This window comes from Camellia sinensis, chromosome 5 (assembly GCF_055761805.1).
Source record: "Camellia sinensis isolate YWXY chromosome 5, ASM5576180v1, whole genome shotgun sequence".
NCBI lineage: Eukaryota > Viridiplantae > Streptophyta > Magnoliopsida > Ericales > Theaceae > Camellia > Camellia sinensis.
The window spans coordinates 26,068,930-26,213,108 of NC_138965.1; the positions used below are offsets into that span (position 1 = coordinate 26,068,930).

At 34.0% G+C, this 144,179-nt stretch overlaps 5 protein-coding genes across 6 annotated transcripts; 2 read left to right on the forward strand and 3 right to left on the reverse strand.

Moving 5' to 3' along the window:
- Positions 1-16,679: 16,679 nt before the first annotated feature.
- LOC145791283 (uncharacterized) lies at positions 16,680-17,750 on the reverse strand. The gene is made up of 2 exons (XM_082871626.1): positions 17,069-17,750; positions 16,680-16,981 (listed from the first exon to the last, which is right to left on the reverse strand). The coding sequence occupies exons 1-2, from the start codon at positions 17,748-17,750 to the stop codon at positions 16,680-16,682; spliced, it is 984 nt and encodes a 327-aa protein (XP_082727752.1).
- Positions 17,751-18,881: 1,131 nt separating this feature from the next.
- Positions 18,882-26,303, forward strand: LOC114257840 (uncharacterized). Its single transcript, XM_028197642.2, has 2 exons — positions 18,882-19,253; positions 25,277-26,303. The coding sequence occupies exons 1-2, from the start codon at positions 19,163-19,165 to the stop codon at positions 26,068-26,070; spliced, it is 885 nt and encodes a 294-aa protein (XP_028053443.2). The 5' UTR covers positions 18,882-19,162; the 3' UTR covers positions 26,071-26,303.
- Positions 26,304-53,485: 27,182 nt separating this feature from the next.
- LOC114297104 (nicotianamine synthase) lies at positions 53,486-55,032 on the forward strand. The gene has a single exon (XM_028241468.2). It carries the CDS (start codon positions 53,888-53,890, stop codon positions 54,842-54,844), a length of 957 nt encoding a protein of 318 aa, XP_028097269.2. The 5' UTR covers positions 53,486-53,887; the 3' UTR covers positions 54,845-55,032.
- Positions 55,033-60,423: 5,391 nt separating this feature from the next.
- LOC145791284 (uncharacterized) lies at positions 60,424-62,808 on the reverse strand. The gene is made up of 6 exons (XM_082871627.1): positions 62,584-62,808; positions 61,954-62,525; positions 61,697-61,829; positions 61,418-61,561; positions 60,923-61,318; positions 60,424-60,621 (listed from the first exon to the last, which is right to left on the reverse strand). The coding sequence occupies exons 1-6, from the start codon at positions 62,806-62,808 to the stop codon at positions 60,424-60,426; spliced, it is 1,668 nt and encodes a 555-aa protein (XP_082727753.1).
- A 5,728-nt stretch (positions 62,809-68,536) lies between these two features.
- Positions 68,537-104,930, reverse strand: LOC114297414 (homeobox protein knotted-1-like 1). 2 transcript variants are annotated; one of them, XM_082868434.1, is made up of 7 exons: positions 104,685-104,930; positions 104,028-104,521; positions 103,716-103,826; positions 103,330-103,501; positions 71,779-72,029; positions 70,916-71,109; positions 68,537-68,836 (listed from the first exon to the last, which is right to left on the reverse strand). In XM_082868434.1, the coding sequence occupies exons 2-6, from the start codon at positions 104,268-104,270 to the stop codon at positions 70,918-70,920; spliced, it is 969 nt and encodes a 322-aa protein (XP_082724560.1). In that variant the 5' UTR covers positions 104,271-104,521; positions 104,685-104,930; the 3' UTR covers positions 68,537-68,836; positions 70,916-70,917. The 2 variants fall into 2 exon arrangements, with proteins under 2 accessions (XP_082724560.1, XP_082724561.1); XM_082868435.1 differs by having other exon boundaries at positions 104,028-104,477; positions 104,685-104,876.
- Positions 104,931-144,179: the final 39,249 nt, after the last annotated feature.

Below are 144,179 nucleotides of genomic sequence, written 5' to 3' on the forward strand. Positions count from 1 at the left end.
ATGCTGCAATATCAATTCCAACTAAATTTGCTCTCTTACTCTCTGCCAACACATACTCCAATGCATAGACACATTACCCCGAAGCTCTCTGAATTGAGAAGATTTGAATTGATGTTGCACAACAGTTAAACTCTTCTCGAATGATGCTTTTAGTTGAATGAGCTGCAACTCAAGTAGACAATGTATTTTTTCAAATGAAATCTCAAATATCGTTTGACTTGAACCTAATTGCTTCTTCAATCTAGCATGAGCACTCTCAACCTGTTTATGTGGGTATAAACAAAAAATAGTCAAGCATAATAATTAAAAATAACAATATAATTTATAAGAAATTAAAAAAAAAATATTACCGATTGGTTGTAAGATTGCCAAAATGCAAATACATGTCTGTATATATTTGCAGAAACCCCATTTTTGACCATCCTCAAGAAGCGGTTGTGCTTGCAGGTACATCCAACCACAAGTTCGATTGCTCATCGAGTAATTGACTTTCGCAGCGGAACGTCACAGGTTCTAGCTTTCCAGACCCTGTATCCTTTCTGCCCCATTCTTGGACTATGACTGGGTCCTTTTAGAATGTGTTTCTTGATGCACTGCCGGCCACCTTTTGGCCTTGCCGGCCTTCTCTTTGTTACTGCCGGCCATTGATTGAGCCTGCCGGCCATCAATGAGCCACTGCCGACCATCCTTGATGGCCGGCAGCACCCCTGTCTCAGCAGGTTTCACTCTAGATCTTTTGAGCCAGCTAGAATCCTTTTATCTGCCCTCCATACACGTGTATGGAGGGATGAAGCTCTTGCCAAGCTTCTTGAAGAAGCTTTGCATTGCTTTTCTTCTATATAAGGAGAGAGCCTCTCTCCTTAGCAGAGGTTCACCATTTTGAGAAGAAATATCTCTCTCTCTCTCTCTCTATATTGTTGTTCATTTGTGCCTTAAAGCCCATTTTCCTTGAACTTTTACACTACAACACTTGGAGATACACCACCACCATTGGATTGAGGTTCTTGGGAGGACTTCTTAAGCTCTGAAAGTGAGGTTTTACCCCCTGAAGTTGTTGGTTTCGAAGTTGATCTTCAAGGGTGAGTTTCTTCCCCTTTTTAGCACTTTTTTTTGTACCTCATTTTGGCCATCCTTGCATATTGTTTTAGGCCTTGCTTTCAACTGAAAAAAGTCTTGTATTTAAGTGCTTTTGAAGTTTGTTTAAGGTCCTTTGGCTGTTGAGGGTCTTCAACCCTCTTGTTGGCCTTGTTTGGCCTTGTTTTGAGCCATGCCTTAAGGCCTCCAACCTAGCCTTGGTTTGGCCTTCTAACCACTAAAATCCAGTGGAGTTTTAGTGGTAGGCATGTAGTTTTTAGGCCTCAAATCAGAGAGGGTGGCCCCCATCTCTTTTGGTTCTTGTTTGCTTGCATTATTGGCCTTCCAAAGGAGCATGCCTCTATGTATTTTTGAGTCTTGGTTCAGGCCCTTTTTTGTGACTTTTATAGGACTTTCCTTGGCTCTATCCATGGCTGGTTTGGTCACCTTTTGCATGCATCTTGTATGTGTAGTGTAATCTCATTTGTAGCTCATCAAAGTAGCATGTTTGCCTAGCTTGTGTTGAGTCCATTTCAGTAGGTTTTTGGCGATGTTTTACCATGCCTTCGATTTTTTTTGGATTGGTTTTGTCACTCCATGCATGTGCAATACACTTGTAGTGTAATTCTTGCAAACTAGCCTTATATGCCTCATGAAGTAGCATGTTTGTTAAGCATGTATGGGCTCTATTTCAGCATGTTTTTGGTCATTATTTAGCATGTCATAACTCTTTCTAAAGTTGGTTTGATGGCCTCTTACATGCTCCATGCACTTGTAGTGCATTTCCATTCACTAGCCTAATGTGTATCATGCTTTAGACCATCATTCTAGTGTGATTTTGGCTTAACTCCAAGAATATTTTATTCATGTTTTACCATGTTTAAGGTCTGATTCATGTTGTTTTGGCCATGCATGCATTGCTTTGTATAGCCATGGTTCAATCTTGCTCACTAGTTTTGTGTATTGAGTCCATTAACATGCATTGCTTGGACTATTTCCATGATTTGACCTCATTTTAAATGTTATTTCAGTCCATATAATGTTTCCATACACTCACTTTTGTCACTCTTTCAATGCTTTAGAGAGTTGGTGTCTTATGCCTTAAACATGAGCCATTGCGTATGCCATCTTGCCTAAGCTTGTCAGCTATGATTTCAGTGTGTATTTGGTCCTATTTTGCCATGATATAACTCTGATTTTTGTTGGCAAAGTCATCTCATGCTTGGTTTTGGTAGGTGTAGTGTAATCATGCACATTGGCCTAGCTTACTTGATGTTTTGACCCTTCATGCTAGCTTGTTTCGGCTTTGCTCCATACATGTTTTAGCATTATTTTGGCATACTTTAGGACTTTTTTTGGTTGTACTTGCCATATGGTTCTTATATTGCATAACTATAGTGCAATTGGCCTTGCTAGCTTTAAGTTTTGAGCATCATAGCATGCTCAATTTGTGACATGTATATGATTTGGCATCATTTACCATGACATTTCAGAGTATATAGACTTTCCATGCTCTCACTTGTTTCACCCTTTGAGTGTCTCTAAGTGTTATGCATTGTTGCCTAGCTTATGGACCAATATGTGCACATGCATGTCTTGCCTTTTGGTGCCTTAGTTTTGGTATTAATGGCCATTGATTTGGGCATGGCTGAGGTCTGTCCATTTTTAATTTAAGTCCATTGAGTATGTGGTTTGCATGTTGCTGCATGCCTATTGCATTGCATGTTGTTGCATGCGCGTTATATGGCCTCATATTCGCATGCTTGTGTTGCTTTGTTAAGTTAATCATGCATGCATTACATTGGTCTAATATGCTTGTCTTTGCATGTTGTTGTATGCTAGTTGCATTGCATGAAATTGTTGTTGGCATACTCATGTTGCATTACCCTTACTTGCATGCTTAGGTTGCATCGCATTGAGTTGGCATGCCATTAGTTTTGATAAGTCAATCATGTTGTATTGCATGGCATTTTGCATGCTTGCTGCATTGCATTGTGTGTGCATGCCTTACCTCTTGATCAAACATGATAGAGGTTTAGGTCCCTTATGTGTTTTGGTGTGCATTTCATTTGATATTAATTGCACATTCGGCTCCTTTGGCCATCATGCATTGAAATGCGTGATTAATGGCCCGAGGGTCGAGAACCATACTTCCTTGAGTTCATGACATGATAGGAAGGGTGGTTATACATACATTGCTTTGAAAATGCATTGCCATGCTCTGTTTGTCCTCTGTTGCAGCAAAATAGCATTCTTCAGGAAGAGATGGCCGGCCGGCCATCTTCAGTGCCGGTCGGCTATGCATTGTTGGCCGAGAGCTTCATTCATGGTCGATGACAAATTTTCCTTGGCCGATGGCCTCATCTCTTGGTTGATGACTTCCCACAGTGCTCAGGGAGTGGTTCAGGAGCATCCTTGAGACTTGTGCAGTTTTCAAAGGTGCAGAGCAGTGTAAACAGAGGCAGCATGAGCATGGCGATGGATTTCCGAGCAAAGCCGTCCGAGCATTCATGCATCTCTCTTCTCGAGGCATCTTTACTGCTTTTGTAGCTTAATTAATTTGGTTAATTAGTTAAGTGTTTTGTAATAATTTATTAGTTAGTTTATTAGTTAATTTGTATTATTCTTTCAGTCCCTCTATTGAGAGGGCGCAATTATGTAATAAGCGTGCGTGTGTGTAATGCATGTCTTCCAACCCCACTTCTTTCTCCATTTTATTTAACCGTTTACGATGGTTAGAATTAGGGCATATTTGCATTAGCATACATTATGCGATGCATGTTTGCATCATTCATCTGTATTGCATGCACCGGGCTCGACGCATCATACTAACTGCATTGTATTTCAAATTCCAATTTGAATACATGTATCAAACGTAGCATTCACATGAAATCTCAGAATAGCCGAGCTTATTTCTAGTTACATTTTGCATGTGTTGCATTAGCCATCTTAACATGGACTTGGATCATACATTTGATTACTAACATGTTCTTTGTTTTGGCTCGGAGTACACTGTGAGTGTTTATGCTTTAGCATCTTGCATATATGTGAGTGTTGACATGATAGCATGCTTGCCATGAGGCTAAGTGCTTATATGATATAACTGCCTGAATACTTGTAGGTGAAGGTTAGATTGTTTGAATCGGGACAATTTATTGAAATTCGTGTTTTAGCCTACTCGCGAGTAGCAAACTTCAAACCATTTCCAAACAAACGGATATGCGATGCTTTGTTCCAAATTAGGCGATCTAGTCTATACTTGTGTGTTATGCGCATCACATAGTAAATTCTAGCTAATTAACCAGAATAAGAATGCATATGTTTCCAAAAACAAGATATCATGCTTAGTACAGGCCGATCTTTGATCGGGCGAGCGGGGATGCTCATAGATGACCTTCCCCAATCGTACCCAAGTTCCCGAGCTAAGGCAACTTTGGTGATGACGGACACGTGGCCTTAGGCACGAGTCAGGATTTTCTAAATTCTCCCAAAATAAAATATTTAGGTGGCGACTCTGTATCTGGCAAAGCAGTCCATGTTTGGCACTTCTTTCTTAAAAATCAGTTTTCCAAAATGATTTGTCGGATTTGGACTCTTTGGTGATTTATTAATCTCTCATTGCACATTGTGAGATCAAATTAAGAACCGTGACTTATTGAGTCCGAACTATAGTAGCATGAGGCCCCCGGGGCGCGTCTACAGTTTCTGGCGACTCCGCTGGGGATTTAGAGATCTTAACTCGAACTCATGATATCTTGTTTTGATTACACTTATGTGTTTCTTTCCATTGCATGTGCATTGGTGCGCCTAGGACACCGTGTTTACCGTATGCTATTCCTGAACGGTTTGCCGGAGGCATGCTTTGAGAAGCGTGCCATAAGGCTGACTGGTTGCGGGCTCTGCCACGATGGGTACACAAACCCCGATTTTACCAGGGCACCCTTTTTGACCATTCAACCTAGTGCATATTAGGAATCCGTAGTGACCATTCCAAGCTAGGACAGGTTGCTTACCCGATTGTAGGTTGTTTGAAACCGCTGTGTGCGTAGTGAAACCCTAGCTCCTGACAAAATAGGACAGGGAAACCCTACCTGAACGTAGGGGTGCTTTGGCTCTTACTTACATGATATTTGCTGTCAGAGTGTGTCTCTACAGGGTTGTATGTATCAGTTTGCAAGTCTGGGCATCAGGCCTGCGGGCATCAATATTTGGGGAATCAAGTTTTACCTGAGGGTATCAGTTTACAGGCAGAATTTTGGACAGAATTTAGTAAAGAGTACAGTTATTCAGCTATGGTTATATCTGTTCTGGTGAAATCGGGCTAAGATGCTGCTTGTTTTCTCTTTTGCTAGGGTGGTCTTGGAACTGTAGCTTCAAAAGGCTCCAATATCCCCCTCAGTATACCGGACTTGTGTTGATAGACTTTGTCAGGTCAGAGATTCAATTCAAGGGCAACCGGTGTTTCCTTCACCAGTGGTAAGGCAAAGAAAGACCAGTCAGGCACAGATTGCCAGTTCAACAGTCCTCAAATCAGCAGTCATTATCCATCTCACTTGTGCGCAGTTGGGTTGAGATATCTGCTTTTACCTCAAGGAGATATACGGATTGTTCAGTTAGATCAGCATCTTATGACAGGCATGGAAGAGATGATGCGTCAGCTCCAGGAAACTATGCAAGCCATGCAGCAGGATGCTGCCCGCCAGGCAGAAGTGGCTGCACGTCAAGCAGAAGTAGTGGCCCAACTGGCAGAGTTAATAGCCAGGCTACAACAGCAAACTGGAGCATCTGCTTCGCACCCACCTCCTCCCCCACCTAGAGCTCCAATACTCGGGGAGACAGTAAACGTCTAGGAAAATACGGACGTTCCAACGGGGCCAGCTCCGCCTCCGATCCTACCACAGCTGTCCAAAGCGGCCACCAATTTAGTGGATTCACTTTTTGAGTTCGAAGTGGATCCAACGATGCTAAAAGTGAGCAAGCTTGAAAAGCTGTTTAAAAAGGCTCAATGCGTGAAATCCATTCCAGACATAGAGGATGGATACACCGACTAGGCCGTGACTTTGCCGGACCGGTTCAAGATGCCACATATCAACCGCTTCGATGGCTCTGGAGACCCAATGGTGCACCTCCACCTGTTTTCTGATATACTAAGACCAATGGGCTTGACCACAGCCCATAAGTTGTCACTATTCGGCCGAACCATGTCTGGGATAGCTGCAATCTGGTATGCGAAATTGGAGAACTCTATGAAACAGAACTGGGAAGAGATGGTTGAGGCCTTCATTGCTCAATACTCCTACAACACACAGATTGAGGTCACAATTCGTGATCTTGAAGTCACTCGCCAAGAGCCAAAGGAGGGTTTTTCCGAGTTTGTGACGAGATGGAAAGTAAAGGCCTCGATGGTGACTATAAGGCCTTCTGACAAAGACCAAATAAGGATGGTTGTGCGCAACCTCCAACCCAGGCTGATGCAAAAAATGATCGTCTTACCCCTTCCCACCTTCGCGGACCTATATGAGATCGGGGTGCAGATCGAGGACGCCATGAAACAAGGTCTAATTGACCATGAAAGGGAGTCGCCCAAGAAGGGTTATACATGCAGTTCGAATGCGACCACCAGTGGTGACGCAGGTGCAAGATCTTCTGAAGTTGGAATGGCCACCATCACTTTGAAAACAGCCACCCCCTTTGTTAGTACATCCAATCCAAACCCCCAAAGCTCGGACTATCTACCCCGAGGTAAGAGGGTTTTCACCCCACTTTATATGCCCTTGTCTAAAGCTCTAGGGGTCCTACTCAGAAAAGGACATCTGAAACCGTTAGAACAACGGCCTCTACCCGATCCTCTCCCTCCAAAGCATGACCCGGCTAAGTATTGTGCTTTCCATCAACAAACCGGTCATGACACTAATAGCTGCGTCTGCCTTCGCCACAAGATACAAAATTTGATTGACAACAAGGTCATCGCCGCACCAGTCTTGCAAAGTCTATCGGCACTAGATCAGTGAACTTGAGGAATAATGTGATGTGATTGGGGGATCAACCACCTGCGGGCGACGATCAATTTACTCCAGATGTAGCGTATGGCACGCACTGTTTTGAGCATTTTGCGAATGCTAGCTTTTGTGCTTTCTGACTTGGGTATTGGGTCAGTCTTGTTGTTTTGTATTGAGTCAGCCTTTTCATACTGAGTCAGTCGGGTCTGTCTTGTTGTATCGAGTCAGTCCTGTTTTGTTAAGAGTCGGGTGATTTCAGGGGTGTTACCTCGGACATCACTATTTTGTTTTGTGTTTGTCTTTTGCTTTCTTTTGAGTCTATTTCTGCCTTGGAGCCAGTTGTGCCAACAGATATGAATGAAACAGCAGTAATTTTCTCACTCTTGTGTTTGCTTCTGCCTTGCGCCAGTTGTGCCAAAAGTTTGAATGGAATGGCAGTGCTTTTTACTTACTTTTTCGTGCCTCGAAATCATTACATTGACCTAAGTTTTTCAAAACTTTCGAACATTGTGACGAAAACGAAGAGGAAGGAATTCCTCGGGATTTGCAAAAATTTGATCAATTAAGAAAAATAGAGGCATGCTAAGCCCTTAATGAATGAGATCATGCTTATTAATATGAGTACTGAGAAGGATCCTAGCTTGATCCAGATTGGTTCTACATTGTCTTCCGCGCATGCGATTAGTCACTTTCTTAAAAGATTTCAAAAAAATATTTTGCGCTATCCTGTGAAGACTTGTGTGGAATCGTTCTTGAGATTGTGCAGCTTAGGATCACTCTCAGCCTCAAGACTCGACCCCTTTTGCTTTCAAACCTCGAACTTAGATTCAGAATGTTCAACGGTTAACCACGATGTGAGGCCTGTGTAGCCAAATTTGAAGCAGCCCACGAACTAGGGGCAAGAAAAGTCAGATCAAGAAGGTCAGATATGATCAAAAGAAAACTTGCAAAACTGGATCAGAAGCACCCCTCGAACTAGGGGCCAAAAAAATGTCAGATGTGCTCAAAGAGTCAAAAATTAGGACATTACTCAAGCTAACGAAGATCGGCAAGAATGCCAAATCCCAGAAGGGAGGAAGGAAGAAAGCTTTGTTGAAGGGCAACTAAGTTCCTATCCACAACACTAAGGGCAAATTCAGCCCCCACTGGATGGACTCCTACATCATCAGGGAACAACAGCCACTCTCCTGGATTCAGATGGCTTCGAGATCTCAAAACCATTTGACATGGACAAAACTACACTTTTACCTTTGAGAGGCTCACTGGGCCGAAAACCCGGAAGGGCGACCCAGACAAAAGTTAGAGCAAGAAAAAAGAAAAAGAAGAAGAGAAAAAAGAAAAAAGAAAAAAAATGCAAAGATTGAAAAAAAAAAAAAGAAAATAAGAAAAATGAAGAAAATGAAAAAAGAAAGAAAAAAAGAAAAGAAATGAAAAGAAAAAAAAACAAAGCTCGCAAGGTTGAAAACCCGGAAGAGCGGCCTTGGCAAAAGTTAGAGCGCAAAAGGAGAGGTTAATACCCGAGTGTACCTTAAACCCCGAACTACGTAAGGCTTGATTCTCATGTTTGGGATACGTAGGCAACTTCATTCTGAAGTCCAGCCATAAACACTTCCAAATTGATTGTGTCCATGTAATGGTTTTGATCATCTTTATCTTCTCTGTATCCGAGAATTCGATGGTAATTGTCACTGTGAGGACTCGTTGCCATGTGCTGCGGCACTATTCAAACTAGGGGCAACTTTCCGTTGCCGTGCAATGCTGCGGCACTGTTCAAACAAGAGGCAACTTTCCGTTGCCATTCAATGTGCTGCGGTCAAACAAGGGGCAATTTTCCATTGTTTTGGATCTGAGGTTGTGCATCTCGACAGTAGGTTCCGTGCTCGTTGAGCAGTGGCCGTTTGCAAAAATAGTTTTGAGAATTTTTTTTTACTGAGGTTGACTAATTCTCTCGAAAATTGTTCCATTTTTTTCCAAAACTAGACCATTTCTTGGACCTAAAAAAGGAAAATTTTCAGTGCTCATAGCCTAACTTTCATGATTTTAAATCAGAAAATCGAACAAGCATGTTAATCTAACTCTTATATTGATCAAAATTGTTTTAGTGGAAAGCCAAAACAAAAAATGGTCAAAATGATGAACTAGGGGCACAGTTGAGTCAAGTGTTCTGTTTTTTTCCCATTGTCACCACACTTGCCAAAAAGGGCACTCTACTTGCCAGAAAGGGCACTCTACCTGCCAGAAAAGGGCACAACTGAAGCTAACAGCAAAATGCCGAAAGTTATCTCATCTTCCGAGCAACGACGTATCAAACCAAGTGTGAAGCACGAACGGGAATGGACCAAGATATTCCACTCCCTTGTCTGGGCACATCTGATTACGTCCAAACTCCCCAACAGAGCATCGTCAACCGATGTCAGCTGCAGATTGGCTACACACCCAGTTGTAGCGCAACCCCTCTATGAGGGAAGTTCACTGTTGTGAGCAGAAGAAAAAGAATCTAGCAGAATGCTAAGGGCAAGAGCCCGTAACTTCTTGTTTATCCATCAACCACCCGGGGGAGGGATTAAAAAATGAGAGATTGAAGAATAGAGAGATGTGCACTGAGAGAAAAAGTGAGAAAAGGGCTTTTTTAGAAAAAAACAGAGCCTAAGGGCCGAGTGATGTGAGAATCACAAATGAGAAATGGTGGGAAACAATACCTAGAGAAACAGGCTCCCTGTGCACGTCTGAGTGTCATATCTTTTGTTTTATTTGTCTCGATTCTTGCTTTGAGTCATTTCGAGTGTTTCTCGATGTGTTTAGGTTGTTTACCTTTTGTTTTTCGTTGTTGAGTCATTTTGACTATGGTTAGTTGTAGGCTCAATACCCGGTTTGGAACTCATTTCTTAACTTCAATTTCAAAATGAATTGTTTTGTGCTCAGAGTGCCATGTCGTTCTCTACATTTGTGCAAAACAGATTTCGTTCTTTCATAAAATTACAGGGTTCAACCCAGGTCATATAAGAACAGTAAAACTAGGACCTATCTGAAGCTATGTAGGTTCCGGGCTGCAAAACAAAAGAAAAGAGGGAAAATTGAAGCATCTGAGTCTGTTTCAACTTTAGAAAATTCTGAGATTGTATTCCAAAGGTACCCTTTCAGGTCTTGTCAATGCTTCGAAGTATGAGTGTGCCTCTACCTTAAGCGCAAGATCAAGCATGCTTCAAAGCCAGAATGGTAATCAGAAATGCTCTCCTTGAGTACCATTCCCCGCCAGAGGCATCTTGGCTGTGTTTGCAATGAGTTCCTAGGAAAATTTGTGAATCTGGTCAGGAAAGAAAATGGCATTTGTGGTTTCTACATGCAGAAGTTACCCTTTGTCAGCGTTTCAGCACCTTTGTATTGTGAGTTGAAGGTAAGAGTTCGAAGAACACAAGGGGAGATCCCCGTCAGAGTAAAGCGGTTTACCGCTACTCACTCCATGAGGTGCTTTCTAAAAACACCACTTTGTTTGTTTATTGTATTCCCTAAACATCATGCTCTACATTGCTTGTAACATGTATCATATCATTGCACTTATTGCATTTATTTGCATTCTTGTGTTGTCTTCTAATCATTTATCCTTTCATGCTATGCAGCGTATAGGATCGTTGTCCTCCAGGGCTATCTCAGGACACGTAAAACGCGGCCCTGGGTGTGTTTTATCTCAGGTTACGTTGTGCGCACACCTGGGCGGTTGTTTTCGGTCCTCTTCTCACGATTTCAGCGTGGTTAGAGTGTTCCTTTCCTCACACAATTTCAATGTGTTTGGAATTCATCTTAGGTTGCATTGTCATGCACACCTCTTCACTTGCGTTGTCACACACTTTCCACTTGCATTGTTATGCACACTCTTATTCGGAAACATCGGGATACGTCCCTATGTTTCTCCTTCTTTCCGAAACACCGGAATACGTCCCTATGTTTCTCCCTCTTTCGGAAACACCGGGATACGTCCCTATGTTTCTCTCTCTTTCCGAAACACCGAGATACGTCCCTATGTTTCTCCTTCTTTCTGAAACACCGAGATACGTCCCTATGTTTCTCTCTCTTTCTGAAACACCGGGATACGTCCCTATGTTTCTCCTTCTTTCCGAAACACCGGGATATGTCCCTATGTTTCTCTCTCCTTTCTGAAACACCGGGATACGTCCCTATGTTTCTCCCTCTCTTTCTAAAACACTGGGATATGTCCCTATGTTTCTCCTTCTTTCGTTTAGAGTATTTGGAACACGTTCCAATGCTTATACCTTTCCGAAACACCGGGATATGTCCCTATATTTCTCCCTCTTTGGTTAAGAGCGTTGGGAATGTGTTCCAATGCTTATACCATTCCGAAACACCGGGATATGTCCCCATGTTTTTTTCCTTTTTTTAGAACATTTGGAACACGTTCCAACGCTTGTACCACTCTCTTTTCTTTCGTGTGCAATGCGTCGGGATCTTGTTTGAGACCTCAGGTGTCCTCAACGGTCGCTCTTAGTCTTCTCCACGTGAGACGCAGTGAGAATTGTATAATTTTCTTATATCCTTTCTGCATGAGATGTAGTTTGGTTCGTGTTTATTTGCTTGTATAGCATTCGCTTAAAATGTTACATTTATTTTGCATAATTGTTTCATCACAGCTCTCTTTGCATGATCATAAGTTATGTTTGGTATTGTCATGTCATTTGTATCTTGCCCCTACCTGAGGGCACATCTCTTTATTATCTTGCCCATTTATCTAAGTCTTCAGCCTTGTAAAAAATGGGTCGTGTTTGGGTTTTGACATTCACTCCCGTCACTTCGTGAATTTTGAGTTCTGTCAAAGAGGGGCAACTATAGACACCCTATTTTTGACTGCCCTTAAGACTTGGGCGCTACTGATAGTTTACTTGGTGGTGAAAGGTATGCAGGACAAAGGTTCGATTTCTTCAGCAGGAGGAGAGTTAAATCCTAACCTCACACCCCATTTTGGACCAAAGCTATTTTGGATGGTTTTTAGACCTTAAAACCCTCTCTTTCAAAATATTTTTGAAATAAAGTTTCTACGATGTTCCAAGGCTCGCATTTTGTCAAATGTTGTGATTTTCGGTAAACTGAGTAAGGACAAAGTGGAAATTAATGAAAGAGAGTTGAAATCTTTGAAAAATCTTTCAAAACACCTTGTTTAGGGGTTTGGAGTTGAAAAAAAGAGGAGAAGAGGGAAGAAACCTAGTTGAAGAAGAAGTTGGGTATGAATCGCTAAGAGAGAGTCGAGCGGTTCTCGCTAAATCAGGATTATCTGTCTATGCACTTAGATTTAAGATATGAGGCCACCACCGTTGGAAATAAGATTTCTGGGGCTTCATTTTACACTCAAGAATCTCATAAAGCCGTGTCTAGATGGGAGAGATATGATTGGTTGAAGTTGGGCATCAATCCGGGTAGGATCGAAACTGAGTGGCTTCACTAAAACAAGCATAACTTTTTCCATAATTGGAATTTTGATGCAAGACTACCACCATTGGAAAGCTTACTTCTGGGGCTTCAATTTGGACACAATAATGACCTGAAAAGGAGTCCATATGAAGGATTTATGCCCGTTTGAAGTTGGACCTGCAGAGCAGAATTTGCTATCGGCCACAAATATGTGCAGTCGGCCAAAAAAATAGCAGATCGGCCATCACAAGTAGCAGGCCGGCACTAAAGATGGCCGATCGGCCAAAAGTGACATAAATTCATTTTTTTTGAAGATATTTCTCCTCCAGCTATTTCCAGCTTGTGCCACTTGTCCCAAACCAGATATTTTCGACCAAACTCTTCCCTTTTACTATATATAGAGCCAAATATCTCATATTGAAGATAGAACTTCTTGAGCAAGTTTTGAGAGCTCCTCTCACTAAAACCCCCTCTCTCTCTACAATTTTCAGAGTTTGATCTCTGCCTCTCTCCCTAAAGCCTCTATCTCTTGCCCTTTGGTGCATAGAAGTTCATAGAAGTAGAGAAATACAACTCTTTTGCCTAGGCATCCTTCATCAAAGTTGCATATCCATGGGCGGAGGTCTCTTGGAACTGGTGTTTGGGCTGACAGATGGTCATTTGAGCCAAGAAAGAGGCCCTTTTACTGCTGTGCTATAAGGGTAAGCACCTCTCCTCTTTTGTATTTGTTTTGCACACTTACTTCACTACCTTTGCACTCTACTTTGGGGCTATTTTTTGGGGTGGTGTTGAACTACAAAAACCTCTATTTTTCCTCTGTTTTTCAATCCTAAAAGTCTTGGTTTGTGCCTTGGTTGGCTAGGGGGTTGTCCTCCCTTTTGCTCCTTGGCTTGTAAGGCCTTGTGAGCTAACTTTCAAACTTTTCAAACAACATCCTTTTGGCCTTAAAACCACTAAATTCCAGAGGAATTTCAGTAGTAGAAAACTTATTTTGAGGCTCAAAATAGGAGGGGGTTGTCCCCCCTTCTTTTCTCTTGTTTGCTTATATTGATGGCCCTCCAAAAGTGCATGTGTTTCTACCATTTTGAAGCTTAGTTCAGGCACTTTTTTGTGACTTTTAGGACCTTCCTTAACTCTATCCATAGCTGGTTTGGTCACCATATGCATACTTTATACACTTGTAGTGTAATTCTTGCAAACTAGCCTTATATGCCTCATGAAGTAGCATGTTTGTTAAGCATGTATGAGCTCTATTTCAGCATGTTTTTGGTCATTATTTAGCATGTCATAACTCTGTCTAAAGTTGGTTTGATGGCCTCTTGCATGCTCCATGCACTTATAGTGCATTTCCATTCACTAGCCTAATGTGTAACATGCTTCAGACCATCATTCTAGTGTGATTTTGGCTTAACTCCAAGAATATTTTATTCATGTTTTACCATGTTTAAGGTTTGATTCATGTTGTTTTGGCCATGCATGCATTGCTTTGTATAGCCATGGTTCAATCTTGCTCACTAGTTTTGTGTATTGAGTCCATTAGCATGCATTGCTTGGACTATTCCCATGATTTGACATCATTTTAAATGTTATTTCAGTCCATATAATGTTTCCATACACTCACTTTTTTCACTCTTTCAATGCTTTGGAGAGTTGGTGTCTTATGCCTTAAACATGAGCCATTGCGTATGCCATCTTGCCTAAGCTTGTGAGCTATGATTTCAGTGTGTATTTGGTCCTATTTTGCCATGATATAACTCTAATTTTTGTTGGCAAAGTCATCTCATACTTGGTTTTGGTAGGTGGAGTGTAATCATGCACATTGGCCTAGCTTACTTGATGTTTTGACCCTTCATGCTAGCTTGTTTCGGCTTTGCTCCATACATGTTTTAGCATTGTTTTGGCATACTTTAGGATTGTTTTTGGTTGTACTTGCCATATGGTTCTTATATTTCATAGCTGTAGTGCAATTGGCCTTGCTAGCTTTAAGTTTTGAGCACCATAGCATGCTTAATTTGTGACATGTATATGATTTGGCATCATTTACCATGATATTTCAGAGCATATAGACTTTCCATGCTCCCACTTGTTTCACCCTTTGAGTGTCTCTAAGTGTTATGCATTGTTGCCTAGCTTATGGACCAATATGTGCACATGCATGTCTTGCCTTTTGGTGCCTTAGTTTTGGTATTAATGGCCACTGATTTGGGCATGGCTGAGGTCTGTCCATTTTTAATTTAAGTCCATTGAGTATGTGGTTTGCATGTTGTTGCATGCATATTGCATTGCATTGCATGTTGTTGCATGCGTGTTATATGGCCTCATATTCGCATGCTTGTGTTGCTTTATTAAGTTAATCATGCATGCATTAGATTGGTCTAATATGCTTGTCTTTGCATGTTGTTGTATGCTAGTTGCATTGCATGAAATTATTGTTGGCATACTTATGTTGCATTACCCTTGTTTGCATGCTTAGGTTGCATCGCATTGAGTTGGCATGCCATTAGTTTTGATAAGTCAATCATGTTATATTGCATGGCATTTTGCATGCTTGCTGTATTGCATTGTGTGTGCATGCCTTATCTCTTGATCAAACATGATAGAGGTTTAGGTCCTTTATGTGTTTTGGTGTGCATTTCATTTGATATTAATTGCACATTCGGCTCCTTTGGCCATCATGCATTGAAATGCGTGATTGATGGCCCGAGGGTCGAGAACCATACTTCCTTGAGTTCATGACATGATAGGAAGGGTGGTTGTGCATACATTACTTTGAAAATGCATTACCATGCTCTGTTTGTCCTCTGCTGCAGCAAAATAGCATTTTGCAGGAAGAGATGGCCGGCCGGCCATCTTTAGTGCCGATCGGCTATGCATTGTCGGCCGAGAGCTTCATTCATGGTCGATGACAAATTTTCCTTGGCCGATGGCCTCATCTCTTGGTTGATGACCTCCCACAGTGCTCAGGGAGTGGTTCAGGAGCATTCTTGAGACTTGTGCAGTTTTCAGAGGTGCAGAGCAGTGTAAACAGAGGCAGCATGAGCATGGCGGTGGATTTCCGAGCAAAGCCGTCCGAGCATGCATGCATCCCTCTTCTTGAGGCCTCTTTACTGCTTTTGTAGCTTAATTAATTTGGTTAATTAGTTAAGTGTTTTGTAATAATTAATTAGTTAATTTGTATTATTCTTTCGGTCCCTCTATTGAGAGGGCGCAATTATATAATAAGCGTGCATGTGTGTGATGCATTTCTTCCAACCCTACTTCTCTCTCCCTTTTATTTAACCGCTTACGATGGTTAGAATTAGGGCATATTTGCATTAGCATACATTATGCGATGCATGTTTGCATCATTCATCTGTATTGCATGCACCGGGCTCGGCGCATCATACTAACTGCATTGTATTTCAAATTCCAATTTGAATACATGTATCAAATGTAGCATTCACATGGCATTTAAGAATAGCTGAGCCTATTTCTAGTTGCATTTTGCATGTGTTGCATTAGCCATCTTAACATGGACTTGGATCATACATTTGATTACTAACATGTTCTTTGTTTCGGCTCGGAGTACACTGTGAGTGTTTATGCTTTAGCATCTTGCATGTATGTGAGTGTTAACATGACAACCTGCTTGCCATGAGACTAAGTGCTTATATGATATAACTGCCTAAATGCCTGTGGGTGAAGGTTGGATTGCTTGAATCGGGACAATTCATTGAAATTCGTGTTTTAGCATACTCGCGAGTAGCAAACTTCAAACCATTTCCAAACAAACGGATATGCGATGCTTTGTTCCAAATTAGGCGATCTAGTCTATACTTGTGTGCAAGATATCATGCTTAGTACAGGCCGATCTTTGATCGGGCGGGCGGGGGTGCTCATAGATGACTTTCCCCAATTGTACCCAAGTTCCCGAGCCGAGGCAACTTTGGTGATGACGGACACGTGGCCTTAGGCACGAGTCAGGATTTCCTAAATTTCCCCAAAATAAAATATTTAGGTGACGACTCTGTATCTGGAAAAGTAGTCCATGTTTGGCACTTCTTTCTTAAAAATCAATTTTTCAAAATGATTTGCCGGATTTGGACTCTTTGGTGATTTACCAATCTCTCATCGCACATTGTGAGATCAGATTAAGAACCGTGACATATTGAGTCCGAACTGTAGTAGCATGAGGCCCTCGGGGCGCGTCTACAATATTGTAATGAAATTTTCTTTATACGGATTTAACCAACTCACAATAACATATTTGATTGCCTCTGAATAGTTACTGAAATCCTTATGCAGTATTGCAAGGTGATCATTGTATTCCTTTTCAGTCGATGACAATACCAAATAGTTCCATGTAGTGCTAAACTTTTCCCATTTTTCTTTTGTCTCAAACATTTTCTTGCATTTCGCCAATACATTCTTATTAATATACCAATGACATAACAAATGTCGAGCATTCGGAAAGGTGTTGTCAATGACACTCATCAAAGCAAACTTTCTATCTGTGACAATGACTTCAAGTAAAACACTGTTATCCATAAGATCACGCAATGTTTGTAATGCTTATGCATAATTATAAACTTACTTACTTTGCAAGTATGTGAAAGCCACAGAGAATGTCATATAAGTTGATGGCACTCCCACAATTTTAAGAAGAGAAAGCCAATATCTATTCGTCTTATATGTGCAATCCATAATCAACACACGAGGGAATGTACGAAACAAATCCAAATTCACTAGATGTGCCCAAAACAAGTTCGTGACAGTTATAGAGCCTTCCTCACATCGATAACACTCAATGTATTTATGTTTCGCTAATTCACCCAACAGTTGTTGCATCTGGAATCTACCAGCTTTTTGTAGAACCCTACATTGATGTCGTACATTGTAAACTGTTTTCATTGTGTTCATATTAAGGGCATCTCTTTGTTTGAGTGTAATGAATATCTCTTTTGGTCTTACTAGGCTCTTTGACATATCTACAAACAGTGACTTTTCGTTAGCTGACAATCTCTCTGCATATGAATGTCCTTGGAGATGCTCCATAGCTAAATGATTATACAGTCCGTAAACTACATCCAATATCCATTCATCGTTTGTTTTCAACTTGTGTGCCCTCAAATCAAATGGACATGCGTACTTCTTCGTACCAGTTTGTCTCAACAATTTTTTCGAGCCATCATTCAACTTCTTATGCGATCTATACTTCTCACTCCACTCACAAGCAAGATAAATTCTTGATCTCTTGCGACCACCACCATAGTCTGACATCCTTATAATAATAACAAAACCATTTGTCCTTCTAATATCACATACCCAAGTGAGCAATTCATTTTTTTGTGTCGAAAACATGTATATAATGTCATATAATTTTTATAAAAACAAACGAAACAAACTAACTAATAAAAATTATAAACTTACGAATTTCATGTTAAAGGTTACATGTTTAGCTATAAAATGACTAGTGCAATCCACCATAATGTCTGATCAAATCCTAGTTTCCTCATTGCATGCCATCTGATAAGGGGGAAAAAAATCTTTCATTCGGTTGCACAGAGACGAAATTAATTATAAAATTCGTCACTTTAATACCGAAAAAAGTAAAAAAAATTGGTTTTCAAGTATCAAAAAAAGTAAATAAAATTTAGAATTTTAATATTGAATTAATATATAATTTTTGAACTTCAAGTGCCAGAAGAAAAATAATGTTTTGAAAGATAATTTTCGAAATAAGTGATGAAACTCAGCCCTGAATATCCAACTAAAAAAAAAAAAAACTACACAAAAAAACTAACATTTTCATCAATGATTTTGCTGTCACCAGACATTTTTTTGCTTGTGTTTGAACTTCCATAAGTTTGCAATTCTTTCATATTAAAATCAAGTAAAAATTGTGAAACTAATAAAAAAGCGATGTAAATAATAAAGAATAAACTTACAGATTAAAGCAATATAGAGATGTTTACAGAATATTGGTTTACAAGCAATAGAGGAGTATAGAGTGTGTAACAAACAAAATGACAATAATGAAAAAACTAAGGTTTAATTTGTTTAACTCAAAAGATGTATATTGAGATTTTTTAATTCTTAAAAGATGTGTGTTGAGAATTTTTTTATATAATATTATGGGTGTTGTTAGATGTATGTTATGATCATTTTTACTTAAGATATAATTCATCAAATTAATTTTTTATTAAGTGTGTATCTTAAACTAATTAGATGTGTAGAAATAGAATTTCTCAATTTTTTCATTTAAAAATCAGAAACATTTTTCTCAAAAAGAAAACGACCCTGAAATAATCAAATATGGTGTGTTTGGTCAAAGATTTTGCCTTTAAATTATTAATATGTATTTTAATACGTTTACAAATTTAAAATTATATGAAAATTTTGACTATGAAAAAATTAAAATATCATTAAACGAATAGAATGTATAAAAATAGAATCCCACAGCTTTAATAATTAGAGCAATAAAGACTATCACTAAATAGACGTACAACTCTGTTTGAGCATTAATAGTTGTACGTATCTTGGCAATAGCCTCAAGCTTGCTATCTCTCCGCGATCTCTCTCTCTCTCTATTCAAAAGACTCACTTTGACTCGCACTTGTTGATTGATTCAGCATTTCACACGAAATCTATCATTGTTCCGATCTCAGACGCATAAATTGCAGTATTACAACATGTTAGGGTTTCCAGATTCCATGGATTTTGAGAAGAAACGAATTCAATTTCTGTTCTTCATCATTGGCATAATCGCTCTCAGTTTCACAGGTATATCTATATCTATGCATATATATATATATATATATGGTTTCTTATGAATTTGATGCGTAGAACTCAACTGAAATGGGGAGTCTAATTGTATGAGGCGATGAAAGATCGAAATTTATTTAATTTCGGTGTTGATTTCTTTGATCTTTTTTATTTTTACGGACATCTAATAAAAACTAGGGAAATTACGAAGTATATGAATTTGATTTTTTTTTTATTCTTTTTGGGTTTGTTTTTTCATTTATGAAAATGTGAAATCCACATGAAATACTTGATGTTGATTGGTTAGTAGCGTTGAAGTTTTTGTTTTATAGGATCCCAGTATATCTAATTTCTAAAATTCTCAGCTATGCAGAACAGACTAACAAGAAAAACGCAATTTGGATTTATTTGGAATATTCTTTGTACTTGAGTGATTATAATATTTGGTAAATTTTGAAACTTGGTGTTGCTTGGTATCTAGGCTAGTTATCAATTGGATGTGGGGCATGGTTTTAAATAACGGTTTCGGGATAGTTATTGGCATCAATGGTATGGTCATATGTTGGTGAATATTAGAGTTAGACAGTATCGGATAGTATGAATCGGCCGATATATTGGTGAATAACAGTGTCGGAAGTCCAAAATTTCAATACGTAACGGCCGATATTTAAAACCCTACAAGGGGATTTGTTACTCTTTATTCTTTCCAATAGTGTGCATGGGTTGGCGCGACATGTTTTTGGGGTGCGTACGAGTTGGTTGATTTATACAAGTGGTTTTGGCTTGGCAGTTGTGTGAGTGGAAACAGAGAGTGCAACAAACTCAGAAAATGTTTAAAATAAAAACAAATTTCAACAGAGTTCAATAGATTAATCAATGACAAATGCAGCAAAATTGAATTGATTAAGCTTCATAGATTCAACAAAATGCAGCCACATTCAAGTTACCAAGATGTAAAAAATGTATTAATGAAATTAAGACCAGGACAGATTTGAATGAAACCAAAATGACTAACATTCTCTTAATTGAAAATAACATCAAACAATTGCATGAACTACAACTTTCGATGGGCTTTGACATGCCTTGATTAGTGAACATGCACCTTCAATCCCTGACTGATGTTGGTTGTGGTTCCCCAATCTACCTTTAATACCATTGATTAAAAATCTCTTCAATTCATAGCTGTTATTACCATTTCATACTGCCTGTTACACCCTGATACATATAGTACCGATCAAAGTACGACACATTGACGGTTTAGTTTTTTTTTTTTTTTTTTTGGGGGGGGGGGGGGGGGGGGGGGGGGTTGGTTCAGATCTGGACAATTTCAGTCTTACTGGAAAATTTTGGATTGCAGAAGAATTTTTGGCCAGTTTTGGATAAACACCAGCTCTTTGGTGAAGCTAGGGGATATCAGCTATGAAGATTGCTCATAACTTGATGATTTGACTACACTGTCAAAATGAAAAAAGTAAGAACAAAAGAAAAGGAAAAAAAAAGAATAATTGTATACCAACTATAGTCTATACAGGCTACCATTAATAAACCATAATGTTATCTAATTGTTGTTTTAGATTTTTAAATTTTTCTATTTCTATTTTTTTCTACAATTATACAATGTAGGACCATATGTAAAGAAAATTAGATATGTCTACACTATTTGAGTAAATAAGTCAACATGTGAAGTATTATATATATAAATATAAATACATATGATGATAAATTTGAAATGGTACTCTGAAATGCACTAGTGCCAGTACATACTTTACCAATAACAAAAAATGGTATGTTCACTGGCACGGTATTCACAACTTTGCTTAAAATGGGAGATGATGGTGATTTGGAAGTTCTAAAAAAGGTAGAGGGGGATGGGGAGTTGAAGGTGTTGGGAAGGAAGGAGAAGAGGAGCTGCAGAAGGAAAGAGGGGGGAGGGAGGGGGGGTAAGAATGATATGTGTGAGAGAGAAAGACGAAATGAGATCTTTATTAATAAATTTTCTTTTATTGCTGATCAAAAAACATAAGATCTGACTGAGTGAGTGAGATTGTGAGAGTGTTTCTTCCTGAAGGTGGATGATGACATAGTGGTGGCAAAGAGGGCGACAACAAATGCCCTCATGGTTGATGTTACTGAATCGTGAATGAGTTGTTTTGGTCTTTGGTTTGATGATTATACGTGCTAAAAATTTGGTACATTTCATTTGTTTCCCATGCTAGCCTTTTGTGACACTTTAGGTAGGGGTGATAAACAAACCAAACAACTCGAGCTTGACTCATGTTCGGTTCGTTGAAAGCTCATTCAAGCTTAGTTCTTTAAGTAAATAAGCCAAGTTTGAACACATTTTCAAGTTCGTTAAAGATTTCAAACCAAACTTAAATAGTGAATTACTCGTTCGGCTCGTTAAAACTTGATAAAAATACTAAACTACTTGAGCTCGGCTCGAAAGTTTAATGAACCAAGCTTGAACAAATTTTGAAGCTCGTTAAAGTTTTCAAACCAAGCTTGAACAGTTAATCGTTCGGCTCGTTCGGTTTGTTTATCACTCCTAACTTTAGGTACAAAAGCTTTCCAACAGTGGAGGTGGTCCAAGCTTCCATCATGGTGTCACTCGACTCACTACCGGTGGTAGAGGTGGCGATGGGGAGCAATGAAAGGTAGGGTTAAGTCTTGGTGGCATGGAGAGCAGTGGTAGATAGATACAAGATATAGAAGATGTGAAAATGAGGGGAGGGGGTTAGTTAGTGGTGGACGACGTAGGGTTAGGTGAGCAGGGATTAGATGTGGAGGGTTTATTAGGGCATCTTTGTACTCTGCGGCGGTCAGTTTAGTTTCTCTGCGGGTTGGGATTTTAAACTGCATAACCCTTCAAATAAATATTCAAATCCATCCAACCCACACCATCCTCGTTAACACTACAATGCTCTCATTCTTCTATTGAGAGAACTGATGAAACAAGATTTGTATCCCAAATGATGCGCTGTTAAGGTTGAGCCAAGTTGTGCTTAGTCTTCTTGTGAAGGCAAGGGCCAACCTTAAACGAGGCTGGTTAGGATTGCATCGGGGATTGAATATTAGTGCATTACGGCGGTATTGGAACTGGACTGGAATGGGTGGTTGAACCGGTCCGACCGTGAACCCGTTGCTTAGGTAGTTTGGTTTTAATGTGTGGTTCGCTTTAGTAAATGAACCATTGACCAGAGTTTAACCAGCCATAAAATGTTTGCTTCCCCTTTGTAAAAGTGAAAAAAAGTTGCCTGCAGAGGCTCAAACCTGGTAGCATTGTCTAGATGCCAACTAGCTTCCATTCTTCATTTCTCTGTGTTAGTCTTCCATCACATATAATATATATATGTATATAGGCAACTAGCTTTATAAATGAAATAATAATATTTAAATTAACTTTGATTATAACACCAATTCAATCGCTTGAACCAACAGTTGAACCACCAAATCGTGAGCTTGGTGCCTTCATCGGCTTGATATATGCAGCTTAGTTCTAATAACTGTGGCGCATTATACTGAGATGAACTTGAGAACTTAGCTGTTCAGCTTGGCTCATTGTTGAGACAAATTTTTAAACGTGAAATGTTTCAAAACATTTCAAAATTCATCTTACGGACATCTGCTATTTAGTTGATTATTTGATAGCAGGCTCCTATTTCCGATTTGGATTCCAAATTGTTAATTCACACTTTAAACAAGTGAAACTTCTGATTACTGAAGAGCAAAAAAATTAACAAAGGAGAATTTAAGCAAAAGAATCGTTTTATTAAAGTTTTGGGGATCTAAAAACCCCTAATTACACAAAGTACAATTATTGGATTTGGAACCCTTTACCTGTAACTTGCCATCGTTCTGTGTTGGGTGTTAAGTGATTGTGTGCTGTTGTTTTTCTAAATTTCTCTATTGCTCTAAATGTTTCATTTTTGGTCCCTCAACTTTCATTTCTCTCTCTTTTCTTTGATGATTTCTGATCTTGCTTTTTTGATCCTCTGTCCTGGTCCTCAAATTTATAGAGGGTCATCTATGTGATAGAAGAGTCTTATCTTCATTTTGAATTTCAAATTTCATGATTCCGCCGTTTGAATTTAAACGTAATGTTATCATAACAGATTTGAGTAACCATATAGATCTTCTAGATTCCATCCTCTTTAGCTTCCTTGCTATAAGCTCTGTACGTGTCATCATTTGATTGAACACATTGTCTTTTGAATTTTGTAGGCTCCATTTGTCACTCTGCTTGTATAGTCTTGAAGATCTTGAGTAACATTGTTGTTATTGTACCTTATCATGTATTTCAACTGATCATATTGATCCTTCTTAGAGTTAGCATCCTACATTTTTTCCACCATAGGCTTTGTATGTGCCGTCCCTTAATTGATCCTTCTTAGAGTTAGCATCCTACATTTTGTATGTGTCACTTGGCTTGTATGAGTTTGAAGACTTTTGAGTTTCAGTAGTCTCATCCCATTGAATTTGAAATCTTATCTTAAATTCGGTTAAAATTTTATTGGCCAACACTCATATACACCCCTCAATAAAGTTATGATGTGTGGGATATGGGATATTAACTTATCATGTCTGACAAAAACCAAAAGTTGAGTAAATAACTAAAAAAATAACTCGAGATATGTCATGTATGTATACATGAGCATGAATAGAAGTTGTGAATCCAGTCATGGCTCCTCTTATTCTACTCTATTTTGTTTAGGTTCATGAGAAAATGTGGTTGCTAACAGTTACCTTGTATCTTTCTGTGGATGTTTGAATTATTTAATTGTGAGTGTTCTGTTATTAGTTGCTGAAGAGTTTTCTTGGGCTGAAAGGATGGATACTGTGGAAAGCAGGGCCATTGTGAATGATGGTTTGGTTTATATTCAATGATGGCTGTGCAAAAAGTTTACATCTAGTCACAGCACTGTGTCCTGACAATTTGGATCGACAACTTTAATTCCTCTTCATCGTCTCAGCCTATTGAGACCCAGTGATTAGGGAGGAGTTAAAATGTAAACCATTTCATTGGAAGTTTTGGCCATAGTACTCATTGTTTGTTCTCATTTTGGCACCTTGATGCAGCCCAATTTGTATAAGTGCATTGAAGAAGCCTGTTCCTAACTATTCAGTGGTCAAGAAGAGAATTTAATTTCCGGGTATTTTTGTTTGCTGGAATTTCGTATCAAAATAGTTATTACTGATTTTGCTCCTTTTTATGGTAATAATTAGTTCTCATAAGCTTTGCTGTCCTTCATACCAGATTTTGGTAACTCACATTATAATTAATATAGTCAATGTCAACAATTGCTATTGCACTTGATGGCATGTAACTTTCCAATTGCAGTAGTTGTCATCCTCATCGAGAATGTAAGTGCATTAGAGGGGAGCTAAATCTGTGAATCCATGAAGTTTGACTTCTTTAGATTGAAAATTACTGTACTTCATTGGAATTTTTCCCTCATACAAGCATTAGCCTGTTTAGGCCCAGTTTTTGTTGTTTCTTTGCAAGATAATCATAGTAGTGGATAGTAGTATTGTTCTCTCTTTTCAGTTTATTGCTGAACCGCATGTTCAGCTAACCTCATTGTCTTTCTCACAACTATGATTTATCTTCACTGGATATGTTATTTTATTTATGTTTTCTTTTCCACTATATGTTTTTCCTGAATTCTTCTTTATTGTTATACCATAGGATTTATACTCTACATAATTTCTAATTTTTAATGTTTCATACTTCTCTGCTATTTATATGACATTGTTCTTTTGTTATCTTATGATTGTCGTTTCATGGTGGCGTAAATTGTTAGTTCCCCAAGGCACAGATTATTTATTGTTTTATTTCTGTCAATACATATTCTCTCTTTGTTCAATTGGATTATATTCACAAGCCAATATGCTAATACATAAACTACGTTTCTCTGCAACATATTTAGTTCCATAGTACTTCTATTGAGACATCAAATATGTTTCTTCTAATGATATGTCTTTTCTTCTCTATTCTTTATTGTCTTTTCAAAAGAGATGTTCTCACTTTTTGCTCTTTATAGCTGACAAATGTAGGCACCTGGTTGGCGAAGAGGCTTCATCTAAGAGTGGGAAGTTTACAATTTTAAACTGTTTCGATGGGAGTTCAGGAACTGTGGCATGTGCGGTGAAGGAAGGTGTGAAGATCTACTTCTACAATATCAGAGCTGCTCATGTCGAGGGAGCAAGGCATAAAGCAATTGAACAAGCGCTAGTTGATGCTTTGTCACAGGGCTTGGCTCCCAAAGATGCTGCTAAACAAGCCCAGAAAGAAGGAGCAAAAGCGGCAAAACTTGCAACCCGACAAGCCAAACGCATCATAGGCCCTATAATCTCTTCAGGATGGGATTTTTTTGAAGCAATTTACTATGGGGGAACAATGACAGAAGGGTTTCTCCGTGGCACTGGAACCTTGTTTGGAACCTATGCTGTCGGTTTCCTTGGAGAGCAAAGGTTTGGGAGGTTTGGTTATTTGATTGGGAGCGAATTGGGAAGTTGGGTTGGAGGAAGAATTGGAATAATGGCATATGATGTTGTCAATGGAGTGCATTTCTTACTTCAGTTTGTTCAACCAGAGGAAACTAAAGTTTATGAGACTCCTGCTTTTGAAAGTTCCGATTCTGAAGCGGAGGAAAATAAAGTTTACGAAGCTTCTGCTTTTGAAAATGCTGAACATTCACAAGATTCGTACGTGCACGAGGCATTTGAAGACTTCAATAAAGATTCACAAGATTCGTATGTGCACGAGGCATTTGAAGACTCCAATATTTATGATTCTCCGTCTTATGAGCGCTCTGAAGCGCATGAAGAGCTTTGAGCTTTTGATGATTATAATCTTTTTTCTTGAATGTGTTAGTCAGTAGACGGTGTTTGATGATTTGTCATCGAATATTTGTGTAGAAATTTACAGAGAGGTGGTGCTGTTGTATAGTTTGTTTTTGTTTGCATGGGAAATTCTATTATGGTCTTTCGGGCAGGAACCTAGATTAGTGTGTGCGCTAGTTTTTCAAAATAACATGAAATTTAAATGGTTAACGAGCTTTTGTGGAAGGAAATAACTCTAAACACTGTCTACTAAGTACTTAAGAAGTGTTCATAAGATTGTGTTTCTTTTTAGGTATAATACAAATTGGATAAGAAAGGAGAAACTACTAACAATGCACTTCCCTGGACTCTATGTACCCACTAAAATTTCAACTTATAATATGTAATAGAGGCATTTAAAGTATTTTAAACATTTTGCCTAAATTTATAACGAACTGGAGTCTCAAATAAGGCATTTTGTTTCATCCTTAGTTGCTCTACACTGAGTCTAACATGTGGGTCTCATCTTTTTTATGTTCTTTGTTTGGTTACTTGATATGAAATCCTAGAGTATATTATATGCTTTAAAAGTACAAAATATGTAACACCGTATTTCGAATTACATGATATAAGTTATCACTTATTCAATAGTAAAAAATAATCACTCTTTTCTTATCATATGTTATATTCTGTTTTAATCAAATATAGTATAAGTGATCCTATAATATATATAATTTATGTCATATCCTAAACATATTATATTTCATCTTAAATCTCTAAGTATTACATATCATTCTCAACCCCTTATATCCAATTCATACAATTAAACAAATTAGTATCAAAGTAGAGAATGCTATTGGAATACACACTAAGTAAAGTGACCAAGAAAAATACAAGACATACCATTTTCATGTACTTTTGTAAGATAAAAATGCTTATTATTATGGTTGCTCTAAGATTGCGTTTAAATTATAAATTTAGATAGAGATTTAAAAAGAGAAAGATAAGAAAAATATGAATGAAATATAACTTAAAATTTTGCTTAATTTCTTTCAGATTTTCCTTGAAATTTCCATTCAAATGTATGATCCAAACACAATGTAACTGATTGTCCGAACACAACTACAAAATCATTAGCAAAATATAGATAAGATTAAGGGAGGAAGAGAAAAATATAGAACAGAAGACCAATAGATAAAAGATCTAAAGAATTAATTTCCAACGAAGCCCAAAGAACATCTAATGAACTTCACAGTAACAGCATCCACTCAAGATCAAGATCAAGGAGGATAGAAAATTAAAAATTCTGGACTTTTACAAAATTAGTGCTTTATTTTGTAATATATTCTTTAATCAATAAACGAGTTTGATGGGTGTGTTCAAGATTATGGTATTATTTTAAGATTGGGTTTTGAAATGAGATTTTTAAACCATGTCAAGCTGGATTGGGTTGGGGACAAGAATTTTTTGTTTTTTCTAGTCTAAGCCCAGCCCAAAAAGGCTCATGTTAATATTTATGATAAGTTTCTTATTTGAAAATACTTATTAACAAATAATAATTCTTTTTGTAATTCGGCGTCTCATTGGATTTTGAAGCACCTTAGTGTAAGATAATAATAGAGGACAATAATAAAAGTTACCTGCCAGAGTTCATAATTAGAAGATCTCTTCAAGATCAATTATTATGTAAAATTACCATGTCCTTACTTTCACGCATCATATATATTAGGTGTGTGGATGGTCCGGATTGAATCGAATTGGAGTAAAATCAAGATCAATATGTTATTTATAGTTTTTGAAAAATTAGAACCAATTCAATCCGTTTAAATCGTGGAACCAATCCGAACCAATCTATTTAAACACGGATTGGATCGGTTTAGGACCATGGATTTACATAATTAAATAACAAAAAAATATATATTATACTTTAATTTTATAAAAATATAAATATAGCACCATATTAGTTTCACAATAATAACATGTATTTTCATAATAGCGACAAACTGTTTTAGAATTTAAACAACCATCACTACGTCAAAATAGGGCATTAACGGCGATTTTTTTAACGGTGGTAACGAAAATCGTCGTTAAATGTACTATTAACGACGGTAACGAAAACCGTCGTTAAAGGTATCATTAACGGCGGTTTTGTTACCGCCGTTAAAAAAACCGCCGTTAATGCCCACTTTTAACGGCGGTAACAAAACCGCCGCTAATGCCCAATCATTACCGCCGTTAATGACGGCGGTCTTTGCCGGCGAAACTCCGGTGAGCTCCGGCGAAATCATCTACAATAAAGTAAAAGTAATGTTTAAATATTTATTTAGGGAACATATTTCATGAAGAGTGGCTATGGTAGAGTGGTTAGTGTGTGTGGATGAGAGTCTTGAGGGTTCAAGACTTGGGGAGTGTAAGAAGAAAGAATTATTTTTTGAAATATTTGAACCTATTTACGGCAATAAAAAACCGCCGTTTTTGGTCGACTTTTAACGATGGTAATTTACTTTTTTACGACGGTTGTACTTTTTTCGACACGCGCATAAACGGCGGTTTTACAGCCTTTAACAGCGGTAAAAAACTGTCGCTAAAGCCCAATTTTGGCATAGTGCATAAGAAAACTAGTTCCACTATGAGTATTTTGATCATTACAAATTAACATTAAAAACTAACAAACAAAAGTAATAAAAGAAGATACTATGCGAGTTTAGGTTTGGATTTAAGTTTTATATGAAATAAGATAAGATACTATGGAGGAGGATGTATAATAAAAATAAAATATAGACTATTTGTATGCGGTCCGGATCGGTTCTAATCCGAAATCGTGTGGTTCAATCCGGAGCCAATCCGTGAACTACAGATTTTTAATTTTTCAATCCAGAACCGAATCACAAATTCAAAAATCAATCCAAACCTACTGAATTGGACTGGACTTGATCGAATTATAGATTTTACAGATTCCTTGCTCAGCCCTAATATATATTTTCAATTATTATGTAAAATCACCATGTCCTTAATTTCACGCATCATATATATTTTTGACCTCATCTAAGGTGAGCGTATGGTCGTAAGAGAATTAGAAGACCCTATCCATTCCTCGAGCTTAAAAACATGACATCTTGAATGAAGATGATTTTAATCAATTCAATTAACACCATATAGTTTTGTTTTTGAAAGTTTTAAAAGTTTTGAATTGAGAAGCACGAACCTAGAGTGGATGCAAATACAAATAATTCTATATTAAATGTATAATAGAAGTGATGAGAATTATTTTATCTTTATTTGACTGTTAATTCTATAAGATTTTTTGAGTCAGATTATCTCCATTTCAGTTAATTAAACGATTCAATGCTTATTGGACCAACTACGGATACAAATTCTAATAATCTATTCTATTTTAGTTTAAAAAAATAAAGGAGTCTACCTTTTCAAAACAACAATACATGGGACCTCTAAAATTTGTGACCCTCCAACCCTTAATTGATTTGTGATTACTCATTATTTATTTTTTTTCTTTTTTTTCCCATCTCTCTCCTCCCTCTCTCACACAAAATATGTGGAGGGTGTGAGGGTCCTAGAGGTCTCTATCACAACCCTTTTTAAAATATCTATTTTTATTTCGAAAACAATAATAATAAGATGATGTGAGATTCACACGGGATTTATATTTGGTAAAATATTTGATAAAATATTTGAGATCCTTAATATTTTTTTTTAATATAATATGACCATGTCCTTACTCTCACACATTATATATATTTTTGACCTTATCTAAGATGAGCATATGGTTGTAAGAGAATTAGAAGACCCTAACCCTATCCATTCCTCGAGCTTAAAAACATGACGCCTTGAATGAAGATGATCCTAACCAATTCAATTAACACCATTTAATTTTGTTTTTGGAAGTTTTTAAAGTTCTGAATTGAGAAACACGAACATAGAGTGGATGCAAGTACAAATAATTCTATACTTATTTTAGGATGTATAATAGAAGTTATGTGAATTATTTTATCTTTGTTTGACTGTTAATTTTATGTCTTTAAGATTTTTTGAGTAAGATTATCTCCAGTGAATTAAACGATTCAACGCTTATTGGACCAATTACGGATACAAATTCTAATAATTTATTCCATTTTAGTTTAAAAAAATAAAGGAGTCTATCTTTTTAAAACAATAATACTTGAAACCTCCAAAATTTATGATCTCCACAGTTCTTAATTGATTTGTGACCACTTATTATTTATTTATATATATATTTTTTCTCTCTCTCTTTCTCTCTTCTCTCTCACAAAATATGTGGGGGTGTAGGAGTTTTGAAGGTCTCTATCACAACTCTTTTTAAAATATCTATTTTTATTTCAAAAACAATAACAATAAGATGATGGGATTATTATTATTATTAAATTATTTTTTTATAATTATAGCAATAATGTTTGAGACTACTAATTAGAATTATCACTAATGATGTGATAGTGAATTTCACTGTCACAGTGTGTGTTGTGTCTTTTCTTTTTCTTTTTTTTTAATTTTTCACTTTACTAGTGATGGATTTAAAGTTCTAAATCATTATTGTAATTATAAATACCTAAAATTGAATACATCAAACCCAAGTTGTAGTGACTGTTGGGACGAAGTTATAATAATGGTGGAGAAAGGGGAGAGAGAGATGTAAAGTCTTCATTGATCAATAAAATCAATAGGCACAAATCAGATGTGACACATGGCGTTGTGTGGTCGCCGCGCATTTGTCTGGCTATATTGGCCTTAAGCTCATTTGACTTCATTTTCAGCCAACCAACATGCCATTATTTATGGTCCCCTCCTCTTGTGTACAAGCATCCCCTCCTCTTTGTGTACAAGTATCGGATTGGGTCGGTTTTGAGTTGGACAGACACAAAATTATTTTAAAAATGAATTATTTTAATTAAATTTTTAATTTTTTATAAACAAAAAATAAAGAGAAAAATTAATTTTTTTGTAATGATTTTTTAACTTATTAACTATTTTAGTTATTTGTCAAAACAAGTTTAGGGTTATTTTGAAAAAAAATTATTTTAGTTAAAATGTTAAAAATTCACTACAAAAAGTTAACTATTCTCTCAGCTTTTAGATGTCTTTTTGTAAAAATTAAAAAATCACCTAAAATAGTTAATTCCAAAAATAACTCAACAAAAGTATATATTTTATTTCCAGTCTAGCCTGTTTTGGTTAAAATTGTGTTTGGATTATAAATTTAAGTAAAGATTTAAAAAAAATAAAAAGAAAAATATGTGTGAAATATGAATGAAATATTAATATATTTCACCTTTTTTTTTTCCCTTCAAATTTATGCTTAAACCCATAATCTAAATACAGTCTAAATATATATATATAATCCGAAATCCGCCCACTTAATTCAATAGATTTAAACTATTAATTTATTTATTTTTCTCGTTTTGATAGACCATTAAATTATTTAGACATTTTAATAATTATTTGAATTAAAATATTAAGAAAAATCAATTGTAAAATAAATATAATCTTTTAAAAAATATTTTAATTGAAATTTTAGAAATATATATGTACTTTTCTTTATCTTTTATAATTTTTCTAGTTTATTTTGTAATATAAAAATTAAAATTAAAATTTATAAATGCAAAAATTAGATTGGGTTGGATTAAATATTTTAACCCAAATCTAACCTAAAAATTAGATGAGCTTAAAATTAGTCCAACCCTATAGGTTAATACTAGTGATAACTCGTGTGATGCACGAAAAACAGACTATATATATTTTGTGTGATAAGTAAGCCATCTTAATCTTAAATTATATCTTAATAACGATAAATCATGATAAGCCATCTGGAAAGATGTTAACAATAATTGACTTACAAAATTTCACAATAAAATTTGATATGCATAAAAAATTATTAATTATAAAAATTGTTGAGAATATTAGTATCACAATTACTTGATAACATAAATAACTTGTATCAAACTAAACAAAACATTAAACTCAGAAAAGTTATCATAAATTTACTTGGACTTTTAAATCAGTGGTGTATACTATTATTGTGAGATCAAATTATGAATAAATATCAAGTTTTAATTAAAATTTATAAGTAGTTTTTAAAAAAAAATTAATTTAAGTTTGTTACCTTACTCATAAAAAGAACTTCTCAAACAAATCATTAATTGATCATGTTAGCAGCTCTCTATCTTTGAACTTCTTTATTAATGATTCACGCATATCATATCAAAATATAAATTTTTCTCCATAGTTTGAATAATACTTGCATAGTTCCTACATCATTTTAAAAAAATTAATCAAGATAAGAATTTCGTAAAATTATAAAAATTATATAAAAAAATAGTTTTAATCCATTTTATTTACAAAGAAAATGATGAAAAATTATTTGAATTGTACTTGAAAAACTATAACAAATGATTACTTTAATCATTATATACCAAAAAAATAAATTATATAGGTTACTCAAAGAAAAAATGGTTGAATACAACTAAAGTTATGAACTTTGAATTAAATCATATGAGCTCTATATTAATAGTATAATTTAGCAAATCAACTAATAATAACATAGAGATATTAACAAATATGTAGTACTTCCCTACCATTTTTGTATTATATTCATTAATTTCATATATCATATGAAAGTTTTACTCATCTCAATCCTTCAATAAAATAAGGACCAAGAAAACAAATTTGATAAGAAATTGGTTTTAAACTTTATTATTGAAAAAATAAAAATTTCAAAGAAAAAATTTAGAGATAGGATTAAAGAAATACTATAACGAATGACAGCTTTACTAAAAAAAAAAAAAAAAAACAATGATCTAATACAAACTATTTTTAATAACTAATAGAAAGAATATCAAATTATTATCTTGGATAAATATAGTGATGAAAAGCCTTCATTATTTCATTATTAATACTCTTCTCATTCAAAGCCAATAAATTTATTTTATTTTATTTTTTATCTCTATCATTTGGTAGATAATAATGAATAATAAAATCATCAATAGAAGGTTAAGAACTTAAGAGAGGACAAAAAAAGTAATAGATAAGAGCATTTTATAAGATAAAAAATTTAAAATAAAAAAAGATAATATGTCATAGAAGGAAGAAAAAAAAAAGAGTAAATCAAAATAAAGATTTAGTTATATATGTTTTCTGTAGATATATAGATTAACAAATCATATCTTTATCTAAATTTTATTATTTTAATTTTTTGTAAATCAATTATTTAATCTTTATCTCTATCAGTAGACCACATTAATCTTTATAAATTATTTATCAAATTTTATATATTTAATTATCTATAAGTCATGAAATTAATTTTTTTAAATAATTTTTTAAAATTTTTATCTTTATTTATAGGTCATGAAATAAATTTTCATAAATTATTTATGAATTTTTATATGTTTATCTATCATGAAATTAATTAAAGTACAAAATGAAGGGGAAAAAATGGAGTAATTTCTTTTTTTTTAAATCAATTATTTAATCTTTATCTTTATTTGGAGGCCATGAAATTAATTTTTATAAGTTATTTATCAACTTTTATATGTTTATTTATGGGAAGAAATTTAAAATTATCTATAAGTTATGAAATTAATTTTTTAAAATTAATTGTTTAATTTTTATCTTTATCTGTAGACTATAAAATTAATTTTCATAAGTCAATTTTTAGTTTTTATATGTTTATCTATATAGAGGAATTTTGAAATTCAAATCTTTGTCCATAAGTAATGAAATTAATTTTTATTTTTATCAATCAAACAAATAGAAAATGAAAAAAAATAGAAAACATGAAAGGCAATCAAAGAATGTTGCCATATAGGAAAGAGAGAGTTTTAAAATTATGAGAATTTAGGAATAAATATCTAGACATTTTTGACAAAATAACTACATTTGATTATATATATAGTGTAGATTATTTCTAAATCCTAAAATTATTGCCCCCCTCTCCAAACCCGCTTTTAAGGAATTGAAACCATCCCCTTTCATGCTCTAATAATAGGAGTGTAAAAATGATTCGCGACCTGTGGACAGTCCAAAATCCACCCGCGGCTCGGGTGGGCCTGACCCGGTTAAGCCCAGGCTTGATCCTAACCCGAGACCCTAGGCTTAGGTCTAGGCCATCAATTTGAAGCCCAGCCCGACCCGTGGACCTGCCCTGTCTGAACCTACCCATCATTGGCCCACTCAAAACCCGGTTCGAGGCCCGGCCCACCCAAGATCCAATGTCATTTTTAGTGGAAAATAATAAAATTTTGATAGAAAAATAAAAAACAAAAAAATGTTCAGACCCGCCCAAGCCTAAGCCTAGGCCCCGAATACCCTTGGGCCTGGGGCTAATTTTCTGGTCGGTGGGCTGGCCGGCCTTGCCCAAATTTTTGCCAAAGTCCGCGAGGCCTGACATGAGCTGAGTCAGGCCCAGGCCCAGGTGGACCGGGCCAAATTTACACTCCTATCTAATAACACTTTGCAGAGAAATGTCCAATTCTCTTATTTCGTCCCTAATTGCATCTTTAATGAGGTGATAAATAATACTAATCAATCAACTTTCTTTAAACTCTCATCTCTTATTTCAAAATTATTTGCTACCTTATTAGAGGTGTAATTGAAAGTGATGAAATAAAAGGATATAACAAAACTCCATTTTTTAATAGGTGAGCCAAAAAAAAAAAAAAATCATAAAAATTATAAATTGATTCAATCCAGATCAAACAATATGGTTTGATTTGATTTTTTAACGGACGCCTTGGCCTTAGTTTTTAAAATAAGTAAATTGTACTTCATAATTTTATCTATAATGTTAGAGCAATATTATATCTATTTAAAATCTTACTAATAATCTTATTAAAAACATACATGTCCAAATATTATTGGATGAGTAAATCTTATTAATTCTTTAACAACCAATTACATTTGCCCTATTGTGTTTTTAGTAAGATTATTAGTATATGTAGAATTATTCATAATTTTATAATTATGATTTCAATTTGAAATTAAATCGAACTATTTTGATATCAACAATGCTAGGGACACTTACACATTTACTAACAATCTTACTAATATATTCACAAGTTTTGATATATGAGAAATTCTATAATACATTTGTTTTGGGATGTGTACCCAATTATGATTTTTATAGTATTTGATTATAAGCTATTGGTGTTGATTATAACTTAATTATGATACGTTGTGGTATTAATTATGATCTCTTGTAATTTTTAACTGAAAAAGTCTTTATTCTATTTTAAGTAGTGTTTGGTTATGGCTCTTAATGTTTTATACTTTGTTTTGATTATGGCCAAAGAGGTCATTGTTATACCTCAAGTAGTATTTGATTATGACCCTTACCTATAACCTATTGTGATTATTATTTTAATTACAACAATTATACCTTAAGTTATGTTTGTTTGTGATCCATTGTAATATATAAACTTTTTTAAGTGGTACACAACTCAAAGAGGAGCGTAATTGTAAAATGACCCTACAAAAATATTTATACTATTTATACTATTATATAAAGTAAAGATTGTCTATATCATCATGTGCACAAAATTTGAAACTAAGACATTTGATTTGAGAAGAAATGCCCTTACTACCTGAGTATCATACATATTATAATATTAATTTTTTTATTATTTATTTTTATTTTTATTTATTTAAATTACACAAACATCACATGTATCAACCATTAATATATATATAAACTATCTTTTATCTTACACCACTCAACTGTTTTGCTTTGATTTTCTTTCTTGGAGTAGAAAGGCTTAGTTGTACATAGAGTTGCAAACGAATTAACCCGAGCCGAGTTTTACTGAACTCGAGCTCGGCTCATTTACTTATCGAGCTCGTTTATTGAGCTTGAGCTTGGCTCGATAAGAAATTGAACTCGAGCTCGGCTCGACTCGTTAATATTAATGAAACTCGAGCTCAACTTGGCTCGGCTCGATAATTTTTTTAAAATATTATTTATATTATTTAGTATATAAATAATGTATTCATATTATTATTTATATATATTTATATATTATTTAATATATAAATAATATATTGATTATATAATTTAAATAAAGATAAACGAGCCGAGCTTATGCGAGCTCGAGCTCGGCTCGTTTACTAAACAAGCCTAATAGTCGAGCTCGAACTCGGCTCGTTTACTAAACGAATCGAGCCGAACCAAGCCCTTAACAAGTTGAGCCGAGCCGAGCTTATTCATGAAAAGCTCGATTTATTTGCGGCCCTAATTATACAAACGTCCAAACCCGCCCTATGAAAAAGACAGCATAGAAAAGTTTCTCATCGTCGAATTGTCGCATTATTCCTACTTTTATGTGTAAAAAAAATAGGCAAAATTGTGCCATTTGAATTCTTATTTATTATCGTATTATGACAAATTACTAGTCATTTTCTCACTTAATTCTCCAAAGTTTAATTTTTTATTTTGACTTCTCATATTTTAAATTTTTTTCAATTTATTTTTAAAATTAATTTTTATTTAAAATTAGACAAAAAAAATGTCACGATAATTATTACATAACATAAAAAAATATATTATTATATTAAGATTTGAAAAAAAAAACTTAAAATATGAAAGGCTAAAATGAAAAAAAATAAATTTTAAAAGTTAAATTGAAAAAGTGACTAATTATAAAGGAGACAAGGTGTAATTTACCCTTATTATAATAGATCTTACTTTCTTTTAGTTCGAGGTCTAAATTAGAAAGTGTTGTTTAGTCTCGTTTCAATTATTGAAAATCGTTTATTTTGTGTAATTGTTGTTAATTTTTTAGAAACAAATGCAATAAATTTAACAAATTCATGATTATCATGTCGCCATTTTTTGTGTGTGGATGATATACGTAAAAAGTCCTATAAAATGAATAGTTCAGATCATTGAAATGGTACTCATGATTTTAAACAACACCCTCTAATCCAAATCTAGATGGAGGGAAACCCAATCCTATTATTATATAGTTACAGACATAAGTGGTGAAGTCTTTTAAACTAATACAACAATGACACATAAAATAATAAACATTAAATATAATATATAAATATAGCTATTGAACGGAAATTCTAATGTACACACCCTTTAGCCTCCGTTTGGGAAGTGGGTTGGCTTTTTGGCTTTTTGGCTTTTTTGGCTATTTTAGCTTGGGCTTAAAAGCTTGGTTTGGGAAGGACTTTTTGGCTTTTTGGCTTTTTTGAATTTTTTTGTGAGAGAAGAATGTAATGATTATGGGTTGGATGTGATGTTTTGTTTGTTATGGCTAAAATAGCCTATTTTATTTTTTGTGGCTAAAATAGCCAAAAAAGCACAAACCATGGCTTCCCAAACGAAGCCTAAAGGGCTGTGCACTCTTATATAATTTTTTTCTTTAGTTATGATCAATTTTCTTTTTTAGTTATGAGATTATTTTAATTATGACTCATGAGATTTTTAGTTATGTCTCATATTGTATTTAGTTATAATATTTTTTTTAGTTATGGCTTATAAGATGCATAGGGTGTGTACCATAATGTTAATTCCCACTACTATAACATAAGGTTGTTTTGGAGATTAATTTTTTTAGTGGCTTTTAACTGTTTACAAAAAAAACGTATAAAAGTAAGAAAAGGAGTTGATTTTTTTTGTCTGGACTTTTTAATTTTTTGGTTAAATTTCAAGTTGGCAAAATAGGTCATAATCATCCCCCAATGATGTGACAATTTATTAAAATATTTAAAACAAATATCTCTCATATATTGTCTAATAATGCGCCAATTATCTCATTTACACACAATTCAATTTAGAAAATCGATCTAAAAAATAAACTTGTATCTAATTTTCTTTATATAATGGCCCTATTTGGAAGCTTTTTTTAAATTTTTTTGACTAAAATAGTTAATAAAAACAAAATAGGCTGAAATAATTAATAAGACAAAATATTACATTCAACTTATAATTATTTTACTTTTTCTTTTATAACTAGCAAATCAATTACAATGTCTTCTCAAACATAACTATTTTAACTAAATTATAACCAAAAAACAAATAACGAATTAAAATAACTAACTTTTCAAACAAGATCAATACATGCCTTTTCATTTATGCATATATCTTCATAACCAGCTGAATTGCAGTCAAAAATACATCTTCATAACCAATTGAATTGCAGTCAAATAATGTCCAAGGATGAGGACATTCCCTTAGGGACCTTTGCTTTTCGAACTCTTTTTTAACTAAACTGTATGTTTGAGTTCCCTTAGTGGACCCTATTGAAAACTAAAAATTATTGTTAGTAATACAATGGAGACATCATGATTCATTCTAGTAATGATGAACAAAATATGTGTGGAGAGGAATTTTTTTCAAATAATTTTGGTTGTTTTTTACGCTTAAACTTTTATTAAACCTCGTTTTTTGTGTATGTGCCAAAACATTGTCAATTAAGAATTATTTTAAAAAGATGATTAAAAGTTATCTTTTAATTTTTAACTTATTTTTTATCATATTATTTCTCACTTTTTTTTATATGTTTTTTTAAAAAATAAAAAAATTAACTTTTAACTTTCTTTTAATTTTAAATTTCATCTGTTGTACCATCAACATATTGATTTAATGTATTTATTTATTTATGTATTATCTCAATACAGTAGTGACATAGAAGCTGATATTCAAAATTGATAGTTTAATTTAATTTAATTAAATTATTTATAAGTGTACTGTGTATATAAAAGTATTATTATTATTTATAATTTATAATGATTATAAATTATTATTTATAATTATTTATTATAAAAGTATACTGTACTGTGTATATAATTATTTATTATAAGTGTACTGTGTATATAAAAGTATTATAATTATTTATTATTAGTGTACTGTGTACTGTGTACTGTGTATATAATTATTATTTATTATTTAATTATTTATAATTATTTGTGTACTAGTTTAGGGGGGATATGACTCCCTTATTTTTGTGAAAAAATTTATTTGCCAATAGCACTTATAAAAGTATATATCTTATTTCATAAAAAAATAGTCTCTTAATATAAAAAGATATATCTTATTCTTCTCTCATCTTATATTCTCTTTTTATTTTTTATCAAAAAAATTTCTTCATCTTGTTAGAAATTGTTTCTATGATATTTGAATTTTTTTTGTATATATATAATTTATATATCGTATTGTATATACATATATGTTTGTATATATAATAAAAAAATATTATTTATCATTTAACTCATTTTGTGATAAAATTCTCATTCCGTCCTATTGAGGCATGCAACATGCATGCATTAGAATCTTTGGCCCCGTTTGTTTAGGGTTATAGGAAAGGGATTGTGACTACTAATACCTTGTTTGTTTTGAGAGATAGCCTTGGGACTACTAATGTCTTGGTATTACTAATACCCTTGGAAGGGGGATTCATAGTAAGGAGGTAGAGATGGTATTAGAAAAATAGTGAGGGGATTAGAAATTTTTTATTTTTTATATATTGGGAATTTTTTTTAAATATTAATGTTTAATTTTTATATTTTTTTATTTGTTTTATTATTTTATATAAAAATAATTTAATAATTTCTCACTATCAATCTCCTCCATTCTATCTCTAAAAATAAACAGGTACTTTCAAAGATTAAAAAAAGGGGAGAGGATTAAAAAGAGGGGAGAGGAGGAGGGAAGGAAAAGCAACTGAAAAATTTCCAAAGTTGCAAAGCATTCAATGGATGGTGAGCACTAGCATAAAGAGATTTATGAGATGTCATTTGCACCATTGAAATTTGAAGGAAAAAGCAAAAAGAATAAATTAAGAAAAAAGAAGACAAAGAAGACATGAATGTAGCACTATCTCATCTTAAGTTCAACTTGAGCTTTCATGATTGGAAATGTCAACATAATAGACTTGAGGTGTGGCCATTCAACTATACATAAAGGCACCTTTTCTATGATCAAAGTGTAATTTAAGAAAGCGAAATGCTAGCCACTGTTTATTGGGAATGATCAATATTAAAATATAAGTAAAAAATACAATTTAAAAAAATGCCCAATGAGCAGTTGTTAACGATACAATTTAAGAAAACAAAAAGAAAATCAATTAATAAAGAGTAATGCTAGAGATCCCAAATATTCTATTAAAAGTTTTACCAAATATCTCACATGGGTGTGGGACCCACATGTATTTGGGGTCTTACACCCATGTGAGACATTTGGTAAAACTTTTGGTAGAATATTTGGGGTCTCTAACATTTTTGATTAATAAAACACCAACCCTGTGTTTCAATCGAGGAATTCTTTATTTTTTTCACTTTACTTTCCATTTTCTATCTCTATACAAAATTTTGTTCATTTTTTTTTTCATTTAATTATTTATTTTTTCATTTTCTTTCCAAATCATCCTTTCGAACACCACTTAATGTGATATTATTGTGTACTAACAGTAAATAGATGATGATCCTTGTTGTAGGCCACGTGTCATGTCATAATGCATAGATGTTTTTGTTGTCGCATTAAAACTTATGATAAATTACATTTTGTCCTTTTATGTTTGATTATTTTTTTTTATGTTTTGGCCGTTAAAATTTATTTATTTTCCCTACTTAACTCTTCATATTTCAAGTTTTTCTTAATTTATTTCCAAAGTTAACTCTTGTTAAAAATTACACAAAACATTACATGTTAATAATCATGTGGTATAAAAATATTTTATTATATAGCTTACATCTCTGATGCACACTCAAATATCAATATAATAATGTATTTTTTTTATGTTATGTAAAAGTTATTGTTATATTTTTTTTATCTAATTTTCAACAAAAATTAATTCTACAAATAAAGTAGGAAACACTTGTAATATGAATGGTCAAAATGAGAAAAAATAAATTTTAAAGATCAAGCGAAAAAATAACTAAATATAAAAGGAATAAAGTGTAATTTACAGTAAAACTATATATATATATATATATTTTTATTATTGGTTATTTACACTAAAACTTGACTCATGATTAATACTTGGTAATGTGACGCGGAGATTAGTCCTCAATTAATCAAACTCACGGTAGTAGAACACTTCCTTCCAATTAAATTCACTTTTATCTTTTAAATTATTATTATTTGACAAATGCTAACAAGTGTTGTGTATTTTTATTTTTTTTTTGAAAATATGTAAAAATATTAAAAAGTATATTGATTTCAGTAAAAGCATACTGAATTTAGTAAAAAATGTATTGTGTTTTTAATTTTTTTTTTTTTTTTTTTTTTTGTCTTTTACTTATACCTCTAATGCATTTGTTATCAAGACTCTTATTATTATTTTTTTATTTTTAAATTATTAATTTTTTATTTAGTTTTAAACTTTTTAATTCATGTTCATATGATCCAATTGAAAACGATTGTACAAATCAATAATAGTTGAAACCTAATTTAACAAGTAAAAGAACAATTTTATAATTTGGTCCATTTAAATCATACAACTAATAATACCCATTAAATTAGTTGTGGAGTGTAATTTTTTCAAAATAGTAACAAAAATGAATGTTTAGTGTATGGTTTAAGTTGTCGAAAATAACTTAACACCAATGAAATCAAATTCAGTGTTGTATGAGAACAATTTTTAAATTTTTATTAAATAATTCAAAAGTGTTCCTTAAAAATAATTGTTAAACAAATTTTCAATGCTATTTTATTTTTATTTTTTTCAAAAACAAAACGAACCCTAACATTTTTCCACAAGATAGACACAAACCAAGATAGGCACGAACCATAAGATGGGCTTGTTGGTACAAAACAAAAAAAAATATCATTTTCGTTGCTCTTTGATTGGACCCAATGATAGATCTTCATTGCAACCTTAAGGCCCACTTCATCGAAAAATTATGGGTAAATTATCAATAAATTGTTACAGTTGAATTTAATTATTATCGAGTCTTATTAAAAATAAATTTTATTAAAATTGTCATTAAAAATAATTTTTTATAATAATTTTTTTTACATATTTTGCGAAAAATTAACAATTAATAATTTTTTTTATCACGATTTTTATAAATTGTCGTTAAAACTTTCAATTAGTGACGTTTTCTGTGATGAATTTTTTAAACTGTCGCTAAAATTTAAAAATTAGTGACATTTTTTTTTTAAAATTGTCGCTAAAACTTATAATTTGTGAAATTTTTGTGACAATTTTTAAACTGTTGCTAAAAATTAACAATCAATAACTTTTTTTAATAGTGTTTAATGAAAATGCCATTATTTGACAATAAATTCATCTATTAAAACCTACATGTAAGTCCTCTAAAAATTATTGATTGATCCAGGGGCGCGGTCATGTTTCTCATCAATCACAATTCATCATGTTTCCTCATATTTTGTCATGTTCCTCATCAATCACAATTCATCATGTTTCCTCATATTTTCTGATCTCTCAGTATAAATTCGCAAGTCTCACCATTTCTACCAATTACAACACTATTGGAACATCATAATTTAATAATATATGACTTCTCCACTTCACCTTTCATTGGCGGAGTTTGCCCGTGTACTCTCTTTTGGTAAAACATGTTAGCGAAAGACATAATTTAGTAATTTAAATTTAAAATATCATTAAACTGAGGGACATTTATTTATAAATTCTTTTTCACTTATTTTATATTTTACTTAGTATACATTATTTTCTAATGTTTTAATAAATCTTAGGAGTAACATATTTACTAAAATATCCCTAACAATAATAGGGTAAAATGTGCATTAATATTCACATTGATAGTGTGAATATTCCATGATGTAAATATTCACACTATCGATGTGAACATTCACATTGTCAATATGAACATTAACATTGTCAAATTTATTTAATGTGAATATTTGCGTCACCAAGTTGCTAAGGGTTCAAAAAAAAAATTGTAAGGGTAAAATTTGTCCATAAAATATCTTAAATATGATAATTAGGATTTAACAGATCAAATGTCTAAAATAATAAGACTTGGAATTCAAGAATATCTTAAAAACTAATTAAGATACAAGTAATTAAAAGAAGACTTTCTAATTTCTTTCATTTTAAATTACTAATTTCAAAACTACATTATTGTTTTGTTTCTACTTTAAATTTAGGCTTTTGAATTACCGCAACAAGAAAGAATTATAAAAGATCCTAATAGAAGATCCTAATCCTTGTTTGGCTAGTCACTTCATTGATAAGTACAATGAATGTCTTAAATCTCCATACTATACCCTCAGCAACACCTTGATCGCATACCACGATTTCGTATACAAATATTAAAAATTATCAAAAATAAAGGGATCAAGATTTCCTTTATAAATACAATAGAGGTTTCTATTTCATAATTAATGACTCAGAAAATCAAATCTCCCAAACTTAAATTAAAAAACAGTTAAGAATTTTTGAAATTCATAGACTGTGATGTGTTGCAACCTCATCAAATGAAATGGAGACTTGTATTTTATGTATAAAATAGAGAGGATTAAAATAGAAATAAATATAGAATCCTCGATGATAAAAGTAACAATAAAAGATTTATGTCTTGTTTGGGATTGACTTTTTTAATATTTTTTTGATTTTTTAATTTTTTTAGAGAGCTAAAAAAGCTAATAATGTATTTGGAAAATTACAATGATCAATTACTTTTATGTAAGTGAAAAAGTTGATACAATATTAAATTTTTTCAACTGATGATAAAGATGTTTTTTGAATTTTTTAAAAAATATTCCTAAACGAGGCCTTAAACAGCTAAGGAGCAACATTGAAAGAGTAGGGTATTTTTTGGAGGTGGATTTCCACCTATCCATAATTTGAATTGGAGGGTTCTATTTGAGCTCGTATCCTGTTTTTGATGATCCAAATCGTTTATTTTGTTGAGCACTGCATACATTTCATTCACACAAAAAATTAAGTCAATCCGATAATCGTAATCTATTCAATTTATCGTATTTGTCATAAAAAAAAAAGTAGAAAATAATTGTATTTTTAAAAATAAACCCGTTATTTATTTGTGACAAACACGGTAAATCAAATATATTACGATTATAGAATCGATCTAATTTTTTGTGTTGATAAAATAAATAAAATGTCTGATAAAATAAACGGTTTGAATTATGAAATAGGACTCATGGTGAGTTTCACAAGTCCAAATAAATATGTTTGATTTATGAAATAGGACTCATGGTGAGTTTCACAAGTCCAAATAAAATAAACGGTTTGAATTATGAAATAGGACTCATGGTGAGTTTCACAAGTCCAATTCAGATTATAGACTGAAGGGAGTAACTTTTTTTTTTCCGCCCTCAAGAATTTAAGAAGTGAAACCACATTTCCCTTTGATGTTACCTTTATGATATTGACCTTTTTAATTTGATATATGAATATGATAGACGGCAATAATGGGATTCAAAAAAATAAATCACATTGGACAAATAAGTCTTTGTCAATGAAGTGTAAGAGATCACAAAGCATGTGCATGTGAAAATTTGTCTGTCATCTTGATCAAATTCCCTAACAAGGGCATGAAAATTGATGTTTTTGAGAGTGGCTATATCTAACCAGCATAAATACAGATAAATGACATGGATATGCAATGATATGAATATGCAGATAAGATAATTTTTAAAAAAATTATAAGATACGATGCGTTAAATTTTTTTAAACTTTAATATATTTCAAATATATGAAAGTTTATTAAAAGATAATAAAAAAATATATAACACTAATTAAAATTTAAAAGTTACATAATTCAAAATTTACACATCAATATATTTTATTCATGTGAAAATTGAATTATAAATAATGCAAAACAATTATTAATATTAAACATTGAATATATATGATATGTTCTTCTCATGAATATTTCAAAATGTAGAGTGTGCATAAGTTGCATTTCAAAAAATATAAAATATTATTATTAAAAAAAAATTCACCACATAAATCGTATTTAGTGAGTTCAGAAAATGTCATGAAAGTATTCAAAAAGTATCTATAAAGCATTCTTTATTTATTAAAACAGGTTAAAAAAGTTTTAGATATATTTTTAAGATTATTTCTAGAGTTCTGTGTCTCACACGAGACACCTCCATTAAAGTGTCAGTGTTCTAAATTTGTATAATTTTATTTTGAAAAAGTTTCGATTCACTGTAAATTTATTTATATATCTTATTTTATAAATTTATTGCTCAATAAGTTTATAATTTTTTTAATATTCCATCAAGACTTATATATTTAGACTTATATTTTAATAGGTCATTTTTTTTTCATATTAGGTTGAAAAATTTAGAAATCCCCTAGATATTGATTTGTGATTATGTATCAATTTTAACTAATAAATAACAATCACAATCAAACAATTAAAGACAAATCAACACAATGATTTTAAGTGAAAAAACCACAATTGGAGCACCTCCAATTGTGATAAAAAATCACCGGTAAAAGCCATAAAACAATGCACTGAAAAGATATAAAAGAATTACGCAGATATACTCTCAATTACCTAGCGAATCTACGCCCAATTGACCCAACCTCTATGTGCCTCTTCCAGCCCTGTCTTCACCTCGGAATTGTCTTGCCCAACGTTGAATTCATAATGCCGATGTCGAATCACGACGATGAACCACTCCAGAATCCACCATAGCTTCAGACTCGAATTCTCCAGAATCCACTAAAAAACAACTCTCTCTTTTGTATAGAATAAACAAACAATCCTTTGATGTATACTTCTTAAACCACGAGTTGAATACTCAATCACATATCAAAGAAAACTAGCAAAATAGCCCCAAATATAAACCCTAATATCCAAGAAGAAAATCTGGAAGCATAACTCTAAAATTTGACTGAAACACATATTTATAGCAATATGTTCTGCGATCTCTGCTAGAGCGCTGGAATGGCCGCTCGAGCAAACCGACACTCGAGCATAGGAAATTTCGCACGAGTGGAAAAAAACATCTTTTAGTATTTTTGCAGGCGATGAAACTTTTGGAGCCAAGGATTCTCCACTCGAGCGGGGGAATGTCCACTCGAGCGCACAAGCAACTTCAAATGTATTTTTGCATTTTGCTTCGGGGGCGCTGCCCTTCAACCCCGCCGTAGCACTACCCTCTGGACCCCGGTGAGCTGACCAGGCAGCTTAATCCTTATCATAGTCAGCGAAGTGGCAATTATAAAAGAATTAGCACCACAAACTTCTCTGCAAGGCACAATTCGGGTTGAATTCGCATTTAAAAACTCATAGCCTCACTGAAATAAAAAGAGTGAATACAAGTATAACTGAAAGGAATTTTGTCAAACGGGATTGCGAAGAATAAAACCTAACAATCTCCCCCTTTGGCGATGGCGTGACACCTAACAAATAAAATCCTAATCACTCAAACCTATTATAGCCAACAAAAGCAAACTTGTTTCTCAAGGTCAAGATCTGCAAAAAACTATCAATGCCACAATCTCCAAAACAACTATTAGTGCCACAAAAGTATATGAAAAAGTAATAGACATATGACAAGATTATCTTGAAGCATGAGATAGAAAACATGAATAGATGCGACTTGAAAATTTTAAGAACATATAGTTTGTAAGATATCCCAAGTCTCTTTTGTGACTTCACAATTGCAAATACGACTAAACTCTTCAGGTGTGACAACGCAAAAGAGAGAATTGATAGCTTTACTATTCCAGCTACTGTTTTGGTAATCAATTGTGTTGCACTTATCAATTGGTTTGGGAAAAGTTACTCTATCAACGGTAATCATCAGTTCGGTCCACCCATACATGACAGATTACCAAACTTTTTCATCAATAAATTTTAAAAATGATCTAATCCGAGCATTCCAAAAAGAATAATTGGATCCGTCAAGTAGAGGTGGTCGAACCATAGAATTTCCCTCACGAATTGAATTCATTATCACAAATCAAACAAGATCTCGCTCTAATAGATTTTTTTTAAAAAATAGAACGACCTGCTCTGATACTAATTGAAAAATCTAGAAATCTCCTAAATATTGATATGTGATTATGTATCAATTTTAACCAGTAAATAGCAATCCCAATCAAACAATCAAAGACAAATTAACACAATGATTTTACGTGAAAAAATCACAATTGAAGCGCCTCCGATTGTGATAAAAAACCATAGGCAAAAGCCATAAAATAATTCACTAAAAAGACATAAAGGAATTACCCAGGTATATTCTCAATTACTTAGCGAATCCATGCCCAATTGAACCAACCCTTATGTGCCTCTTCCAACCCCATCTTCACCTCGGAATTGTCTTGCCCAACATTGAATCCACAACGCCAATGTCGAATCACGACGATGAGTCACTCCAGAATCCACCAAAGCTTTAGGCTCGAATTCTCCAAAATCCACTGAAGAACAACTCTCCCTTTTGCATAGAATACACAACCTTCATTCGGAATTGATTAACTTATTGTTGAATCCACAACATCTATTGTCGAATAAACGACTACACACAGCATCAAACTCCTTTGATTACTCTGTGCTTGAATTTTCGGTTTCTATCGAAGAAGAATACTCTCCAAGAAAAATCAAACAACCTTTTTGATGTGTGCTTATAAGAACATGAGTTTAACCTCAATCAAACATCAAAGAAAACTAGCAAAATAGCCTCAGATATAACCCTAATATCCAAGAAGAAGATTTGGAAGCGTGACCCTAAAATATGACTAAAGAACATATTTATAGCAATCTGTTCTGCGATCTCTACTCGAGCGCCGGAATGGCCGCTCGAGCGGACCGATGTTCGAGTGTAGGAAATTTCGCTCGAGCAGGAAAAAACATCTCCTAGTATTTTTGCAGGCGATCAAACTTCTGGAGTGCTGTCCCCTGGACCCTCGCGAGCTGACCGGGTAGCTTGATCCCCGTCATAGTTAGCGAAGTGACAATCATGAAAGAATTAGCACTACAAACTTCTCTGCAAAGCACAATTTGAGTTGGATTCGCATTTAAAAACCCATAGCCTCACTGAAATAAAAAGAGCGAATACAAGTACAACTGAAAGGAGTTTTGTCAAATGGAATTGCCAAAAATAAAACCTAACAAGAATTATTATGTAGACTATTTTACCGGTATAGACTTTTATTATTATTATTATAATATATATTATACCATATATCTAGTAGAGAGAATATCAATTATTAGATATATTTTATTTGTGGTATATATAAAATATTATACATACAATATGAAAAATTATTATTTTTAGTATTTTCTTTATCTCAACGTGAGGGATTCACTTAATCAAGAATCTTTCTTTACCATTATTTTGCATTAAGATTTTGTTATGGAAGAACATTTGGACAAGAAGGTAAATTGTAGATTAATAATAGAGATGATAGACTTGCATTAAAGATCTTCCTTCACTATTATTTTGCATTAAGGTCTTGCCAAGGAAAAACATTGGAAGAGAAGGTAAATTGTAAATCGATAATAGAGATGATAGCCTTGTAACAGAGATGATGGTAAACCATCGATGACAATAATTTTTTTGCCATTATTAAACATACACCGTAGGTTTTTTCATCGATTTGTAATAGAGATGATAGACTTGCATTAAAGATCTTCCTTCACCATTATTTTGCATTAAGGTCTTGCCAAGGAAAAACATTGGAAGAGAAGGTAAATTGTAAATCGATAATAGAGATGATAGCCTTGTAACAGAGATGATGGTAAACCATCGATGACAATAATTTTTTTGCCATTATTATACATACACCGTAGGTTTTTTCATCGATTTGTGTAGCTACCGGTATTGTATAGTTTATTTACCAGTATTATATCGGCGTTGATTATATACAAATTTTTCTAAAAAAGTGCCTCAATATATATGAACTATTTGATGATTTTTTTATATATTATTTGATGATTTTTTATATATTGTTTGTTACTATACTTTTTGTTTAAATAATTATTTTTTATTACCATTAAACAATCGGAATAGTCGATTTTTTTTTCCTATCAATTTTCTTTCATGTTTTCATGTTGCAGTGTAAATGTTCACATTGATATGAATTTAGTTTTTTTAAGGCTAGTTGTATATTAATTGTATGTGAACATTCGTATTATATTTTGGTATGAGTTTTTTTTTTTTAAAAAAAAATTCGAAAGTTTGTTGTATGTTTATTATTTTTGTTATCATACTTGTTGGTTGAACAATCATTTTTGTTACAATTGAACAATCGAACAATCGAAATAGTTGATTTTTACTTTTTTCAATTTTGTTTTATATTTTCACGTTGCAGTGTAAATGTTCACATTGGTATGAGTTTATTTTTTTAAGACTAGTTGTATGTTAATTGTAAATTGTGAACATTCACATTATATTTTGGTATGAGTTTTGTTTTTGGAAAGTTGGTTGTATGTTTATTGTTTTTGTTACTATGCTTGTTAGTTACACAATTAATTTTGTTATCATTAAACAATCAAAATAGTCGATTTTTCTTTTTTTTCAATTTTGTTTTATGTTTTCACGTTGCAATGTAAATGTTCACATTGATATGAGTTTATTTTTTTAAGGCTAGTTGTGTATTAATTGTAAACTGTGAACATTCACATTGTATTTTAGTATAAGTTTGTTTTTTTGAAAGTTTAGTTATATGTTTGTTTTTTTATTGTGAACATTTGTATTGTATTTTAATATGTGTTTTATTTTTTCGAAAGTTAATTGTACGTTTGTTATTTATTGTGAACATTCACATTTATTTTGATTTTCGTTCAATTTTTGTTGCATTATTTTAAAAATTTTCGCATTATAAAAAAGTTAAAAGTTAAAAGTTTATAAATTAAGATTTTTTTCCGTAGAATGAGAGGAGATATTTTCCCCTTAGAATGAGGTAGAGATTTTTTTTCTTAGAATGAGAGACTAGTGTTATTTTTTATTGTGTATTAGTTTTAAAATGAAAATATGTGCAAAAAAATTAGAAGGGTGATTTGGTCATATTACATTAAACAGGACCTAATGAAATATTCATAAAGAAGGAAAATGAGTGAGACTCTCTTTTTTGAGAACCCCACAACTCCAAAGTGATCCACACCACTCATGTATGTGTGGGACCCACTCATGTATGCCGGGGGCCCACATCATGAGTGGTGTGGATTATTTTGGGAGTTGTAGGGTCCCTAAAAAAAGGTCTCTATCATTGTTGAAAAGATGATTTATCAAACACTTAAAAAGACTATAATAAACTACAAATAAGTATGATTGAATAAAACACTTAAAAAGATAATTTATCAAAAAAGGACCCTTTTGAAAAATAACTACAAACAAATAATAAAGTTTACAAGTATTAATAATTAAAATTACAAATTTTTTCATAAATCTATAATAAATTTCTAAAACTACTGTCTAATGGTAAATTCTCCTTTTACTTGTGTGTTTCTATTCTTTCTCAAACAGACAGGGACACACAATTGAAGTCCTCAATTGGTGGGGACAAGAATAAAAGAAATTCATGACAATCAAACACGCAAGGTTTTTTTTTTTTTTTTTTTTTTTTCTTTTTTTTTTTTGGGGGGGGGGGGGGGGGGGGGTTTGAATAACAAACATACAAGGGTACAAAATAGAATGGCTTCATGAAAAAGTTAAGCTAAAAGTAAACTCTGATCAATCTATCAGGTGATTCAGATCCCCAAAAAAAAAAAAAAAGAAAAAGAAAAAAAAAAATCTATCAGGTGATTGATGTTTAATTAGATGTGGAAATATTATTAAGGAGGATAGGACAAGCAGACCTCATATTAGATCATATTAAATTGTCAAGGCTAGTGTGAACCAAATTATGCCAATCAATGAAGAACAGTCAATCAAGATTAACCATCCAATTTTTGGGGTTATTTAATTCATGATTGTGTGCTCTTGAATGCAACCACATAAAAGATTGGGATTGTGTCAATGAGGAGAGTGTGAAAGCATAAGATGTGGGAGAATCTAACTTCATAAATCACTTTAATGGGAGTTGACTAACAAAATTAAATCAAACTACAAATTGAGTGAAGTCAGATTTATGATTTTTTTTTTTTTTTTTGGTTATTCAAGTTGTATCGAAAGATTATATGTTCGATTAAATTAAATAAATTAATATATATTTTTTTTACCATTGATCATATGTCAACTGATGTCTCTCTCCTTATGTATCTTTCTATTTATGGTGATTCTTTCTTATTGTTATATATATAAATTTTTGTTTTATATGACCAAATAATCTTGAGATGTGCATTTTTTCATGTATATTTTTTGGGTGCAATGGTAGATGGTAGTATCATCGACAAATAGAGCCAACCAAATGCCACAGAATATATCACCATTATATCTAGTATCTATTCAAATTTCTTTTTTTTTTGAACTTTTCTTTAGCATGATTAATGTTGTTTGGTGTTCGTGCTTGTGCATTTGTAAGAGCATCATACATACACCAAAAATTCATTAAACAATGCGAATATGCTGTTATGAATATATGACTTCATCAAGATCTTGGTGAGATAAAGAAATTAGAGGAAATAAATGTATAAGAATGATAAATCACATGCACTTATATAAAGAGTTCAAGATTTACATAATTCACTTTAAAATTAGGGATACATCTACAATCATTGCGATTCCGTTACGATTAGAAGGGTTACATGACACATATAAAGATAATTGCTCCTCTTAACTACATATAGATATAAATTTGATCAAGTCACAAGTGCAAAATACTAAAAATATTCTTACTCCAAATTTTGGAACTACTTAGTGATGCTAGTTAGATCTATGGTTGAGTAATTAGTTTTCAAGACTTATCATGATCCACACTATCTAACATTATTGCATCCTCAAATGGATTGTGCTTATAGTTTGTTATCATGTAGAGGTGATGTAATTAAGAAGAGAGTAGTGTTGGGGCAGTAAAAACATAACATAAAGATTGCTTTAGTAAACGTGTTACAGAGCTCCTTCAATATGATTTTAGAATACAATCAAACTATTTTTATATTATTAATATCCCTCTTTAACTTAACTTTACCCCATTTACAGTAACCACTCTACCATTTCCTGTATACATGATTAGGGGTGGACATTCGTCGGACCAGGCCAGGCTAAATCGACACTACATAATAAAAGATTTTGTGTCTGTCCACACTTGGTTTGACCCTAACATCAGGCCGCTAGATTTGCCCAAACCCATCCCAAACAATAATTATAAATCTCAAGTCCATCCATCGAGCTATATGTTAATTTTTTTTTTTGTTTAAAACATTTTATAATTAAATTCAATCACACGTTATATTTTTTAAATAAATATGTTAACAACATTATAAATTGAAAGATTTTGTGTATAAATTCAATCAAATATCACCACAAATGCGAGTTTCAATAAAATTAATAAAGACAAAGTTTAGATCTCAAATATATATATATATATATATATATTAGTATATTATAATTAATTAATTAATTTAATAGCTAGTCGGGCTGGATTGAAAGTATAAATTTCAAGTCCAATCCATTAATATATCGGACCGAAAATATTGTTACAACCCAACCTTATAAATTAAAATAATATTTTCAAATCTTGAAAAAATAAGGCCCAACCAAACGGGCTAATAACCCGATGCCCACCCTATATTGAATATTCTATATATATATATATATATATATATATATATGTATCTCACACCCCTAAAAGCCACTTTATATTCTCATGACTAACTACATCCATGTATCCTATATAGATAATGAACCACCTAACATTAATATTCTAGAAAATTATGAATAGTAAAATACCTTAGACCCCAGTGGGGGTGACCTCCACCACCCCACTATTTTTTGATTGGTCAATAATTTTTTTTTATTTTTTTATTTTCCACTTGCTGTACCCTACGCGGAGGTGGGGGTGCTGGGGTCCCTAGCACTGTTGTTATGAATATAAGATTTCCTTTATTTTTCAATAAGGGCCTTTCTAGATGAGGCTACCCGTGGAATCCAAAAGTGCCTTTGTACTTTTCCCTTCTTATTAATCTTTTCGTTCACTTTTTCTAACATTTCTAATACCAACTAATTCATTCATACTTTTTCAACACCCCTCCTTAATTCACAATTTTCTCAAAACATGCCCAACATTATTTTCTAATTGTTGCGGTTAGTTTCCAAGCTTTTCTTTAAGCAATTCATCTTTAACCTAAAAATTATTAATATAAAAATTGTATTAGTAAGTGTGTCTATGCATGGACATGTAGATATGTAGGAGCCCTGCATATCTCTTTCAATATGAATTTAGAACACAATCAAAAAGAATATTTCTATATTATTAATCTTCCCCCTCAATTTAACTTTGTCTCATTTACAAAAATCATCGGGCCATGTCTTTTATATCAAACTATATTGAATATTCTAGATACGTGTATCTCACGTCTATCTTTTATATCAGACTATATAAAATATTCTAGATACATGTATTTCGCGTCTCTAAAAATCATTTTATATTTCTATGTACATTCTTAACATATCCACGTATCTTATATAGATGTTATATTCCCAACATTAAAATATTCTAAAAGATTATGTACCTTATTAATTGCATCCATGTATCTTATATAGATAATATACCCCCAACATTAATATTCTAAAAAATTTTGAATTACTTTTTTTCAACAATATATAACAAAGAAACAAAGTCCCAGTGAAATAATGGCAGCATGCTTCACCCCTGCCTTCCCCCTCTTATGTGGACCCCACACAATTGCCCATAAATAAAGACCTTATGCAAGGCTAGAGAGTTGTGTGATCTCAATATTAATTTTTCCCCGTGTTTGTTTCCCCCGAAAAATAACCTCATAGTGTCGACATGGGTTGCCAAGATGAGCTTCTAGTCAAGAAAATCTGTGAGATGTATGAGAAAATCTCAAGGCTTGAAAGCCTCAAACCATCCAAAGATGTCAACATGCTCTTCACCCAACTAGTCCTCATGTGTATGCCACCAAATCCTATTGATGTAACCAAGCTTTGCAAAAGAGTTCAAGAACTTAGGTCAAAGCTCATAAGACTATGTGGTGAAGCTGAGGGACTCTTAGAGAGCCATTTTTCAACCATCTTGGGATCATTTGACAACCCTCTTGACCATCTCAATATCTTCCCTTACTTTGCCAACTACATCAAACTAAGCCACCTTGAGTTCACTATCCTCTCCCAACACCACACCAAAGTCCCCAACCGTGTCGCCTTCGTGGGGTCCGGGCCCCTCCCCCTCACTTCAATAGTCCTAGCCACTAACCACCTCACCACCACCACTTTCCACAACTACGACATCGACCCTTCCGCCAATTCAATGGCCTCTCGCCTAGTTTCGTCCGATCCTGACTTGTCTAAACGAATGTTTTTCCACACGACCGATGTAATGGAAGTTACGTGCGAGTTGAAAGACTACGATGTCGTTTTCTTGGCCGCTTTGGTGGGTATGGACAAGAAGGAAAAAGTTCGAGTCATAGATCATTTGGCTAAGTACATGGCTCCCGGAGCGATTTTTATGCTGAGGAGTGCTCATGGTGCTAGGGCTTTTCTTTATCCGGTGGTTGATCGTTGTGATCTTCGAGGGTTTGAGGTTCTTTCTGTGTTTCACCCTACTGATGAGGTTATCAATTCTGTTGTGATTGCTAGGAAGTTTCCAATGCCTATGCACTCACTTGATCAAGGGCTTGGCAATCTTATACTGCCTTGCAAATGTGGTGATCATATCCAAGCCTTTAGTTCCCTCAACCAGCTCAACATGATTGAGGAATTGGCTATTGAGGAGCATCTCTCATGAAAAACCCCTCTCCCTCTCTAAGCTACAAATCTATGATGCACCATATGGAAATTGGATCCATTTATTGGTTTTGAACCTTTGTGCATGTCTAACTCTTTCATCTTCTAGCAATATATATGTATTTTCCCTGTTGTGTCTTTATTTGAAATTCCAAGAAATAAAAATAACCCTTCAACTTGTGTTCCAAATTACGTCTTCTAGTTAATCTTTAGCTATATATATATTCAAGAGTAAGACCAAGTTTGGGAAGACTAAAAAAGTGTACTTTTTGTTTTTTTGGACTAAAAAATTGAGGATGAAAATATGGATGTTTGGGTTAACTGTTTGACTTTTTATTGAAAAATGTGTAATAAAAAATTGTAAAAATTGATTTGTAGGGAAAAATTTGAATTGGGAGTTGTGCAGCCGTAATTGTTGACTTTTGATGAATAGTGTTAACTTTTTAACTTTTTGACTAACTTTTTGACTTTTTAGCTTTTTTGGAAATACCCAAACTTGGCCTAATTTTGTGTGCCCGAAATGTGTACCCTTTTTTTGGGTAAATAAAACGTGTACAATTAATTTTACTAGAAAGCAATTATATTAGCGTGTAATTCCTGCTTCACTATTGAAAGAGGAAAAATATAAAGAAGTTAAATAATAATGATGGGATCCACACACTAATGAGGCCGTTTATGGTACGGGTACATTTTTTGGGCATAGTAGAAGTACTGTAAAAATTTACTCATCCATGCTATTTTAGATTAATTTTCTTGAAGACTAAGCTCTTAGGTTATGTTTGGATCATAGATTTGAATAGGGATTTGGAAAAAAGAAAAAAGAAAAAGAAAAGAAGTGTGTGAAAGATGAGTTATATTTCATTCACATTTCACTTACATTTTCAATTTTTCTTTTCAAATCTCTACGTAAATCCATCAATCAAACACAACATTAGAGGTTCCTTTACATCATATGCTATTGCTACATTGTTTTCTAGCTTATTTTGGTAGTTTTCTTAGCTAATACTTATACAAGAGCTCACACAGGCCTAAGAAATTTGCTGCTCACAGAAGTGTAGCCTCTTGCACAGTTTTGTTTTGGCTTTGATGAGGCGAAAATGTCTACTTTTCACTTGTTTTGATCTAACAAATTAGCTGATATCATGCCTTTTCTCATCTTCTCTTTTTCAATCCTTCTATGTTTAATTTCGTATACACAATAAAGAAAAATCTTATCTAGTGGAGTTGAAAAAAAGAAAGATATGATGAGATGAATTACAAATCAAACCAAGAAAAAGACTTTGCTTTTCGTTTTAAAAAAGAATTTTCGGGTAGAATTCTACAAAGAATTATTGTGAGTCATGAGTATGGTAAATAGTCATCATCTAGCACTCGGTCTGTGGTTCTGTTAGTTTTTGTCATATATTGAATTGTTAGCATGAGACAATATTTCTAGCACGCGGTTTGTGGTTCTGTTAGTTTTTGTCATATATTGAGTTGTTAGCACGAGACAATATTTCTAGATACATTCATTTGGCTTTAATCAGTAACCAACTTCTCTCTCTCTCTCTCTCTCTCTCTCTCTCTCTCTAAAACAGTCAAATGAATTTGTTAGAGCCAATTCATCCTCCTGATGAATCTGGAAGCTATGTACAACTGTAACGTAAAATCACTAAAACTAAATTATTATGGTTGTTGCTGTCAAACGTTCTTCCCAAGTTGCGTTCTTTTCGCTAGTAAGATCGAAGGGAATTGAAAATTTCAACAATAATTCACTGCAAGGATACAATTAGGGCAGGCCTTAAATTTGGATTCACAAATTTTGATTCTTTCCCCTGTCTAAAAACTCAAGATTCAATCTCTTAATGAATGAAGAATATTTCTCATTTTTTTTTATCTGCAAATGTTAGTTTTTTATCGGCCTATGAGAGAGAATCTCCTCAATCCCCCTAAGAAAAATTGAACCCATAACCTCCTTGAGACTAAGCCCTAAGGAAAGTATGGTGGCCAACTGGGTTAGGCCTAATTGGTTAATGAAGAATATTTCTCATAAGCTTCAATAAATGTTTAGATGCTATTAATTGAACAAATTATATGGCAAAGTTATGGTTCATTCTACAGAATGATAAACAGTTTGTTGCATTATTACATAGAGAGAAAAGTCGACTAGGTATTTGTACAGTTACTGAGTGATCCCTAAGTCATTAGGTTGGGTATATGTTGTACTGAAATGTTGCAAGTGTAGTAAAGATACGCATCATGAGATTTTGCTTTGTCAATGGTGGAATCATAAATTGGAATCCCCTTTGCTTCTGGCTTATAACAAACGTTTACATTTTGAAACAAAATTCTTTTAAACGTTATTAGTGAGTTTGTGCATACAGATATATGGTTATGAGAGCCGTATAAAACTCCTCTGATATGATCTTTTATACAATCTCACTCAATCATGTCTATATTTTTAAGATTGATATTATTAGTATCCCATCAATTATTTAGAGTCTCTATTTCTTTAAATCTTCACTTATAAATTTTAAAATCCTTAATTTTTTTTTTAAATATCAAAATTATCTTTGTGAAAACATTTCAGTCATTCAATTGAATGCAAACCCCCACATCTCAAAAAGTCTCTCTCCCAAAAACCCTAACAAAACTCACGAAGTTGAATTACTATTTCATCTCCACATACTTGTTCATAACTTAAGAAAATAAATGTAAGATTTTTTGTTATTGATTCAAAATTTTCCTTTTGTGGGTTCTATGATCTCCACAAGTTTTAGTCATCTGTTCCCAAACAAATGAACTATGTTCGGCCTATATTCCCGAATTTTGGTTATATGTTCGGGAGTTCAATTTCAAAAAAATGACGAACAATTTTTATTATTTTTGTCATTTTTTTCAAGAAACTTACTCTTACAAGGCCAATCTTCTCTGACCTAAGAACACTATTAAAGTTATGAACCTTCCTTGAGTTTTTATTGTTGTACTCCTCTTGTCTCATAGAGTTGTAGTTGCCGAAAAAACTTGCACTCATTGTTATTGCTAGAGTAGTGTAAGTAATCAAATGATTGCCACTGTTACCGCATAAATATTGTCGCCAAACAATTTTTAAGGTTTTAAGGATGGGTATGTTTTGAATGTGAGATTTGGGAAAGATGGATGAGTGGTGATGAAGTTGGATACTCTTATAAATCCTAACTCATGATGTAGTAGATGTGTGAGTTTAATTATAAAATGAGGTGTCCCAAAATTATTGATTTCCCTTTTAGTAATTTCATTTGAGGTTATTATTGTAATAAAAAAAAGAGCTAAAAAATGAGAGGTCTAAAATAATTAATGGGCACTAATAGCAACACTCATTTTTAATTTTAATTTTTTAATTTACATAAATCACTCTACTATGTTCTTTATAGGGAGAAGATTCTCTTCAGTTAGATTTCGCAACTGAAAGGTGTTGTTGGGTCTTCGTGGGCCCATCATGGAGCCCACATTAATGATCTGAATCGCTGAATATGTAGGGTTTGTCAAATAATTCATTCCCATAAAAAATCACGTTGATCGGATATACATAGCAACTTGATCATAATACATTTGTATCTGAAATTTATTTTAAAAATTATACTTACCGTTAACACAAATGTGATCTGATCAAGTGGGTATCGATATTCGATCAATATGATATTTTATAGGCATAAAGTACACGACAATCCCTACATATTGAACGGTTCAGATTATTGATGTAAATTTCGTAATGAATCCACGGAAGTTCAATAACACTCTTCAGTCTGATTTAGACTAGAGAGAATTTCTTTATGTACACTATCTTAGAAGAGAAAATGCTAGGAATCCTAAATATTTTACCAAGTGTCTCACATGAGTGTAGGACCCACACTATGTGAGTTGCATGTAAATCTTACACCCATGTGAGATATTTAGTAAAAATATTAATAAAATATTTAAGACCCCTATCATTACTTATCTTGGAAGTTCTCTAGTTACATGAATCACATCCCTAGATAACCTTTTCATATTCTTATGCAACCCATTAAATACATTTATGTATCTTCCTATAATTGAATGTATAATCCAACATAAATATAAGGGTAATGCTATAGCATTACCATAATCTAGAAAATTGTGGATTAATTTTTTCAACACTTATCCTTAAATTCACAACTCTCTTTTTACCTCATCGTCCATTTCTATATGAATAATGCTATATGTACCAATTAATATACTAATTAGTGTATTAATTGACAATGTAGCATAATTTAAGAAATTTTTGATATTTGTAATGTGATTAATGAGTGAGGTCAATAATAATATCATAACTAGTGTTGGTATATCAGTTAGTACACTAATTAGAGATTATTTCATTTTTACCCCTATACTTTGTCATGTTTTTCAAAGACACCCCCAGACTACTGTTAGTTTCATGCGTACCCCTATACTATGTGAATTCCTTTCAATTTTACTCCTGCCGTCTATTTCTGTCAAGGAAGTGGATGGAATGGGTGATGTGGCCCCTTATACTTTCACATGGAGGGAGAATTAAGGTTTTCCCCCCCAAAATCTAACCTACCCTTGTATTCCTTTCAACCTATAAAAATAGAGACGACTGTAAATAAAAGAAAAAAACAGAGCATCAATGCAATCAATTGGAGCGAAAAAATAAGGAACAATCGAAGCTCAAGAAATTAAGGTAGATGGAACGCAAATGGTGTAGACGAGATGTTTTGCAATGTTTGTGGAAGAAGAAGGCTGATACACACAGCATGGACCGACACAAATCCTGGAAGGAGATTTCTTAGTTGCCTTAACAGTGGTTGTAATCACTTTACCTGGATAGGCCCACCCATGTGCGATCGGGCAGTGCAGATCATTCCTGGGCTGTTGAAGAAGTTGAATAAAATGGAAGCATAATAGAAGAGAAGGACTCGAAGAGAGAGGAAACTATGGATTTGCTTGGTTTTGTCATGGTTGGTTGTAGGAATATGGTTTGTAATGTAAAGTTTGAAGTTGTATGGTAGTGTAAGAATAAATGGAGTTTGTATCTTGTTTATGAATCATATGCAATGGATGAAGTGTTGTTAATAGAAAATATGTTTTTGAGATGAAAATTGTGTGCTTGGTGACTTATTAATTTGTCTCCATTATTTTGTGTTTGGTGACTCTGACATAGACAAAGGAAACATATAGAAGTAGGTACACAATCTGTGACCATAATTGTCACTCTAAATTCAATGAACAATGAACATTACCAATGAACAATGAATATCAACAATTGGGAACATAACTAATGAACATCATGACTTGGAAACAGCAGCAAATCAACAGTAAATTATTATTCAAACGTTGATCAGTTACACACTTGCCATTCATGTTGTTCAAAACATATACTAAGAAAGGGGCAGCTAATACAAAAACCAGGCTTCAAATGTACAAAAAGCCCCCACCACTATGAAGGTTATGGAATATGAACAAAAGTAGCAAAAACATTTACATCCATTACATTGTATTTCATGAACAAAAGTGGCAAAAACCTTCTCCAACATTATAATAATAATGAAATAAAATAAAAACAGTAGTTCTTTACATCCATTACTTTGTGTCAGTTGCATTCTTGGTTTGACCCACAACAGATTTGACAGCACTAGCATTGTACACCACTGTTCTTCTCCCTCTCATTTGAGCTTGCACAGAAATGTTAGTATTGGAAGTTACTGCAGACCCTTGCACATCCTGACTTGCATGCAATGGAGTTGAGTCACTTGTTCTCATAACCTTTCTCCTTGTTACCTGCAATAGCCATCACCATTATTAGGACATATGCAAGGAAGACATCTGTAAATTAACAAATAGGGCCTTTGCAAAACTTACAACCAGTTCTTCTTCCTAACTTGAGTTGCTTCTGTAACTTGACTCCCAACCAGGCTTCCTTTTACCTGACTTTGAGTTTGGCTCCCTTCAGTCTAGGCCTGACATTGGCTTCCTTCATGCTGGCACTATAAAAACTAAAAAACAAAAGTTAGCAACGTGTAAGTTAACAAAATCCATAATATATATATATATATATATGAATTACTTGACTGGAACTCACAGGGTCTTTCAGGTAAGTGAATTGGCCTTTGACTTTGCATGTCCTTTTGTTGTGTCCCAACTTGCCACAATTCTTGCATGTCATTTGAGTTCCCCTTCTTCCCAGCTTACTTGAATCAATTGCATCAATTGGGACATCTGTGTCCTTCCTCTTTTTCAATCTTGGCCTCCCAACTCTCTGCTTCACATCAGGTAGTAGCATTTTACCATATTGACTTGTTAGCCACATTTGTCTACTATTGATTGGAGTCAACATGTTCTCATAAATCCTCAGGTAGGTTTCAACTTTATAGTAATGATGCACATACTTTTCTGGTTCTTCACTCATATAGTTTGCAGCAGCCATAACATGGACACAAGGAAGGCCTGACATATCCCATTTCCTACATCCACAAGTCTATTTTTTCAAGTCCACCTTATATTGCTCACCATATGGGCCAACAATTTCATATTAGGAACCCCCATTCCATCTAGGAATCCATCCAGCTGCACTCACCTTGACCTTTTCCAAAATCTTCTGAATCTTAGGACATATATCACTTCTGTTGTACTTTTTCATTGCTTCATTTCTTTTTTGAATTGTTTCCATCAACAGAACTCTTATCTTCCCTAACATGGACAGCATAGGTTGATCCCTAGCCTGCAATATGCTTGCGTTGAAACACTCACAAAGATTATTCAACAAAATGTCACACTTGGGGAAACTGTGGAAGTGACTCCCACTTCAATGGATTGGTGCTCTTCTAGCCAACCAATTGTATGCTTCTTCATTAACCTCCTTCATTTCTTCCATAACTTTAGTGACTACACCAACAATGGTTGCCCTGGTTTCCTTCCATAACAAATCCTTCAATACCCTACCCTTAAATTGACCCTTGAAATTGTTATACAAATGCCTTACACAGAACCTATGTGAGGCATTTGGAAAAAGCTCAGCCACTGCATCAATAAGGCCCTTTTGTTTGTCACTCATGAAAGTATAACAATGAGAATTCACAATATTCAAGTCTTGCCCCCAACAAATTCAGAAACCATAACCATGTTTTCTTCTTCTCCTTCTTAACAATGGCATAAGCAAATGGGAATACACAATTATTTGCATCTATCCCCACTGCACTCAACAACACTCCACCATGTGGCCCCTTCAAATGACAACCATCCACTCCAATGACTGGCCTACAAGCATTTTGGAAACTCTTCTTTAATGAATTCCAACACAAATACAATCTCTTAAACTTGGACATTTGCTCATCCTCTCCATGAATTTTTGGAACTTCTTTCACCTTCATGAAAATTGTTGTTCCTGAATTACCACTTCTAATCTCTTCTACATAACCCCAAAGCATTGCAAATTGTTCAGATGCAGTACCCTCAATCATTGTGAGAGCCTCAATTTTTGCCCTTCTCACTTTCTGCAGGTCAACTTTGACATTATGCTCTGTTGTAATGGTGTCTGCCAATGACTTAATTGGCCAGGTAGAGTTTAACCTAATCATTTTCCAATACCTATTGACAATCCATCTACTACTCACATGTGGCACATCAAATGTTCTATTATATGTGGGTTCATTTACAAAAGTTTTGATCCTAAACACCCCTTCACCCTTCATAAAAGAAGCATAGCAAACCCAAGGACAACCAGGTTTGCACTCTACCCCTAACCCTCTGTTTGTCACTCTTAGTAAATGTGATTTGTCTTCTCCACTTAATAGCACACTCCTTCACAGCATCTCTAAACAACACATTTGTTTTGAACTCCATGCCAAGTTGGAATATAGGATTATACATGTCACTCTCACTGAAAACATGGTACTTAATCCTAGTGCAATGACTATCTTTATCAGAGGAGCTATGAAGGCTTCTTAGTTCATCAGATGAGTTATCCATGCTTTAGAGGTCATTATTGTCAGCCACATCACCCATAGCATCCTTACTGCTTCCTAAACCACCAAATTCCACATCTTTGTGAACATGTTTATCATATAAAGCATCATCATCACCTTGCTCATAGTCACTGTCATTATAGTTTCAAACTCATCAAAGGATGAGTCTGACTGGTCAGGATCATAGGCATCACTATCTTCATCTACCTCCAATTCAACATCAGGCATTAACCCCTTACCCTTACTTGTTTCTACACTTGAGCCTACTTGACTACTTGACTACTTTGTCTACTTACATAATCATCCAAATTGTGTCCTATATAAACATCTATTACTTTGTTTTCATCCACATATGTGTCCAACATCAATACATCAGCATCAGATTTTAATAACTCCATCCCACCATAACCACTAACCTTACTGTAATAGTTATTACTTGGCCTATGTCTTAATTCCTTAGCCATGCAACACAACTCTGCAATGAAAATTTGATCTGAATGACAAAAGTCAAAATGACTTACCATACCACCACTGTAAACCCTCTGTGGAATATACCTCACCACACCTCCATGATGCATTTTGATTGTAAAATACCCAGATCCATCTTTTGCATTTTGTATTGGAAATGTGTTATTAACACTACTATTCAATGAAACTCACAATGATAAAATCCTATTGCATTATAGTAGAGATAAATAATAAACAAGTAGTCATCTATGTAAAATACAAATAACTAAAAAAACAAAGATTTCATATGTGTTCATCAATTTCAAACAAACATAAAAAAAGATTTTTTTAAAGTAAAACTGTTCAAACCGAAACAAACATAAACAAATTTCATTAACAAATCCATGTCACATACAAATAAACAAAGATTTTACCATTCTAAAATAATATTAACATCAAACACATGCGATTTTCAACAACAACAAAAAATAACTTAAAAAAACATTAAAAAAACAAAAAAGCATACATACCATATACAGATGTTTGTCTTCCTTCACCGTTATTCTTCTCTCTTAGCATTCAACCCATCGATCAACCTTTGATTTGAACGAGATTTCATAGTCGTTGTTCACTCTCAGCTTTGATTTTGGAATTTTGCGAGAAAATTAAAAGCCCTAATTGTGATTTGGAGAGTTTTAAGCAACCCTAATGTATGTAACTTGATTATGCTCAAACAAGTCGTTTAATTTTCCCTTCATGTGAAAGTATAGGGGGCCACATCACCCATTCCGTCCACTTCCTTGACGAAAATAGACGGCAGGGGTAAAATTAAAAAAAATTCAAATAATATAGGAGTACGCGTAAAAATAGCAATAGTCTAGGGTGTCTTTGAAAAACGTGACAAAGTATAAGAGTAAAAATAATACCACCGTTTCCATATCTCGTAAATTTCTTCAATGGTCTGCTACCCTTTTTCATTAGGTAGGTAGTCAGTCCCCATTCTTTGTTTTCAACTTTTTGGTATCCTTCGACAAACCTGTTTTCATTTTTCAAGTGGTTGCTGCTTCCGTCATCTTAATCATTTATGTTGTTATTGCTATCATATTTTGGCGATAACCAATATTTATGTTGCTCCTTCCATCTTTTGGAAATAATCCAACTTTTTCATATTGTTGTGTCATGTTTTGGACATGACCAAGCATATTTTTCATTTGTTTTGTTCCATGGCGAACACGCTTCACATTTTTTATTCGTTTTAGTTTTCAGTGAAGCAATTGCTTACCTTCGTATTTGCTTCTTACCTTCTCATCTTTACTTCTTTGAACCTTGGTTAACACTGGCTAGCCACCAAGTTTCGTAATCATAAAATTTTTTGGGTGGCTTGAAAAAATTCAAAGGGCCAAGGAAAGTAACAAAACACACTTTTGATTCTTATGCTTTCGTTTGACATAAGTTAAAACGAGACTTTTTAACTAAAATAGTCAACAAAATATATTTTTTAACTCAATAAGATAAAGTGTTATATCTAAATTATAATCATTTTATTTTCTCTCTCACAAAAATCAAAAAAGCCTATTCCAAAAGAGACTTTTTAGCTCCAGATTAAAATTGTCAAAAATAAATCAAAAAACTAAAAAGTCAATCCATATCCCAAACGAATCCTATATCAAATTTGCTAGGGATAGCAAAAACATTCGTTTGGAATGTGGGTTAACTTTTTGGTTATTTTGACCAGAGACTAAAAAGTTTCGTTTGATATGAACTTTTTGACTTTTTTTGATTTTTGTGAGAGAAAAAATGAAATGACTATAAGTTGAATGTGACATTTTGTTTTATTTAACTAAAATAGTCTACTTTATCTTATATAACTATTTTAACCCAAATAAACATCCCAAACGGGACTAAAATTTAAAACTATCCTTCTAATGGGTGTTTTTACATATCAAATCAGATCTCCTTCCATGTAACATTTCTACGTATGGAATCAGATCAACACAATTTTACTTAAATATATTAATATTTTTCTAATTTTCTTTAGTTTACATGAATCATCCCTGCCATGTCTTTTTTTATAGACCACATAAAAGTTCTAGTTATATGAATCACACGACCTAAATAATTATTTCATATTCATATGTAACATTTAAATATGTACCCCCAACATAAATATAATCTAGAAAATTGATGTTATAATTTGCATGTTTTGTTATGTCACATGGAATATTAGTACATATTGTAATAGGACTTTGATCCCATTCTACGTATATAATGAAGTTTTTTTATTACATATCTAATGACTATAAAATGAGAATGCAAATTTATAATTATTTTAAATTAAAAAAAATCATTACTACAATATATAAATCCACCAAATCCACGTACCTAGCCCCAATTTCAAAATTCCGACGACTTCTAATTCTCTTTATTTAAGACCCAAAAAACATATATTATTTAAAGGAAATTTCAGTTCAACGTAAATATTGGACAATAAGTTCAATAGAAATATTGAAAAATAATTACAAATTGATGGTAGACTCTATCAATATTAATAATTAAAATTATAAATATTTTTGTATATATGTTATAATGTTCCCAGCTTCCCACAGACAAATAATTTCGCCTACTATTTTTTGTGAACAACCAAAAAAAATTTTGTCGCCTAAAGATCCCAAAATAAAAGAAATTTCATTTTCAAATACTTCAAACATAGTTATTGAAAACACATTTCTTATCAAAAGCTTATTTAATGGTTTTTGTCCATACGTTTTTAATGGTTTCAAATAGGCTGGAAATTCTCTGTTCAAAACAAAAAATAAATAAATAAATAAGCTGGAATTTTTATTTATTTTTCTTAGTTTACAAATTATAAATTGGGAAAATCTCTTCTTTTTTTAAAAAAAGCTAAATAGTATAAAAAGTCAAATAAGTTTTTTTTTTTTTTTTTTTGGATGCATCGGGAATAATAATAAAAACAAAAAAGTCAAATAAGTTATGAACTAAAATTCCAACCAAAAAATCTCACTTTTTTAAAAGCTAATTAGGCTAAAAACAAGTCAAATAAGTTATAAACTAAAATTCCAACCAAATGTCATTGAGCTTTATTTTTTTTAAAACAAATAAACTGTATTGAGTTGTCTAACAAATATTACCTCTCAAACTATATGTTTAGTTAAATTAAATTAAGTATAAATTACATATACGTCTCCTGAAATTTGTTTAAATTACAAATTGCTCTTTATAGTTTAAAAAATTACAAATACTTTCTTGTTAGTATTTTTTATTTAAAAAAATTAATTAAAAAGATTAAATTCATAATTGCTCTCCTATACAATAATAAAATTACCTAAATTATTAATTAAAACATATTTCTAACATCATTAAAAACTGTTAATAGACTTAATTTATTAATAAAAGAAACGATTTGTTATGAAATTAAAAACATCAAGAAGTGGAATATAATTTCTAAAATCACAGGAAATGATTCGTATTTTAATCAAATCTCAAAAAATGTATTTATAATTTAGCCTTAAATTAAACTCCAATAGTAAAAGTCGATGAGAAAATCTAAAATTTTATTTACAAGAATGGAAACAATAAAAAAAAAAAAAGAAAGGGCAAATACCAGGGCAGTATGTCCAAAAAAAAAAAGTGAACATTATTAAATTTTACTTGAATTTGTAATAACTATTAAAAATTACACCACTGAATGGTAATTTCCCAAAAATAAAAGCACAAAAGTTCATAAAAACCTCCTAATGAGATTTTGCTTTAGGCCTTGTGATGTTGCCGTATCTGAATCCTCTCCACCACTTTCCTCATGCAAAGTCATCTAGTAGTTGATCCCAAGGCCATAACTAGTGACAATGACTAGTTAAATTGTAGACTAACTGCTAAATTGTGATCTTTAGATCAACTACCGGATAATGACTAAAATGTAAAAAATGCTAGGGAGGATCCTTTTCAGCTACTGCTGCCCATGCAAAGTGGGAGAGATAAAGAGGCGTTCATAAACCTAGGGGAGGGTTTCATCTCTTATCTATGGTGTGGTTTGAAGAGGAGAGTATGGGAATTTTGGGTAAAATATATGTTCTAATCAGTGTAAGGAAATTATGAATGAACTGCTATTGCGGAACCTATAAAGAGCCCAGTTTAGACAATTCACAAGTTCATTTTATAATCCGATCATGATGCTCTCTCATCAACAGACATACAGCATATCGGCAATCTATTTACAGTGTCATTTTGCTATTCCACTTGTCAATTGTTCTTTGTTTTAACAAGAATCAACAAGGCTTTTGACACCGTTGTTCTTACTATTCTTCTTTTGATAATCAACGAAGTCCGAGGAAAGTTATCATTGTTATTTGTTATGTCCGTCAGATCATTTTCCTACAAGCTACCTTGCATCTTCAAGTTCCAGAGTCTTAAAAGAACATTCTCTACTTGTATTTTGAAATTGTGATATGGACCAACTCAAAGATTTAGACTGTCAACTAGAAAAATAGCTCATTGACTTGTATAATATGCATGTATAGGACAAGAAATTCTTAAGTCAAGCCCACATCTTTACCTGGAGAAACCATTGAGACTAGTCTCATCGTACAGTCTAGCCACTTACCTGTGTCATGGCAGCCATCAAGTAAAGATGATTGCAACTATACAATAGCGGTTATAGATATTCTTGTTCTTCTAAAAAAATTAGGAAGAAAAACACAGAATGGACACCACCGCCATCATCAATATCCAAGAGTACTGAATACACCAGAAAAGAGAAATCCTCACAAAAGAAAAATTATAATATTGTTAATGAAAAACTGTATTAACCAAATAAAGGAAACCACTAAACTAGGTTTGAATCCTTGCTAAACATGAAAAAATAATAAAGGGGAACTAAAAAACAATCAGCAATTTTGAGTTGAGCCAAAAATTAAATACTAGAAAGTCTTAGAAACATCCCAAAAACAAACTAAACTAGAAATGAAAATTCCTAAATAAAGATAATGCCTAAAGAGAAGTTTTCATAAATGAAAAGAACAAAGAAATGACTCTCTAGACCGTTTTTAATCAAATTACCAAATTTGAAACAATTCCAAGCTCGTCCATCAAAATTACATTTTACCCTTCAATTCTTCTTGGGTTTCTATAAATATTCTACATCAATTTTCCATACTCTTGAATGCTGAACTGTTTTTTTACATGATTATTGAGTAATTTCATTTGAGTCTTTTTAACAGAATCAGTATTGTACCAGTATTCCCCAAAATAGTCACTGGGCACCAAGAGAGTGTCCAAAGGGAACAATCATCATTGCTCAATTCTTATGTCCGCAGTTCAAAATGTTTACCAGACCAGCAATACAAAGAGAACATTTTATATACATCCATGGGCATAAATAACAAATCTTTAGTGATCATACAATACTTGCTCATGCCTAAAAACTTAATTGCTTGTGTTTCTTCTGCATACTCTAAAGATTTCTCAGCCCATGATAACTGACCTTCTATTGCAGCACAAGATCTTGTTTTTCAAGTATAGATCCCATCATCCAGTGTTGGAGCATGCTAAACCCAGGTGTATATGATTTCCTGCATCACAGCCAAGCGTAGTTTAATCTCACTACATTTTAATTTATATCAACAAAAAGAAAAATTTACTGATGCATGCACCTTGAAGGAAAATTACAAGCGATTCACACAATAGTACATCTAGAAGACAAGGCTCTATGGAAGTTGCAAACACTTTCCAGTGGAAGAATAATATTTGCCACAACTACTAACCAACACTTGTATACTTCCATAAATTGTATACTTTTTATGATGGCATATCACTAATAACAATTGAAAAGCTCAACCCACACTTCTTAAAACCCAAGTATTAAGGAGAGAAAACTGAAGTCTTACAACCAGCACAGATAAGGCAACTCCAAGCGATGTGGGACACATTCCAACATACCCTCCTGGACCACAATATATAGTAGCCGAACAGTAGCCAGACAAACGGCACACCAATCAAAGGCCCAATCAAGCCTTGATACCAAATTGAAAAGCCTAACCCACATTTCTTAAAACCCAAGTATCAAGGAGAGGAAAACTGAAACCTTAAAAAGTACAGATGGGACAACTCCAAGCGATGTGGGACACATTCCAACAATAACATGTTGAAAAGTGCCACCTCAATGAAATTCATGAAACAAAGACAAGTAAAAATTATAGTTAACATTGACACAATCAGCATACCTGCACTGACGTGATGTGAATACGGTTTGAACATGGAATTGCAAGCATAATTGTTGAAATTTGGGAATGAAACCACTAACAATGTAGTAGTTATCACCAAGGCAACACTTCGGAAGTTTTGTGCCGCACACCCCATATGGTGCGTAGTCTAAAAAAGTATGATTCAATGCGATTGAAGTTGTTGAGAACAGCGGAAGATTAAAACAAAAAATGTGATGGATGCAAGTATGCAAGGATATTCACAGCTGTAGGAGACGTATAGAGCTCCGCCAACATGAACTCAGAATACAATCAAAACACCTACACAAACGTACCAACACATTTTTATTCTTTGACTTACATGTAGCAAAATAGAGTGTCCTTTATATAGAACTGCATAGAAGCTTCTAGTTACATGAATCTCACACCCCTAAAAAACCTTTAAATATATTTGTGCATTTCCCTAAGAGATGATATATATGCCGCCCAACTAATAGAAAATTGTGGATTACAAATCCCAACAAAAGTTACGACTCAAATGCAATCACTGACCACATCTTGCTGTAATCCAACCACATTGACTTGGGAAAGTAATGACACAATATGGTCAGCATTGTAAACCAATCACATCAAGTCGTATTTTTAAGGGTGAGCACCACATACTGACCCTTTATTTATATCTTGACCCATCATAACCTCCTTTTGTTATATTTCTTTCCTGAATCTAACAAGTTATTCACAACTTAGCACAATCAGCCCCCTTCTCCGTTTCCTAAAAGGCCCAAATTGGTTTGTTGTCTATTCCTCAGAGTCACGGAAAAACCTACCATCCTGCACATAAAGAAAGAATTTCACCAAAAGTTTTCTTCTCCAATTGCCATTAAGATGACTTTCACACAGCAATGACCCACAAGAAGGTTACTAGGCCCCCTCACAATTCTATACCTAATCAGAACAATAACATAAGTGGACATATTCAATCACGAATTTTGAACTTTTAACTTACACAACATTTTAACAAACATTTTCCATTGTTAAAGCAATTTTACAGGATTGGCGAAATTATTAAACCAAGCTGATTCACAAGAGTTTGACTAACTACATAAACTCATCACCACCCCAATCCCTTGACTATTTTAGTATGAAACTCCATTGTTTACCAACCAAAAGTAAACAAGAAAACACTTGTCATAAAAAGACTATCATTTTCCATGGAAAGGATGATTTATAGAAAACCACTTCATCAATTTACAAATTCCACAAGTATCTACTCACAAATGACTCGTACAATCAGGTGCACACACCACATGCTATGGCTGAAGAAAGACTAAAACTAGTATGCAAAATCTATTTATAGAAAAAGTAAACGATAAACACTGCCTTTATATATAAATATTCCAGAAAGTACAGCAATAAAACAACAAAAAGAAAATAGTACTCTGAACAAACCTTTAAATATCAACACTTCCTCCTGCATTGTCGAAGTACATGGGTCCTCCAATGCTGCCACTAACACCTTCCATGAGAGCAAATCTCATGTCTTCAGATGGTTTCCAATGCCTCTTTCTCTGGTTTATGAACCAGTTGTTAATCTGCTTTTGGTCTAATCCAGTAAATTCTGACAACTTTGATTTCTCATCCTCCTGTACACCATAATTTATTCTTCGTATTTAGAGAACTGTGGAGAAAATTCTCAGAAATAAATGAAAGAAAGAGCACTGAAACTTCATCCAACTTTAAAGTCCAATTAAGAATTCGCGTTGAACCACTTACACAAACTTCCATATTACCTTTGTTTTTTTTTTGTTGGATAAGTGAAATGAAAGAAATTAATGACAAACTTTCATAGGACACATAATTTGTGCCAAAGGCACCAGCCAGTGTACAATTGGAATGTCTGCTGCTCAATAGATGTACACTAATTTGTTGACAAGGTCAACGGATGTTCCCAGTTCAGTTCAAGAATTGTAATTTTCATCTGTACACAAAATTAAATTGTCTTGCTTAAAGCTATATTAAAGTTTTTAATCCCATTTTCAACGTTGGAAAGACTACCATCACATCAAACCCAATGGTGGATGAGCTATAATTAATCTTGATTTCACCAGAATCATTGATATACAGGAAATTTATGAAAGTAGTGTTCAGTGATTTATTTGAAATATATAGGTTTAGGGGATTTGAGATTTAGTTAGGAGTAAATCTTTGTAACTACACTTGAGGGATCTCATTTGGCAACTGCCATCTTATTATGTATCATATAAATATGACACAAAAACAATAATAATAATAAAGGTCATAATTGAAATTACTGTGGGATATGGCCATCTGTAGTGCGTGTTCCACCAGTCCAGTAGCGCAATCCTTGCGTCCTTCGGTAGCTTTCCTTTCTTTCTTTTCTTCAAAAATTCCTTTCTCAGGCTGCTAAGATAGCCACTGTACTTGCGCAATAGCATTTCTTTCAGCTCCTGGTCACCTGGACGTGCAACAGAAGATTCTTGACTTTCAGCTGCTTCCACCTCCCCACAACTCAAATCCTCCTCTGAAGTACCAGCTCCTTCATCTGAAACACACAAGGGTATAGAAAGAAATGTCCAATTACATGCAGGTAACTCTTTAAGCACAGGTAACTAGATGCACACTGTATCAAGTATGCATTTGGAACCAAACTAAGAAAAAAAAGAATAAGCCAAACATACATGTCTGCTTCAGATTACAGAGTAAATTGTCCATGGCATTCAATTTTTTTAGGCCAAATTCTTTTTGAAGTGATCATATGAACTAGGATGGAGTTTCTCAAGAATACAATTTATTAACATTCTAGCTAGGAAGCATATTCTCGTTTCTTTTTTCCTTTAGAAAGACGCAAAGAATAGCACAAAGGTGAGAATGTGACATCTACAATCATTTATCATTACCTTTCAAGCCTTGTACCAAACGAAATTCATTCATGTATTTCACTATTTTCCATTGCTGACTCCACATAAATAGGATCCACATAAATAGGATTAGGATTAGGATTAGGATTAAGCCTAGTTCTTGTTGCAGATCGATCAACGTTTTATTAGTATTATTCACTTTACAACTTAACACAAGATTGCTTCTCTGCACTATAATGCAAAGCCTAACATAAACACATTCTAAATGAATAAAATTGTAGAACGGGAAAAGACTTCAATTAATCAAAAAATATGTTTCAGGGGCTCAAAAAGTGTACATGGAACACCCTTAAGAAATTGCATACAGAAGGCAAGACCATTTTATCAATCATAGGAAAAGCCTTTCCAAGACATGTAGCACTAACAAGGCGTAGATAGAAAGGAAAGACTTTTCCAGCATCATCCAGCCATTTGCCTTGAAGATACTATGAGAATATTATGTAACTATGGAAATATATCAATTAGGTTGATTGTGAATATTCGATTGTAGATTGATTGTATAGGTTCATTTCCTATTATAAATTAGGTTTAAGATAGCTATAAATATTGGTTGTAATCTTTGTATTACGTACAATTGAATATACAAATTTATTCAGAAACTTATATGGTATCAGAGCTATGTTCATAACCCTAACCGCTTGATTCATGAATTCTTCTTCTGGTTTCTAAATCACGAATTGATTGAGTTCTCTCTCTCTCGATTCACGATTATCCTGGTCGATTGAAGCTTTCTCTTCCTTGTTCCGTGTGGTTCGAAGTTCAGCGTCATCAGCTCACGTGGTTCATAATCGAATTGCATAAGTGGGATTTCCGGTTTGTCAAACTCGTTTAAAGCTTACATCTCTTTTTATGGTTCAGATTTCGCTCGCAACTCCCTCTCTCTAGGTCTGATCGCGATCACAAGTCTCTGACTCTCCAACCTGTCTTTGCCTCTGTGAAGTCGTAACATCATTTGGGTTCAGCTTTGGGGTCTCAGTCTCTGTTGTTCGCTATCTCTTAGGATTGTGTGTCGAGTGAAGGTCTCTGCTTCGTTGTTGGTATTGACGAAGCCCCCGCTCTCTTCGTCTTTGGTCTCATCTCTGTTCACAAAGCTCTCTCTGTTTGTATTGGTTCTCTGATCTAAGTCCATCAGGTTTTGTCCTTATTCCACGTTGACCACATCAGTACCAATGTGTGTATCATATTATGGTGGTTTAGTTTGGTTGTTTGGGATTATTATATGTTTTGACTCCTTAGTTCTTGGTTTATTACACTCGAACCCCTCACCTCTCTGGTTATTACGATGTGTTTGGTTTTTGACGAGTGTGCCTTTTACCATTAAAGGGGTCATTAGAAGTATCATTGTCCCAAGAAGGAATGTCTGTTTCAACCTCCCGTTGGTTCTATTATATCTGCTCCGATTGCTAATCTTGACCTGGCTTCCTTAAGTGCTCAGATTAGTCAGTTTTAACATATACTGTCTACCTCCTAGTCATCCCCGTGTGCCTTCATTGTTTCCTCTCTTCATTCAAGTTTGCTTGGGTCTTCTTCAGGTATTTCTTCGTCTGTTTGGTTTTTTGACTCTGGTGCCTCTCATCACATGACTCTTCATCTTTCCTTTCTTCAAAATTGCACTCCTCCTTCCTTTCCTATTATTGTCAATGCTGCTACTAGGTCAGGTATGTCTATTATATTTGTTGGATCTGTCCTACCGTCTCCTATGTCTGCTGTCTCTATTCCATCTATCATTTATGTTTCTCAGTTATCTGTCAGTTTATTATCTATCAGTTAGCTTGATGCCTCTAGTTTTGATGTTATCTTTTCTTCTTCTATTTGTTTTGCGCAGGATCGGATGTCTAAGCAACAGATTGGGACTGGCCGTAGAGTTGGAGACCTCTACATGATAGAGAGCTTGCATCTGCATATGTTAACCTCTTTGACTGCCTTTTCCTCTTTTCAGTTAGATTCTGTGTCTAATCCTTTCTACTTGTGGCATTCTAGATTAGGGCATTTGTCTGTTGATCGTTTACAGTCTTTACCTCAGTCTAGTATATTAGGTAAAGTTTCTCCTAGTGAACTTACTGAATGTCGAGGGTGTAAACTTGCCAAAATGACAGCCTTATCTTTTCATAAAAGTACTTCTACATCTGATACACCATTTTCTTTGATTTATACTGATGTTTGAGACCCTTTTCCTGTTCTCACCAAAAGGGGTTCTGCATACAATGTGTCATTTGTTGATGACTGCACCCGTTACACTTGGGTTTATCTTATGACTCATAAGTTTGACTTCTACCAGATATACAGAACTTTTCAATCTATGGTCACTACACAATTTAGGTCTACTATTAAATTGTTGTGGTTTGTTGGGCAGAGAATACTTTAAAACTGCATTCAGTGAATATTTAGCCAAATTGGATACCATTCACCAAACTTCTTGTACTGATACACCTGCCCAAAATGGTCGAGCTGAGCGTAAACACCGTCATATCCTTGAGACAGCTAGGTCTCTCCTTCTCTCTGCCTCCGTTCTAGCTACGTTTTGGGGTGAGGCAGTTCTTACTGCTGCTTTTCTTCTCAACTGTATGCCTACCTCCCTTCTTTCTGGTCAGTCTCCTTACAAGGCTCTGTTTTCTCAACTTCCTAATTACTCCCTCCTTCGTGTGTTTGGCTCTACTTGTTTTGTCCTTTTACCCCATAAAGATAGGACCAAACTTAGTGCCCGATTTGTCCTATGTGTCTTTTGGGTTATAATCTCACTCAGAAAGATTATCGCTGTTATGACCCTGTTCCATCGCTTTTATGTCTTCCGCCATGTTGCCTTTCTCGAATGTCTCCCTTACTTTTAGCTTCCTCCTCTCACCGCCCCAGTTTCCAAAGAGGATTATCCAGTTTCCAAAGAGGATTTGGTTCATATTGATCTGTTTCCTTCTAAGATCCCGTCTGATGAATACGTCTCCACAATTCCTCCTGAGCTTATTCCATCTTCTCTTCCTGCTTCACCTCTGGCTGCTTCTCCTCCTTCGGTTTCTTATTCTCCTCCGTTGTTAGTTTATTCTTATCGCAAGACTCCTTCTCCACCGGTTGTCTCTGCCCCTACTGCTGATCCTCCTTCTGATGACTCTAATCCTGCTGCACACTAATATCCTACTCGAGCGCATCATTCTCCAAACAGGTTGGATTGATCTAATACATGTTTTTTTGTTTCCTATCGTACTTTTTTGTCCTTCTTTTTTAGAACCTCAGTCTTATAAGGAGGCCTGTCAAGATCCCCATTAGATTCAAGCTATTGAGGATGAGTTGTCTACTTTACAGAAAACTAGTACTTGGGAGTTGGTTCCTTTGCCAGTTGGTAAGAATATGATTGGTTGCAAATGGGTCTATAAAGTCAAGACTCATTCTGATGGTTCTTTTGAGCGCTACAAAGCTCGTCTGGTTGCCAAAGGTTTCTCACAGGAGTATAGTATTGATTATGAGGAGACCTTTGCTCCAGTTGTCAATATGACTACTGTCCGTACTTTGATCTATATCGCTGCTGTTCGTTCTTGGCCTCTTTATCACATGGATGTTAGAAATGCTTTTCTTAATAACCATCTCACCAAGGAGGTTTACATGCGTCCTCCCCTTAGCCATCACCATTTATCTGGACAAGTTTGTTGCCTTCGACGTGCTCTATATGGTCTAAAACAGTCTCCTCATGCTTGGTATGATCGCTTTCAGACTGTTGTTACTGCGCTTGGGTTTCATCCTTGTACACAAGACTCTGCTTTGTTTCTTCTCTACACCTCTGCTGGATTTGTTTCCTTATTACTGTATGTGGATGATATGATCATCACTGGCTCTGACTTTTCTGCTATCTCTGAGATCAAGCAGCATCTTTTTTGCACTTTTGAAATGAAGGATATAGGCCCCTTGCGGTATTTTTCTTGATATTAAGATAACTTCTTCTCCCAAGGGCTACTTTCTCTCTCAAGCCAAGTATGCAAATGAAGTTATTCATCATGCTGGTCTTACTGACACTAAGCTTTCTAATAACCCCATTGAGTTTAATGTGAAGCTCACCCCTACTGATGGTGTTCTTCTAGATGATCCTACTTTATATCAAGAGCTCGTGGATTGCTTAGTCTATCTAACGGTTACGTGCTCCGATCTTGCCTATGTTGTTTATATGATTATCAGTTCGTTTCTGCTCCTCATTCTACACATTGGGTTGCTTTGGCTTGGATTTTTCTCTATCTTCAGAGTACTATATTTCAGAGTTTATTGTTGTCTTCTACTTCCTCTTTGGACTTGGTAGCTTATGTTGATTCTGATTGGCCTGGTGATATCACTGATTGTAAATCTACTTCTGGCTTCTGCATGTTTCTTGGTGATGCCTTGATTTCTTAGAAAAGCAAGAAATAGACTATTGTTGTGTGTTCCACTGCCGAGGTTGAGTAATGTGCTATAGCTCATGCCACTGTTGAGATTGTTTGGCTTCGTTGTCTCTTGACTGATTTAGGTGTCCCTTAGTCTTCTCTAACCTCCCTTTACTGTGACAACCGCAGTGATATTCAAATTGCACATAACACTATCTTCGGGGTACTATATTTCAGAGTTTACTGTTGTCTTCTACTTCCTCTTTAGACTTGGCAGCTTATGTTGATTCTGATTGGGCTGGTGATTTCACTGATCGCAAGTCTACTTCTGGCTTCTGCATGTTTCTTGGTGATTCCTTGATTTCTTAGAAGAGCAAGAAATAGACTGTTGTTGCGTGTTCCACTGCTGAGGTTGAGTAACGTGCTATGGCTCATGCCACTTCTGAGATTATTTGGCTTCGTTGTCTCTTGACTAATTTAGGTGTCCCTTAGTCTTCTCTAACCTCCCTTTACTGTGACAACCGCAGTGATATTCAAATTGCACATAACACTATCTTTCATGAGCGGACGAAGCACATTGAAATTGATTGTCATTTTGTACGTCAGCATCTGCAGTCTGGTTCCATCTCGTTTCCTTTCGTCTCTTCGGCATTGTAACTTGTTGATTTCTTTACGAAAACTCACACTACTGCTCGATTTCAGTTTCTTCTTAGTAAACTCTCAGCGTTTTCTACTAAAACACCTTGAGTTTGAGTGGAAGGGGGTGAGAATATTATGTAATTATGGAAATATATCAAGTAGGTTGATTATGAATATTCGATTGATTGTATAGGATTATTTCCTATTATAGATTAGGTTTAGGATTGTTATAAATATTTGTTGTAATCTTTGTATTACGAACAATTGAATATACAAGTTTATTCAGAAACTTACAAACAACTGCTTTGTTTAATTTATGAACTGATATATATTTATGCTCTGGTTTGTTTAAGTTTCACAGAAGCAGATAAAACAACCTCAAAACACCTGTAATTTTTGGATCCGCAAATGATTGCATATTTAATGTTGGAGTAAAAATCACTCGCCTACTAGTAATGAGCCCAAAATTAGTATGGCAGAAGGAAACCTATGCTTTTAAGGTATATATGTGACAACAAAAAGGTAGGTTTTAGGGTTGATTAAATAGGGAAAAAGAATAAAATTTGGGGCTGATCAGTTTCAGCTAAGGAATTAGGTAGGATGAGAGTTGAGTGCAAACAAATCTGGTTGGACTATTAAAGTGCAGAAAATTCAGCAATGGAAGGACGTGGAGAAGATAGTTTTAGGAGTCACTCTTAGAGGCCACAAGCATCACACATTCTCAAAAGAAGCATATTTGCTGGAAATAATTCTACCAAAACTATTCTATATAATAATTCAATTAAATGCACTACATGACTTTATATAAATTCATTTACCAACTAGAAATTTCTAAATAATAATAAATAAATAAAACTACTAAACTTTTGGCTTCTAAAACCTACATAAAACTAAATAAGACCCACAAATAAAACTGAATTACATAACTTGACCCACATGACAACCTTTGGGTGACCCCAGCAAATAACCAAAATACCTCTAAATTATAAAATTAAACAAATCATATACAAAAATTGAACAGATAAGACTACTAAGGTTAGAGACATGATTATACTTGGTTTCAATGATCTCAATTGAATGTGGCTTGAAATTAATGAATTACCAAACTAGAATGCTTCCTTAATTTTGGTTTTCCTTGCTCTTCTAGGGAACTGCATCATTCTCTCCTGTGGTTGAAGAAAACTTGACCTCAATTTTTTAAATATTAACTATAAGAATCTGCAAGCTTTTGCAATTGTATTCATGTGGCTTAAAATCAAAATCTTCTAGGTGATGTCATCTTTTCTTCTTCATTGGACATAGTAATGAAAATAATGATATAACTGCTGATGCAGGGATGGTTGACGGAAAGGTAATGGGATGAACACTCAACACACATAGAACAACTACAAATTTGAAAAAAAGAGATTCTCTCACAATATTATTAATTCTCCAAAATCAACTGATTTGCCCTAAGGTGTGCATGCCAATTTAAATTAGAGGAAGCATAAACCACAAAGGAAAACCAAATCTCAGGCTTATTACTTGCTAATCAAGCAGATACCAAATAAAATAAAAAATTAAGATCTGAGTTAGGGTCAAATTCAGATGCCATGATGAAAAATAAATATATTGGACAAATCCTAAGGAGAATTAGATTCATTTATACCAAGTTATAGATGAATCATATATTTTCAAAAACGAAAAAATCACGAAATTAATGGCCTAAACTTTGGAATTCCCCCAAATCCATTGTAGGCCATGGTGAAGTGATGGGTCTTGGATGTCATGACATTGCCCATGTCTCAACCAAATTTCACACCATTCCGAGCATGTGCCTTCTTGCCTCTCGTAGTACCTTTTGCCTTTGCTTTGCTTGTTCATAAGTTCCAGGACTCTATGGTCAAACACAGCATCATTAACCTTTTCAATTATGTCACTAAATTTGTGTGGAATAACAGTCAATTGGTGTAAAAAGCACATTGTTGAATAGATCTTGTTATGACGGAACAAACAAAAATGAGAAATTGAAACAAAACAATTATACAAGAACATGAAAATATATTTGGTTCAGATATAAGCCTAAGTCTACAAAGGAGAAATTACAAAGAGCGGTTGTTTCTCTCAAAGCCGTCTGTAACTAGAGTTTTATTCTAATCTCATAACCTGATCCCAGAAATAACCTATATTATACACTAAGACTTGAGTATAACAAGTACCTCGCCTTTTGCCCGTTAATTGGGTTGTGCGGGTCACTAATGAGTCATAAGCACAAATTGGGTGGACCACGAAACACCCACAACAAAATCAATTTTAATGAAGCCTTATTTGATATTCCAGCAACAACCACTTGATCCTTTTCTTTTAAACTATTTTCCCGCACAAGGTCATCTTTTTATTCACTTTCTAATACTCCAAACTTGATAAATAATTCCTTACAATTTCTTATATAATGAATCATACGCATTTCACCTTGCCAAGGGTACACAATTATTTAAGAAAATCATCTTGAAGATCTCTTGGAAGAATTTATTCTTTAAGAAGCGCCTGTTAAGATTTAATTAAGTTTTTATTTTAATAAATACTATTATCTATAGCTAGGAGATTGGTATTACCTAGTCTATAGGAGAATCCCTAGTTTGTAGGAGTCATGGTTGGTGTATAACCAATTCATGTAATCAAGGGTTTAGTTCCACAAAATCTACCAAGGGATTGTTTGTTATAGCTTTTGGGGGTTGATTATAGCTTATTTTGATTTGGGAGCCTGTGCCAGATTATTTGGTGTAGCTTCTGCTTATAGCTTATTAGGCAGAAATAGCTTAAATAAGCCCAAAAAAGCTAATTATTTGAAAGCTGGGGTAGGAGTGCTTTTAACTTCTGCTTTCTGACTATCAGCTTTTAACTTAAAAAAAGCTCCACCAAACAGGACCTAAGTGACATTGTGGTTGCTTGCAGATGTAACTTTGCTGCTCTTACTTAAGTTGTCTTCCTTCATTCAATTCAATTCAATAATTTAGTTTGATGCCTTCAGCCATATTGTTATTGTTTTAACACTTCAGCAATTATTCATAGAATCACTTTTCTCCAGCATCTAAATAAATAAATTCCCAAACAACCAGTAGCTTTTGTCTCTTGCAGCAGCAAGCATTCATGACGACTGACAAATCAGCAAAGAATTTTGTCCAGCCAGCCATACCTCGCTTTGATGGTCATTATGATCATTGGAGCATGTTGGTGGAAAATTTCCTAGGGTCCAAAGAGTATTGAGATCTTGTGGAAACGGGATTTGTCGAGGCAGCAGGAGCAGTACTGACGCAGCCACAACAAAAGAAACTTGATAGCTGAAAGATATAAAGGTGAAGAACTACTTGTTCCATGCTATTGATCATGCAATTTGGAGACCATTCTCCAAAAGGATACATCAAAAACATTTGGGACTCCATGAAGAAAAAGTACCAGGGCTCAGCAAGAGTGAAGTGGGCACAACTTCAAGCCATAAGAAGAGATTTTGAGACTCTTCAAATGAAAAATGGAGAATCAGTTACTGATTATTTTGGAAGAGTTATGGGGATAACAAACAAAATGCTAATCCATGGTGATAAGATTAAAGATGGTGCTGTTGTTGAGAAGATTCTGAGATTTATGGCTCCAAAATTCGATTATATTGTATGATCTATTGAAGAGTCTAATGACGCTGATGAAATGTCAATTGATGAGCTACAAAGCTCCTTGCTGGTCCATGAACAGAGGCTGAATCGATGCACCTCAAAAGAACAAGCTTTGAAAGCTTCTACCTTTGCTGAATCCACAAGCTCAAGAGGAAGAGAATGAGGTAGAGGTAGAGGTAGAGGTAGAGGTAGAGGACGTGGAAGAAGTGCTCGAGGCAACCGAGATGGAATCAGACAACGCGAGTATTTCAGAAGAGATGATGATCACTCCCAGTTTTAAAATAAAAGAAGAGGACAGGTGGACAAGTTCAAGATTGAGTGCTATAGGTGTGGAAATCATGGACATTACGGCAACGACTGCTACACAAAGATGCCAAAAGACAAAGAAAAAGGAGAGAGGTCAAACTTTGTTGAGAAAAGGGAAGAAGAAACACTTTTGATGGCCTTTCATGCCAAGGACGACCCTGAGCTTGATGTATAGTATGTCGAGACAGGTTGCAGCAATCATATGAGTGCTAGTAAGTCTTCTTTCTTATCTTTAAATGAAGGCTTTCATACAACTATAAGTTTTGGTGATTGTTCTACCATAAATGTAATAGGAAAGGGAGATATTCAGATTAGAACTAAGAATAATTTTGTTGAAACAATTTTGAACGTTTTTTATGTTCCTAATCTGAAAACTAATCTGTTGAGTGCTGGCCAATTGCAAGATAAGGGTTACATTATAACAATTCAGAAAGGAGCATGTGAGATATATGATCTAGCAAGGGGTGTTTGTTGAGATGACACCAAATAGGTTGTTTCGGCTGAAAATCAAGATTGTTCAGGCTTGTTTGTTGACCAAGGAGAATGATCCATCATGGCTTTGGTATTTTCGCTATGGCCATTTGATCTTTAATGGACTGAAAACACTTCATCAAAAGCAGATGATGACAAGCCTCCCTATGATCACTGCTCCTCCAAAGTCTGTGAAGAGTGTGTTGTTGGTAAGCAACATTGTGATCATTTTCCAAAAGGGAAGGCAAGGAGAGCTACAAAAACGCTGGAGCTGGTCCATTCCAATATTTATGGACTCATAAATCCGACATCCAATGGTAATAAGAGGTACCTTATTACATTCATTGATGATTTTAGTCAGAAAACATGGGTATATTTTTTGCAGCAAAAATCTGAAGCTTTTTCTGCATTTAAAAGTTACAAGGCCCTGGTTGAGAAAGAAGCTGGGAGAGTTATTCAAACTCTTCGAACCGATCGTGGTGGAGAATACAACTCACGAGAATTTGCAAATCTTTGTGAGGACCAAGGAATCAAAAGGCAACTGACTGCAGCCTATACACCACAGAAAAATGGTGTCCGAGAGGAAAAATCGTACAATCTTAAACATGGTGCGAAATATGTTGGCAAGGAGAAGCGTTCCAAGGAGTTTTTGTCCTGAAGCAATCAATTGGGGCATTCACTTATTGAATAGAAGTCCCACACTAGCTGTCCGAAACATGACACCCGAAGAAGCATGGGCTGGGTGCAAACCATTCGTTGATCATTTCAGAATTTTCGGATGTATAGCATATGCTCACATTCCCGATGAAAAAAGGAAGTTGTATAATCCCATCACCAAGAAGATCGTTATCAGCGGGGATGTGGTTTTTGATGAAGAAAAGCTGTGGGATTGGACTGGAAAAGGCAAGGAACTGAAGCAAATTCCAATTGATTTTGATGATGCAGAGAATAGGATTGAAACGCAGCAGCAGTCCTTTGATGATGTAAAAATTTATGTATTATTGATTGATTTATGTTGTTGTATCTGTCTATTACAAATGGTTCCTTATATAGATGTAGGTGTAGTGGAGTAGGTAGTGGTAGGTGAGGAGTAGGTGAGTGTGTGGTAGGTGATGGTAAATTTTAACAGCCCCCCGCAAACTCAAGGCGGATAGAAACTAATCAACTTGAGTTTGGAGAGAGTAACAAAACAAGAAAATACATAAAAATAAAAGAGGATAGGAGACACTGTATGGTCGTGTCAGACCATTGGTGAAGGCACTGGATGGTGGTGTCATAACGTTGTAGAAGGCACTGGATGGTGGTGTCATAACGTTGTAGAAGACACTGTATGGAGGTGTCATAACGTTGTAGAGGACACTGTATGGTGGTGTCAGACCGATGTAGAAGACAGTTTATGGGGTCATATCGGACCGTTGTAGCAGACAATGTTGTGACAGTTTACGGAGTCTTGCTGGACCCTTGTAGAAACTAACCGGAATCAATGTCGGGACAGTTTACAGAGTCTTGTCGGACCCATGAAGGAACTAACCGGAATCAATGTCGGGACAGTTTACAGAGTCTTGTCGGACCCATGAAGGAGCTAACCAGAATCAATGTCGGGACAGTTTACAGAGTCTTGTCGGACCCTTGAAAGAGCTAACCAGAATCAATGTCGGGACAGTTTACAGAGTCTTGTCGGACCCTTAAAAAATACACTGTATGATGGTGTATATAGGCTGCCCAAATATATATATATATATGGATATATATAGGGAGCCCTCAAAAGTCGCGCCCTCAAAAGGCGCGCCCACTTCCTCAAAAGGCGTGCCTGACAGAAAGCGTCGAGTCATCAAAAGGTGAGCCGGAGACGCGGCGAGGCACGTGAGCGACAGAGTGGCGTGTCGGCCTCGGCTATTTAACCAAGGTTGAGGCGGAGGCTGTGCAAACCAGTCTGAAACCGCCGAAAATCCTTTGAAAAAAAAAAAACTCTTCCGTTTCTGAGAAAGAGATTCTGGAACACTCTGTTGCCATTCTGTAACCAACCGTTCTCTAAAACACTCAGCAACCCATAACATGGCCTCGTCTTCCCGTTCAGCTACCCAGAATATGGCCTCTTCGTCCCGTGGTCTGCTCACTCTTTTTCCCGACCTCAACGAGTCAACAAGAGAGATAACTGGTGCGGTGGCCAGTGAACCTCAACCAAGCGCCTCTGGTTTTGCTCCGTTGAACTTTCCGATACGGTCTGTGGAGCAAAAAATGGCGGTGCAAACTGATATTGAGACCAATCAGTATACTTTGAAGTCATGCGTGGAAACCATGACTGCGGTCACAAATTTGTCGCACTGGCTGCAGAGCAGGACAAATGAGGTGCAACAGTTAAACTCCCAGCTGGCTCTGCTCCAACGCATGTATAAGGATGCGCGAGCAGAGATAAGTGTGCTAAAGGCAGAAAACAAGGAGCTGAAGCGGAAGGCCACCGTGATGTTTCGATTTGGAGGGCCGCCATATGCTGCAGTGGAGGAGCAGGGAGTAGTGATCATGCCCAGTGGAGTGGGAAACACGGAGGCAACACCGGCAAGGGCCGCCCAAGATGGAGGCAAGAAGAAAAGACTGGCGGCAGAGTAGAGAAGAAAAATCCCGCCTGTGGATGAAGTTGTTGGTTTTTTTTTTTTTTTTTTTTTTTTTTTTTTTTGGTGTTAAAGTGTGATCGGGGTTGTTCCCTGAGATGAATAAAATATGATTGGTTGGTGTTTGGTATTTTTTTTTATTATTTTTATTTATTTATTTATTTTTTATCTTTCTCTTTTCTTTTTTTTTTATCTTTCTTTTTTGTTTTATCAATGTTTCATTATTATACAATAAAATAAAATAAAATAAAATAAAAGTAGGAATAGAGAAAATATATATATAGATATATATATTAAAATAAAAGAAAAGTGTGAAATAGCGTGGATAGAACCAGCACACGGTTTTGGTTTTAGGATTCATTATTTTAAGATATATATAGATATTAAAATAAAAGAAAAGATGGGTGGTCAATAATAAAATAAAAGAAAGGAAAAGAGGGGGACAAAAGTTGATGGATAGTTGGATGAAGAGAAAGTTGTCTTCTTCCTTTTTTTTTATTTTTTTTATTTTGTTTGCCATCTTTTCTGTCTCACGAGGAACATCAGCTTTTGCAGAAAATGAAGAAGCTAATGACCCAGCAGGTCTTGTTATGAACTTCGAAAAAGATTCAAGTCCTCAAGCTGAAGACATCATCAAAGAACAAGGTAAGCTTCTCTACAAGCGCCACAAGAGCACGGCTGTCTCTTGGTTCAGAAACATCTTCCATGACTGTGCTGTTCAGTCATGTGATGCTTTACTACTGCTGGACTCAACAAGGAGCTTATCTGAGAAGGAGACTGACAGGAGCTTTGGACTAAGGAACTTGAGGTACCTTGACACCATCAAAGAAGCTGTGGATAGAGAGTGCGAAGATGGTGATGTTGTGGGTGTTTACTGTGGCTTCGAGGGTTGGTAAGAGGAGGAGGGCGACCGACAATACTAGGGAATACAGCCCTTGGAGCAGCATCTCCGGCAAATCCAGCCTTAACCATTCCAGTTCCATTATTACAGACGAGTTCGACTTCGCCGCCGTTGTTGGTGGAGAGAGATAGACCCATCAAGAAGAGGACTGGCATCGCCACCAACACTACCACCTTTAACAGTGATGGCATGGCCGAAAGTTATATGGGTTGTTGGAAGAGGAGGACTACTAACGTGGGCTACAAAGCAAGACACAGAGAGAGATGAAGCTGGGTGGGTATGTAGAGGTCCGGCGGGCGGCCAAGGCGAGACTGCCGCCCGCCGGTGAAGCAGAATTACTAACTTCTTAACCTCGCTCTGATACCATGTAAAAATTTATGTATTATTGATTGATTTATGTTGTTGTATCTGTCTATTACAAATGGTTCCTTATATAGATGTAGGTGTAGTGGAGTAGGTAGTGGTAGGTGAGGAGTAGGTGAGTGTAGTAGGTGAGTGTGTGGTAGGTGATGGTAAGTGTGTGGTAGGTGATGGTAAATTTTAACAGATGAACATATGCCCAGTTCTTCAGTGAAAACACCAACAAATGAGCAGCCGCCTAAGAATCAACGTCAAAGGAAAAGACCAGCTTGGATGATTGACTATGTAAGTGGGGATGAACTCTTTGATGATGATATTACTGCTCACTTTGCATTGTTTGCAAATTTTGATCCAATCACATTTGAGGAAGCAGTCAAGGACGCTAAATGGCAAAAGGCAATGAATGTTGTGATCAAATCCATAGAGAGAAAAATAATACATGGGAGCTGACTGACCTGCCAAAAGGACAAAAAACTATTGGTGTGAAATGGGTTTTTAAAACCAAGTTGAATGAGAAGGGTGAGATAGACAAGCACAAGGCTCGTCTAGCGGCAAAGGGATACAAGCAAGAGTATGGTGTTGATTACAAAGAAGTGTTTGCTCAAGTTGCAAGGCTAGACACAATTCGATTGGTAATCTCTTTAGCTGCTCAAAACTCTTGGCCTATTTTTGAATTAGATAAAGTCCGCATTTTTACATGGTAAATTGGAAGAACAAATATATGTAGATCAACCTCCAAGCTATGTGCAACAAGGCAATGAAGAGAAGGTCTATAGATTGAATAAGGCACTCTATGGGTTGAAGCAAGCACCACGAGCTTGGTACAGTCGCATGGATGCTTACTTTGTCAAGCAAGGCTTCCAAAAGTGCCCATATGAACATACATTGTACATTAAGGTTGATGATGAAGGTAAAACTCATCATGTGTTTATAGGTTGATGATCAGATTTACACAGGAAGTGGTGTTGATGTGTGTGATAATTTTGGAAGGCAATGAGGAATGAGTTTGATAGGTGGACTGATTTAGGACTGATGCACTAATTTGTTGGCATAGAAGTAGTACAATCAGCAGCTGGTAATTTTGATTCTCAAAAGAAATATGTCCAGGAAGTTTTGGAGAGGTTTCAAATGCTGAAATGCAATCCAGTTGGAACACCAACTGAAATAGGACTAAAGCTGACTAGAGATACTGATGGAGAAAGAATTGACAACACATTTTTCAAGCAAATTGTTGGAAGTTCGATGTATCTAACTTCAACAAGGCCTGACATCATGCACGCTGTTAGCTTAATTAGTCACTATATGGAGAATCCCACTGAGATGCATCTCAAGGCAACAAAAAGAATATTTCGATACTTAAAGGGCACATCTGATTTTGGAATTCTTTACAAAAGGGGTGAAAAACAAAGTTTCTTTGGTTTTACTGACAGTGATTATGCAGGTGATATTGATGATCGAAAGAGCACTTCTAGTAATGTGTTCTTAATGAGCTCAGGTGCTGTTTCATGATCATCAAAGAAGCAGCATATTGTGACACTTTCGACAACTGAAGCAGAGTTTGTGGCTGCTGCTTCGTGTTCCTGTCAAGCTATTGGGCTGAGAAGAATGCTTGAAGTCCTTGGTCATCAGCAGCAAGGCCCAACAACAATATTTTGTGATAATGTTTCTGCCATTAAGCTTTGCAGAAATCCAGTTATGCATGGGAAAAGCAAGCATATAGATGTTCATTATCATTTCTTGCGTGATCTTTGCAAAGATGGTGTGATTGAGTTAGAGTTTTGCAAGAGTGGAGATCAAGCAGCTGATATCTTAACCAAACCTCTCAAACAACCAGTGTTCGAGAAGCTCAGAAGCATACTTGGAGTTTGTTCATCAGCAGAAGCTGGTTGCATTGTTGCTGATACACAAAAAAGAGATGCTGAAATGATGTTTGAATTCTGTACTGTTTTCTGCAGAAATCAGTTTAAGGGAGGGTGTTAAGATTTAATTTTAAGTTTTTATTTTAATAAATACTATTATCTATAGCTAGGATATTGGTATTACCTAGTCTATAGGAGAATCCCTAGTTTGCAAGAGTCATGGTTGGTGTGTATAACCAATTCATGTAATCAAGGGTTTAGTTCCACAAAATCTGCTAAGTGACATCATGGTTGCTTGCAGATGTAGCTTTGCTGCTCTTATTTAAGTTGTATTCCTTCATTCAATTCAATTCAATAAAATTAGCTTGAAGCTTTCAGCCATATTGTTATTGTTTTAACACTTCAGCAATTATTCATAGAATAAGTTTTCTCCAACAGCGCCATACCCTCTTCCCAAGTAAATCTACTTGTATAGGACGAGTACGGGATTACTAAACTGATGTAGGATGAATTCCGGATTACTCTCCTAATTAATGAGCCAGAATTAATATATTATAGTAGATATCGTAGGCTTTTAAAGTTGGTTTTAATTGGGTTTTGTGACTAAAAAAGGTGGAAAAAAAGATGAATTCATTTAATTTAACTAAACATATAGTCCTTGACAAAGGAGAACGGAAAGAAGGATTCACATAGCTAACCTCACTTGAGTGGGACACAAAAGCTTAGTTTGGTTGGGTTATGGATGTGGTGTTCAATGAGTTTATCAAGTATAAGGCTAGACTTGATGACAAGACTGAGAAACCTGACATGATTGAGCTCAAAGAGATTTTTAGTAAAAAAATGTTGGAATCTCAAAGTAGCAAGGCACATTTGACACCTATGTTATATGGAGTCTTCTATTTCTCCCAAAGTAACCGTGTCCCTCAAATGTGACAAGGATAAGGGTGATACGTGTCTGAATACGTACCCAATTCAGACAAATGTGTGAAGAATAAAAAACCCGCATTTGCTAAAAATGAACCATTTATAACATAGACAAGCGATAAAAATTCCAAATTTTTTTCCTAACCTTATTCAATTTTAAGTGCAGTTTTACATAATTTGCAACATCTTATACAAGAATATTATATAATATGTAATATTTATGTGTGTCCACTATCCATAACGAGTCCCTGTAACATATCCTATTTTGGATACATATCCCAATATCCTAAGATTTACATTTATGAAGTTCTGACACTTTGACACGCACCCGTATCCAAATACTCATACCTGAGTCCATGTAACATAGGTTGACGCCACATACAAAGGTACAAGCCCCTTGTCTTGTATAGAATCAAAGGAAGTGATTAAACCTGTAGTTTAATAGTCACTTTGATTTATCATTGACAGACAATGGTGAACCACAGTGTCATAAGGAGAGAAAAGTTTGAAAAGTAGAATTTAAGAGTGTTGGCAATTTCCGTACGACAAAACTTGGGTCTTGGCAATGTGTTGTAACGGGACTTGATAAACTAGATATAGTGTTGAGATGAAGCCTATCAAAGGAAATTGGTACAATTGTTCAAAGGAAAATCTACATTGCACATTAAGTGGGCTTATTGGTTGAAGAGAGAATCCAATGACATGAAACAATACGAGGAATTGTTGGTCGTGAAAAGATTCTCATATAGGATCTAACATAGATAGTGTTAGCAATTTCCATATGACAAGACTTAGGTCATGGGAATGTGCTGCAACAGGGTTTAGTAGACTAGATAGAGTGCTGAGAATGTTCCACGTTGAAGAATCAAATCAGTAGTCGTAGGCATTGTTCATAGGGCTATGCAAAATATTGCCCAATTCACTCCATACCGTGCAGTTTGAGAGAGTCAGTGGTGTGGGTTGGGCAAGTTGAAGCATTTTCAAGGTGGGTCAGTTTGGATGCAGAACAAAAAAATCCAAACCGCCTTACAATTTTGTGCACCCCCACAAACCAAATCAACTCTATAATAAAATACCGTCTCTCAAAAGTTAGAACAAACCCACATTATGTTTGATACAACACAGCCATATACCAGATCAAATCCAACAAAGCCCAACAATGCCATTTCCACTGCCACCCACCACTATCCAATGTTCATTGTTGCTGCTCGCCACTGCCTTCCAACAACCAAGGTAATCTCTCTCCTCTTAGATCTTATCTCACCTCCCTCCCTATTTAATTTGTAATTCCCCTCACCCTCACGACTCACCACACCAACGGTCACGGCTTCCACCATCTTTGTCACTGTCGACCATCTCTCTCTCTCCCTCTCTCTCACAACTATGTAACACTCGTCCCTTTCATTTCTTGTTATAAATCTTTGGAAAATATGAAAAGTGAAATGACAGCTACGCTTAGCTAGAGCAACTACATGTGGGTTTGATACAAAATACAAAATCAATCTCAATGTAAGCTCTTTGTGAGGGTTTTTCCCCCCTCCTCTGTGGAGGCTAGGATTCTTCTTCCTATGGAAGTTTGTTACATCTTTTATATTACAAATTTTAATGGCTACACTTTTATTTTAATTGGGCCTTAGAAGTGTATAGAGCAATCCATCCAACCCACCGAGTAAAAACCGCCAAAATCAACCCCCTAGTTTTGAGTTTGTGTGGTTCAGTAGGGAATATGAAAATTTTCAAACCACCAAGCGCGATTTGGTGCAATAATTGCTTTAAATTCTTCGTTACCCTCACATCTATATTTGCACTTCATATAAAATATTTTCTTAGAGACACTTCCTATTTCAAGTATAAAAATTTTAGTATTGTTACCTTAGATGAGCATTAACATTGATCTTAGGGTGTCTTCCAAGAAAAATTGATGAGTTTACACACTTCCATATGCAAGGATTTGATCTAGGATTGTTAAGCAATCGATCTCTAGAAAAGGATTGCTAAGTGATAGCTAAACAATTGATCCCTGGCAAGTGATTGATAAAGGATTGCTTAATGATTGATCCCAAGCAAGGATTGCTAAGCAATCAATCACCAACATGCGCCAAAATGTCATTTTTACACCAGTAAGAAAAAGGTGTAATTTGACTTGTTTTAGGTTTCTAATCCCCATTCTCTTATAAAAAGGACCCTAATACATTTTTAAGGTTCGAGTCTAATATTTTTAGCAGCCATAACGCTGTGTTTGGTTGGAGAATTTGGGAAGCAATTTGGAAAGAGAAAGGGAAAAGGTAGATGAAATGTGAATAAAATATATCTACATTTCACCTAATTTCACACACCTTTTCTCTTTCCTTTTCCAAATCCCTTTTCTAATCCCCCAACCAAAAACAGCGTGGGTTTTTGAGTTTTTGATGTGGAGTTTTTGATGTGGTACACAGTAGGAAAAAGAGAAGAGAATAAGGAGAAGAGAAGGAAAAGAGGGTCACAACCTTCAATACTCTATTATTCGAAATCTAACTATTACAGTGCAAAAACCTAATACTTATAGGGCTAAAACCCTAATTCAAAATAGTAAATTGAATCCTACTATTATTGGAAACTTAAATCCTAATATAATAAGAAACTAATTATTGTTAATATCCTAAAATAAAATAAATAACCATATGTATTAAAAATAAAATTATGAAATAAATTAAATCTTCATGGTGCACACACATTTCGCATCAATTTCGAGTGCTATACAATCTATGCATTTTTAGGAAAATTTTCAAGTTTGTCATTAAAAAAAACCTTCATACTTGCATTGCACTTCATCATCTACATGGCTGTTTGGGTAAGCAGAGCCGTTGGAGTATGACTATTGAGGTGAGAAGCTTTGTGGTAGACCAGCAAATCAAAGGGGGCAGACCAGGGTCAGTCAAGCTCATAGATCGTGGAGAGAATTTCGGAGTTGGGATTGTAATTTTCATCCCATCGAGAGTTTTCCATGTTAAACCACTACATCTACTTATAGCTTTGATTAATTATGTGATATATCTTGAAATTGAATGTTTAATTGGTTGGTAATCTTGAAAATAAAAATAAAATTTAGTGATTGATCTTATTCACCACCCTCTAGGCACAATTTCCACAAACTCTAATATTTCATATTCCAATAGAAGGCCGGTATCGATTACATTGAAACATTATCTCACATGATTAAGATTTCTACCATTTGAACTATACTTAGCATTGGCTATTAATGATTTACATTTGGAGCAATTAGATGTTAAAAATGTGTCCCCTTCTATATTGTGGCAGGGAAGGAGAATATGATATGTCGACTTAAGAATATTTTGTATGGGTTGAAACAAGCACCCAAACATTGGTAAATAAGTTTTAATAGCTTTATGATTTGAGTATAGGCTTCTATCAGTGCCATGGTGATCATTGTTATTTTTAAAAAGTTCAAGAATTCATATCTAATACTCCTCTTGTTCGTGAATGATATGCTTGTTGCTGCAGGTTCAAGCATGGATAAAATTTCAAAATTCAACGAGCAATTATCCAAGGAATTGGGGCAATGAAGGGTTTAGGTAAACATATCAAATTCATGGGATGTGACTTTGTAGAAACACAATGAACAAGAAGTCAAAGTTATTGCATGCAAAGCATGTAAAAAAGGTCTTCAAGAGATTTAATATAAAAGGTACTAAGCCTGTTAGCACTTCGTTTTCAGTCTTGAATTTGTGTGTTTCTACAAAATAAAACTAATTACAAGGCTAAACTTAAAGCACACATTTTCCCAATCTTCTAACATATCAAGGTCTAAAATTCAACTATGCCCCATTAAAGTCAGTCTCACAGACACACACATGGAAAAAACACACACACACAAAAGCACAATTACACCATATATACAACCTGAAATCAATACAAAAACTACACCTCATATGGTTTTGGCATATCAAGGTCTAAAATTCAACCATGCCCCATTCAAATCAATCTCACACACGCACACATGGGAAAGAAAAACACACACACACACACACACACACACACACACAAACAAACACAAGTACAATTACACCATATATACAACTTGAAATCAATACAAAAACTCAAATAAATTAAAGGACAAAACTCAATTTAAACCCTTCGGCTTTCATCTTGAAGCAATTTACCTCCTTGTCATTTAAAAATAGCCAAAAACACCTCATATGGTTTTGGCAATTTTGCACTTGGCCCCCCTAATATTAAAAATTAGGTCTATATTGCTAGAAAGTGTGTTATTTGGGCCAATTAGGAGAGTTTGACATAAAAATAAATAAATCAAAATCGAACTTTAAGCTAAAAGGAAAAATATACCCTTCACTTAATCTTCTTTCTCCCCACATACTAAAAAACCTAAACCATACACCACCATTACAGGAAACTAAAAATATTGGATTAAGCTGCATGACCAAGACGGTGTTTCCAGCCTAATGAATTTAGATTACTCCATTTAAGGACACGAATATTGCAAGAACCACCATTGTGTATATATGTGTGTGTATGTTACCCTGCAACACCCCACCATCGGACCACCTCCACCCACCACTAGTTGACACCTACAACCTACCCCACCACCCCTTCGTTGGATTTTGGCTTAATATCCACCCTCAAATTGGATTGTTTTCGATGTAAAATGTTTCCTATTGGACTAGGATTCATGGGAAGACTTATTTAGTCAACTTGGACTTGATTTTAGATTTCCTAAAGCTTTGTTTTGGGTTTTTTTTATTGGTTTTGGATTGGATTGGATTGAAAGGAAACCAACTTTGACTTGGATTAACTTTAGGAATGACACTTTAGGTATAAATATGTGTAGACTCTCACTCCTTTGTTGAACTATTCAATTCCTTGGTGGATCTCTTTGAAATCCTTTACGAATTTCAATCTTTGAGTTCCCCCACGGGATGTTTTTTTGTGTGGCTTTTGGTCACTTGATGAAGATCGTTTGTGGACTTCAGTCCATAGGTGCCCTCTTGGTGAGTTTCCTTGTGTGGTATTTAATCACTTGGTGGTCCTCTTTAGTGGATCCTTAGTTTTAGAAGATCCTTGTTCATCAGTCTAGAGTAGATGTAGTTCATGAATCTTTATTTGGTGACCTACTACAGATCTTAGTGGAGCCTCTAGCATCCTTGATGGCCTCCTGTAGGTCTTTTTTGGCAGTCTTATATAGATCCTTGAAGGCTTTTTTGAAGCCTTGTTTAGTGAAATTTTATCTCTTGCCTTGGTGTCTCTTGATTAAAACTTGAAATTCTGAGACTTGCCCTTTGGTGTCTCTTGGTTGTAACTAGAGTTTCGTGAGACTTTTGTAGAGAGGATTTGGGCTTGGTGACAGAATTAGTATGTTGGGTTTGGTGAGCTTAATTATTTGTGAAAGTTTACTTTGTCACTATTGTAGTTCTACAAAGCATTGTTTTCTTTATTAGTGGAATCCTTCCTTTTGTGATTGTTTGTCAACATAGGCTTAGAACGAACCACGTAAATCTTCGTATCACTTGATTGTTTATCTCTCTTGGGTTTGCATTTATTTGTACTGTTCTTCTGCTCCATATTCAAAGCCATCAACTATCTTGGTGTGGTTCAATAATGGAGGCAGTGGCGGTGATGGTTGCAGGGTGCAATGGCTGTAGCATAATGGTTGTGACAACCGGAGCCGTGAAATTTTCATTTTTTGCACAACTTCACAAAAACTCACTAAGACGCATGTTTTAATTTCATAATCTCATTTGTTGCAGCAGTTTAAAAAGATTTTTGGAGGATTTAGTATATTTCTTAAACATGATCCAATATACATACTAAATTTATACTATTTTTAAGCCATTATGAGCAAAGTTTTGACATGTTTTTCTTTCAACGATTAATGGTTTCATGTGTCATAAATACAAAATGCACTACTTTACTATTATTTATTTTGTTATTAATAGTTATAGACTTATAATGTTATGTTGTGTTTCAAATTTGTAGGGCATGTATGTTCAATAAATAAATGTGAATATCATTGTTGTTAATTTATTAAACATCTTCAAGTTATACAAGTAACACAATAAACAATACAATTTACAAGTAAAATTATGTTCAATCTTTAGTGTTGAGTGAATAAATAAAAGACATAAACTAAAAAAAGTAGAAAATGAGCAAAAAACTGGCTTTAAATGTAGTAGAAGCCACCACTGTAACATGACTGCTGTAAGGATGTCGTGATGGCCTGTTACAGGTGTTCATAACAATGACGGCCGTTACAATTGTGAAATTGAATCACACTGCCAAAGCGGCTGTAATGGGTAGCAATATTATGTAATGGTGTTACATAACAGTTTCAGCCCATTTTTAAAACCTTGCTCCCCTTTATCCTGCCATCTCCTTTCATCTCACCTAGACCCGTTACAATCCTCACTTTGCTCACCCACTACCCCTGTAATCCTTTTTCACTTCCACAACCATCTCCTGTCAACCCCTCTCCCCAACTTAGCCCACCCCGTCTCCCCTCACACACTAGCCTTGCCATTCCCTCACCCCTAACCCACCATTCTATACAAACCCAATAGCACCCTCTACCATCACACAATCTAGTCCTGAAAATCAATTCTAGTACCGAAAATACCTCTTTGAATTTGAATAACTGCAGTGTATTGTTTCCTAAAACTTGTTCATGTATATATACAATGTTATATGTGTATAATATGATTAAATTATAAATTAAGATATAACTTACAAAATAGATTATAATGTTAGGGTGTATAGGCTAATAATTTATTTGGTTAACATGTAATTGGAATAAAAAAAAATTATATATGTAACAGAAGAGAGAATGAGAAGAAAGTAGATAGGTATTAAGATTACGGAGTTGGTGTTGCAATTTAGTCTAAAAGCACATGAGGAGTCTATGGTATTTTTAATTGACAGGTAGTCTAGTGCTCCAAGGCCAAACCCTAAAGGGATAAAGTGGATTTTCCCTTTAAATTAAAATCATGTTTGATAGCTGATTTACCAAGTGCTATAGTCTACATTTCTATGAGATAGTAGAGAAGAAGCTTGTTTATCTACAACATAAAAATAAAAACAAACCCTTGTCACATCTCAAATCTATTGAAAATATTATCAAATGCAACCTTGGATGAGGTGCCTGTAAGGGTCTCCTACAAAAGAAAGTTGATAGAATTTTCCGAAGTGGTAGAGAATGATGAGCCATTTCAATGTTTGGATACTGCAGCAAAAATATTGAATGAAGCTTTACAGTAAACAAGCTTCTAGTTGTAACAGAAGTCCCAAGAACCTAACGCTACAGACACCGACTAGTTTGCCTTCAATATTTTTAAGATCTGATGCAAATCTGATGAAATTTGGTCCATGTAATTTCTAAAGCTAAAAGATTTCAAATAACTAACCAAATTATAAGCAGCTCTAAAAATATAATCATGAAAATTACAGTACTAGTCTTTACTAGTAATTCAGTAGATTGTGGGTTTCTTTCTTTCCATAACATCGTCCTAAAATTATACGAAATAGAAGGTTTCATAAAAGCCATACCACTAGGAAACCAGGAACACCCAACAAGGAAAAAACTTGACAGGGCTAAAAAAATCTAAGGCAAACCAACATAAATATCCCGTTTTATCTAACAAAGACTCTTCACGTGCATTAACAGATAACCATTCTCACGAAAATTCCACCATCCTTGGTTTTAGCAAGCAAAATTTGTAATGCATTTGCAACTTTATTTCTCTCTTCATAATACAAACAAGAGAAAAATAATGATTCTCACCTATTAAGCTTGAATTAATCAAACTTCTTCAATCATATAAACGAGTTCCCAAGGTGGACGTAGAACACATCCAGAGAATATCAACCAAAGTTACAGTCTATTTCAACGATAATTGGAGCATCAAAATTATCAACCAGCAACATCTCATCAAGAAGATTTCGACATTTGACATTGCCATCATCATAGAGCACCACAACGAATTTGATCAAACCACCCTGCGGGTCAATTTATGAAGCCTGAATGCTAGCATCCTTGGCAGCCATACGAGAGTTTGCTTTCTTGCACATCAATCAACATTGAGATATAGCCATGGTTATAGAGGTTTGGCCTAACCTCCAATGCGTCTATATGAGCATTTAATAAGTATTTCTCATATTAAAAGAAAAGGGTCACGCTAAAAACAATTCATGGGGCTATTGGAATAAATAATGCCAAAATAATTAGAATTCTAATTTATTTTTTGAGCAGTGCTATTCAAGCCAACAAATTAGACCCATTTTTTCTAACTCAATGATGTGACAATCTATTAGAATTTCCAATGGAACTCTCTCTGTCTCTGTTTCTCTCTCATATCTTCTCTAATTATCAACCAATCATATCTTTTACACATCATTGGTCTAGAAAGTGAGCTTGTATATAATTTTCCTCATTTTTTACATAACGGGAATGGTTCCCCTCCATACTCCTCTATACTTTATTTTTTGGGCTCCATTCTAGACCCACATTGATAATCTAAACTGCTCATTTCGTCATCCCAACAATTTAGATGAGTTATGCAAAAAAATAGTTTCATCAAATATCACTAGATATATGAATAAATTGCATTTAGTTTTTTAAGATGGACAATAATTGTGAGTTTAAACTTAAACCTTTCATTCTATAAAAACAAAAAGTGATTTGTTTATGTATTCATCGATATTCGATGAGATTGATTTTTTGCACAAACGGTCTTCATTGTGAGATTTACAATATAAACAGTTTAGATTAGCATTGTGGGCCTAGAATGGAACTCAAAAAATGAAGTATGGAGAAATATGGAGGACAAGAACATCGAGGGGATCCATACCCATATTGAATACAATTCTATATCTTTCCATATATTTTCACATATTTTTTGTTCACTTCTTTGTGCATTACATTCTGAGGGTTAGAAGTTAAAATATTACTTTAGATTGGCATGGTAGTCCTAATCAAGGTTTTCAAAGGCGTAAACGAGGCGCGACTTGAGGTGAGACATAGGGAAAATGCACAGATGCGTTCTTTTTTGGGCGAGACACCAGCTATGCATACATGTCAAACGCAGAGGCATAAGCATCTGTTGTGCTTTATGCGCTTTTCAAACTTTCGACAACGAGGCACAAGCCTTTGAGGAGTTTGATTTCAAAAATCAAAAAAGGGAAATGACTGAGTATTTGATGGAAACTTGCTATAAACAATTTCAATTGAAACAGAAATTGCTCAAGAAGAAGATATACCATGTAAGTCGATCTTCTTCAAATCAAAGTCTCAACAACTTCAAATCAGTCTTCTAACTCTCTCTCTCTCTCTCTCTCTCTCTCTTATCTTGTTGGTTCTTTCTTTGTTTCTGTATCACTCCACTCCGACTGTAATGCATATATCTATCTCTCTGTTTCTATATAAACAAATCTCTTTGTTGTACTTATCTACATTGTAGACCCTAATTTATTATTATTAGTTTCTTCTTCTTTAATTTATTATTATTATTATTTTTTGATAGACTTTAATTTATTATTATTATTGTTAATATTCTATTCTTCTTTTTTCCATCCCACCTAACCAGTATCTTTTTTGTTTTTATTTTTTTAGTTGTTTATTTTTATACAATGCTACTGTTGATAAGTTCGTGGGGACAAAAAAAAATGATTGAATCCAAAGACCAAAGAAATGATTCTGTCTGGAAGTATGTAAAAGAAGTTGATGGGAAAAAGTATTTCAGATGTAAATTTTGTGATCAAATTTGTAGTGGTACTGTAAGTTGATTTAAAAATCATCTAGCTGGCACGCATAAAAGCATTAAACCGTGTTCAAAAGTTCCTAAAGATGTAAAGTTGGAATGCCAACATGCATTAAAAAATTTCTCTGAGCAAAAAAATGCCCGCAATGAAATGCTATACGAAATTGGGATGGGTGCTTGAGCAAAGGACGAGAGTGGTCTCTCAATCTATTGAAGGCGATACTAGTAGTATGTCTACACAACCACCAAAACCGAGGGGTCCAATGGATAAATTTGCTAGTTCTCAAGCACGACAATCTACACTGAACTCCAAATGGAAACAAGAAGAAAGAAAAGATGTGTGCCGAAAGATTGAGCGTTTTATTTATTGTAAGGCTCTTCCATTTAATTTAGTGAATGATCCATATTGGGTAGCTACAGTTGATGGCGTTGCAAAATTATGGACCTGGTTTCAAACCCCCTTCTATGCGTGGATTGAGAACTTGGATTCTTAAAGCAGAAGTAGAAGTAGAAGATATAAATATCATGATGGAGGAACATAAGAAAGCATGGAAACAATATGGATGCTCAATTATGTCTGATGGCTAGACAGATGGGAAAAGTAGAGTTCTTATTAATTTTCTTGTGAATAGCCCTTCTGGAACTTGGTTTTTAAAAACAATTGATGCATCCAATACTATAAAAAACAGGGAGTTGATGTTTAACTATCTTGATAGTGTCGTAGATGAAATTAGAGAAGATAATGTTGTTTAGGTTATTACTAATAATGCTTCAAACTATGTCAATGCCGGGTCGAGACTTATAGAGAAGAGGAAGAAATTGTATTAGACTCCATGTGCTACACATTGTATTGATTTAATGTTGGAGGACATTGGAAAATTGAAAGTCTGTGACCAAACTCTCTCATTAGCTAGGCAAGTGGTCAAGTTTATATATGGACATTGTTGGGTTCTTTCAATGATAAGATCATTTACAAAGCACAGTGAACTACTCCGTCCAACAGTAACACGGTTTGCCACTGCTTATCTTACTCTCCAAAGTCTTTACAAACAAAAGCAACCACACCAAGCTATGTTTTCTTCAAAAAAGTGGGCTTCTAGTAGTTGGGCAAGAAAAGTTGAAAGGGTAAAGGCTCGTGCAACTGTGTTGTTTGATCCAAAATTTTGGCCTAATGTTGCTTTTTGTATCAAAAGCACAATACCTTTGGTTAGTGTTTTGCGAGAAGTTAATTTAGAGGAGAGGCCTGCTATGGGTCACATTTATGAGTTGATGAATTTGGCTAAAGAAAAGATTGCTTTCAATTGTGGAGGAAATGTTAGGAAGTACGGACCAATTTGGAATAAGATAGATGCAAGGTGGACACCACAACTTCATACACCTTTACATGCTGCTGGTTATTATCTAAACCTTCAGTTGCGCTATCGAGATACCTTCTCCAATGTTGAGAAGGTGAGGCAAGGATTGTATGAGTGCATGGATAGAATGTTGAGTTATGATGAACGTCTCATGGCTGATGTCCAATTGGATTATTATGACCAAGCAAAAGGAGAATTCGAAAGTCATGTTGCAAATGATTCCAGAGCGATATGAAAATAATTTTTCAATTACATTCTTTAAAATTAAAATACGAGATTGAAATCATTTGTGCATTTTTCAAATTATGTAGCTAATTGGTGGATTCGTTTTGGGAGCAAAACACCAAAGTTAACAAAAATTGCTATTCGAATATTTAGCCTAACTTGTAGTGCTTCGAGATGTGAGAGGAATTAGAGCACCTTTGAGTCGGTAATGCATCTTTCTTTCCTAAACTTTCTTATGCATAAAATAAAATATTCATGTTTCTAACTTACTATATTTCGTTTCTTATATTATTATATTAGATTCATACAAAAAAGAGGAATAGGCTTGAGCACAAGCATTTGAATGCTTTGGTCTATGTGAAGTACAACACTAAACTACGAGAGAGGAGTATCAAAAGAAGACAAAACATCGATCCAATACTATTTGATGAAATTGATGGATGATGAATGGATTGTTGAAAAAGAAGATCCTGTCCTCCTCCTCGATGCTTCTTAGCTTGATGAAGAAGAATTGTTTGATGCTGAAGCAATTAAGACTGTGCCTATCACTACCTATGATAGAAGTGCGGAGAATCGATCAACTACGACTACAATTAATGTTGACTCATCTTCAAATGTCAAGAAAAGAAAAGTTAGTGAAGGTTTAAGTAAGTTGTTAAACAATTATGGACTAGTTGTATATATATTATTATATGTGCCTATTTAATTAATTTGAAATCCTATTTCTTATATAGGAAATGAAAGAGGAAAAGGCAAAACAGCAAAATGCACCCTTGTCGATGAAGATATGGAGTTGGAAGAAGTTGGTGGAATAGATGATGGAACCTATCCCATTATAGACATAGCGGACGAAGATGATGACAATATTAATGAGGATGACTAGAGTGACCTATTATTTATTTATTGCTTTGTGTATAGAGTATTAGGGTAAGTTATTTTGTTTATTGAACAATTAAAATTTAAGTTATTTTAACCATCACTTAAGTTATTTTTTTATTATAATATTAATGAGAATGACTTAGAAAGCTCTTATAATACTTGAAATTATTAATTAATTTTAGTTTTATGCTTAGAATGGCTTTTAAGAATTTTATTTGGTAATTCTTTTTTTTTTTAACTCTTTTTATGTTATATTTAATTAATTTTGTATTTTATAAAAATTCAAAATTCAAAAGGCTTACGCCTCAACGCCTCGCCTTGCGCTTTCACCTTTAAAAACATTTGTCCTAATTTGAACACCAAGTCAGGATAACTATGGTAACAACTCTCCCTATCATTAATGTATATATCCATGGCAAGCGAAATTATTCAATACTGACGGAGCAAGTTGAGGCGGTGCTCTAAATTAATAATAATATATTTAAATTATATGAACCTTTATTTGAAAAGATAATATGGAAAATATCAACTAACAAATGAAATGGCACCTAAAAAATTTTTGGGACAGTAACAAAAAAAAAAAAAAAAAACACCTTAAGTTTTGAGCCTTCTAAGTTCTAACAAAATAAACCATGAATTTTCAATTTTGTTAATTTAAACCCCAATATTTTGATTGTCTTCAATGTAAATCATTCGTCTATTTTTGTTAAGTAAAACCGATTGAAAAAAGAATACTTTAATCATTAAACTCAATGTAGATATACATAAAATTTCTAAAATACCCTATGCCATTAAGTTTAACGACTAAAATATTTATTTTCCAATGGTTTAGATTGAAAACATATCAAAAGTTAATCCCCATATGTGGGATAACTCAATCCTATGGGGGTGTAGGACAAAAATGGGTGGACTGAGCCAACCTCGGGATTAAATGATGACATTATCCCTCAAGTATATATAAAATTTATTTCTTTCATTTTTTTTAATCTTTTAAACATGTGTAAATTAATCTCATTATATAATAGTCTTCTCTTTACTCTCTTTTTTTCTTTTTTGTATTAACAAAATCATAAATGAAAATATACTTCTAATTTCGTATTTAAATAAAATTAAAAGTGGTCTTTGTAAAATAAAATAAAATATATTTCAAATAAAATAAAATAAAATAAAATGTACTCTAAATAAAATAAAATATAGTTCAAATTTAGTATTGCCATTATAAATAATTTAAATAATATACTTCATAATTTTTAAATCAAATATAAGATTCACTAAAATAGTTATTTCTAAACATTTAATCCTGTGATAAACAAATATGAGATACACACTATTTCTAAGGGTTGGTTTGGAATGTCCTAAAAAAGTGCACTTTTTTACTTATTGGTGGGTTTGGGTTGGGTTTGGGTTGGGTTTGATGTGATGTGTTAGAGAGGTGATGTGATTTAAATAAGATGATGTGACTTAAATAAGATAGTGACTTTTTGACTTTTTGGCTTATTTAGTATATGCCAAACTAGCCCTAAGAGTTACTAAGTGCTTGTTTGACATGTGTTAAAATAGTACATGTTATTTTAGCACATTATCTTATTTGAGTCACAATCATCTTATTTGAGTCACATCACCTATTTATCATATAATTTCAAACACAACCTATAAAAATTAAAAAGTATACTAATCTAACACTTCCCAACAACTCATAAATATATGGCAGGACTATTGGCTGTTGCATTATAATCCCTCTCGTATGATACAAAACATGATTGTAATGATGCTCTTAGCCTTTAAAATTTCAAGTTCCAAGAATATGTAACTGACAAACCTAAGAATACCCAGCCAAAATAAAGGGGGATACAACACACACACATTTATACAGAGAGAGAGAGAGAGATTAAAAAGGGAGTGGGATACCTGGCTAGATAGTGCTGAGTACCAAGGAATCAGAACACATCAGTATACTCATGCACATACGCTTCCATATGTTATACTAATAGTTTAATGAAGCAAAAGCAAATCATATTATATTAATAGCATCCCAAAACATAATTGAAGTACGTGTCCATCAAAATAAAATACTAACAAGAATTGAAAGAGAGGAAAAAGCAAAAAAAAACAAAAACAAAAACAAAAACAAAAACGAAAACGAAAACGAAAAATGCTTGGGAGCACTAATTAATGCTCCCACTAATTAGGTGGCAGTGGGTCTCGCCATTAATGATGTGATGTTTTGGTCTTGGAGTTATATTTTTTTTTTGTTTTTTTATTTTTTTAATGTGTTAGTGCTATTAGTGGTGATGTTTTTAATGGAAAGAATATTGTTGAAACGAAAAAGCAAACATTGAAAGACACAGCTGTGAGCTTGTGAATGAAAAAAAAAAAAAAAAACTTTGAAAAGACTACACAGCTATTGAAAGTCACATCAGTGAGTGACCAGTGCATTAGGGTACACCAATATTCCCCGCTAGGAAGAAAGGACAGTCGGAAGTGTGGGTACAGCTCACCGGGCTCAATTTAGGGATTTCCACTGTTTCAACCGTCGTCTCCTCAACCGAAATGTATTATAATTTTATTATTCGACTTTTAACACCAGAAGTGGATAGGTAGGTTAAGCAAGAAAAATGATAAAATGCGCAGTGAGTGCAACTTCTTACCAGAATGATAGTTAGCGGAGGCAAACGTCGTCGTCGTCGTCGTCGTCGTCGTCAGTGTCTCCTTGCAGAGATTACTGAGCTGTAACTCGATGTCGCTCAAGAACGTCGTCGCTTCATCAAACGGCTTTGAAAGCTCCTGTTTGTATCTATGTAGAACCTCACAATACGATTCCTTCACCCAAAAAAAACAAAAAAAATAAAAAATTAGCCAAAAAAGCATTCAAATGCAATTTCATCACGCTTTTTATTTATGTTACAAAAATACCTTTCAAATTGTTAGTTGTAAATTTCAAATTCAACTCATCTTCATTTATCAAACCGTTCAAAATCACAAAAATCGTTAATATATATATATATATATAGAGAGAGAGAGAGAGAGAGTTCACCATGAATTCATCGAGTTCAGGATCGGCTCCGATGTCACTACGACTGTTGATTGGATGATTCTCTTTGCTGATTTCTTCAAGAAGTGAAGCCATCTCTGGTGGTGCTCCAACCTGTGACGATATATAAAACGTAGAGAAAACAAAGATCAAAGAGCTTGAGCAGCAATGAAAACAAAGTGTACATATATATATCATAGGTATAGTATACACACACATACACGTACATATATATGTATTTATGTATGTATATGGAGTAGTACATGTACAATTAATGCATCGATACATGATGATGATGATGATGATGATGACGACCTTTCGACATTCAATATACGCAGAGACTAGGTTTGGATAGAGAGGATGGTTTGCGATCTGAGCCTTTATGAGATCGGACAACTCCGATCCGCCGACCTCGATTTCGGTGGCCTCGAATTGAAGCATGTTGTCAACGGGGCCGTGAAGTCCACTCAAAGTCGTCGGAAAATCTCCGACTCCGCTAACATCATGATCATGATCTGAGAACGAAATTGAAGAATGAAGCCTGTACAGTTCGTCCATTGACTACTCAAACTCACTCAGGAGAGAGTGAGAAAACTACGAATATAGTACAATTTTGCGTTGAGAATAACCGAATCTTGTACAGTCCCGATCGAGCTTCATTACAAGTTAGAGAGTACGCCAAAATCAGGAAGAAGAAAAATTCCAGAAACTTCGATCGCTGTGACTTCGTCTGAATAATTTGAGGTTTCGAGGACTAGCGTTAATCTGTTAGATTCCATCAAGAGTCGCCATTAATGCAGGAGATTCAGCTGATGAACAAAACTTCAAAGATTAATTAATAATCTACAGAGAGAAAGTTCAGTAATCCTTGACACAGAGATGAAGGAACATTACTTTTGAGCTCAAAAACAAGAAGATTTCGAGAGAGAGAGAGAGAGAGAGAGAGAGGGGGGGGGGAAGCTTTGAGAATACCTGGGAGACCCTGCGAATTGAAGGTGACAAAGACCTGACCTTACTTTGAGAAAGAAAAGTAGAAAAATGAGTAGATAGGGAGAGAGAGAGAGGGAGAGAGGGAGAGAGGATTACCTCTGTTTGTTTGGGGGATTGGGAAGAGAGAGAGAGAGAGAGAAACGAATGGATGGGGGCAACCGCACGATCTCGCACGCTTTTAAACAGTAACGACCTCTGACGGATAAATCTTCATGTGATGCCGTGTGTGATATTTTCCTCGCAATTTTTATTTTAAAAAGAATATTAAAATTTAAAATATAGAAATTAAATTTATTTTTATTATATTAAATTATAATATACATATATATATATATTAAAATTTTGAGTTGAGTATTTGAAATTAAAATTTTTTAATAAATAATATTTTTTAATACTTTTTTAGTCAAGTTAAAATTGTCAAATAATAAAAAATTCAAGCTAAAAATGTTTATAGACTTAGGCCATGTTTGGCATGTCTTGTTAAAAATAAAAAGTCAAAAAATCATTATCCTCTTTAAGTCACATCATCTTATTTAAGTCACATCACCTCTGTAACACATCACTTTAAACCAACTAAAACTCAACCCATATTTCACAAAAAGTCATTTAGATCATTCCAAAAAATCTCTTACTGGATAAGGGGAAATTATAATCTATCATACTGTCAAATGTCTGAATTGAACTATTCTATTGAATCTTATGTATATCCTATTTTATTTAATTTTTTTACTAAAACTTTTAAAAAATTAAACAAATAGAACATCAACAAAAATTACATTAATTTATTTTGAGGTTTTTAAATTTTATTTTACATTATTAAGTATAATTAATTTTGTTTAACTTTATTTTATGTTAGCAAAACTAGGCACAAAAGCACTCACCGGTGGTCCATTGGTTAATCGGACGGTCGATCGGCCAAAAATTATAATTCCATGGACGAGCTATCTTGGGTTTTCTGTCCAACACCCCCTGGGACAAAAACAGTCTACTGTGATTGGGACACAGGAAATTTTATTTCCATACACTACTTCCTCTCTTTCCACACATTTAATGATTTTTTTAATTACATTTTTGTCCTAAAATTAAATTACCAAAATATCCCTTTCCCAAAACCCTAACTCTAACTCTCTCAAACCATTAGTTTCCACCATCACCATTACCATCACCATCACCATCACCATCCATGGCCGCTACCTCTCCATTTCTCCACTCTTCTCGTCGCCTCTTCCCTACCACTGTCAACCCATTTGTCAAGTAGTGACCTTGCCTCTCATAATTGTACCAACCAAGATCAACAAAAACTAAAACAATTTAATTCAAATCCAAAGTTTCAAAAAATAGATCTATCAGAAAAGCAACAAAATAGTGCAAATGTTGAGAGCTCTGTTCAGGATATTCATTCCAGGACACCCTTCATATCTAGTTGGCAAGCTATTTCATCCATTTAAGAACAGGTTTACACAGAAATTCAGGTCAAACATTGTGTATGAACTCTATACTTGGGACTTTTTGGAAAATGCAGATTTATACCAACATAATTTAGTAAAAGGGAGTGTAAACCTTTCCGACATCATTCCTTCCCAAGTCAACAAGCATAATGTGCTCTACGCATTGCTTTTCATCATGCAGAAGTTGTTTTTCCAACATATAATCTTCTTTAGGTGTCTTCCCTCTCCTAATAGTTCCAGCAAGGGGTCGATTAGTGACCTTGAGGGGAAGAGATGCCGTCGGCGGCGGCAACAGCGGTGGTGGCTTGTTAGGGTTAGGATTTGGAGAATGAAGATGGTAAGGGTATTTTTAGTATGATAGGATGTGTATTGAGTGAAAGTTGATAATTTAAATTTATTTAGTGTGTGTATTAAGAAAAGATATTGAAAGAGAGAAAATAGTGTGTGAAAATAGAATTTCCCGACTAATAGTCCAGTGCAAAATTTTGAATCAAACAATGGACTACTCCATCCACCAGACATGAAGTCCTATCTCATATCCTTATCCCTCTAAACAAACGTGCTCATAGTGTAATCCTTTGGTGGCTATATTTGCACCCAAAAATTACGTTGGGTACCCCAATTTAATAAAAAAAAATTTATTACCATTAAATCCCTATTTTGAATGACCAAAAAGTACTTTTCATTGAAAAAAGTTTAAATCAAAGTATTTTGGACACCCCATTCATCATTAGTTCTAGTATTTCTTTTCTCTAGCTTCTCTTTTTACTCTCTTCACTTTGCATATTCATACCTAATCCTATTTGCTTGAATCTATTATTCTTGCATTCTATTTCATATTGAAATCAACAATATACAACAAATAAGATGTTTCCAAGTAGTTTTCTATTAATAAAGCAGGTTTTATTTGATGTTTATTGTTTGTCATTGTTTGGTTTAAAGAATTGATTCGAAAATTCAATATTGAATAAATTACATTTATTCAAAAACTTGTTTCTAGACAAAATTCATATATTTGGTATTGTGTTTCCGAAATAATGGTCATTGTTTAGTATTTAATATCCGAACAAATTGTCTATATTTGACTTTATTTTTTTGAACATTTAATTTTCTAACTTCTTCATACTTCAATTTCGAATAAAAAGAATTATTTGGTATTATATCTCCAAGTTTTCAAAAAAGTTGAATTTGTTCAGTATTGAGTATATATGTTATTTGTGTTGGTAATTGTGATTTGGAAAAACTGCATATGGTAATACAACCTTGTCTACTTGAGGTGTTCTTAGGTAATATCCTATATTGGATAGGTTTTATTAACATATAATGTGGAAGAAAGCTAGGCACTAGAGCTGCTAGAATCAAAGGTAGTTGGGTGCACCTTGTTAGAAGGAAGCTGCAAGTACAAATGGCTGCTAGAAGCACCTAAAGTGTAAAGAAAGTTTTACTCTGATTTGTATATATTTGTCTAGTGCTAGTTTCTGTCCATATAGGACCTCTTTTGGCCTACCCTTGCGGGCTATGCTAGGGATTGCTCCTATACTGTGTTTATCTTTGTTTTGGGTGGTAGAGAACATAAAATACGTTCATGTTCAACATACATTTTGTATGAGATTCCTGAACATATTAAAATCTTTTAATCTGAACAGATGGACATTTTTGTATTAATTGCCATCGCGGATATGAACAAGTGAATACATAGTCTAATCTTTTAGTGGTGGCAATTTTTTGCCGTATTGGTAGTACTAAACAAATGAGCAGTATTGTTTCGTTTTTGCTATGTTGGCAATTTTTGTATAGCTTTCTATTAGGGCTTGGGACATGCCCCTTGTATTAGTGTAACCTCTTATCTTTTTAATTTATGACTTATTTACCCCCAAAAAAAAAGTATCCAAAGAAAATTAAAATATTCGGCTCTGTGTTTTTATTCTTTTAAATTTTCTATCTGTTCATTCTATGTTTTATGGTGATATTTTTACATGTTGTAATAAGGCTTCAACATAATGTGTAATGGATTTTACTAGTGAATTTGTCACTCATGAGGTATATTACATACATAAAATTAGTAATTGTAATGTGCATTATCACTATAAATATTAGTTAGTATTTTTTTTTTCTTAAATGTAGATATTCAAGAGTCGAGAAACATTAATTTGGTGGGTTTGTGACATAAAAAGGAAGAATGATTTTGTAATTGTTATGAAGAGAGATGATACGAGTGGTAATGGTTTTACAATTGACGTCGGGTCATCTTATTTCACCAATAGGAACAAATTGACAAAGTATCATCACTTGTGTAGGGATGGGCATTTTTCTCTGCCCCGCCCCACATCTGCACTCGCATCTGGATCCCCTGTCCCACCCTGCATGGGTTTTCCCCACTCCATTGAGGAAGTGGGGCGAAGACGAATTTTGCTTCCCCCACCTCCATTCTACCTGACTCCGCCCCGATTATATTTATTAAATATATTTATATATATAATATATAATTTTTTTTTCATTATAATCAAATTAAAACACTAGAATATTATACTTAATATTCATTTTAATCATTTATTTTCTATCTTATTTGTTATAATTCTTATTAAGTATGAATTATTATCCATAATATAGTATTATTTTTATTTTTTAACTTATTTAAAAAACCCGTCCCCCGCGCAACTACCACCACTCCCGATTTTCCATGCACCCGATATGAGATAGGACAGGATACATTACGACAAACCCATCCCAAACCCAACCTGTAACCATCCCTACTCACGCCCTACAAGATGGGACATCGTTTGCAATTCTCGTATAGAATCTTTCAAGAAGATTGTAAATGCTAATGTTGCAACGTAAGAGATAATAGACTTAGAGTTATGTCTTCTTTACTGTTTTAAGTACTTCTAATCAAGTGTTTTGAATGTGATATAGATAGTTTTAAGTATTTTCAATGGTAAGCATTTAGTAATTTAAGTACCAAAAGTTCAATTTAATATTTTTAGAATTGATTATCTCGATAGAAAAGATGGAACCAATTTTCCATTGTTCGGAACTGAGTATCTGGACATATTTTATTTGTTCGGCACTAAATATCCAGATGAAAAAGTTGCAACTAATTTTGTATTATTTGGAACTGAGTATCTGAACATATATAATTTGTTTGACACTAAGTATCAATATGAAAATGCTGCAAATAATTTTCTATTGTTCAAAACTGAGTATTCAAAAAAACTTCATAGGTTCGGAATTAAGTATCCAAACATATATAATTTGTTCAGACTAAGTACTCAAATAAAAATGCTGCAACCAAATTTCTATTGTTCAGAACTGAGTATCCAAACATATTTAATTTGTTCAGCACTAATCCAAATGAAAAAACTATTAAACATGGGGTATAGAAAGTATAGAATTTCCAGGATTTTTTGAGTTATAATAGGTATTATTAGAGATGTCCAAATAAATATTTAAATTTTCAATTAGGGTATTCTAATTAATGGGGTGTTCAACTTAATTTTTGGGGTGCATTTAGAGCTATCCGTAATATTTTCCCTATTTATTTACAACTTATTTTTAGTATCAATTTCTAGAAGTATGATTTTTATAGTTTAGAATGAAAAATGATTTATGAAATCCAAAATATGCAAATTTGAAACTGATATGAGGGGGGGGGGGGGGGGGATATTATATAAAAAAAATCATAAAAATCGAACCATAATAAAATATAGGAAAGATAGCTTTAACACTTAAAGTATGCGCGTGTGTTAATTTTTTTTTTTTAGTCCTTCAAATTTTAATTTTGTCATTTTAGTTCTTAAGGTTGTCAATTTAGTCCTATCTTTAACGTAGGTTTATATCGATAACAGGAAAAATATTTTATTCCTGGATAAAGATAGTTTTAGTCCTTAAAATATGTGTTTCTTGTCATTTTATTCCATCAAATTTTAAATTTTGTCATTTTTGTCCTCAAAGTTATCCTCAAATTGACAACTTTGAGGATGAAAATGGCAAAATTTAAAACTTGAAGTTGAGGGACTAAAATGATTAAAAAAATATGCATATTTTAGGGACCAAAATTATTTTTTTTAATATTCCTATCATCAATATAGACGGATGTAAGACCTATAATCAAATTGACTCAAATTAACAATTTTAAATATCAAAATAGTAATATTAATACTCGAAAGACTAAAATAAAAAACAACTCCTATTTTAGAGATCAAAATTATCTTTCATCCTAAAATATATAGGGTAAATTACACCGATACCCCTGAGGTTTCTGTTTAATACAAATCTTCCCCTCACGTTTGAAAAATTATACTTACCCCTGTCAGATTAAACTGACATATTTGCCCCTTGGCCTTTATACATATATAATAATAAAATAATATTGATATTTTGTTTATGTCATTTCATGTGAAATAATAATCATCTTCTTTGGTTTAATTCACACAAAAAATTGAATTTTATTTTTTGCTTTTTATTTTTATTTTTATTGATGTTTTTTAATATTTTAAGCAATTTTTTATTATTTTTATTTTTTAGATATGCCTAATCTAGATATATTTAAGAAGTATAATATTTTGTGATTTTTTTTTTAAATTCACCAAATAAAAAAATACAAAAAAAAAAAAAATTCAGTAATACTGTAATAAATGTGAATGACGATATTTGGTAATACTGTAATAAATGTGAGTAAAGAGACGAGAAAGAAAAATGATGGTAAAAATAAAAATAAATTTTTTTATTCATATATAAAAATTTATACAAAAAATATCATAAAAATATTGTGATAGTGATGTTGTTATAAATATAAATTATGTTTATAGACGTTTTGTTTTAAAATGAAAGGTCACCATTAAGGTATATCATTTTGTTTGAACATTTTATGTAAATTTTATGTTTGTATATTATCACTCAATAAGAATATGTTTAAGTAGAATTTAATAATGGAAAATTATAGAATATAATCATGATAGTAGGAATAAGAAATAGTATAAAAAATGGCAAAATGGTCATTTAGACAATTTTTGGGCATGACATCAGCTATCCAGGGGCAATTTATAATGAGATTACAAATCTCAGAAAGGAAAATATAATTTTTCAAATGTGAAGAGAGGGCCTGTATTAAATATAAATCTCAGGGGGTGTTAGTATAATTTACCCAAACATACATTAGTTTTTCAATGGTACATAAAGGGCTTTTTTGGGAAGAGCCAAAAAAGCTAAAAGTTAATTTTTAACTTATTTTAAGTCATATCATTTCTTATATTTTTTACATATATTTTTTTAAAAAATTAAAAAATTAATTTTTAACCATCTTAAAATAAGCCAAAATAAAGTTTGGGGTGAGGATTAGAGACCGGTCATGATACAGATTTTTGACATTCATAATTACACTATAAAACTTTCATTACTCTAGATAGATATACGAAACGAGGTATATATTGGCTCTATTTGGCAAGACTCTTTTTTGTTTTATGCTAAAATAGTTAATAAAAATAAAAAACAAATCAAAAAAGTCATATCTTATATATCAATTATTTACTTTTCCTCTCATAATTGATATTCAATTATAAAAAAATTTACAAATCATCCCAAACAATTTTTTTTCCTCATATTATAAAATAGCTAAAAAATTAACTAAAATAGTCAAGTTTGCAAACAAAGCTATAAAATTTTAAAAAAATAATAAATTGAATACAATACAGTTTTTCATAATTCAAAATACTTTTTATTAAAATTATGATTTTTTAATTAAAAATCTCTATTTAAAATTGTTTTACACAAATCTTAATATTAAACAATAATTAGAGACATTTACTAGCAGTTATTATTGAAGTATGTGTATAAATTTATATCTATATTATAAAGAGAAGTTCGTGTTGACGTCTTATTTTTTGAGTTTTTTTAAAAATATTCCTATAGCAATCACATGAGCAGTTATGGCCTAAATTCAAGTTTTTTTTTTTCTTTAAATCTCTAAAATTTTGATTTTTTTTCAGATTTATTTCAATTTTTGGATATGAAATTAAATCATAAAATTTATAATATTATTTTTTAAAAATAACATAATTATATTATGTCACCACTTCTTATATATATATATATACACATACATTTTGACATTCTCCTTCTTCACAACTAAATAAATTGTTATTAACATGATGCTTCTTACATAAATCCAATTGAGAATTGGTCTGACAATTATTTTAATTTATTATTATTATTTTGTTTTTGGTACTTTTTTTAAAAAAATATACGTTTTTTCTCTTTTATGTCCTGTCGGACTAGGCAAACCTAAAAGAAAGAAAGAAAGAAAAAGTTTAGACATAAAAAATAGTTTAGTAATTTTTAGTGAAATTTTAGACATTTTAATTATATTTTTTATTTTTTAGATTCACTTAATTTTAATATATTTAAAAATTATAAAATTTGTACAAAAAATTTTAAAAATTCATTAAATATAACAAAATATAAAAATATACTGCATTGTTATATATATTTTTAAATTTTTTGTATTCCAATAAATTTTTGAATGTTTTTTCACAAATTATATATTTTTTAAGTGCATCTACATTAAGTGGATTTAAAAAGTTAAAAAATTGATTAAAATGTTAACAATTTTCAATAAAAACAAACAATACGAATTGAAAATTAGAAAATTTATTTTAAACAAAAATCTCTCTTCACCTATTTATATTCCACTTAGTACAAATTATTTTTTTACGATCCAATAAGTCCTATGGGTGACGTAGTTACCAAAATATCCTTAATAATAATAGGCTAAAGTGCGCATTAATGTTCACATTCACACCGTCAATATGAACATTCATATTGTTAATGTGAGCAATTCACATTGTCAAATTTATTCAATATGAATGTTCACATCACCAAATTACTAAGGTGCAAAAAAATATTTGTAAGGATAAAATTATTCATAAAATACCCTAAAGCTATGTTTGGGATAATCTTTTTTTTGTTATTTTAGCCACAAAAGAAAAAATAGATTAAAAAGTCAATAAAATAAAATGTCACATTTAAACCATAATCATTTCATTTTTTCTTTCATAAAAGCCAAAAAACTCATCTCAAACGAGACTTTTTAGTCCCAGGTTAAAATAGCTAAAAAGTCAAAAAGCTAACCTACATCCCAAACGAAGGCTAAATATTAGAATTAGGATTTGATGGATTAAATTAAATGTCCAAAATAATAAGACTTATTAAAATATAAAAATACTTTATAAGCTAATTGAGATACAAATACTTAAAAGTGAATTTTTTAATAAAATTTTCTTACAAAAGAGCATCATAGCAGCCTTGGTGATTGCTCAATTTAGCTATTACGCATAGCTCAAACCTTATAATTCATCCATAGCAATGAGTTTGAGTAAACGTATTATCTAGTTTAGAAATATTATATAAGGAAAATTAGTAAAACATCAATCTATAACTTTATATAATAGGAGAGGTCAAGATTTTTTTTATTAGTTAAGACCCCTCAACATTTTCACAGAGAAAATTTAACTCGGAGAATTTCTAAATTTCTCTGAGTCAGGGTAAAATTTCTTTGAGTCGAATTTTTTCTATAGAAATGTTGAGATACCTTAATTACTATGAAAATATTGTATATCCTTTATCTTATAAAAGTTTAATATCAGGGTCCTTGAAAAAAAATTCCCCTGCTATATAACATTATAATATTTTTGATAAATAAAGAATCCTAAAATACATTAAGTGAGCCATTATTTGTTTTTTAGGTAAATTACATTTTACTTCCTTTATGTTTAATTATTTTTTCACTTTGGCCCTTAGAAAAAAATGATAAAAAATTATATTTTAATAAAATAAAATAAAGTCTTAGCACATGAGATTATAAATAAAATATAATAAAAAATATATAAAAGCAAAAATAATTAAAATCAATATAGTATTATACATGAGATTATAAAAACAATTCGAAAAAATTTGATAAAATATAATATTTTAATGAAATATAATACAAGATTAATACATGATATTATAAATAAAATATAATAAAAGAAAAATTATAGAAAAAGAAAAATAATAAAAATAAAGGGCTTGTTTGGTTTGTATCTCAAAATATACAACCAAACAAATCAAAAAAATTTCTAAACTCTCTCTCCCAATTATTATTTTTTTTGAAAATTTATCTTAAAACATAAACCAAGCACACCGAAATATTTTAGTGAAATAGAATTTTAGAATAACAAGCCTAATGGAGTGTGGGGCAATTTAGGAAGCTAGTTAAAAGCTATAAGCTTTTTAATCCATGTTGGATCATATCAGGGAAATTCTATTTCCACACACCACATTGTCTCTGTCCACACACTTAATGAACTTTATTTTTATTACAAATTTGCCTTTAAATAAAATGACCAAACTACACATCCACCGTCACAGTTAAACATCCAAAATAGAGATCTCTGTGCACATCTTTTTCTTGTAAAAGCTCTCCGTGAACATCCATTGTCCATTGCCTAAGTTATTGACACTCATTCTCACACACGTCACTCTTTTTCACACTCTCCATTGCTACCTTCTTCCTCTATTCTTTCTCACATTTTATTGCCTACATTCTTCCTTCATTCTTTCTTACACACTCCATCGCATACCTTCTTCCTCCATTATTTCTCACACACTAGACTCCATTGCTAACATTCTTCCATTGTTCACTAATTAGGTTACTATTGTTTGTCAAACAAAACTTGATGGAAGATTTTTCAAACAATTCAAAAAATCAAGAGGATATGCAAAACAACCAATGCAGTGACGGAAATGTAACTTTTTTTGCTAAGAAATTATTTTACTTAATTTCTGTTCGTGATCACCATTCGGCAAACCAGTGTCAATTACATAGAAAGTATACGAAAAACAACAATCGAACAAAATTAATTTATTCGAAACTCAACTTTCGAAATATATTAAACCATTCAGAGCTTAACTTTCAAAATATATTAAATAATTCGAATTCCAAAATTTGAAATATGTTAAAATATTCGGCTCTGAAGTTTCGAGCTCTTTTTTTTTTTCGGCAGAAAGTGTCCACTCAAGCAAGTGAGGTTAATCTGATTGTGTATTGGACTACACTAGTCAATTTACAACAAATTAAGTACAGGGTCATCAATCATGGCAGGCCCTGTCGGCGCAGCAAGACGATCACAAATATTTGTGTGGGCTAATCTGAGGGTGTGCACACTTTTTTTATTAAATGGGTATATTTGGAATGTGGGTGTATGGACTGAGATAAAAAATAAAAAGAATTGATTAAAATATTTAACAAATCATTGCAATAATAAAAAACTTATCTAAAAATAATTTTTTAAAAATCAAACCAATTAAGTAGTAAAATTTTCTATTTCAACCACTAAATATCATATCAAATTGAAAGAGCACATGAATTTTTATTTTTTTTGGATAGGAAAAAAATTCTTCTTTGCAAAATTGATAAAAAAAATTAGATCAATCTCATACGAAGGTAGTAAAAGATCTCATAAAGAAATGATAACTTTCCATAGAGGACAAAAAAAAACCATCACAAAGGAGGGATATAATCTTCACATAGAGAGAATTATTATATTAAACAATTAAAAAAATAAAAAAAGTAAACTGAAAACAGCTAGATTTGCCAAACGCATCCAAAACTTCATTACATCGCAACCTTCAACTTGAAATATGAATACCTTACTTCCACTAGTCAAAATAGAACATTGAGGTTGAGATAGTTACCTAGCGTGAAACGAACACATTGAACAGTGTCGGTTTTTGAGTTGTGAGAAGATTTGAAACTAGTTCTTAAAATTTTGGGCGCAAGAGTAAAAGTTTAGAAGCAAATCAAATATCAGAGGTAGAGACAGATTTGAAGGAGATGAGGCAGATTTGGCGAGAATAGATACATGGAGATGGGAAGGTGGCAATGTACTGGCGGAATGGTGGTGGTGGCACTGAAAAAGGTTGGAAAGACAAATTTCTAATATTATTAAATAAAAGATAAAAAAAAGGAAAAAAATGAGATAGAAGGAGGAGAGAGGAGGTCGGCGGCCAGAATCCATCCCCATCCTCCACATTACATTCAGTAGAAGGCATCCCCATCCTCCACATTACATTCAGTAGAAGGCTTAGAAAGGAAGACTAGAAAGAAATGCTCAAGTTTAGAGAGAGAGCAACAAAGAGCACATGAATTTGTCCCTAAACTAGCATATAATTTTCCCACCTTTAATATTAAAACAACTCGTACTACAAATAAAAAAAAACAAAAAAACAAAAAAAAAAAAATGCTTGATCCAGAATTTGGGACCCCAAATATATCTAGAATTGGACTTGAGTGGTGGTGATTGAATTGAAAAAATATGAAATTTACGTATAAAATAAACTTAAATTATTAATATAAAATTTTACATAATTATTTTAAATCCGTAACAGTACTGCTCGTACTAACACTGCTGCTCTGTTGGATTTTTCTTGTTTTTCTCTCACTAGCTGCTCTCTGTTCTTTTCAATTTTCACCGTACATTACAAAAGTCTTCTCTCTCTAAAAACAACCCTAAAATGGGGAACTTTCTGAACAAATTATAAATATATTTTTTAATATTTGTTTAAAATATCAATTGATTTTATGATTTTAAAAATTATATAGTATTTTTTAAAATTTTTAATGAAATAACAAATGATCAATTTTATTAATAAATTATAAAATTAATTAACAGTGTTTACTAATGAAATTTTCAATTTATTTTAATTAATAATTCAAGTAATATTATTGTTATTTAGAAAAATAGTTATAAATTTTATCTTTCTATTAATTCTGTTAAATAAAAATTTTAACAAATGGGCAATTTATATTTTTTAGAAACACAAGAAGGAATTCATAATTTAAATAAAGGAAAAATTACCAGTAAATCCTATATAGTAAAAAGTTAAACCATTTAGTCCTATAAGTTTTCTTATGCACCATTTAGTCCCACTATCTACATCAACAACATCATTAACATCATCAAAACATTAGCTACATTAGCAACATTAACTGCACCAATCAACAATATCAAACATTAACAAAACATCATAAAAAAAAAAAATGTGAACATCATCAATTTCCAGATTCAAAACACAAACAGATTGAACACGTACATACACGCGATCATATATATATATATATATATATAAGCCCTAAATGTCGATCAATGTTATAAATAAAAACAAACCGAATGTTAACTCAAAATACCGTGGTCAAACACGAATCTAGGTTTTAGAAGGAAGATGGGTTTTGAATCTGGTACAGGGTCGATGAGGGAAGGCAAAGAACTCTTCAAGACCCAAGAACACTTCACGGTTTGAATCTGGTTTTGAATCTAGGTTTGAACCTTTGGATTAAGAACACTTCACGGCAGGCGAGATTGTCTGCGACATCATCATCGGCGTCTCTCACGGCCTCACCGTCCACTTCGCTCTCGCTGCCGGTCTCTCCGGTGCCAACGTTTCCTCTTCCATCATCCTCACAGCCGGCATCGCCAAGGTCGCCGCCATCGCAATCTCCATGGGACTCGGCAGTGGTTTCAATGTCATCAACGCCACATTCAGTCGGTCTGATGTTCTTCTTCGATTTGAGGGATTTGAGGGAAGAACATCACTGTGTTGATGATTTCGATCGAATATCACACATCCGATATTCAAGAACATTCAAGAACATCACTATGTTGAAGAACATCACAGATCCAACATTCAAGAACATCAATGTATTGAAGAACATCACAGATCCGATATTCAATCTGATTTGAGTGAAGAACATCACTGTGTTGATGATGTTTGATCTGTTTTGATGATGTTAATGTTGATATGTTTTGATGATGTTAATGTTAATGTTTGCTGTTTGATCTGTTTTGATGATGTTAATGTTGATCTGTTTTGCTAATGTGGATCTATTTTGCTAATGTGGATCTATTTTGATGATGTTTGATGTTGTTTTGATAATGATGTTGTGATATTTGATGTTAATGGGACCTTTCAGTCTAATAATGATGTTTTGATAATGATGATGTTGTGATATTATATCACAGTGATGGATAATGTTTGATGTCGATGATGTTCAATGGTCACTAACATTGGGATAGGACCTAACGGTTCATAAGAAAATTCATAGGACCAAATGGGTTACAAGATACAAATTTGGGATTTATTGGTGCATGCCCCTTTAAATAAATCTTAACAGTGTATTTGTAATTTATTTAAAAATAAAAGGTGAATTACATTGAGCTCCTTTTTAATAAAGTTAAAGAGATTAAAAATGATATGAAAATACAAAATATATATTTTAATATAAAATGGATGATAATGTTATTTTTTATTCATACGACTAATGAAAATCTGATGAAGAGGAGCTCAGTATTATATGAATTAAAATCTTAAAATAACTCAATATAATTATGCTAAACTTGTGTAACTTATTATATATATTTTTTAAATTTCAAAAAAAGTTATCCTAAAATAAAACTACAATAATAATGTAAAGTACATTGCTAACATTAGGCCTAATTTAATCATTCCAAAAATTTTATAATTTATCATCAATTTGAGTCAATTTGCTTCTAACTCTAATGTCTGTCTACATTGATAACGGGAACAGTTCAAATAAAAAACAGTTTTAATCTTTAAAATATGCGTTTCTTATCATTTTAGTCTCTTAAGTTTTAATTTTTGTCATTTTAGTCCTTAAAATTGGCACTTTAAATCAATTTTGTCCTAACTCCAATCTTATTATGTCACATGTCTATTTATCTTAAATATATATCCTATTGTAATGTATCATCATACACAACAATCTAAATTACTTTAACATAATTCCATCGCTAATAATTTATATATATATTTAATATTTTGATATATTTATATATGTAGTTCAGGTTTTCGAGTTGCTTAAGTTGTTTGATATCTTTGTCAAAGGCCACCAAAATTTAATTCGAACTTTTGAATTTTGTCAAAACCCACACCGAATTCAAAAATATTTTGTCTAAGTCTTCAAAAAAGTTGCGCTAGGCTGGAGTTACTTGAGTTGACCTTACCTAAGTTGTACTCGTAATGTAGATGGATGCTAGAATAGGATCAAATTGACAATTTTGAGAACCAAAATGATAAAAATTGAAACTTAAGGGATTAAAATGACATGAACACATACTTTAGGAACCAAAATTGCTTTTCATCTATGTTCTTGTTATCAATTTAGAAGGACGTTAGAGATCAGATCAAATTAATTCAAATTGATAACTTTGAGGATCAAAATGGCCAAATTAAAACTTAAGGGACTAAAATGATAAATAATACATACTTTATCCTTAAATAGAAAAATATTTAAGAGCACTAAAAGTAAAGCTCTAATGAGAGCTCTTCTTATGTGGCAGTGGATCCCACTCATGAATGATTTAATGTACTTTTTTTTCATACCACATCATTAGAGCCATTGTTAGAGCTCCAAATTTAGAGTTATGAATCATTGCTCTACTAAATATTCTTATATGATTTTTCAATGGTTAATTTTGTTTTTTATTTTTGAATTACTGTTAAATTATTTTTTTAGTCTTGAACTATCGATTAAATTCAATAAGTCTCTAAAGTATATGAATCAAAGTTTACTTAGTTTCTAAACTATCAATTGAATCTATTAAGTTGTTAAAATATTTAATCCAAACCTATTTAGCTCCTGAAAAGATTACAAAAATAAAACATAAGTTTATAAGCATTATACATTAATAAAAGACCCTACATAGTTAAGATTTTATTGAAGAAAAATCTTAAAATTTCTATTCTATCTCTAAAAAGTGTTTTGTTGTCTTTTAATTGGTATTAGAGTCCGTTTCTTAGCATTGTCAATAAAATTATAAATATTAGATATGATGAAAATATAGAATTAGATTATTTAAATAATAGAATTGCGTTACAAATAGTAAGGGAGTCAAATGCTCAGGTCTCAAATGAATTTTGTCTTTATTTTACGTTATATTTATTTGGATAGAAATATTCTTTTAAAAATATTTGGGAGACTTACGTGTACGTCTTAATAGGTGGATTTATTGTCCAATAGATCTTGTAAGAATTAATGGCATTTTTCATCAAATACTATTAAAAAATGTTACTAATTGTTAATTTTTAACGACAGTTTACAAATTTTATCACAAAAAAGTCACTAATTATAAGTTTTAGTGATAATTTAAAAAAAGAGTCACAAAAAAGTCATTAATTTTCAACTTTCAGCGACAGTTTGAAAATTTTATCACAAAAAAAATCACTAATTGTAAGTTTTAGAGATAATTTATAAAAATCGTGATAAAAGTCACTAATTATCAAATTTTAGTGACAAATACAAAAAAAAGCGTCACAAAAAATTATTTTTAACGACGATTTTACGATGACTTATTTTTAAAAGGACTTGATGGGAACTAAGTTCAACTATTAGGGCCTATTGCTAGTTTATCCTAAATATTTTTTATATTTTCTGACACTTGATATAATGAAAACCCAAAGTCAACGAAAAACAAACATAATTGGATAGAAAAATATTTTTCACTATTAAAAAGTCAAAAATATTTTTTGGATTAAATTTTTACTAATATCACTATACTATCACCGCCACTTTCATCTTCACCACCACACCAACATCACCACAACCGCCATCACCATCACTATCGCTATCACCCCACCACTACGCCACCACCTTCACCTCCACGTCTACCTCATCTCACCACCACTTCGATCTTTGGTTATAACCCTTAAATGGTTTTTTTTCCCCTAATAAATCTAGTAATGGTTGTTTATACTCACAATTGTATGAATTAGTTATGAATTAAATTCAATCTTTAAATATTTGAAATATTTAACGGTTAAAATTTATGGTGCATGTACTATACAGATTTTCTACTGTGCGTATAGTAGTGTCTCTCTTCACTATTATCGTATTATGAAATAGAATAATTGTGGGTCCTATATTTGCTAGATTGCCCTCCAGGCTCCAGGAAAGTTTGACAAAAATATTTGGAACCAAATAAATGAATTGGTCAGATAGACCATAAAAAAAAATAAAAATGAATATATAAGTGAACACATAGTTAATGGTATCACAAAAGTGAGAAACATCATTGAACAAATCTTTGACTTGAATGAACAAAATATAAATCTTTTCCCACCAAACCAGGTGGTTTAGATTTCGTCTCTTTAATTTTAGATAAATTATATTGACCTTTCTAAATATTTTAAAAAACATACTAACTCTTATAAATTTGATATAATTACATTATATTCTTTTAATATTTTAATTCATATAACAATTTATTCTTTTTTTATCAAAAATTTATTAGTCGTATGGATGAAAAAATAAACTTGTTGTATTTTTTATACTGAAATGTATATTTTACTTTAATTTTTTGGAGAATTACAGCACAATGAGAATAAGAAAAAAATTACAAAGATATATGAAGAACAAATAATTTTGTGATGGGTTACAAGTAAAATATTATGAGAATGCAAATGTGACTTAATTTTTAAATGGAGCTTCCACCTTATAATTCCCCCTTAATTTTTATTAAATGTTGTACGAAGGAAGAGCAAAGGGAATTTTAAGCTGGCTTTACTTTACAAAATGATTGCTCTTTTATATATTAAACTAATCATACATACATTAAAAAAGTTTGAATGTGTAGCCTTCCATCATTAATTTCAAAACAAAACAATGTTTCACAATATCTAGGATCCTAAACTAGGTACTTCCGAATGCATGCTAGCTAGCACCATATCTAAAATGGAGCTTTTACCTTATAGGATTCTATTGTTTCAGTTTTTTTCCTATTAATTTTTAAAATTTTGGCTTTATAATATTGCAAGATACAATAATGTGATTCTTTAGGATACCAAGGTAGGCAATAATGCCATTGCCATGAAGGGCCCAAAATTGTTTTGAGATAATTTTTTTTTTGGATAAATTACACTGACACTTCTGAGGTTTATATTTATTATACTTCTCCCCTCACATTTGATAAATTACACTGACCTCTCTTGTCAGTGTAATTATTTGACAGTGTTAACTTTTAAGTTAAAATGACATATTTACCCTTAACTGTACATATACTTTAAAGGGTAAATTAGATTGACACCGTTTGAGGTTTCAATTTAATATCGACCCCCCTGACATTTAAAAAAAAAAAACTAATTTAATAAAAATAAATATGAAGAAATATATTTAATTTGTAAAAAATTATTTCTAACAACTCGAAAGATAGAAATTATATAAAAATGATAATTATTTTTTATTTTTTATTTCTTAACCAAATTAATTTTTAATTTTTAAATTTTTTTTCCTAAAAATCAAACCATATATAGCCTAAGAATATTTTGATAAGTCATTTCTTACGTTGGTAACTTATTTAATTATTTGTTAATTTTACGATATTTTTACCATCTGAGACTTGTTGGTAACCATTTCGTTTTTAGTTTTCAATTTATATTTACAAAAATTTTAAAAATTGTCATAAAAACTTGTTTGGTAATTTTTTTGTTTTATAAATGGTTGTCTCAGTTTGTAAATTTCAGGAAAAAATGTAAATTCAAAAAATGAGTTTATGTTGGTTTTTAAATAGAAATTTAAAAATTTGACTAACAAATTTTTTTTTTCAAATAATTTTTTTTTCCTACTAATACTAACCGATGGGGCAATTGGTAATGCTACTTTAAACCTTGGAGAGGGAATTGTAATTTCTAAAATGTGAGGGGTATCCATATAATTTACCCAGTGAGGGCAAACTTGATATTTAAAAAAATCAAATTGCTGACATCAGCAAAATCTGTTAATTGACTTAACAGTCAACAAACTGAGAGAGCAATCTGTAATGAAACTTTAAACCTTAGGGAGGGGGATGTAATTTTTAAAAGGTGAGAGGAGGAATTATAATAAACATAAATCTCAGGGGGTGTCAATGTAACTTACCCTTTTTTTTAAAACAAAAAAAGATAAATAAAAATGATATCTTAAAGAAATAAAAGTAGTATTTTTTACCTTTTGGGTAAAGGAGGTGAGAGTTTTGCCTGTGATAAAACTTGAACTTTTGGTCTCATAGTGAGCTGAAGGATTCTGGGTATCCTAATTAGCTCAGATAATTAAGTAGTGCGGGTCTAATTGATATTTTTGTTTTATTTTTTTTTAATTTCAATTTTGTTTTGTTTGGTTTTGTTATTTTTTGTTTTTCTTTTGTTTTTTTTGTTTTTTTGTAAAAAAAACATTAAAAAAATTAAAAAATACTCATATTTTTTTTATATCTTTATTTTTGGAGATTTTTTTTTAAGGTCACTGGTATTAAGATTTTATAACATAAAGGATATTCAATATTTCTATAATGTTTAAGATTCCTCAAATCGATGGATAGAATTTTCTTTGGACTTCAGAGAAATTTTGGTTCCAGAGAAATTCTCTCCAAACTAGAGAAATTCTGGTTCTAGAGAAAATCTCTCCAAACCAAAGAAATTCCCAGAGAAATTTGTCTCATTACGTACAGAGAATTATTCTGGGTTCAAACCAGAGAAAATTGAAATTTCTCCGAAAAAAATTGTTAATTTCTAAAACTAGACTTTACAAATACAAAACAATTCATTGTTCTCCATTTGAAATACCTGCATATTCACCATTATAGTGGCCCAGAGAGTGTGTGTATGTGTGTGTGTGTGAGAGAGAGAGAGAGAGAGAGAGAGAGAAAGAGAGCTTTACAACAATGGTGTTTTACGGAGATGAAGAGAAGGTCCAAACCAAAGAAATTTTGGTTCTAGAGAAATTCTTTCCAAACTAGAGAAAATTGAAAATTTTCTGAATTCAAACTACAGAAATTCAGAGAAACTTAAAATTTCGTAAATTACTAGAAACATAAGGAAAATAGAGATAGGAAAATGCTTTTTATCAAATCTTCTCAAGTAACTAAATCAAAGTCACTGTAAAACGCATACTACATGAATGATTCAAGTTTCGGACTTGGATTTTCAATTTACGATTTAGATTACCAGAAAAAAGAAGAAATCAGAGATCGAACAATGCTTTAACCAAATCTAGAGATACAAGTGAAAACTTGGATTGCCGATGGTGGACCTAGGGGGGCCATGGACGACCTTGAAGGAACTTTTGAGAATAGAAGGGAGAGGAAGAGAGTGGTCGAGATAGCTGTTCTGAACCTCACTGTAGACAGAAGCAACATGGTTGGTTGACGGGGCCGGAGACTTTGCGGCAGAGAAATCGTAGTTGAATACCAACACAGACGCCATTGATGTAGCAGAAAGAGAGAGAGAGAAGAGACCAAAGCTCAGATCTCTTGGAGACAGTTTTTGAAGCCCTTTGGTTTCTTATCAATTTTCTCTGTGATATATGGGTGTGGGGTTGAGGGACCTTAGACATCATAAAATAATATTGTGGATCTTTTCCATTATTAAAAATGGGAAAGGGACCTTAGAATAATTTTCCCTTTATTTTTCTGCGAAAACTGTCTTCAAAAATTGCAAACAATCGTTTGGTGTTTACAAAAGAGTTAGTTGTTTTTAGAATTTTTTTTTGGAAATAGTTTTCTAACAAGCTTTTATATTTTCAGCAAAATAAAAATAAAAAATAAAAAAACACAACAAATTATTTGTCCCGGCATTGAGATTCCCAAAATAGCATATTTTCTTGTTAGATATTTATCATCTGGACAATTTATTGGTTATTGAACATTTTAATAAGAAACCATAACACACATTAAATGAATTATTATTTGTTTTTCAACTATTTAACAAAGGCAGCTCAGCATGCACTCATAAAAAAAAAAAAATGCTTTTTATTTTTTATATGATTGATTTGAAAGTTGAAACTGATAAGATTACTAAGTCATCATTAGTTGCATCCGATCAAGAGGTACAACAGAGCTTACACAAATGAGTACACAACATATCAAAACTTCTATTAGTTAATATAACCGTATTTGTAATATCAATTGAGTTTGTTATCATCTGTTAGATATAGAATATATATAGTTGGTTAGGTTCTACTAATGTATAAATATAGATGTGGTGTAACAGATTCATTCATTGAATAATATTTGAGAGATTCACATCTTCGTCATGGTATCAAAGCATCAGCTCTAACGAGCTTCAGTTCTAGAAGTATCTTCAATGGCGTTCATGAAGGAGTCTGTAACTGCTCTTCCCCCTAATCTCACACTTTTGATTTCTAATTTGAACTCGTTTGTTACTGTCAAATTGGATTCTTCAAATTACATCATCTAGAAAAATCAATTCCAGAACATGCTCCATGCTACACATCTCCTGAGTTTTGTTGATGGTTCTGGTGATTGTCCCTTTGAATTTGTGCTTGATCTACATGGTAACAATGAGATCAACTCCGATTTTTTAAAGTGGAAGCAGATTGATTCTCATTTGCTTAGTTGCATCACAGCAACTCTCACATCTTCTGTGTTTACCTATGTCTTTGAATGTACAAATTGCAGAGAGGTTTGGTCACTTCTTGCTAAGAGATTTACTTCTCTTTCTCGTTCACATATTCATCAACTGAAGAATCAGTTGACTAACATCTCAAAGAAATCTTTGACAATGGAAGCATATCTTAGTCAACTTAAGACCATCTCTGATCAGTTGGCTCTTGCCTCTTCACCTATATCAGATGAACATTTTGTTCTCATTGCTCTCAATGGCCTTCCTATTGAGTATAATGCCTTGAAGACCACCATTCGTGCTCGAGTTGAACCTATCTCTATGGCAGATATTTCTTTTTTATTATGTTCTGAGGCTTTACATGTGGAAGGTGTGTCTGCAGTAGTCTCTTCTTTCTCAGATCTTATAGTAGCATATGCAGCCATGACAGATCAAAATGCTTTAAAATCTCATTCCTCTGGTTTTCGAGGAAATCGAGCCTCTTATTCACGATGAGGTGGTTATAGAGGTGGTAGATCTTTTCATGGTTCTCTTAATAGAAGAGGTGGTCATAGAGGTGGTAATGGCAGCAAGCAATATAGCCAGTATTTTTCTCAGCAATTAACTCAGCCCTCATGTCATTCGCCTTCATCTTTAGTTTGTCAAATTTGTGGCAAGCCTAATCATACTACCCTTACCTGTTGATATAGATTGGACACTTCCTTTCAGCCTTCATCTTTTTCCTCTAAACCTGCTTTTGTTGTTTCTTCCACCTCCAATTCCTCATCTCCATCAGCACATTGGTATGTGGATTTTGCTGCATCATCTCATGCGACTTCTGATTTGAACACTTGCCAACAATATTAGTCTTACTATGGTCCAGATCATGTCACCATTGGCAATGGTCAATCCCTTCTAATCCAACACACAGGTTAAGGTATTCTTCCTATTTCTTCCTTTCCCTTCATACTAACTAATATTCTTCATGTTCCCTCCATTACTTCTAATCTCTTGTCTGTCCATCAGTTAACTTCTGATAATAATTGCACTATCACATTTGATAATCAATCTTTTGTAATTCAGGACAAGATCACCAAGAAACCTCTCTATAAAGGTGTTCATCGTTATGGTCTCTATCAGTTGCCTTCTAGTTTTCCATTATCTCCACAACCTGCTTCATCTGTTTCTCCTGCTTTTGTTGCTACATATTTTGTCTCTTCTGATATACGGCATAGCAGACTTGGCCATCCTTCATCTCAAAGATGCAAGTCTTGCTGAAGAAATTTAGTTTACATGTTTCTTTTACTTGTAATAAAACTCAAATGTGTACTCATTGTGTTGTGGCCAAGAGTCATCGTTTACCTTTCCATTTGTCTGATAATACTGTTAATAAACCATTGTCCCTCATCCATAGTGATGTTTGGGGTTTTTTCTCTTCTTCTACCTCTTGTAGTAAGTACTATGTTCTTTTTATTGATGATTTTAGCAAGTTCACCTGGATTTATCCTTTACTTTACAAAAGTGAAGTTTTCTATAAATTTCAAGAATTTAAGGTGTTTGTTGAAAATCAATTTGATACTCAGCTTAAAATTTTTCGCACCGATGGTGGTGGTGAATTTACCAGTACTCAGTTTGAATTGTTTCTTAAAAACCATGGTATTTTGAATCAACTTTTTTGTCCACATACTCCTCCTCAAAATGGAGTTGCAGAAAGAAAGCACAGACATCTCATTAGCACCACCATTGCTTTTCTTCATCAATCAGGTTTTTCACTGTCCCACTGGTTTGATGCTTTGGCCACATCTATTTTTCTTATCAATCGTTTGCCTAGTTCCAAATTTCATAATAAAACTCCTTTTGAAATATTTTGTTTCATCAAGCACCAGATTTTGGTTTTCTCAAAAGCTTTGGATGTTGGTGTTTTCCTTGGATTAAACCCTATAATTCTCACAAACTGCAACCTCCTTTCTTGCCTTGTATTTTTATTGGTTATCATTCTTCTATAAAAGGCTATAGATGCCTCGATCCTCTTGCAGGTCACATTTATGTGTCAAGACATGTTGTGTTTGATGAATCTCTATTTCTTTTGGTCACTTCTGATACACCATCTTTTTCCTCTGGGTCTGTTCCTTCTTTTGCTTAGCTTTATTCTTTCTTTTCGTCTACTTAGCCATCTACTCCAATGAGCCAATCTCCCATCTCTGTCTTTGACATCTCTACCTACATCAAGTTCTGCTACTACAGTTCCCTCTACTGCTGTGCCTGTTTTGTGTCTTATTGCTGTAACAGTTCCCTTTACTGTTGTACCTGTTCTGTGTCCTACTGATGTCCCTCAAACTGTGGCTTCTGTCAATCTTGTTTTAGCTACTCTATCCTCTTCTACTATTCCTATTAGCTCTCTTATTGTTGATCTCAGTCCTTATTTCGGTTTAGCTCATCCTTCAGTTCCTCTTCCTCCTCCTTGTCTAGCTCCACCTCCTACTCGAGCTCCTCTTAACTCTCATCCCATGGTTATTTGGTCCAAGGCCTCTCATTTTTCTTTTCTTACTTCTACTTCTCTTTATCCTGATCTTTCTCTTATTGAACCTTAATCTCATCATGAAGCTCTTGAAAACCTAACCTGGACTCAAGCCATGAATAAAGAATTTTAAGCTTTGCAAAGGCAGAAAACTTGGACTTTGGTTCCTCTTCCCACTTATAAGCACTCTATTGGCTATAAATGGGTTTTTTGTCTTAAGAAAAACTTTGATGGAACTATTGCTAGACATAAAGCCCGCCTAGTTGCCAAGGGTTATTTGCAAGAGGAAGGAATTGATTATCATGAAGCCTTCAGGCCTGTTGCCAGACAACCTACTATTCAAGTGTTTCTCAGTCTTGCTCTTCATTTCAATTGGTGCATCAAGTAGTTGGATATTTCTAATGACTTTTTGCATGGTGTGCTTGATGAAGAGGTTTATATGGTTCAATCTCCAGGGTTTGAAGACTCTAATGTGTGCAAATTAAGTATAGCCTTGTATGGTCTTAAACAAGCTCCCCGAGCTTGGTATTTCACTTTCTCTTCTTTCCTTCTCTCTTCTGGTTTTGTTAACAGTAAATGTGACTCCTCTCTCTTTATTCATTATACTCCTCAGTTTGTCATTTTGTTATTGGTTTATGTGGATGACATCTTGATTGCTGGCAATAACTCTCAGCAAATTGCTGTTTTGATCAAGCACATGCATTCAACATTTTCTATGAAGGAATTGGGTCCTATTTCTTACTTTCTTGGCATCTCTGTTCACTCCACTGTTGATGGCTTCTTGTTATCTCAACACAAGTATGCAATTGAGATTTTTGCCAAGGCTGGTATGACTAATTGCAAGTCCTATTCTTCTCCCATGGCTACCAAGTCTTCTCATTCTCATGACACTCTAGTTCCTTTCTCTCAACCCAATCTTTACAGAAGTATTGTTGGAGCTTTACAGTATCTCATTATTACTCGGCCTTAGCTTTCATTTGCTGTGAATCATGCTTTCAATGCTGTCAAGCGACTTTTACGTTATCTCCAAGGCACTTTGCATTATGGTTTGCAATTTAGAACAAGCTCTTTGGATCTTTATGCTTACTCCGATTCCGATTGGGCTGGTAATGTTCTAGATCGTAAATCTACTACTGGATATTGTGTGTTTCTCGGTGATAATCTTGTTTCTTGGACTGCCAAAAAGCAATGCACAGTCTCATGTTCCTCCACTAAGGAAGAGTATCACGCTCTTGCTCAAGCTGCAACAGAGTTGGCCTGGCTTCGTATGCTTCTACATGAGTTGCATCTTCATTCTTCCATTCCTACTCTTTGGTGTGATAACCTTTCTGCCATCTCCTTAGCCTCTAATCCAGTATTCCATGCAAGGTCCAAGCATATTGATGTGGATTACGATTACATTCGTGAGCAAGTTGTTGCTAAGCAAGTGGTTGTCAAGCATGTCTCTTCTGTTGATCAAATTGTTGACATTCTTACTAAACCCTTGTCCACTAATCGGTTTACTACTTTACAAGCCAAGCTCATGGTTCGTCCCTCTTTGCTTCGCTTGAGGGGGCCTGATAAGATTACTGAGTCATTATCAATTGCATCAGATCAAGACGTACAACAGAGCTTATGCAAATGAGTACACAACATATCAAAGCTTCTATTAGTTAATATAACTGTATTTGTAATATCAGTTGAGTTTGTTATCATCTGTTAGATATAGAATAGATATAGTTGGTTAGGTTCTACTAATGTATAAATATAGATGTGGTGTAATAGATTCATTCATTGAATAATATTTGAGAGATTCATATCTTCTTCAGAAACATCATAAAAACAACCCCCCCTCTCTCTCTTTCTATATATATAAAAGGTAACATATTATCACGATGAAATGAGGTTTTGCAAGTTTTGTGTGTCTTCACTAACGTTAAAGATGAAAAAACCTAGCTACAATCATATTTGGCAATTCCAACACTTAGCTTTGATAGAAAAGGAACTCTTGCCCTTTATACTTTTAATAAAAGCTCACTCTAGAATATGAGAAACTAAACGGGTACATTTAGGGCTAAGTAAGGAATCCGTGAAATCCGATCTCGTCCAATCCAATCCGATAGGTTTGGATTGATTTTTTGAATATGTGGTTTAGTTCCGGATTGAAGAATTAAAAATCCGTAGTTCATGGATTGGTTCCGGATTGAACCCCACGGTCTCGGATTGGAACCGATCCGGACTGTACACAAATAGTCTATATTTTTATTATACATCCTCCCCCATAGTATCTTCTCTTATTCTATATAAAACCTAAACTCAAACTCAAATCCGTATAATATCTTCTTTTATTACTTTTGTTTGTTAGTTTTTAGTTTTAATTTGTAATGGTCTAAATACTTATGGTAAAACCAGTTTTCTTATAGTTGTTTAAATTCTAGAACAATATGTTGCTATTATAGAAAAACATGTTGCTATTGTGAAACTAATATAGTGCTACGTTTATATTTTTATGAAATTAAAGTGTTATATATATATATATATTTTGTTATTTAATTATGTGAATCCGTGGTCCTAAACCGATTAAATCCGTATTTAAATGGATTGGTTCGGATTGGTTCCATGATTTAAACGGATTAGATTGGTTCTAATTTTTCAAGAACCGTAAATAATGGATTAGTCTTGATTTTACTCTAATCCGATCCAATCCGAATCATACTCACCCCTAGATACATTCACGTAATTAAAATGATATTGTGTATTTTTTTATTTATTAATTAACATGTAACTAAAATAGAATTTGAGACGTCACTTTTTTATCAGCCCAAGGTGCTGAATATTTTATCACATCAAATCTCAGTCTCAACTTTTATTAAATGTTAATTAATGAGTGAAAATGTGACATTATGTAATTTTAGCTATGTGAGATATCTGTTACATAAAATAATTTTTTTCTCTCTCTTGAGAATACGGAAAATTACTCAGTACCATAAGTTGATCACATTATTACAATGTTACACGTTAATGATAAAATGACACTTTTTATGCTGTTTTTTAATCACCCAGCATTCAATCTAAAATAAAAAATAAAAAATAAAGTAAAATAAAATAGCAAATCTTAATATATTTATTGGGTAGAGTACTATGTGTTCATGTTTTCACTAATTATCACATATTAGGTCTTCTCATAATTTTGTGTTAAATGATTGACAAATATGAGGGAGCATAATATATAATGATTAATGAACAGTATGAACATGTGACGCTCTAGAAATTTTCAATAATTTTTCCCATACCATGGGTTAAAAATAACTTCTTTTAGAATATCACATGTGGTGGCTCTGCATATGTAAGTGTCTCTTTGAAAAAATATTTATGCTTTTAGGTAAAAAAAAAATATATTGAGGCTTGCTTGTTTCGTTATAAATATTTCTCATACCATGTGGCACATTAAAATTTTCTATTTAAAATAAATAAATTATATTATAGAGTGCATAAGACTCAAAAACCAAATATTGGATCCAAGAAAGAAAGCTTTTATCACTTCAACAATACGTATATTATGATGTTATTTTTTTTATCATTTATTTTTATTTTTATTTACTTGAATTGCATATGTATAATGTGTCAACAGCTAATTTGATACATCATAAGGGAGAAAAGAGTCCAACATGTGACTTCTAATGAAGTACATATGAGTTTTGATAATTAAGTTAAATATATTGGTTCAACAAGTGTATGCATGGGAGCTTCTGTTTTCACACACACTATTTTTATTTTGTGCATATTCTTCTCAGTTTACACACTTAAAAGATAATAAATATGTAATATATACTCACTCCACACCACACTTTTTTATTTTAAATATACCCTAAAAAGAAAAAATTGTACACACACTATTCAAAACACACCCAAACCTATCTACACACACCCAAACTTAAACGTCCATTAAACCAAGTTGAGCCATCATTTTCAAATAAAGAAAATAGTAGTTCAATTTAGTTCACAACCATATCGGTCATGACGATAATATTTTATTTTGTCCAATTGTGTGGTTCAATCTATGATGGTGAAGAACTTTTTATCAGAATATTTTTATTTAATTGCTCCCTTACCTAATAAATAAATAAATAAATAAATTTTTTCAAAATTGTGTACACACATTCAAACTTAAACCTCCATTGAAAAAAGCTGAACCACTATTTTTAATAAATAAGGCTCAAACAATAGAAAACCTAACAATAGAAAGAAAATACATAAATAAATAAAATAGGTTGATAATGTCCAAAACAATAATAACATGTGAGTTTGGAAATTTAGAATCAAAATTATAGGAAAAGTTTGGAACTAAAGTGTCGGGAATTTTTTTGAAAAAACAGGTTTTCTTTAGAAAAAACTTTGTTCGTAACTTAGTTCTGATAGAAAATTTTGCAGAACATAAACTAAAAATTATTAAAGATTTAATTATATATATGAAAACTATATGAATTTTTACTATACAAAATAAGTATATACATACTTTGATCCATGATAGTATGAAATTCTCTTTTAAGAAAGAGAAACCTTGAATAGAAGATCTTGATTTTCAAGTTCTTTACTTGTCTAAGATCTTCAAACCACTTCTCTCTCTCTAGGCGATGGAAGCCTTCTTGTGGTGACAATTTGAGTTTTGTAATGGAGAGTGTGGTTTGAGACCTTACATTATTTATACTAGTATTCTTCCCATCAAAGAATCCATTCACTCGATGAACTTTATTAAATAGATTGATATATCTTTTACATTCATGATACATAATGCATCTTCTATATTAACGAACTCATTAGATAGATTAATGTATCTTCTACATTCATAATAGATACATAATGCATCTTCTATATTAATGAACTCATTAGATAGATTAATGTATCTTCTACATTCATAATAGATACATAATGCATCTCCAAGATTCATTCATAATGAATCTATCACATTCAATGCATTGACACTATCTCCATTAGTCTTCTATACATTATATATATATATAGGTACATTCATTAATAATTAGTCACTATCTAATTGATGTACATGTATCTTGCTTAATGAGATGAATCTAGTATAATCATGCATAAGCCACATTAAGCCATATTTAGTAAAAATTCTTACAATCTCCCACTTGGCTTGCATGATTATATTACGTCACTAGATTATCGTAATATGACCAACGTTCTCCCACTAAAAGATTACACCATCACCTTTAGATTTTGTTCAATGAAATTATTAGCACCAAATCATTGTACTCAGTGATTTACACATTGATCAAGACTGTACAATGGTTATAGTGTTAATATTTTCCATCAACATGAATAAGTGAATCTTAAATCACAGAGATGACATTAGCAACATAATGGTGATTAATGCTAATTCATCTATAACGGTCCCGTTGTTTATATCTTTTTCTAAATTGTGCACAAGTATGAAGAACGAAAACAACAAACATAATCATTACTAACATAAGATGATTATAACATAACAAATATCATACACTCATTTCAAGTCTAAACATGATAAACTTTCTACTAAGCTCATGTGTGCAACATGTTCTTGAAAGAGCTTAAGTGCGAGACCTTTCGTTAAAGGATTTTCCAACATGAGTGTAGTGCCAATATGGGAGATGAAATTGAATTGACAAGTTGTAATCTAGATATGAAATTCTTTAGCCATACTGCATGACATGTGGCTTCATAACATGCTATGAACTTTGCCTCTATAGTGGAAGAGGCTGTCAGAGACTGCTTATGACTCTTCCATGAAATTGGTCCATTAGCAAGCATAAAAATGTACCCAGAAGTGGACTTTTGAGTGTCTTTACATCCAGCATAATCAGTATCTGAATAACCAATTACTTCAAGGCTGTTTGTTCTTTGATAAATGAGCATGTAATCCTTAGTGCCTTGTAAATATTGCAGCACTTTCTTAACTGCTTTCCAATGATCAAGTCTGGGATTGCTTTAGTATCGACCAAGCATACCAATTACAAATGCTATGTCAGGACGTGTACAAACTTGAGCATACATAATGCTCCAAACTGCAGAGGCATAAGGAATTTCTTTCATTTGTTCCCTTTTTAAATTATTTCTGGGACACTGAAATTTACTAAATTTATCACCCTTAACTATAGGGGCAATACTACTTGAACAGTTCTGCATGCTGAACCTCTTAAGAACCTTTTCGATATAGCCTGTTTGGAACAATCCTAAAATACCACGAGACCTATCTCAGTGAATTTCTATCCTAGTGACAAAAGAGGCTTCACTAAGATCTTTCATTTCAAAATTTCTCGTAAGGAATTTCTTTGTATCATGTATCATTTCCAAATTATTCCTAGCAAGCACTATATCATCAACATACAAAACTATAATGCAGATATTGCTCCCACTGATTTTAAGGTAGACACATTGATCAACCACATTATCCTTAAAATCAAATTTGGTGATAATTTCATGAAATTATTGTTGAGATGCTTGCTTTAGACCATATATGGACTTCTTAAGCCTACAAACTATATTTTCCTTGCTTTCATCCTGAAAACCTTCAGGTTGGTCCATGTAGACCACTTCATGTAAGTCACCATTTAAAAAGATTGTTTTAACATCTATTTGATATAACTCTAAATCATAATGAGCTACTAAGACCATGACTATTCTCAAGGAATCCTTATGAGAAACAGGAGAATAATTTTCCTTATAGTATGTTCCTTCTCTTTGAGTATATCCTTTAGCAACTAATCTGGCCTTGTATCTTTTGACATTGCCTTTAGGATCATGCTTGGTTTTAAAAATCCATTTGTATCCAATAGTTTTGGCTCCCTTAGGCAATTCTACAAGATCCCAGACATTGTTGTCTTTCATGGATTTTAACTCATCTTTCATGGCATTTAACCATTGAGTTGCATTTCCATTTTTCATGGCTTGGGCATAAGAAACAGGATCGTTCTCCAAGCCTATATCACACTCATTTAGGTAAACTTCATAGTCATTTGATATGGCTGGTTTCTTTTCTCTTTATGATCTGCATAAAGGTTGTTCTGCAACTGGGACAACTTCTTTTTCAATGTGAAAAATCTCTTGAGTACCAATAGGTTCGGGTACTAAATTTTTTTGGATAATCGTAGAAGGCGTAAAAGCACGATTTTCTTCTAAAGAAACATTTTTGAGATTTATACTCCCACTAATGTTTTCATCCTCTAAGAACACATCATTTCTAGTTTCAACAATTCTTGTGCTATGAGTGGGACAATAGAATCTGAAACCCTTTGATCTCTCAGGATGTCCAATGAAAAAACAACTTATAGTTCTAGGGTCTAATTTTTTTATTTGTGGGTCGAATCTTATTTTCTTCATTAGTCTTGTGAGTTTCATTATTTGCATTCTTCTTCTTCTTACTTTTGCCTTTCTTGAAAATCTTTTTGGTTGGACCCAAGGTGGTAAGATAAGCCATATCAGGCTTTTCAGCTTTAAGCCTCTCTTCTTCTTGAACACACATGGCAATTAACTCGCTCATTTTCCACTTATCTTTCTGCGTATTATAATTGATCTTGAAAGGACCAAATTGCGCAGGAAGAGAAGTCATAATGAAATGAACAACAAAACCTATAGAAATTTCCATGTCCATTTCCTTTAATTGAGAGACCATGTCATTCATCTTTAAGATATGTTCACGAACACTACTCAAACCATCATATTTCATTGTCATCATTTTAATCATGAGAGTACTAGCAAGGGATTTGGAAGCTCCAATGAATTGTTCTTCAATAGATTTCATATAGCTCATTGCACTTTTAAAAACAGGGATTGCTCCTTGAATTGCAGGCGTAATTGAGCCTTTCATAATCATTAGACTTAAGCGATTAGAGCGTTCCTATTTTTCATATAAAGCCAAGTTTTCCTTAGTACTTGTATCATTAGGCTTTATAGGTGCTGGCTCTCTTAATGCATAGTCTAAATCCATAATTCCCAAAACAATTCCAATTTGTTTCTTCCATTTTTTAAAATTAGTTCCACTCAAAGCTTCAATACCAGACAAGTAACTATTAATTATAGTAGGATTCAATGTTGCAAACACATAATATCCATTACATAATTTAATCAAGAAAACTACTTTTTACATGTCATAAAAATAACACCACAAGTTAAATATATCTAACTAGAAAACATAATTAGTTAGAGATGAAATCAAGTTATCATTCCGTTGGGCCGAATAACAATATATTTTAGCAATTCATAAAAGTAAATAGGATGATTAATAAAAACAAACAACATAAAATAAAATAAAATAATTATTAAGACCGTAATGAGTTTATCACCGTTGGGCAGAAAAACTCAATGTCTCTTATTTTATTTTATTAACTAAAGCACGCGAGAAATTTATCACCGTTGGGCAGAAAACCTTATTGCTATATTTATTATACTAATCGTCTCGGTTGTTCAAACATACAAAGTGTTGAATCTCCGTTGGGCTGATCAACAATGTTTTAACTCATAAGGTGTGTAACAAAACATTATAAGTGCATAAGACATTATCTTAATTACCACTTGTTCAATAATTTTCAATTTTTATTTTAATATCAATAGAATAAAAGATTGGCCAAAAATAAAAATAAAATTAGACAAGTATAAATCAAGGTTATGCACTTGATACACCAAACATTATCATAAAATGAAATTCATACTTATACGTTTCATCAATCAGAATTGAGAACCTTGCTCTGATACCAATTGATAGAAAGCTTTGCGGAATATAAACTAAAAACCATTAAGGATTCAATTCTATACATGAAAACTATATGAATTTCTACTGTACAAAATAAGTGTATACATACCTTGATCCATGATAGTATGAAATCCTCTTTTAAGAAAGAGAAACCTTGAATAGAAGACCTTGATCTTCAAGTTCTTTATTTGTCTAAGATCTTCAAACCACTTCTCTCTCTCTAGGCGATGGGAGCTTTTTTGTGGTGACAACTTGAGTTTTGTGATGGAGAGTGTGGTTTGGAACCTTACACTATTTATACTAATATTCTTCCCATCAAAGAATCCATTCATTCAATGAATTTCATTAAATAGATTAATCTATCTTTTACATTCATGATATATAATGCATATTCTATATTAATGAACTCATTAGATAGATTAATGTATCTTCTACATTCATAATAGATACGTAATGCATCTCTAAGATTCATTCATGCGGAGAAGTGGTTTGGAAATACTCTCTGGATCCTGTAGGACGCTCTTGATCCTCAGTTAGTCACCTGAAAAGGAATGAATACTTCGGTCGGGGGTGCCGGGATTAGCACTCCGACGGATAAGTCAGTGTATACTTTCTTGGTAGCTTGTATCTTAAGTTAATTTTACTTGTTCTCATATACCTTTTTTTGGCTGATGCTCCTCTATTTATATTTTTCTTTTGGGCCTCAGGGTCGGGCCCACCCTCAATCCATTGCACATTTATTTATTCGGCTTTTATTCAACTGGTTCTTCAGTTGATTAGTCTATTCGGTCTTGCGATCGTCTAGGATGGAGCCGAATACAAATTTCGTCCTTGACTGTCCTCATACCGTCATTCGACTTTATTGCACGTATACCAACAATATCCGGCTCCCACGATTGCCCCCCAAACATCCTATTAACGCCAGTTAGTCGGCATGCTTGGTTTCGAACGGCGTATTTGGTTTCGAACTTGAAAAGACAAGGAAAGAACGGCGGTTAACCCCATTCCAATGCATGTCAGAACACACGCTGTTTAGGCATCATTACGTTTTCCTGCCTCTTCGTACACTCTCTTCATTTAATGTGATTTGAAACTAAGTTGTCCCTTCGAATGTAAGTTTTTTGAATACTCAAAGCTTGTGGTTTGCCTTTCGATATACCTCCATTTTGCGACCTTTGCGACTTTCTTTGGTCTTTCATTGTCTCTTCTGCTCCTTGTAAGTTCTCTTCTCCTTCATTTCGAATCCCACTTCCTTGTTTATTTTTAGTTTTGCACAATCCTTAGGCTAACTAGGATGGCGAAACACTTGAAAGAACTCTTTTCCGCGAATCAAATTTCTGGTTTCCGACACCATTATTCCATCCCGACGACGTCCATCTGTCACTCGTGACAAACAAAACCATTAATATGGAGAGGGCTGATGAAAGTACAATCATTTTTCCTCTCCTATCAATTGCTGAGGGCGGAGTCCGTTTTCCCTTTCACCCATTTTTAAGGGCCGTCCTTTGCCATTGGGGTTTAATCCCTTCCTAACCTAATGCAAATTTTTTCCGAATCATAATGGGGATTATAGAGTTGAATTGTCGCCTTAGGATTAACCTTGGTATACCTACAATTCGGCATTGTTATGCCTTAGCCAAATCTTCTGGCCGGCAGGGACGCTATTTTCTCAGGGCCAAGGATACCGACCATCACTTAGTGACTATGCTTGCCAGCTCTAGCAAGCGTGTTGACGATGTTATGGTCGTTGTCCGAGGCAACTGGGAATTTGGCGAGGGTGAAGATCGCCTGGATCCCGTGCCAAGATGAAGAGGCGAACCAGGTGGCCGTATAGCTCCTTATTTATTATTATTATATATTTATTCAGTTTTCCTTCTATGTACTTACCCTTTTATTTGTGCAAGCAACGATTTGAAGAAAGTTTTGGTTTCAGCCGACAACACCGTACTTGCAGAAATTAAAATTGCACTCCAATTCTTTGGCCATCCAAGCCTTCAGAAACAAGGGAGGGTGGCCCATATTCTTCTGAGATACGAGCCGACTTACACAACGTTTTCGGTGGCAGACAACATTCCAACTCCGAGGGGCGAACAACAGTTTACGGCCCTTATCTTCCCCAACTTCCGAAACCTAAGGCAGATTGGTTTGGAAGCCTCCAATTTAGAGCAGGTGGCAGAACAAGTAGTCAAAGAGGCCGCCGAGGAGCCGAACCAGTCGAAAGTTGAGGTAGACGAGGCTCTAAACTTGGCCTTTGAGGAAGCCGGCCTCAATTCATCCAACCCTCCGTCTACTTCAGGCCAAGGGGACGTCTCATTTGGAGACATTTTTACTGACTGAGGAGACCTTCTCGACGTGTATCCTGAGAATATGGCTAGGGAGTCGCTCACTCAACTCGCTAGAAGGAAAAACGCCAAAAGGATGGCCGCTCGAAGGAGAGCCGACGCCATCCAATCGAAAACCCCACCCGCTGCCCTTTTTGAGCCCTCTTTGCCTGTTATTGAGGAAGAAACGAATCAGACCGAAACGGACGAGATGAAGCAAGTTGAACAAGGGGATCAAGAGGGTAAGCAAATGGGGAAAAAACGCCCCGCCGAGCGAGAAGCCGTTTTTGGTGAGGACCAAATCGATAAACAGCCGCGTATTGAGGAATCAGACTTGGTTGTTCCGTTCACTGTTCAACCAAAGATAAGGAATATGTCGATTGCCTCTGATGCGTCGGCTTTAAAGGACTCGGCTGTGGCCTTGAGGATGGCCTCCTCAATATCCTTGTCGGTTGACAGAGCCACATTTCGGGCGGAGCCAGATCTACTGTCAATTGCACTTGTCGCTCAATCGGCCTTATTGGTACATTACTTGCCTTATCTGCATTCTTCCCTCTAGATATATATATATATATATATATATATATATTTTATTTTTTGTAACTCTATTTCCTTGTTTTGCAGACGGTGGAAAGGATAGTCGAAATCGGCCGTCGTCAACATGACGCTATAGAACAGATTTGCTTGTTGAAAGTCGAAATTAAGAATGAAAAAAGCAAGGCTGTGGAAGCCTCTCAAAGAGCCGATTTTGAGGCATCGAAAGCGGCGGAGGAATGTGCGAGAGCCGACTCCGAAGCCGAGAGCGCGGGGAATTTCGACCAACTAAGGCTGGCTGCTAAAGAGAGGGCCAAAACGAGCGAAGACGCGCTCAACTTAGCCAAGGAGATGATCGCCAAGCTGGAAGCCGACTTGGAAGAATCGAGGAAGGTAAAGGAAATAGCCGACTCTGAGATTTCCAAAGCGTTCCAAGCTGGGAAGGACGCCGCCTTGGAAAACTACGCGGAGGAAGTGCCCAAGTTCGAGAATCGGGGCTTCAAACATGGCTGGCTCAAAGCCTTCACTGTCGCGAATGTGACATTGGCGCAACCGATTCCATACGAGCAGGTAGACGTTGAGCCGCTGGAGTCTGACCCTGAAGATTGATTAGGGTGATACGTAGATGCGTAGTTTTTATAGGTTTTGTTAGTAGATTTTTATTTCTTTACTTCGACTGGAAGTTTAAATGTAAGGAAATTTTTATGTGTAAAATGACTACTATCTGTACTAAATTTATTAATGAAAATTGCCTATGCTTTTCAGTTTACTACATATACTATTTGTCTTCAATTTATTAATGAAAATTCCTTATGCTTTTTTGTCTGCAGCATATGAGTAAATTAAACATCGGATGAATTAACCGAATCAATTAAACATTCTATGCTTGTCTTTGCTATTTAGCCGAATAAACAAATGAATCGGTAGTTAATAATTGGGAAAGGTTCATGAATATTCGATAAAATAACGAGTAAATCGGCTCAAGGCCTCGACGTTTGGCCGATTAGATTAATGAATCTGCACTTGTCCCGACGAATGCATGAACACCGAATGATATTAGTTCATGGAGTGGCTGGGGCACACTAGCCGATTAGATTAATGAATCTGCACTTGCCCTAGCGAATGCATGAACACCGAATGATATTAGTTCATGGAGTGGCCTGGGCACTTTGCCGATTAGATTAATGAATTTGCCTTTGCCCTAGCGAATGCATGAACTGGAACGCCGAATGCTATTAGTTCATGGGGTGGCTGGGGCACATATGATGATCGGCGCCAATTCTGGGCACTTGGCTGATTAGATTAATGAATCTGCCCTTACCCTGGCGAATGCATGAATGCTGAATGCTATTACTTCATGGAGTGGCTGAGGCACACATCTAGATCGGCGCAAGGCCTCGACCTTTGGTTGACATTTGGCCAAGGAGAGCTGGATCAAATCTGGCGAAAAGTTTTAAATTTTAGTATTGATGATGTCGCCTCGGGGGTGCTACACCTGTAAGGAATAAATGGGGTGGGTGCTGGGCGCGCTAAGGGGCCATTGTCGCGTTCAGAGCCAATAAAGAGTAGTGTGGACGACTACGGATGGCAAAAAGATTATTCTACAACAGCAGAGGAGAAGGGAGAACACTGACAGAGTTGGACGCAGAGATGAATTGAGGTGGCGAGCCTACGTGCACGGGGAGTAGGACGTCAAGGGAGTGTGAAAAATGCCAGTCCCTACATCGACGAAGTAGGTCTCCCAGAAGGGAAAAACAGCAACAGGGTAACTCCCTTCTACCACGCTCGAGAGGAGAAACCAATGCGACGCCGCGCTCGTTAAGTTTTGCAGTTTTTGTGGGGAACAAACCGATGACGGAAGCAGATTCAATTGTTCACGACCCAAATGTGGCAGTCGAGTTCGCTTGACAGATTTTTCCACTAGAAGTCCAACAGTCGATGGTCAGTTGACCTGATTTCGAAGTGTTTCGGGAGGGCATTCATGGAGCGGTGAAAGGGCTGTATACCGTCTATGAAATTGGCATGCGTCTACGTGCCACGTGGCGGGAGATAGAGCAGAAGGATGAACGCATTCGAAACTTAGAAGCTCGCGCGGAGAAGGCTGAGCGTGAGCTAAGGAGGGTCAAAATTGCCGAGACACAATCGGCCGACCAAGCTAACCCGATTGTGGAAGAAAGGGTGACCCAGCGGCTTATAAGTCATGCAATTGCCAATCATGATACAGTAAGCATGTTCGTAATAGAGACTACAAAGACCAGGGCTTATGAACAAGGCTTCCATGCCGGCTGAAAAGTGGAAATAGACAAGACTAAGGAAAAGCTCGCTGAAGAGGTCTGCTGATGCGAGAATCGAGGATTTAAGCACGGGTGGATTAAGGCTCTCCAGGCCGAAGAGGCTTTCCGGGCTGTAGGCGTTGATTCAGCGTTGTCGTTATATCAGGGTCATCATTTTCCCTTCGCAGCTTTCGAAGTTGAGAAGAGTGATGATGAGGGGGATGCCGAAAAAAACTGAACATATTGTACCGGTTTAACGTATAGCGGAAACGAATTGTGTATTATTGATTAGTTCAATGAAACATATTATTTTAAATGTTTGCATGTTATTTCAATTTATGTTCATAAATTCAGCTATGATCATTCTCCATTTTTCGTCAACTACATTTATGCTTGTCAATTATAATGTTCACGAAAAGAGCGCCGAATTCGGAGCCTTATTGGTTTGGCTAATCGTGACTTCCACGAAGGGCGCTTCCGAAGTAGGAGGCTTACTTGGCCCAAACATGATTTCCATAGGGCGCTCCGAATTTGGAGGCTTATTCGGGCCAAAGTGATTATTCACGAAGAGCACTCTGAATCTGGAGGATTTATTCGGCCCAAACGTGTTATTCACGAAGGGCGCTCTGAATTCGGAGGCTTTTTGTGTTGGCCAATCGTGTCATTCACGAAGGACGCTCAGAATTCGGAGGCTTTTTGTATTGGCCGATCGTGTCATTCACGAAGGGCACTCTGAATCCGGAGGCTTTATGTATTGGCCGATCGTGTCATTCACAAAGGGCGCTCCGAATTCGAAGTTTTTATTCGGTCCAAACATGTCATTCACGAAGGGCGCTCCGAATCCGGAGGCTTTTTGTGTTGGTCAATTGTGTCATTCACGTAGGGCGCTTCAAATCCGGAGGCTTTTTGTGTTGGTCGATCGTGTCATTCACGAAGGGCGCTCCGAATCCAGAGGCTTTATGTATTGGCCGATCGTGTCATTCACGAAGGGCGTTCCGAATTCGGAGGCTTTATTCGGCCTAAACATGTCATTCATGAAGGGCACTCCGAATTTGGAGGCTTACTCGGCCCAAACGTGTCATTCACGGATGGGGCTCCAAATCCGGAGTCTTTTAACTTGGCCAATCGTGAAATCCACGAAGGGAGCTCTGAATCCGAAGGTTTTTTGTGTTAGCCGATCGTGTCATTCACGAAGGGCGCTCCGAATCCGGAGGCTTTTTGTGTTGGTTGATCGTGTCATTCACGAAGGGCGCTCTGAATTCGAAGGCTTTTTGTGTTGGCCGATCGTGTCATTTATGAAGGGCGCTCTGAATCTGGAGGCTTTATGTATTGGCCGATCCTGTCATTCACGAAGGCCGCTCCGAATTCGGAGGCTTTATTCGGCCTAAACGTGTCATTCATGAAGGGCGCTTTGAATCCGGAGGCTTACTCGGCCCAAACGTGTCATTCACGGATGGGGCTCCGAATCCGGAGGCTTTTAACTTGGCCAATCGTGAAATCCACGAAGGGCGCTCTGAATCCGGAGGCTTTTTGTGTTGGCAGATCGTGTCATTCACGAAGGGCGCTCCGAATCTAGAGGCTTTTTTGTGTTGGCCGATCGTGTCTTTCACGAAGGATGCTTCGAATCCGGAGGCTTTATGTATTGGTCGATCGTGTCATTCACAAAGGGCGCTCCGAATTCGGAGGCTTTATTCGGCCCAAACGTGTCATTCACGAAGGGCACTTCGAATCCAAAGGCTTAGTCGGCCCAAACATGTCATTCACGGATGGGGCTCTGAATCCGGATGCTTTTAACTTGGCCAATCGTGAAATCTACGATGGACGCTCCGAATCCGGAGGCTTTTTGTGTTGGCTGATCGTGTCGTTCACAAAGGGCGCTTCGAATTTGGAGGCTTACTCGGCCCAAACGTGTTATTCACAAATGGGGCTCCGAATCCGGAGGCTTTTAACTTGGCCAATCGTGAAATCCACGAAAGGCGCTTCGAATTCAGAGGCTTTTAATTTTCCGAACTAAAATTTCACACTGATAAAAAGTCTTGCATTATAAAAGCGAAAGTTGTACACGGCGAACATTCAAAACAAGTTATCACGCCCCACAATTCGGGTTAATGATAAAATTTATGCAAATGCATGGAATTCCAAGGACGTGGCAGACTTCTCTCAGACATGTCTTTGAGCCGATATGCCCCTATTTTTGCGATTGAATCGATCTGATAGGGGTCGTCCCAGTTAGGACCCA

Excerpts from the sequence above, each read along its gene's own strand:
- LOC145791283 (XM_082871626.1), bottom strand. The coding sequence starts at position 17,750 with ATGTCAGACTATGGTGGTGGTCGCAAGAGATCAAGAATTTATCTTGCT. Across the intron at positions 16,982-17,068 it reads GGCTTTCACATACTTGCAAA|ATAGAAAGTTTGCTTTGATG; the intron begins GTAAGTAAGTTT and ends TCATTGTCACAG.
- LOC114257840 (XM_028197642.2), top strand. The coding sequence starts at position 19,163 with ATGTTAGGGTTTCCAGATTCCATGGATTTTGAGAAGAAACGAATTCAA. Across the intron at positions 19,254-25,276 it reads AATCGCTCTCAGTTTCACAG|CTGACAAATGTAGGCACCTG; the intron begins GTATATCTATAT and ends TGCTCTTTATAG.
- LOC114297104 (XM_028241468.2), top strand. The coding sequence starts at position 53,888 with ATGGGTTGCCAAGATGAGCTTCTAGTCAAGAAAATCTGTGAGATGTAT.
- LOC145791284 (XM_082871627.1), bottom strand. The coding sequence starts at position 62,808 with ATGGATAACTCATCTGATGAACTAAGAAGCCTTCATAGCTCCTCTGAT. Across the intron at positions 61,830-61,953 it reads AAGAAGAAAACATGGTTATG|GTTCTGTGTAAGGCATTTGT; the intron begins GTTTCTGAATTT and ends TGCCTCACATAG. Across the intron at positions 61,319-61,417 it reads AGATTTTGGAAAAGGTCAAG|ACTTGTGGATGTAGGAAATG; the intron begins GTGAGTGCAGCT and ends TTGAAAAAATAG.
- LOC114297414 (XM_082868434.1), bottom strand. The coding sequence starts at position 104,270 with ATGGACGAACTGTACAGGCTTCATTCTTCAATTTCGTTCTCAGATCAT. Across the intron at positions 103,502-103,715 it reads CTGAACTCGATGAATTCATG|GAATCGTATTGTGAGGTTCT; the intron begins GTGAACTCTCTC and ends TTTTGGGTGAAG. Across the intron at positions 71,110-71,778 it reads ACAGATGGCCATATCCCACA|GAGGATGAGAAATCAAAGTT; the intron begins GTAATTTCAATT and ends TATGGTGTACAG.